General features: G+C 42.7%; 1 protein-coding gene across 5 annotated transcripts; it reads right to left on the reverse strand.

Annotated features, from left to right (window-relative positions):
- Positions 1-22,748: 22,748 nt before the first annotated feature.
- Positions 22,749-117,818, reverse strand: KCTD1 (potassium channel tetramerization domain containing 1). Of its 5 annotated transcripts, none has more exons than XM_063130665.1 (6): positions 81,265-81,320; positions 51,376-51,474; positions 50,610-50,788; positions 37,492-37,636; positions 30,723-31,028; positions 22,749-26,981 (listed from the first exon to the last, which is right to left on the reverse strand). In XM_063130665.1, the coding sequence occupies exons 2-6, from the start codon at positions 51,388-51,390 to the stop codon at positions 26,823-26,825; spliced, it is 804 nt and encodes a 267-aa protein (XP_062986735.1). In that variant the 5' UTR covers positions 51,391-51,474; positions 81,265-81,320; the 3' UTR covers positions 22,749-26,822. The 5 variants fall into 5 exon arrangements, with proteins under 5 accessions (XP_062986735.1, XP_062986733.1, XP_062986734.1 ...); XM_063130663.1 differs by having other exon boundaries at positions 51,376-51,499; positions 81,265-81,279; XM_063130664.1 differs by lacking the exon at positions 81,265-81,320 and adding an exon at positions 62,691-62,716.
- Positions 117,819-144,179: the final 26,361 nt, after the last annotated feature.

Here is a 144,179-nt window from a genome sequence, read left to right on the forward strand (position 1 = left end):
AATGTTCGTGTTTCTGCCTGAGCTCAACATGGCGTATACCTGCAACAAGTGCAAGCTGGTGGCACTTTTGGAAGAAAAAGTGAGGGGACTTGAGCAGCGAGTGTCCACCCTCCAAGGAATAAGAGAAGTCGAGGAGTTCTTAGACCGAACGGTGGAACTGCAACAGCAACAAGAAGCACATGAGATTGAAGAACAACAGCCAGCTGAAGCCGAAGTGGAGTATGCTGAGGGGAGGAAAGCCAATGAAGAGGAAACTCCTTGGAAAAGAGTGACAGTTAGGAGAGGAGGAATTAGAGGGCGTTCTGCACCGGTGGGGCCATTGGAGTTAAGCAACCGCTTTCAGCTTCTGGAGAATGAGACTGAAGGACAGTTTGCAGAGGAGGAAGTACAGGAGACACCATGCAACAGTGACCAAGGGACAGAAGGTAGGTCAACCAAGAAGAAGAGAAGAGTAGTCGTTGTGGGAGACTCCCTGCTGCGTGGGATTGAAACCCAAGTATGTCGTGAAGACCCGTGGACTCGCCAGGTGTGCTGTCTCCCTGGAGCACAGATTAGAGATGTGACTGAAAGGTTACCGAAGCTCATAAAGACAACGGACACATACCCCTTTCTTCTCATCCATGTGGGAACAAATGATGTCGCCAAGCAGAGCTACGAAGAAATCATTTCAGACTTTGAAGTTCTGGGAAGGAAACTGAAGAACTTTGGGGCCCAGGTAGTTTTCTCATCCATCCTCCCGGTTCTTGGAAGAGGATTAGAAAGGGAAAGAAAAATACTCCGGATGAACGACTGGCTTCGAAGGTGGTGCCGTCGTGAGAGTTTTGGATTCTGGGACCACGGGCTACGCTACTTGGAACATGGACTGCTGGCAAGAGATGGGTTGCACCTCACAAGGGCTGGAAAGAATGAGTTCGGCCACAGCATGAAGAACTTCATCAGGAGGGCTTTAAACTGAATCTTACGGGGGTGGGAGACGTAAATTTTGAGGCAACAATGGATGAAGGCCAATGCACCACAGTACAGAGAACAGCTCCAACAGTGTCCCAAAATAGTGTCTGCAACAAGGTAGGAACAAAGCCAGACTATAAAACACATGGTCTTCGATGTCTATATACTAATGCCCAGAGCATGGGAAACAAACAGAATGAACTTGAACTCTTATTACATGAAGGCAAATACGACTTGATAGGTATAACTGAAACTTGGTGGGATGACTCCCATGACTGGAATATAGCAATTGAAGGATATAACTTGTTCAAAAAGAACAGAAGAAATAGAAAGGGAGGTGGAGTTGCACTATATGTTAAAAATACCTATCCCTGCACAGAAATACAGGCGGATGAGATTGGGAGCCCCGTCGAGAGCGTCTGGATTAAAATAAATGGGGCTATGAATAAAAAGAATATGATAATCGGAGTCTACTACCGACCACCCAATCAAGGAGAAGACGAGGACGAAACTTTTGAGAAACAAATTACCAGTGTTTCAAGGAAGTGTGATGTAGTAGTGATGGGGGACTTCAATTACCCTGATATCTGTTGGGAGACCATTACTGCCAAAAGCGGCCCTTCCAAGAAATTCCTGACATGTATGGGTGATAACTTTCTCCTACAGAAAGTGGTGGAAGGAACTAGAGGATCGGCAATCCTTGACTTGTTATTGACCAATAGGGATGACTTAGTGGATAAAGTGGCAGTTACGGGAACTCTGGGGGAAAGTGACCACGTCATACTTGAATTCTTGATTATGAAGGAGACAAAAGTCGAGCGTAGCCATACACGTACTCTGGATTTTAGGAAAGCTGATTTTAATAAACTCAGAACTATAATAAGTAAGGTCCCGTGGCAAGGGAGCCTAAAGAGAAAAGGAGTGCAGGATGGGTGGGAGTATCTAAAAAATGAAATTTTAAAGGCACAGTTACAAACAATTCCAACAAGGAGAAAAGATAGAAGACAACAGAGGAAACCAATGTGGCTCCACAAAAAGCTTATTGATGAACTGAAAACAAAAAGGGATACATATAGGAAGTGGAAGGAAGGCCAGGCTACAAAAGAAGAGTACAGACAAGTGGCGCAGAAGTGCCGAAATGGCGTCAGGAAGGCTAAAGCTGTGAATGAGCTGAGATTAGCGAGGGATGCTAAAAGCAATAAAAAGGCTTTCTTCAGATACGTGAGTAGTAAAAGACAGAGGAAAGAAATGGTGGTTCAACTGCTTAATGAGGATGGCAAATTGATAACAGATGACAAAGAAAAGGCTGAAGTGCTCAATTCCTACTTTGCCTCGGTCTTCTCCCAAAAGCGGGTCTATGACCCCCCTGGAAAAAGTGAAGCAGAAGTTGAGGGGGCAGGATTGCAGTTTGAGATTGATAAACAAATGGTCAAAGAACACCTAATTTCCTTGAATGAGTTCAAATCTCCAGGGCCCGATGAACTGCATCCAAGAGTAATGAAGGAGCTAGCGGAAGAACTCTCAGAACCTTTGTCTATTATCTTTGCAAAATCATGGAAGACGGGAGAGGTGCCGGACGACTGGAGGAGGGCTAACGTTGTCCCTATCTTCAAAAAGGGCAAAAAGGAGGAACCTGGGAACTACAGACCAGTCAGTCTGACATCCATCCCTGGGAAAATTCTGGAGCAGATTATAAAGAAGTCAATCTGTAAACACCTTGAAATCAATGCAGTGATTACTAGAAGCCAACATGGATTTGTCAGGAACAAATCCTGTCAGACTAATTTGATCTCATTTTTTGATAGGATAACCTCCCTTGTGGACTGTGGGAATGCTGTGGACGTCATATATCTTGACTTCAGCAAAGCTTTTGACAAAGTACCACATGACATTCTGATTAACAAACTAGCTAAAAGTGGGCTAGATGGAACAACTATTAGGTGGATCCACAGTTGGCTACAGAATCGGACTCAAAGAGTACTTATCAATGGAACCTTCTCAAACTGGGGAGAGGCAACGAGTGGGGTGCCGCAGGGATCAGTCCTGGGCCCAGTGCTCTTCAACATTTTTATTAATGATTTGGACGAGGAGGTGCAGGGAACGCTGATCAAATTTGCAGATGACACAAAATTGGGTGGGATAGCTAATACCCTGGAAGACAGAAACAAACTTCAAAGTGATCTTGATAGGCTGGAGTGCTGGGCTGAAAACAACAGAATGAAATTTAATAGGGATAAATGCCAAGTTCTACATTTAGGGAATAGAAACCAAATGCACAGTTACAAGATGGGGGACACTTGGCTCAGCAATACTACAAACGAGAAAGATCTTGGAATTGTTGTAGATCACAAGCTGAATATGAGCCAACAGTGCGATATGGCTGCAAGAAAGGCAAATGCTATTTTGGGCTGCATTAATAGAAGTATAGCTTCCAAATCACGTGAGGTACTGGTTCCTCTCTATTCGGCCCTGGTTAGGCCTCATCTAGAGTATTGCGTCCAGTTCTGGGCTCCACAATTCAAGAAGGACGCAGACAAGCTGGAGCGTGTTCAGAAGAGGGCAACCAGGATGATCAGAGGTCTAGAAACAAAGCCCTATGAAGAGAGACTCAAAGAACTGGGCATGTTTAGCCTGGAGAAGAGAAGATGGAGGGGAGACATGATAGCACTCTTCAAATACTTAAAAGGTTGTCACACAGAGGAGGGCCAGGATCTCTTCTCGATCCTCCCAGAGTGCAGGACACGGAATAACGGGCTCAAGTTAAAGGAAGCCAGATTCCGGCTGGACATCAGGAAAAACTTCCTGACTGTTAGAGCAGTGCGACAATGGAATCAGCTACCTAGGGAGGTTGTGGACTCTCCCACACTAGAGGCATTCAAGAGGCAGCTGGACAAGCATCTGTCAGGGATGCTTTAGGGTGGATTCCTGCATTGAGCAGGGGGTTGGACTCGATGGCCTTGTAGGCCCCTTCCAACTCTGCTATTCTATGATTCTATGATTCTACCAGTGACTGCAGACCAGTGACTGCAGTGACAATAACTTTGGGTGACCACTCTTGGCCCCTTGGCAATTGAGCTATGGGTTTCCACGTGTTATTACACATCTATGTGAAGCAGATGGGTTTGGTAATTAGGGGACCAGGAGTCAAGTGCTATCAGAATGCTGAGGACTCACAGCTATATCTCCCTGTGACATCTCAATCAGGTGAGGCTGTGCAAGTCCTGGATCAGTGCCTAGACTCAGTAATGGGCTGAATGAGGGCCAATAAACTGAAGCTGAATCCTGGCAAGATGAAAGCCCTGTGAGTGAGTGGTTCACGAGTCCAGGAGATAGGCTCATTTCCTGCTCTGGATGGGGTTGCATTCCATTTGAAAGATTAGGTTGGTAGACTATGGATATTCCTAAATCCAACACTGTCGCTGGAGGCCCAAGTGACCATGGTAGCACAGAGTGCCTTTTATCAGCTTCAGCTCTGGCCTCTCCTGGACAGTTGGCCAGTGGATCAGGCGCTAGTAACCTCAAGACTAGATTACTGCAATGCACTCTATGCAGAGCTGCCCTAGTGTAAAACGAACAGCTCAGCTGTTTTCAGGAGCTGCCCCTTTTCATCATACAACTCCTTTCACTGCACTATGTTTCAGCTATCAGTTGCTAAGCACTAACAACCCAGAGTTCACAATCCAACAATAAACTATGAGTTTTCTTCCTGGGTTGTTCAAGGTTAACAACCCATAGTTAACCCATATTGCAGGGTTTGCATGTAATGGCAACCCACAATTCAACAACCACGATTCAACAACAAACCATACTTAATCTGTACTCTGGGTTGTCATTACATGTGAACCAGGTAAACTGCTAGAAAAAGTATGTCCATGGTCACAGGAAAGGGCTGTGCTTGTCTCCCTGCACTCCTCCTTGCTATTCTCATGTTCAACATAGTTGTCATGGGCCGGGGTTGGGGATGGGAAGGAAAAAGCCACTTGTCTGTGCAAACTAGCCCTGTATTTTTACACTGAGGGTGTTCTTGTGGAGGCCAGGACTACTCAGGTAGACTCCACACAAATGTTTGGTATAATGAATGGAACTGGTGCTTTGCCACAGAGTGGGTTTTGACATGTGCAGCATTTCCTACTGATCGGTCTCTATCTCTTGGTAAAATGTCAATGCTCAAGAGATTATTTTTGCATTCCTTATTCAAACAAAAGCAGACATGTTACCCTGACAGATTTATGAAATTGCCTAAAACCTTTGCCTCAGGTTAGCATAGCCAAAATATGTAAAATGTCTGCAGTACACAGCCTCCTTTTCAAGGCCTGCTTAATGAGATGCGTTTTTTGAGGCCAGGTTAGAGTCCCCACCCCCTAGTTCCCAGCACAGTTTAGTTTAAAGCTCCAGCATTATTACCTCAGACGTGGCTCTGCTATTAGAGTGAACTCCTCAGTAAAAAGAGCCAATGCGGTTGAAAACACACTGCAAATTAACTGCACTTCCAGCCCTTTGCAGTACCTCTCCAAGTCAACACATCAAATACCTTTACTTCCCTGTAATATTGTACAGAGGCGCAGGGAAGGGGGGGAGGGGGGCGTAAACAGCCTCGAAGCAAAATGGTTCTCTCTCTCTCTTCCTCCCTCCCTCCCTCCCTCCCTCCCTCCCTCTCTTGCTTTGCCATGCTGCAGGCAAATGCCAACTTTTGCTCTCGTAAAAAGCAATCTAAGGAGTTATGGAAAGAAAGCAAATTCCACCCTGTCCTCTGGCAAGCGAGCAGAACAAGACTGGGGCATTTTTAATTGATGCTTGCAGAACACCAGGATCTGTAGCTGCCATTAAAGAGCACGGCTTTATCTCCCGTCATGCCAAGCACCTATTTTCAAAAGTCTGGTTTACCCAGGAACACCACCAAAGGGCATCCGAGAGTCAGCAGCCCTCTGGCATTTGTCCTTGGGCAACTGCCAGTGAAACCGGTTTCAGCCAGCAGATGCGTGTGCAAGCTGCAGTAATTGGTGCGTCCTTTTCTGCCCCAGATTCCTTATCTCAGGCTTGTTGTGGGGGTTTTCGTCTTCCTCCAGAACCTCCCTTTCCAAAGCCTTTTTGTTGTTGTTATTCATTTGTTTTCTTTGTAAATGTTTTATTAGTGAGATGCAAATTGTTAGAGCTGTATGGCAAAACAGAGATTCTGGATTATTTCAAAAGTACTGTTAGATTTTTAAAATGATCTGGAAACAAAGGTGCTGCTTGGCTGGGGGTGGGGGGTGGGGGTGGGGTGTTTGCAAGAAGAATAGCCAGCATTTTAAATAGATGGAGCTTGCTAAACAGCCTAGCCTGAAGCAGCTGCTACAATAATTGGTGTGGAGACCAAAACCTGACCAATAGCATGTCAAACTGCAACCTGGCCACACAGGAGGTCATTTCAGACTGCATTGCTCTGTGAAAGTCTGGTGCAGGGATGGGGGCGGGAAGAGATGCTACTGCTCATTTATTTAATGTTACTTTATCATTATAATGGGCAAAGTGCTTTGCAATCGTGACAATGATAGACAAATTTGTCTCTTGCTGGTCTTGAATGCTGCAGCCAGCCTTGTGCTGACACCAGCTAGTTAACATGCCCCCACCCGCAGCCTCAGCTCTTCTCCTGCTGAGAACTGCCAGCTTCCGTGTGTAAAGCTGATGGAGTTGCACACACCGTAAGGATAATCTGCGCCCAACTGAACTGGCTGGGTGAGTTGCAATGGAGATGGGTGTAGATAGCCTCATATAATTGTTGTATTTTCCTGTCCCAAGATTGGGACACGGCCATTGATGGGGAGATCTGCACACACCCCTGAGATCTCTGTGTAGCTTTTGGTCAATGCCCAATCCTCAGGAAAATTAGAATGAGCATCCATCACATGGGATAGTTGCTCGTAAATGGGGTAGGGGAGAGAAGTTATTCTTTTGTAGCCTGTTGCATTTATTTACAGCCCAGTCTTTGGCAAGGAGGTAAAGTAGTTTAATATGTATGTAAGAGCTTTCGTTCCTATTTTTCTTGTTAGAAAGAATAAGGACCCCAGAGCAGCTAAGAGAATGCAAGGGGGAAACTGATTTTAGTAAAACAAATAGATGAATTAAAGGGTTCATAAGCTTAGCAGAGCCATCCCCAACCTGGCACCCTCCAGATGTGTTGGACTACAATTCCCATCATTCCCAGCCAGCATGGTCATTGCTGAGAGGGGATGATGGATCATAGAATCATAGAATAGCAGAGTTGGAAGGGGCCTACAAGGCCATCGAGTCCAACCCCCAGCTCAATGCAGGAATCCACCCTAAAGCATCCCTGACAGATGGTTGTCCAGCTGCCTCTTGAATGCCTCCAGTGTGGGAGAGCCCACAACCTCCCTAGGTAACTGATTCCACCGCCGCACTGCTCTAACAGTCAGGAAGTTTTTCCTGATGTCCAGCCGGAATCTGGCTTCCTGTAACTTGAGCCCGTTATTCCGTGTCCTGCACTCTGGGAGGATCGAGAAGAGATCCTGGCCCTCCTCTGTGTGACAACCTTTTAAGTATTTGAAGAGTGTTATCGTGTCTTTGTTTCTAGACCCCTGATCATCCTGGTTGCCCTCCTCTGAACACGCTCCAGCTTGACTACATCCTTCTTGAATTGTGGAGCCCAGAACTGGACGCAATACTCTAGATGAGGCCTAACCAGGGCTGAATAGAGAGGAACCAGTACCTCACGTGATTTGGAAGCTATATTTCTATTAATGCAGCCCAAAATAGCATTTGCCTTTCTTGCAGCCATATCGCACTGTTGGCTCATATTCAGCTTGCGATCTACAACAATTCCAAGATCTCTCTCGTTTGTAGTATTGCTGAGCCAAGTGTCCCCCATCTTGTAACTGTGCATTTGGTTACTATTCCCTAAATGTAGAACTTTGCATTTATCCCTATTAAATTTCATTCTGTTGTTTTCAGCCCAGCACTCCAGCCTATCAAGATCACTTTGAAGTTTGTTTCTGTCTTCCAGGGTATTAGCTATCCCACCCAATTTTGTGTCATCTGCAAATTTGATCAGCGTTCCCTGCACCTCCTCGCCCAAATCATTAATAAAAATGTTGAAGAGCACTGGGCCCAGGACTGAGCCCTGCGGCACCCCACTCGTTGCCTCTCCCCAGTTTGAGAAGGTTCCATTGATAAGTACTCTTTGAGTCCAATTCTGTAGCCAACTGTGAATCCACCTAATAGTTGTTCCATCTAGCACATTTTTAGCTAGTTTGTTAATCAGAATGTCATGTGGTACTTTGTCAAAAGCTTTGCTGAAGTCAAGATATATGACATCCACAGCATTCCCACAGTCCACAAGGGAGGTTATCCTATCGAAAAATGAGATCAAATTAGTCTGACAGGATTTGTTCCTGACAAATCCATGTTGGCTTCTAGTAATCACTGCATTGATTTCAAGGTGTTTACAGATTGACTTCTTTATAATCTGCTCCAGAATTTTCCCAGGGATAGATGTCAGACTGACTGGTCTGTAGTTCCCAGGTTCCTCCTTTTTGCCCTTTTTGAAGATAGGGACAACGTTAGCCCTCCTCCAGTCGTCCGGCACCTCTCCCGTCTTCCATGATTTTGCAAAGATAATAGACAAAGGTTCTGAGAGTTCTTCCGCTAGCTCCTTCATTACTCTAGGATGCAGTTCATCGGGCCCTGGATGTGTGGCCCAACACAGCCAGAGGGTGCCAGTTTGGGAAGAGCTGGATTGGTGTCTACGAAAAAGCATTCCAGATGCCATACATCTTATTCTGGCCAAGAAGGCACAGGTCGGTTAACTGGGGCTTGATTAAGCTGGACTGGAGCTGGTTGCTTGGATTAGTTTCTTCTCTCCAGTTAAGCAACAATCCATGGCAACATGCCTAAAATTAGATGGTGAAAAGTCTACTTCAGCTACTATGTGGAAGCATTTTTAGGAGATTTCCTAGGTCTGCCTTAATTTATAGTGTACCCGTAGTACAGGTTGACAGCTTCCTCAAGCCAGTGATGTGGCTAGTTCCCATGCCATCCGCAGTGCTGGCCAGAAATGTGTTAGCTTGGCATGGAGATTTAACACACAATTGGGGCTGATCTCTACCATGAGCCACCACCAAGGCATCATGTGGATGTGAGTCGTTGTTTTGTTTTGTTTTGACTGCCTTCACAAGACAGCTGTGATAAATGAAGCTGGTCTTAGCAGTTCAAATATAGGGGGTTTGATTTCCAGATGCAGTGTTGTTGTTGCTGCACTGATCCTGACTTTCCCAGTCTACCTCCAATAACCGCAGTACTTGCGCAAGGAAGAGAACTGCTTGAAGCACCAGGATGGGGGAGGGAAAAGGATTTAGCTCACCTCCCTCCCAGCCCATTTCATATGAGGCACGTGAATAAAAAAAATGGCGGCTGCCCCATCATGTCTGGTCCTAAGACTGTTCAGAGGTCAAGGTTAAATTGCACCGGAGCCTCTCTAACAGTAACAATCTGACCACTGTTCACACAAAAGAGAAAGTGAAGGAGCAGTTCTGAGACTGCATTGCGGCCACCGTGGGTTTTATATTCCCATTACAAACTTAAAGCAAGAGTGGCTTTTAAGTCTCATGCACAATTTTAGCTGGATCAATTTAGCTGGCAGAATTCAATTTCCCTACCCTGTCCTTTTCCACAGCATCCCGTGTAGCCCCTGAATATGCTAGAGAGAGAGAGGGTCAGAAGACCCTGCTGAATGGAGTGAGCTGTGGGGGGGTGGGAAGACCTTCCTCTTGTGGTCGTTTCCTTCCTCTTATGGAAGGCGGTTTCCAGATCCAACCCCATATATACAAACAACACTTCAATAGCAGAAGTGGCTTTTTGTCTTCTTTTACTAGTCATGTATTGACTTCTAGAGATATAAAACCTCCATCACATCTAATCAAACATCCCTTCCTGAAAACAGGAAGTAATTAGCCCCATTCATTCTGGAAGAGGAGAGCAGCAACTGGACTTAATGAGGGGTTTTTTTGCAGCGCAATAATGGCCAGAAGAGGCGGAAGACACGTGAGAGGCAGGCGGCGTCATGTGAGTAATTCGTGAGTGCCCAGTAACGAGCATGCAGTAAATCGCTCATTGGATGGAGCTTTACGTCAAGGAAGTCCCAGAGGGAGAAGCAAAGTTAGAATATGCTCCCTCAGTACTTAATTTGTGGATGTGACAGTCCTGGGGCGGCTTCGCCACAGCGACACATCATCTACATGACGCAGCTGCCATTGCGAAGCCATCCGGGGGCAAACCCTGGAAACTCCGCTCCAAAAAAGTCGGGCACTTACCCCGATTTTTTTGGCAGCGGAGCCCATGGCGCCCCTTGATTGGTTGGTATGGGCGGCTCCGCACCTGCAAAAGTAAAAAATAAAATAAAAATGGGAGGAGAGGAACGGGGCCGTTCCTCCCCCCCTTTTAAATTTTTTATTATCTATCTTCGTAGCTGCGAAGATACAAATAATAAAAATTAAAAGAAATGGAGTGTGTGCCCCCTCTCCTCGTGTCCTCTTTCTGGCTGCCTGTTCCTCCCCTCCCATTTTTAAATTTTTATTACCTGTATCTGCGCAGCTGATTAAAAACGGGGGGAGGAACGCCCCCTTTTCTTTTTTACTTTTAAACTTCAGGAAAGTTCGCACTTGTGTTCCTTCCTGTGCAGATGTTGGGAAGGAACGCAAGTGCGGGCGCAAGGTGCCTTGTGGCGCCAAAGCGCCACCATAAAGACACAGGCCTGCAGAGTAGCAAGATGACACCGTCAGTTGTGAGAGACCTTTTGCCCAGCCTACATAGCAGCTGAGGGCAATAGTGAAAGTAGCCTAGATGTGCTAGAACTTTTGGAGGTACAATTCTCCTTGCCTTGTTTGCAGACTAACCCAGCCTGTATAGTCTGGGATACCTCTCTAAATGTGTCATAAATAGTTATATATGAGAACCGAGCTAGATAAAACTGACCTTTGCTTTATGTAGAATGCAAAACAGTCCTCATTAAAGCAGAGAAATATATGAGGTTGCGAAGCTATGATTATACAGAAGCAGATGGAGGAGGAAGGGGGGGAGAGAAGTAGGCTGGGAGAGATGCCTTAGGAGTAATTTAGGAAGGGACGCTTTGTAGAGCAGACTGGCAGGTCGTTCCACGCACAGGGAGTGGTGCGGGGGAAAAGAGCCCAAAGGCAAGAGTGGGAAGAAAGCGATGGAGCAATGAAGGAAGAAGGGGTGGAGTACAGGGCTGCAGAGTGACTTGAGATGCAAGAGATGCATGCAAGGCAGAGATGAAGGTGTGACCTGGAGTAGTTTGGCCTTTATACAGACATCAGGGAGCATTTCCTTTTTTAAAAAGTAAGAGTTTGGAGGAGAAACAGATCTTCCCCCCCAGTCCATGCCATCCCTCAAAGTTGTATTACAGTTGCAGAAGATCACATTTTATGTCTAAACAAAGCACAATGCTTTGTATGTGGGAAAATGTGATACTCTGCCCTGGTAACACACTGGTTCCTATGGGAATGCATTTGCAGAAGTCTGAGAAGCAGTGGGTTTTTGTTTTGTTTTGTAGTGAGGCAACTGAGGATAACTGGCACCATGCTCCTCCCCTGCCCCCTTCCTTTCTTAATTTATGACCTGGGGTGGTTTGCCTGGGAGACCATGTCTAGGTGGAAGAGCACAGAACATGCTTGCACATGTGCTGAATACTGAGGCTTCCAAGTTTCATCCTTGACAGCTCCAGTCAGAAAAACTCTACAGCAGGTGATATAAAATACCTCTGCTTGAAACCCTGGAGAATTGAGCTCTATGGGGAAATAGTCTAAGCTGGCGTGAGGCAGTCTCCTGTGCCCTATGGCCCTTTTCATGCATCCCTTTTGCTTCTGTGCGTCTGAGGTGCCGCTTTCCCATTGTGCAGCACCAGTGGAGAAACACTTTAAATTGCTAAACAAGCAGCAAGACTTTTCTTTACACCAAGGATGGGGAACCTCAGGCCCAAGGGCCAATCTTGGCCCTCACAGGCATCCCCACATGGCCATGGCCTTTTCCTGCCCCTTCCCTAGCCATCCCCCCTTCTTGCTGATGGCTAATCATTGTTTTTCCCCTATTCTGAAAGGCTGAAATGCCTCTGTCTTTAAGGCTTAGGTAGTAGCAGTAAGAGCTTTAAGCTAAAATATGTCTGGTATTTTGGCTCTACCGTTTTTGTCTTTGGCTCCATTCAGCATTGTAATGTGGCCACCCAAGAGCTTCACTGAAATTGAATTCGGTCCTCAGGCTGAAAGAGGTTCAACACCCCTGCTTTACTTATACACAGAGAGAGAGAAGAGGGCTTCTTTACACGATTTATTTATAGCACCCTTGTTTCTTCTGGCCACTCATGGAAGTTTCCGGTCAATTAAATGACAGTGTAAACAAACAGGACGTCTCCCATGGTCCCGCCCCCCCCCCCCCGGTTCAGTTTTAAAATAGATCAGAGAAAAGCTGGAATAAACCCTTAATGGTGCAAAATCGGCAGCGTGTAAAGCTGGCATTGTGCTATGAAGTTTGTAAGGGAAGGAGAAGATGGTAAAATGCCTCCCTGCAACAAAGGGATGCAGATCTGATCCCCCTTTGTCTACTCAGAAGTAAGTCCCATTGAAGTAAGGCCCCCATACAGCCTACAACTCCCAGCATGCAGTGCCTGGGAAGGCTGTACTTACCAGGGCCAGTAACAGAGGGCATACGTGTACTCACTGCTGCCATTGCCGGCTCCCTGGTGCGATTGGCTGCTGCTGCCACGATCAGAAATACTCCATTGACCTTGGAGGGGTCTCCGTGTGTTCCACAGGTGCCCTGCAGCCGCCTGCTTCCCCAAGAGCTGCCTACTCTGGTAAAGGAAGTGGGTGGCTCTCAGGAGAAGCAGGTGGCTGCAGGGCACCTGTGGAACACACAGAGACCCCTCCAGGGTCAATGGAGTATTTCCGATTGCGGCAGCAGCAGCTGATCGCATGGAGGAGCCAGCAATGGCGGCAGCGAGTGCACGTATGTCCTCTGTTCCTGGGCCCTGGTAAGGACTGCCTTCCCAGGCACTGCATGCTAGGAGTTGTAGGCTGTATGGGGGCCTAGGGCTGTGCAAGGAAATGGCGGATCCGCCATGAAATGGCCTCTGTAATTCGGATTTCTGAATCCGAGGCCCAAGGCTTGCACAGCCCTAGGTTTGGAGGTGTGTCAACCAGTTCTGGATGGGGCTACATCCCCCCTGAAAGACTGTGTTCACAGTTTGGGGGTGCTCCTGGATCCAGCGCTCCAAATGACAGCCCATATTGATGCGACGGCCAGGAGTGCCTACTATCAGCTTCGGCTGATATGCCAGCTGCGCCCCTTCCTAGAGTTGGAAGACCTAAAGACGGTAGTGCACGCACTGGTAACTTCGAGGCTTGACTTCTGCAATGCGCTGTGCATAGGGTTGTACCTAGTTTGGAAACTTCTAGCTCAAAATATGGCAGCTAGGTTGGTCACCAGTACATCTAGGGGTGAGCATACTACCCCAACATTAAAATTATTCCACTTGCTGTCAATTAGTTTCCGGGCAAAGTACAAAATGTTGGTCATTACCTTTAAAGCCCTACATAGTTTGGGTCCAGGTTACCTGTGGGATCGCCTTCTCCCATACAGTCCACCCCCGGCTCACTCAGATCCTCTGGGGAGAACTTACTTCAGTCAGCCAAAACTAGAGTGACATCTGTTACCCAGAGCACCATTTCTTCTATCGCCCCGATTGTGGAACGGCCTCCCGGAAGAGATTCGTAAAATTAACCCTCTCTGTGATTTTAAGACAGCTTTGCAGACTAGCCTTTTCTGGCAGGCCAACCCAGATGAATATGAAATCAAGAATTTTTAAGATGTGTTGATTCTTGTACTAATGTTGTTCCCCGCCGTGATCCAAAGGGAGAGGCGGGTAAGAAATAAATGAATAAAATTATTATTATTATTATTACCCTTAATGTAGACACACTCAGAGATTCTGTAGAGGCTACACTCTCCCCCTTTCCTGCACAAGTGCACATCGCATCCTCCCTGGTTAAAGAGGCGGAAACGGCAGCATAGCTGTCCTCAGGCCCAGGCATTATGTGGAAACAGAGTATTCTCTTTATTGTCTTTGAAAATGGAATTGTGGGAGGATCATGCCAAATATTTAATGCAGTTGGAATACACTTTGATTATGCAGGAAAGTCCGTTGTGTGAGACAAAGCATTAAGAGGTGATGCAAGTCAAATGCTTTCCTTCTTTAAGTCTGCCTCAGGTAAAGCGGGCCTCATTTCTGCTGCTAGCAGACAAGGTCAGGCACCTAGATTAGGAGTAGTAGGCAGGTTAATAACGCACTGTGCAAATGGAAGAACCTGTTTTACTGCTTTATTTGTACAATAGTAATAAAGAGTATTTCTAACTATTGCTGAGGTGCATTTCCCCAATAAATGAAGAATTACAAATAACATTTTCCAGAGGTTAGCCGTGTTAGTCTGTTGCAGCAAAACCAACAAAAGGGTCTTGTGGCACCTTACAGTATAACACATTTATTCTGGCATAAGCTTTCGTGAGCTTATTTAAGGTTCCACAAAACTCATTGCTGCTCTCATAGATTTATATCCCTCCCTCCTCCAAGGAGCTCAACATGGCATATAACATTCCTCTTTCAGATTGTTGGATCCTCACAGACCCTGACCCCCACAGTGAGGTAGATTAGGCTGGGATCTAGTGACTGGCCCAAAGTCACCCAGTGGACTTTCGTCTCCTCAATCCTAGACCAAAGCGTGGCCCTCCAGCAACTCCCATGAGCCCTAGCCAGCATTGCCAAGCCCCAGGGCTCATGGGAGTGCAGTCCAACATCATCTGGAAGACCACATGTGTGAAGAACTATGGATGGGCTATCTGCGCCTCTATTAAGCACCCTACCATACACCTAGGCCCAGTTAGCATGTGTGATATACCCACCTTGGAATGTGCTACCTCAAAGCCGCTCAGGCAGTGCCTGTAGCGCTAGGCCCTGCTAATTGGGATGAATGATTACAGATGGACCCGATGGGAAAGTACAAGTCCCATCAGGATGGGGTGAGAAGGGTGGGCCTGGGATTGGCTGACGGGGATCTGGCTGAGTTGCAGGTATGGAAGGAGAGGGCTCCTTTGTCTCCCTTCTGGTTATCTCAAAGGATGGTGAACTAGTGGGGAGTCCAGGCTGAGGCCATGTCCTAGGAGACCCTTACTTCGGTAGCATATAGGATAGGCCAGTTAGCTGTTTATTGTTTTCCTTGGGGATATTGTAGCAAAGGTTCTGTGCATTGGCTTATGCCATCTTGATATTTTCCTTTTCCCATTACCTTTCCCTATTTCCCATTACCTTTCCCTATTTCCCTTACCCTAATAAGGGGCTCATGTACCTGTAAACGTGGTGTGCCTCCAATGCCTATTGTCCAAGGGGGGTGGCTGGTTGGCTTATTGGGAGATTCAGGTCTACCTTGCAGGGAGGATACTGTGCTCTGCATCTCTCCTTTCACAGCATGTTCCCATCCCTGCTACTCTAATCTAGGTTACCATATGAAAAGGAGAGCAGGGCTCCTGTATCTTTAACAGTTGCATAGAAAAAGGAATTTCAGTAGGTGTCATTTGTATATATGGAGAACCTGGTGAAATTCTGTCTTCATCACAACAGTTAAAGGTGCAGGAGCTATACTAGAGTGACCAGATTTAAAAGAGGGCAGGGCACCTGCAGCTTTAACTGTTGTGAAGAGGAAATTTCCCTAGGTTCCCCATATATACACACATGACACCTGCTGAAATTTCCTTTTCAATACAACTGTTAAAGATACAGACGCCCTGTCCTCCTTTTCATATGGTCACCCTATAAGAGCTTCCATTGCAAAGGCTATGAGTTGCAGGCAGATACTCCTCTTCTGAGAAGTAGAAAGTGTTTCCCAAAACAGGCAAATTAACTAGTGGAAGTATGAGGTACAGTTGCATTAAAGGCACACTGGTGTCTCAGCCAAATGTCCACCTTCTGACGAGCTGTAAGCTTGATGACATTTGGGAAAGGAAACAAGCCTTTTGACAAATAGGAGATTCAGGCAGCATGATTAGGGAAATATATCATAATTGAATTAAAGGAGAATAAATAAGGACAATGGATTAGACCATTCTTTGGGCTCTAAATCAAGTATCTCTAGCTATAGGTGCATTCTTCTTTTCTTTTCTAGGTTACAAAGTATGAATAGATACTGGGGATGAAAGCACTAATAATGAATAATTACTCAGACTTAGTGCAAACTTTAACTTGATTTTCATCAGGCCTCTCCCCTGGATGGGATGTTCACAGCTGGTAGCATTTTTATAAATAATTTTTATTAAATTGCCCAATTCAGGCAATTCATTTTTTAAGATTAAAAGATCTTTTTATAATGACATAGGTACAAGATACCTTTATATATACTGAGATATTATAATATTCATTTTTAGCCCGTTAAAAAACATTTTTAGCCCACCCATAAAAGACCCAGTGGGAAGGTAACGGTAATATTAGACATGGGAGAGCTTCTTTTCCCTTATAAATGTATGAATTCTTTAATGTTGTGTCATCCAGATGTCTTGGACTGCAATTCCCATCAGCCCCAGCCAGCATGACCAATACCAGGGGTCATGGGAATTGAAGTAAAAAACACCTGGAGGGAACCACATTGGGAGCAGCTATTCAAGGCTCCCATTCCTAGGTTATGTTTTAATAAATAAATTGGAATGCAATGTTTTGTCATTCAGTTATACTGCTTAGCATGAAGCCAGCAAAGCTCTGCTCTGTTTTTATATTAAAAGGGCAGTCCAATTAGAAAGCAGCCCAGAGAAAGCAAGTAAAGACCAATTGTATGGGACAGGAGAGAGAGAATCCAAGAAGGACAACTGCCTTTTCCTATGCACAGCTGAACTCGTAGTGGCAGGGCAGAAGGTAGTGGTAGTGGGCGGTTTTTCCTTTTTTCCTTTTATGGATTTTTTTCTCCTTAAGGCTCCAGAGAGAGGTTGCTCAGGGACAATAGGAGAAAATGGAGATCTCCATCAGGAGAACAGGAGGGCTAGGCTTCTATGGATACACAGCCTCTCCTGACACACTCAGTACATCCCTGGAATTTCACCTGGTGAAATTCCCTCTTCATCACAACAGTTAAAGCTATATTAGAGTGATCAGATACAAAAAAGGGCAGTGCTCCTGCAGCTTTAACAGTTGTGATGAAGAGGGAATTTCATCAGGTGCTACATGCATACAAATGACACCTGATGAAATTCCCTTTTCTGTGCAACTGTTGAAGATACAGGAGCCCTGTCCTCCTTTTCATATGGTCACCCTATACACCCTCCCTGGGTTCATAGGCTTGTGGCCTAAGAACCCAGAATCCTGTTTTTCAAGAACAATGAAAACAATTTCAGCCAGGCTGTGCAAAAAACATCAACAAAGCATTTTAAAATAACTGATGTTTATCAAGGGCCATGCTAGGGGAAATGGACAGAAACGATCTTATAAATGGAACAAGCTGTTGACGATGGCAGCTTGATTATGATTATGGGGAAGATATCCTTAGCACCACTTCCTGATATTAACAGCAATAGTGGTGTGCTACGGCAAGTCTTTTCAAGGTATCCATGCCTTTCTATGACACATTTATTGTACACTCATCCATCTTGTGTAACATTTTGAAACCTAAACATGACTTGAGGGAACATTATGCCGTTATGAAGATCAATCAGAAACTAACCTAAAATACACGAGGCACGTTGAGCCCACCACCACCACCACCAATACAAGATATGGAATACATTTCTCCTAAATAGTTTTCTACATACTTACCCACAAAATGCTCAGAGTCCACTGCTCATGCAGTAAATGGCTTCAGGCAAACACATGGCAGTTTGCCTGAACAGGAAAAATATATGCTTGAAGTCTTGAGTCACAAGCGGCCTCAACATTCTAAGGAAAATGCTTTGTTTTTCTAGCTCAAAGTATGTCAGCAACACAACCAGAATTATAGGCTCACTTTCTAAACCCCCCCTTTCCTATTTACCTTAGGACAAAATTATACTCTTCCAATTACAGGGGCAGTTCAAATCAATACAAAGGTGGGAGAAAACAGATCATTTTTCTTATGGAACTAACTGTTTTCATTAATTTTTCATTAGTCCTGCTTCTATTTCGCTATCCATCACTAGCAGAGCTGCTATGCAGTAGATTACATTTCAGTTATCTTCCATGCTTCCAGGATTTAGTAGATATTGCTTGATAACGCTGCAAGCATTGTGGCTTTAACTTTTAATGATCAATAATGCACCAAGAGAGGGTATTATTTTTGTTGTTGTAGTAGTAGTAGTAGTAGTTGTCTTATCTGAGCCAAAATGATTTGCCATTTGACTAGTTTCTTGAAAAGACTTTTAACATTGAGCATGTAAACTGCTCATCCATAAAAATGAAAACAAACAAAACAAAAGCCAACTGAGCAAATAAATAAATAAATGATAAAATAATCACTGGCTGCCCTTGAGAAAGTCAGTCTCTTATTTAGAAAAGAGAAGTGGTTTAGTCTATAGAATGGGAATCACAAAAACAGAGGAATAATATATTGCATGATTGCCACAATGGTGACTTGTATATAGATTCTCTTTGCACAATGAAAGCTTTCTAAAAGGACATGAACATAAAACGCCCCTCCTCTACACACCAAAGACTAAGTCACGCCCCTGTTAAACAGAATATTTGTCTAAATTTATGATGCAAAACCAGCATGCAGTTATGCTAATTCTGAAGCAGCTTCCTTTATTTTATGATTTATTGATCCTGTGGTAAGGACTTGCGGTGTCCTGTTTTGAAATGTAACATGCTAAAAAGGTAAGACAGGAAAAAATAGTAACAAATGCAATGCTAATACATGTTCAGCGATGGCATTAATTATGTACAACACTGCTCTAAACTTTAGACTGCAGCACTTCAAATGTTCTTCCAAAGTTTTTGAGACTATGGTGTAAAAGGAACTTAATTAAGGCAAAGCAGCCCAGCAGAATGCTGGGCTGAAGGATGCTCTAAGCCCCACACTGCCACTATTACATCTACAGTCTTTGCATTTAGATTCCATCTTAATGTTGCTCACCTGCTTTACCAGCACGCTGTAATGCTTCCATGAAAGCTATAGTTTGCACTGCTTTTTGAACATGTGAAGTAATGGTCTGTAAGGCCAATTGTTTTATTAGGCATTTTAATGCAACCAATGGAAACATAATTAAATCTCATAATTAGTGCACATGTGTGTGTGTATATATATAAAAGAGAGAGAGACCGACCGACAGACAGACCAACCAGGTTTGCACAAATCACAGGGTGGTTAATAAGCCTATAAGAATCATGGGTTCCGGGTGGCTTGTTACTCACAGCAACAAGCCACCCTGGCTAGACTTGCATAACACAACGCACTGCTGAGGGTAATTATGTTAATCCCCCTTTTATGCAAGGCAAGGGCTGCAAGTAACAGAGGCATGTATTCCCAGCCACGATCCAAGTGTGTGTGTGAGTGAGACCAGTTTTCTCCATTTTTGTCAAGAATGTAAAATTAACATTCCAGAGTCCCACCTATTCTCATAGCCAGTCCATTCTCTCTGATCAACCAAGCCAAGCAAACATCAACATAGGAATCTTAGTAAACCATATGGTCCAAATCTATTTGAATGGATGCGCCAACTAAATCATGTAGAGAAGAAATATAGTGCCAACTCAGACTTTAAACAGGCTAGACCCATGGAATAGAGGACAATTAACATGTTGCATGCTTATAAATCATAGGCAGCTAGTACAAGTAACTAGGCCAGGCCAGGCATCCCATAGTGCATATTTTCCTCTGGAAAAGCTAATGCTGACAAACAACATAATAGAGTACCCTTTTTATATTATGGAAGTGCTCATTTGTCATCAGCCCCAGCTTCGACTAGAGACAGATTTCATATGTGGCTCTCTTGCTCCACTCCACTCTCTGTCCAGTATAGCAACTCTAATATAGTTGCCCAGCGGCTGGTGCTTGCAGACAGAGGCAAGAACCCACCATTTGTTATGAGACATCTTCAGGACAAAATTTTCACCCTAAAATGACCCCCAAAACAAAAGTGGTCTCAAGAACACAATATTTAGGGTGTATAGATCCAAAGCCCACAGAGGTTTCTCTCCGAACAGTATGCTGAGCGGATAGTCCATCTTTAAGGAGATGATAACAATTTCCAATAAAACATTAATTTCTGCATTTCACCCTTGGGGATAGGGTGGTGGTAAAAGGCAATACATCACTTCACAAGTTATTCCATTAAATTTCAGGAAAGCATATGGCCGAATTACATACTCTAAATATTATGGGCTGGCCACGCAAAACATCAACTGTGAATAGAATTTCCCTTCCTCCATGGTGCCTAGTTCATGCGTAGGCAACATGGTGCTCTCCACATGCTTTGGATGACAACCCCCATAATCCCTAATTATTGACCACATTGGCTAATAGGGCTTATGAGAGTTGCAGTCCAAAACATCTGGAAGTGACCAGGTTGCCTGTTCTGTGTCTAGTTCAACCACCTTGCCATCATAATAACAGTCATTTCCTTGCTGGCAGCAACCAATAAGAGGCAGGGAAATATGACGCAAAAACATGGAATAAGTTGAACAAGAGATTCAATTTATGTGGGAACTTGACACTTATTTTCAGCGGCAGCCTCATGTTCTTTGTCATGTGCAGTTCTACCCTAAATTATGGAAAGTACTCAACCTTGCACTGAAGAATAAATTTTTAGATTACTGATTGCAGGCATGTTGCAATAGAGATTAATTACATGCAGCAGAAATGAATTAAATGCAAATCGAAATTATGACATATGTAGCCAAACTCACGACTACTTACCCACCCACCATTTAAATTTAAGAATACAATAGTTCCTGCAGAAGTCTGAACCTTTCTCCCAATACTATTATGCAACTGGAATACTGAAGTTGGTAAGTGGCTGATATGCAAACTAACAGACTAGTTGTTAGCTTGTAGGAAACTTCACATGTTCTACCTCTGGCTGTAGCTTTTCTTTTAAAAACAAAACCAGCAAACAACAATCTTCCACACGTCTGCCATGACATTTTGTATTAATAACCCAAGACTGAGACAGTCTTGGAAGCAGCAGCAGCTTCAGCCTCAAATGTGGAACATCTGATCCAACATGTCCATTTTGTTGTTTTTTTGAGAGCCCAGTAACCAGATCAGTAAGGAAATAGCCAAAGATAACAGAAAGCCTTAATGCAAGGTATTGATCTGGGTCCTGGTGATCCCTCCAGTCCCTCAAGAAATAATAAACCACTCACATTGAAGTCTGAGAAATTCAACTGGCCTGAGGGACTTGAAGCTTTCTTGGTTTCATTTCCACTGTAAATAAACCTCAGGCAGCAAGAATGTCTGCATTCAAATACCAGTTGTCCAATAGAAATAATTCATAATATAGAATTCTCCAGGACAGGAATGACAGAATCAAGTAATTGGTTTTAGTTTCTAAACAAATAATAATAAAAAAAGAACAATGGTCAATATTATTGCAGAGGCATAAGGGTCTGTCTCCCGCCCACCTATCCACCTTTTTAAAATTCCAGTTTGATGCATTTTCTCGCCTTGGCAAGCTGGTCATCAAGATGAGACAAACATGTTGAAATAATATGACAAACATTTTTGGGAAGGTGTGTTCATAACTATTTAGTGTCTGCTCGCGAATGACACCAGGTAGCATTAAAAGGAGACTGGCAGTAACTAGATTGCTTTGAAGAGTTAAGCCATCAGCTGCTGTCCTTTGACACAATTTCAGTCACGCAGGTTCCATCTATACGTCTTTTCAATTGAAACAAGCCGTCAGCCAACCCAGTGTGGACCAGCTTACTTGTTCATCATCCTCAAAAGCAAGGGGCCCACTCTTGGGAAGTCTCTCTGCTTCATTTTTTGGGGATCCCACCACCACAGCTAAATCCATTCAGCAGGATCTCTTGACTATGTATTTAGGTCGGAAGGAGAATACACTCCTGCCCTCATAGTTGATTCAGCTTAAATCTGAAACCAACCCACTGTATCCTAAGATTAGAAGATTCTCACTTCATCGAACCCAGTTTCTACTTATTTTCTATGTAAATTCCTGTTACTGCATTAACACACTCTGTCTTAGCTTTTCCCAGTACCTGGGTCTACTGGCAATGGTAGTCTCAAACAATGGCTATCAATGGCTACTAGTCCTGATGGCTTTGTGCCTACCTCCAAGTACCAGAGGCAGTAAGCCTATATACACCAACTGCTGGGGAACATGGGCAGGATGCTGCTGCTTGTGAGTCCCTGGTTGACAGCTGGTTGGCCATTGTGTGAACAGAATGCTGGACTAGATGGACCCTTGGTCTGATTCAGCATGGCTCTGATCTTAAGTAGGGAAGCATTCTTACTTGCTAGGACCTATCCAAACTGCTTCTAGACACAGTGCTGTCATTGTCTCCCAAACTGTTAACCAAATTAAGGCAATGTGGGATGCCTTAGCAGCTACAGCTGCTCTTCGTTTAGCTTTCTTGCCATTACGTTTTGTGAGCATTCACATGATTTAACTTTGGGGAAAGTGTCACCTCAGTAATAGCTATCATGTAAGGAACCAGTCTGTACAACAGGGTGTGAACACGCTCACTTTTTGGATCTGAAATTTCAACGTTTCTACATTAGACAGTGGTCTGATGCAGTTTTCAGGAAATAATCAGACACACGCCGAGGAACTAGAAAGAGGTATTTGTATTGGTAAAAATGCATTGATAACCGATATAAGCAACAATGCCTCAATTTGCCTTTGGAAGCTAGTTTCATTTCCACCTCCAGCCACACTTTTTATTTTGAGGAAGGTCATGTTGTATGGCATTTCCAGTATATATTCCCAGCAGTCCCTTTGCTACCACTTAATCATGTTGACAGAAAACACAATTTTGGCAGTTGATGTTCCTTTCCATTTTCCCATGCATTACAGCAAAATACAGCACCCACTGATGGCATAAAATGCAGTTATATTTTCTTTTAAGTAGCTAAATTACAACTACAGTGCATCACATTATTATTAACCTGTAAAAAGAGAGCTGTTTGCCATCTGTTTTTTTCTTATTCAATATATTTATTGCTCATATCTACTGATCTGATTTAATAAATGACATTTAACAGATTGTTAAAGATTCTGCTTTCTTTGTATAGGGCTAATCAGTCTCACCTGTAATTCTACATTTTGTTTACCCCTGCATCATTTTAATTCAGTTTGAGACCTCAGATTCCAATGACTATGATCTAGAGTACAGTGTTAATATTCCAGACCTCCACAATTTGTGATTCAATTCATAAAATAACATTCAAGTGAAGTGTTTTATCTATTCAAAGATTTAGAAAGGAGCAAGATGTTAATGTCTGCTTCAGACAACTGAACACATGTGACAAGTTGACCCAACAAGGGCCCCAGATCCTTTCAAATGCAAAACAAAAATCACAACAATGTTAAGCTGCAGCATTTATAAGAGGGAAGAACACCTTTCAATACCACCTGTGCTGGTTTTTCTATCAAATATCCTACACACTTCCAACCCATGTATATAGTCTGTTAGATCCCATTAAGTATTCAACATTTAGAGCAAGGGACAGTTTTCACATAGCCCCCCTCTTCAAAATCAGAATCTATACCATTTTTTTTAAAAAAAGAGGTAAGTTGGGTGAATGTGTGTAACACTCAATGTTACATATAGCTGGGTAACTAAATAGTACTTTCCTTACATGTTTGCAGATTTTTCTACTGGTTAAGAATAATTCAAAAATGTGGATTTTCCAGAATTCCTATTCCTTCCATTTCACCTTAGTGCACGATAAAATAAAATAAAAATGCACATACATTTATTTCATTAAGACTAATTGCCATTATTCAAAAACCCAAGCATTTAACAATGATCCAAATACAGCAATACAATAGAACTGCTATTGTCCAAAATTTACAAATTTGAAACCACAAATTTACTCAGTCTACCTTCTCAGTGCAACTTTATGTTAATAGCATTGCCATTTTATCCAGCATTTTTATCTTAACCGCTTTGGATATACACCACATTGGATGTGAGATTGTATTTTATTTTACAAAATTATACTTGTGGGGCAGCACCAAGATTAAACTTTTGCCGTCAACATACTGAACATTAATATATGGGGGATCTAGTCTCCCACTTGTTTCCTGGTGTGATAAACTCAAGTTCCCCTGCCATATACTCTATTGGAGACACGTAACTAACCACCCATATTTATAAAACCCAGAAGAATTCCTTTAGCCTTTCATGGTTAGAATGATATGAGATGGATTCTTTCCACTTGGAAATCTGAATTCAAACTTTTCCCAAATAAAGGCTTCATTTAGACAACATAATGATGGTGCGGTAATAATCAACTCGACAGTTATTTAGGGAGTACTTCCCACACTACATAATAATCAACCATGGTATGGATTAGGATCAGCGTTGACTATCAGTCCACGCTGAATTGACTCACTAATCTCCCTGCTCAGTCCTCTGGCTAGTATCCCATCAGCAATTGCTGCCAAAAATCTATCCTGCCAGCTGGACTAGAGTGGCAGCCACCCCTTTGACCGCTCTTGCCTTGTGGCTGATGACATAACCAATGGCAGCCGAGGAAATAACCAATTGTGCCCTCCACAGAACATGATAACCAATGGTGGTTCAAATAGCCAACGCTTCACAGCGTTGGTTATTTCGGCCAAATAACCAACCATTGGTTAAAAAAAACCCTCCACACAAGACAATCATCCATGGTGGGTTAAATAACCAACTGTCAACTATTTAAACCAACATTTGTTATCATGTTGTCTGAACACTGTGTCTCACCAAAAGGAATGGAATGTTTGCACCATTTTTTCAATTGTGTATATAGTCACAGCATGTGATAGCCTGCATAAAAAGATACTTTGGGGGGATGGATAATGTGGCTGGTGAATTTTATGCAAGCAAATAATCCGTGAAGTGTTTGGGCATCCTTTGTAACATTTGTTAAGATAAACCAAACAAAATTAGAATAACTTAAGCAAAATATGAAGGCAACTGTGTTGATCCTTACAAAAAATCGAAACAGACAACGCAAGAGCTTTATTAAGACCAATTGGGGGTGGGGAAAGCAATGTGCTTGCTTTTGAGTTTTACAGAATTATGATTTATACCCTGCGTTTATATTTTAATAAAAACAATCAAAGTAGAATTCATCAGACTTGATGTTAAAAAAATGAGGGCAGATGAAGCTAAGGAGCAGAGCAAAAAGTATATCTGCAATATATTTAAATCGTAACATGGTGAGTCAATAAACTTTCTGCCTACTAATTAGGTTAGGTTTTGTCTCGAACAAAAGTTCACAGGTTGAAAAAGTTCACAACTTACACTGGGTCAAAAACCAATGGCCACTCTCCCTTTGAAAATATAAACACTGCCAGTTATTCAAATCTGTCTCTACTAGCACTAATAAAACTAACAGGTCCCTTGTAAGGCAGAGAACATAAAGACATGGCAATCCTTATATTAGCAACGCTGGATATTAATGACTCCTTAGATATATAAATAGGAGGTATTTTTTACCCAGTGGCCGGGCAGCATGTCTTCCCCTTTTAAGATAGTAGTAACTTGGGCAAAACAGTGCAGAATGATAGTACTCACTAAGGAAAAAATAATATTGAGAGTGAGATTCAAGGGACTGACTTTAAGGACAGTGATGAAAGTATATTAAGCAGAGATGTCAGCATTAGTAGTAGTTGTACAGTTCTGCATTGTTTTACACACACACACTCCCCCCCAAAAAAGTCAGGGCTGGCAGTGGAATCATTTCAAAATGACCTTTTCAAACAAAGCTGGAAAATCAGTGATGAAGAAAAATAGCACCATAAGGTGCATCAGAACTATTCGCCACTATGGATAAAGTACATCGCCTTTCTTTAACTGACTTCCTCATACTTTCTAATTGTTTCCACACAGAATTCAACATCACTTACTGTCCAATAAATGTATCGAATGTGTAATAGAACAAGTTAAAAGCGAATGTTAATCTTGATTTTTTTTAAAAAAATGTTATTTTACATTTTTTTTGGCTAGTATTAGCTTTAACTTGTCATTTTAACAGAATTTATTTATACTTCATATATTATAAAAGTTTGAAAAAAAAACTTCTGAAAGCACTGGACTCAAACCAGAGCAAATCTACTAAGAAGTAATAAATTCTGACTCCTTTCAGAAAAAAAGAAAAAGAATGTTCACATCTTGTGGACAGAAGCGTACAACTTCTGTACAAGCTACATCTATAATTCCTGTCCTTGACCTTCCTTACATAACGGATGGATGTTTCCTGGAGTTGTGCCCAGTCACCTCTAAGACAGACATCTGCAAATTGATTCAAGGTGTACACACTGGAAAGCAGATTGCCATTTGGCAAGGGGAAATGGAAAGGAGTTCTGAGCCTCCTCTAATGGCAATGGCTTCTTTATTGTTAATCAGGCCTAGTTGAGGCCAGGACACTTAATGGCCATCACAGCACCAACCTCACCTACCATTTTTAGGTTTTTTTTTCCTTTTTGCATTTCTAACATTTCACATATACATATTTTACACCTTGAGGTTATTATTACTATTCCAAATGCTCCCATATGAATACAGGTATGGTCTCTATATTTGATATAAATGTGTCTTTATTCAACTTTTCATTCCAGGGCTCTTTTGGTGTCCCATCTGCACATGAAAAAGGTCCCCCTTTTTGTTGTTGCATAAGAAAAAACAGTTCTTAGTCCAGAGGCTCTTGCTTTATTCGAATGACAGAGGATGAACGAGATGTCCTTCTGAGTTCTCGCCTAAGTACATATTCACTGAACTGGGAAGAGTCCACTCCTCCTCCACATGAGCCAACAATTTCAAATCCTCTTTGTTGCAATCGTTCAAGCACCTACAAAAAAAGGACAAGGAAAAAATGGTGTAAGAACAAAAACAGAGAAAGCAGTCCACCAGCCATCTATTCATCTCGGTTTCATCATTTTTTAATCTCAGGAAACCCTTCTCTACAGCTTGGTACTCAAAAGTAGTGTACAACCATTACCCTGAGAACCAGATAATTCCAGGATTCTAACAGGAGGTAAGTGGCATGGGATGATAATTCTTTAGCCTCATTTTAGTAGAATGCTTTCACCCTTCATTACATGTTACCATAGGGTAAAGTCTTCACCTTCATTTATCGTCAAATTATCTTAATTTTTCCTTTCTACTTTGCTATTTCTAATTCCATACACAAGCAAAACTGCAACTCCCACCCCCATAATAATTACTCCTAGAGTTCAATGACACACCAACAGCTATCTAGGCTCAGTAGATAATGAAACTGGAACCTCTGATTCATATTCTCACTTTGTGCCGTTTCAAGATACCTTTGCTTAACAGTAGAAAACTCTCACGTTAGATTGTGTATTCTAAGTTTGACGCTGACCCCTCTTGACTCCGACCATTCCCAGCTGATGGGCAGTCCAGGGGGGCACTGTCTGGTTGAGTAGTAGAGGTAGTGAAACACTAGCCAAGAAAGTGAGTTATGTCACTACTATTGAAGGAGGCAGTTGTTAACCTGCTACTGAAAAAGCCCTCTTTGAATCCTACCTTCTTGCATAGCTACCGTTCAGTCTCAGAGTTAGTGGCATCACAACTAAAGGCATTATTTGATTGCAATGATTCTCTTTACCGTTTCCAATCTGTGTTTGAGTGGTTCCAATCCTATCAGGCCAGGTCCTAGAAGGTGGTGCTGGTGGACTGATGCAAAACATCTGGGTCTATGGACTCACTGCAAGGTTCTATCTTTAACATCTACATGAAACTCCTGGGAGGTTGTCCAGGGACATGAGGATGGGTGTCACCAATATGTCGATAACTGACACAGTTCTATCTCTCCTTTTCATCTAATGCTATAGAGGCTGTAGAGGTCCTAGATAGTTCATTGAGTACAGTGATGTGGGCAAACAAATTGAGGCTTAATCCATACAAGACGAAGATGCTGCTCATCAGCAGGAAAGCTAACAAATTTCTGGGCACAATTTAAGGCACTGGTGATATGTATAAAACCCTAAATGGTTTGGGCCAGGTTATTTGAAGGACCATTTTCTCCCACACAAGTCTGCCTGCCCTTTATGTCCATCATCGGAAGCATTGCTCCACAGCCCTTTGCCTTCATCTTAGTCAATTAACTGTGACACACACAAACGCAACTCTTCATGAAAAGATCTAGAAGCATGTGAAAAATCTACTAATTGCAAGAATACTGTTTATTAGGTATGCCTTTGCACTAGTTAACTGCTTACCTGAAGAAAGCGATGCAGATTCCTCTATTTTGTATTAAGCATGACTGACACCCATATTTTCATAATATCAAAACCCTGCAGCTAGATTACTACAATTTACTCTACATGTGTTGCCCCTGAAGGCTGTATTAAGACTGCAGCCAAAGATGTAAAATGAAGCTGACACTGTATGACAGGTATAAATTGCTAAGAGTACAACTCCATGACAACTTGTGTTATAGGCTTCCATAATCTATCAAGCAAAACTCAAGGTGCTGGCCTTGGCTTAGAAACCCATAACTGGCATACTTTTAAAACAGTCCCTTCTCCCATGCCTTCCCCATACCTAATGTGGACACTAAATTCAAAGTGACCATCGTCTTGAATATTCTAAGCTCTTATGGTATCGGCACACAGAGGAGTTCCTGTTGATGCTCCAAAGTTATAGCACTCTCAGGGCATGGTCTGAGGACATACGATGGTGCTATCTTGCTGAAGCTCAGCATATCTGGGTCCAGCCAATGCCACATGTCGCCTTAAGTTCCATGATGGAAGATAAGCAGGATATAACTGTGCTAAATAAGTAACATATATATAAACAAACTTCCATCCCTGGGAGTGACTCAGCCATAACACTTCTGTCGGTGTTGCACTTATTTGGCTGGACATTTGGCTAGTTTGGGGCAGGTTATAGCTGGGGCATTTACTCTGTGGCTATTGGGTTAATATTGAATGTTTTGAGTTCACTGTAACTATTTTAATTCTGGAAAGTGTAGAATGGTCCTAAACTCCCAAATCATTGTTCAAAATAACTCTTACACATGACACCAGGACAGAAGTGAATTTGCAAAAGCCACAAGTACTTCCATCAATGGCTAGCTTTATATATATATTTTCCCACTAGCTATTTAACAATACCTCCCAGGCCGTCTGACTTTTGTAACACCTTTTTCACTAAGGCAATTCATTTAAGTTACAGTGTATATGGCCCCTCATTATGTCATAAAATGGAAACATTATTGAGGGCAGGGGAAAGATAACATCAGAATGTTTGTCAAAGATCTGGTAACTGCTATGTGCTCAGAAGCACCTGCAGTCTCAATTATCTACTTAATAGGTGCAATACATGCAATTAGATGCAACATAACAAATACGGAAATATAAATGATGCTCCAAGGAAGTACCTCAATGTTCTCAATTATATTAAAAAACTTTTGAAGAAAAAAAGAAACTAGTTTATCAGCAGGTAATTTAGTGGAAGTGCCGGTCTTCATGCAATGTAGGATCATCCATGTTAAAGGGGAATAATAAATCACAGAATAGTAGAGTTGGAAGGGGCCTATAAGGCCATCAAATCCACTCCCGTGCTCAATGCAGGAATCCACCTTAAAGCATCTCTGAGAGATTATTATTATTGTTATTTATTTATATAGCACCATCAATGTACATGGCTGTCCAGCTGCCTCTTGAATGCCTCTAGTGTAGGAGAGCCCATGACTTCCCTATGTAACTGGTTCCATTGCCGTACTGCTCTAACAGTCAGGAAGTTTTTTCCTGATGTCCAGCTGGAATCTGGTTTCCTGTAACTTGAGCCCATTATTCTGTGATCAAGTTTCCTGATTTCATGGGAGACCTATTCAGGACACTGACTGGAAATCCAACATCATGGCTTGCATGGAGATTCTCCATAGATACAAGTGTCTCTCCTCTTCAGACCATTACCCTACATGAGTACAGGGTGATGGAAATGTGGAACGAGAGGAGGGGGCTAGAAAAGTCTATACTTTTGTACATGCACATAACCCTGCTCACATTTGTGCTGGCTGTGCAGAGGCTGGGGGGGGCACAGGTATGACCTTTCTACCCCCCTATGCATTCATTATATGGGGGCAGGGGGAGATGAGTGGGCAAGGCTTTCCTATCTGCATCTTTATTTCTAGAAGTGTGATGTAAGAGGTTACTTCTAGTTTTAAAAGCCCCAAATTGCGTTTTGGTGATCACCCCAAAACCGATCCATTTTAATAGGCGTGGACAGGGAGAAAAACCAGAAGCCAGAAAACTTGGATGCTACTTCTGGTTCAGCAATGCTATTTCGCATTAAATTTGGACAAGTCAGCAAATTTTTCTGAGATGCATTTCTGCCATACTGAGAAAATGCAGCACTTCTCTGTACCACAAGGGTATTTGAATGACAGGATCCCTCAGGAAGTATGAAGTTTTCAGACAGTGTGGTAACAAGACTATAACCAATCAGTAACTCATTAGTCTGATAGAACCTATGATGATTTTCCTAATTTAAAAGAACTTTCTCCTTCTGGCTCATACCTTCACTAGCCTCCCCATAAACTGTCATACTGATGACTACATACCTGAACTGAATTGAGATGACAATATCCATTTAAAGGAAATCTGATGACATGTGTTGAGTCATGATTCCAACCTGCATTCACTGAATTGCACATCACGTCACCAATTTCTGGGAAAACCTCTTCTATCAAGGACTTGTCACCACTCAAGGTAATCCTCTCTCCAAGATCTGGAGCAACTCGCACAACCAAACACTCGCAGGATTTCGAAAATCGACCTGTCTCCCGATCCTGTTTCCACCGTTCCATTTCCCCTAGCATGGGCTGAAGCTGAAAATACTTTGCTTCTTCATATAACAAGGTATAATCCTGAAAGGCACATAATTTTCAGTTGAAACAGGGAATAAAACGGATTTGCAACTATGCAATATAGTTACAATAAAAAGACCTTATTAACGAAATATTTGTTTAGCTTTAGCAGTAGGTTGGGATTGTCCATCTTTTCCAATGAATAAGTGTTTAAAGAAGAACTATGCATAGACCCTGTTCACACTAAGCCGCAGTGGTTAAGCATTTTTAACTAAACATTACAGTTTAACATGCCGCGGGAACCATGACTTAGTGTGTTGTGTGAACCATTCCTAACCATGGTGGCTACATAACCATCGTTTAAACATGATGGCCTGGCTCAGAAGACATTTTAAACCATGGGAACGTTGTTGCCAGAAGTGAATGATTTCTTGGCTTTTTGCTGCTCTATTACCCCACCACACTATGACCTGGTTTACATGTAACACCTCTAATGTACTTCTGGTTGAGGCATTTGTTGATAATAAATTAAAATAACGTACTTCTGGGTTGGAATAAATTATGGCAGACCTGACATTTTAAAATGTGTGGTCAAATACCTAAATAACTTCTCCACAAGAAATGATTTCTGACCACTTTTCCTTTGCTGAGCGTTTTGATTCAGAATTGGTCCATAACATACACAGAGCCATTGAAGTAGGCCACACCATGGCAGGACCCATCCAAGTATATAATGTTCAGTTTAAAGAGAACAGTAAAAAACAGAAAAATCAAAAGCATCAGGAAGAAAAAGGCTTAAAAAATACACAATCTTAAAAGGAAAGTCAAGCTTAGAAAAGTAAGATCAAGGTGGGGTGGGACATAAGAGTTTTTCAAATAGTGGAAGAAAAAACTGAGGAAGATCAGTTGGGAACCAACTTGGTTTCAGCCATGTCAAAAGCTAATTGAGGCTGGACAGTCAAAAGTGCTTGGATGTGGAACACCGTCCCCCACCCCCACAAATGACAGGATCCTGCTCTCCGGACTTTTCCCAAAAAGAAACTGTGGCAGGGATACCTCTCCCTATAAAGAATCCTGCTCAAGGCACAGGACTGGACTAGATGTCCTTCAAGGTCTCTTCAACACTGGATTCAGTTATTTTGTAGATGAAAATGAAACAGGCAGTGACATCACCCACAAATCAAACTGGTGGGATTCATTTCTATTTTACCTATTTCTATTTTCTATTTTACCTGCGCTGAAAATAAGCATGAATCATTAAGAACAAGGGCAGCGGGATTTTTGTTTTTTTACTTTTTAATGACTAACCTGCCTCTAGGAAAGAAAGCCATTCGGGGCAGTGGAGAAACAGATGCAGAGTCTCAAGTGGACATATGTGCTAATGGGCTAATTTTAGGCACTAAGTGCCACTTGGGGTAGTATGCCCTAAGAATGCTCTCAAAGGGCAAGGGGGTACTACTACAGGTTTTTGTAGAGAATGCAGTTTGGCTTCATGGCTGGAACTAGAGTTCATTTCATCAGTCAAGCACGTTTTGATTTTCCTACTGAGTAGATAAGTAGGGCCAGATGTTTCAAGTAACCTGGGGCTAGGTATTAAGAGTGCTCACACAAAACCCTTTTTGAAAATATGGCCCTTAAGCAACAGGGATTAAACAATTCCACAATATCTTGAAATTCTTCATCTCTTTGCATGGTTCCTTCCCCAACCCATCTGAATGCTAGCAAATACCATGTTTGGGGAAAACCTACTAACGTGAAAAGATTAATTCTGATGGCACTCAGTTTCAGTGCCAAAGAAAATGTTAAAAAAAGGGGGGGGGGCAGAAGTCTTAAAAATCACAAAGGAGAATTGCTCATTTAATCCTTGCATGCTTTTTTAAAACTGTATCAAACTGCTATTTGGACCCTTTTAAAGTTAATGATTGATTTCAAAATCACTCCAGTTTAACATAAAGAAAAACTGTATTGATATCACATGCTAAAAGCAGTCCTATATAAAAAGTATTTGGATTCACGAGCCATCAATACATTGGATTCATGTATTAACATGAATTCTTCACTGGGCTATCAGGAAGACTTCATCCTAAATCTCTTTATATGAGGATGACTTATCTCTGGTTGGGATGGATAATCATTTCTGGATAAATTTATTGTATTGCATGCATCTCAAGGTTGATGGTGGAGGAAGGTATTTTTTAACAATTAAATTACTCTGAAAGAAAATAACTATTTTAATGATTAATTGTATTGCACCTTTGGATTGTTGTGGGGGAGTAGAAGGAAGGAGGATAATTATTTTGGATGACATTATTATTTATTTATTATTATTAATTCCCTGTCTGTTTTGAGGGTAGGGTAATCATTATTAAATATATCAGACAGACTTAATGATAACAAATTTGCATCTCTTATGCATGTTTAGACAGACAAAAGTCCTACAACTCCCAGCATTCCTCAGTTAGCATGTAGGACTCTGTTCTGTCTAAACATGCATAGGATTGCACCCTTAAGCTGATTAACCTTCCCCTCCCCTCCTCAGCCATCTGGAGTTCTTAAAGAAAGAAAGAAAGAAAGAAGCAAAGCAGAAGAACTGTTAGAACTGTTAGAAGAACTGCTCTCGACCTGTCTACCCCCAACCTCCCTCACAGATGGAATTCTTCCCCCAACTCCAAAATGTATAGCAAAGTAAAGGAAAAAATGAATTTGCTCTCATTTTCTCCACACAGATGGAATTCTCCAAAAATGAATAAGTAGCAAAGCCCCATAGCAATGGATTGTTAAAGCAAACCTCCTCATCCCCCTGACCAACATTTACTGGATCAATTTGTGTGACTGGGCTGGCTCACTCCTCAGGTTCAGTCCTTGAGTAGGTTCTTTTAAACAACCCCCTCCCAACACACATACTGCTTACTCATTTGTTCACTCTCTCGCTATTTCACCCTTCTCTTAAAACCAAACAACCCCCCCAAAACCCAAAACAAAACAAAAAACCACCCCCCGCCCCGCCCCACACAATATTCTGCAGCTCCTGCTCCTCATCCTAATCAGATCTCCGCTCCTCCCACTCTCTCCTAGCTTCAGCCTCACACCCACAGGTGATCTGCTGCCACTGTCTGTGTATGCCCTGTGCATGCTATACCAAGGAGAGAAGAGATGACCTATTGGGGTGGGCAATGTGGGTGGTTTTTATTGGCCCAGTACAGGTCACTTAACCTGGTAGCGGCTATGCAGTCACAGCATAGGGCACCCAGCAGCACCATCCACTGGAAAACTCTTTGCGGAGACCACCCCCCTGACTGTTCTCTTTGATTCCATGGGGGACTGTTCTCTTGGGACGGCCTTCAGGAAAGTGGCCATTATTGTACTGTATAATCTGTACGTGCACACTTGGTAGGCATGCACAGAAAGCAAAAACAAAGTCAGAGAGTGAAAGGAGAAGGCAACCATCAAAGAAGGAAGTGTGGCAGCTGCCAGCCCAACATAATGGCACCACGCTAGAAGGAAGAGAGGAGAGGGAAATAAATGTACAGTATGGAGGGAGCTGTAGAGGGGGAGGGGCTGTGGGGAGGCAGGGCACTGCCCCTGTGCACTCTTTTAAGAGGACCACCACTGGTCCAATTATTGCAATAGCCTAACAGGTCCCCTTTTCTCAAAAGACCATTGAAAATAAGAAGAAAAATAAGAAGACCATTGAAAATAAGAAGAGAACAACTTTGCACTGTGACAGTGTTAACTGCAGTGTCAAGGCAAAACCAATTTGAAGCAGTATTAAATCACAAAGCAGTGCTTTGTGATTCAGTTGGTTTTTGGTACACACAGGAATGTACAGGATTATTATTATTATTATTATTATTATTATTATTATTATTATTATTTACAAAACCAGAAAAATCAACTAAGTCATTTATGATGCAGACAAAATATGAAGTTATTTCCCTCCCCTATTTTGAGAAGTTGCTCGGGATAGAATGAACCCCAATTAGTTTAAGTGTTCAATAGTTTCACTTTCCCATTAATTTCAATAGGGGTAAATTGGATCCCTGGCTGGTAGCTTACACAGAAATCCTGAGTGCAGCTGATAGGGAACGAAGAGGCAGATCTACTATCTCATTTCCAGTCATGCTGGGTTGCATCAGACAGAGCTGAAAGTGTGCCGGACGGCAGTGAACAGTTTCGGCAGGCTATTCAGTTCAGTGCATATGTGTATTTACAGTTCGCTTCTATTGACAGCAATGAGGCATGGGGAGGGGGTGTGGTGTAATGTTCTTTTAAGATAAAGTGTGTCTCAGCACAGCTGAACTGTATTTAAGTAATCAAGGTTTTGGGGTTAATCTGTTCCTTGTATTTATTTATTACATTTTTATATCGCCCAGTAGCTGAAGTTCTTTGGGCAGTTCACAAAAATTAAAACCATGAAAAGCATAATAAAACAACCAACAGTCTAAAAACACAAATACAAAATACAATATAAAAAGCACAACCAGGATAAAACCACACAGAGTATCCAGAGTGTGCTGCTGCTTGTTTGGATGCTGGTCATCCTATGGAGAAATAAACATTGTTTGTTTGCTGTACGGGAACCTCGAGTGTTTCTGGACTCTGCTCCACAAACTCCTCATAAGAACCCGACATCACAGGGGGGAATTAGCTATGCCAGCTCCATCCCCCTCCTCCAACATCCTGTTTCAGAGCTTTCTGCTTCCTACCTCTAGCGGAAGAACACTTGACAGCCGTGTCCCAGCCACCTGGGTGCTGCAGGAACCTCAACCACTGTGGAAAGGGACCACTGTGACATCCTAATCCCCTCCAGCCATCAACATTGGGGTGGTGTGGGGAATGGTACTATGTTTTAGCAAGCTCAACAAATATTTTTTTAATAAAAAAGCTAAGGAGGAAACAAAATTCCACTGGAAAACTGACAGATATATTAGTGAGGAGCATGTGGAGTATGAAGACGCCCAAAACATTTCAAACCACAGCAATTCCATTAGTTTCAGGAGGTTAAAAACTGGTTGAAAACAGTGATTTTCTACACCGATGAAACAGTGCATTATTTTAACAGGTATGTATGTATGCATATTTTGTGAAAAGACTGGTTTTTCCACATGCTCATTTTGAACAGAATGAATCCTTGCACTTGATGATAGCAGTCTCCCAAGCTGCTGTACTTGCACATGAGCAGCTTCCATGAAAATCTGAGATTTACAATCTTTGGAACAAATACATAAAACTTGTTGTTCATCAGAAAACTTGTATTTAGAGGCATATGGCTTCTAAATTTGGAAGTCTCATTTTAGATAAGAGCTAGCATAAAGGTTCCATTTAGATACCACAGCTAATATCTGATGTCAGACTTATATCCTCCAAGTGTCTTTCAATAGCTTAAAATGGAAAGATAGCTTGGCTGTCAGGAATCCTCAGTCTTTTCCTACATCAGCTTATTATCAAAGGTCAAATCCCTATGACATAACGAGAAATAGAGCAGAAAAGAGAGGTGAAATGGTGAACAAAGCACCATTTGCTTGCACCCATGTCTAGTACTTAAGAATTCAGGCGTTCAATAGGATATCCAGGGTGTGGTGTGCAGCCCTGGTCTCTCTCCCATAGCACATGATTGTTGATTGTGAATGCCCCAACAGGGCTAAGGAATAAGGAGAATAGTCCACATCATAATGATAACTCCCTGATATATTTCCATCTCATAGTCACTATCAAATTGGAGGTGGAGGGAAAGAGCCTTGCTTAGGTAACAACATGCTAGAGCCAAACATTATGAAAAGTTAATCTGTTAGAACTAAAATGAATTTGCTTTGCTAAATTCTCCACAGAATTCGCCTATAAAAAATTTGAACATGCAATATTCATTCTCTATGTGTTCAAATATTTTTCTCTTTGTTCAAAACCCAATTATATTTGATGTCTGACAGTTGATACTTTGTGACACTGAATCACTTATAAGTTTCTAAAGAAACAAGGGTTCAACAAAAACCACTGTTATGTGTCATAGTTGACAGCATACAATAGTTGACAGCATACAATAGTTGACATTTAAAGTGTATCATATAATACATTTGATAACCTGCAAAGATATTTAGTACCTTACAGCATGCAATAAAACATGCAAGGGTAATTAGAATTTGAGTTTATGAGTTGTCATATTTGAAGCCTGCCAAAACCAAAACAATCAAGATATGCCAAGACTTTTAAAGCATTTGAATGTTAAAACATTTACAGTGCAATTCAATACAGATCTACTCAAAATTAAGTCCCACTGAATTCAATGGGTCTTACTCCCAGCTAAGTGGTTACAGAGTTGAACTCTTAGTTAGTTTTACATTCAGGATGCGGATTTGAGTTTTGTTTTAAAATTTCTCATTTAAAAATGGCAGTATTGGGAAATTCTGCCACTTTTAAATATTCATTTCAGAGACAAGCTCACAGACACCCCTCCCTTCACTTGGTAGTTTTGATTGCTTCACACTGAGTATTTCAAACATGGAGATGATGATGAATAAAACTTCACCTTGAAATCATCTGGTATGAGGAGTTTTGATGTTCGTAGAAAGTTCAAGATATATCTGAACATTTGGCCATCTCTGTCGATGAAGTAGTGCTGCTTCAGGCTGTCCAAAACGATTGGCTCCGTGCCATCAAAAAGCCTCCCAATTCTGAAAATGAAAGAGGAGCAGATACTAACATCAATTTGCAGTAAGAATCATTAGCCATTAGGAGGGAATGACCTCAGTCACTGATCACAGTCACCTTAATTGCTTGATTCTAGTTTTGTATTTAGTTAAGCTTAGTGCCGATATATTATAGCAGGGAAAATAACATTATTAAAACGAAACGTGGCACAAGGATGAGTTATCAATGTGAGATTGGAAAAAGATTTAAAAATGAAAAATGAAAGGACTATCAGCTAATTACAATGAAAACAGAGTAATATAGAACATCTTCATTTTCAACAGTTTCTTAAATCATTCATGTTGGATAAAGAAGGCATAACTATTAGAAGCACCCTTATCCATGCACAGAATTTATTTGGTTAAAACATCTTGCAATTTAAGCCATCAGGATTGAGATGTTTGTGGTCTTTGGTTGTGAACCAAAGTAATCCAAGTATGTGAAATCTGGTCTTTTATTCTTATATCCTGAATCTTTTAGGTTTACGATCTTGAGGTTTTCCTCCTCCACCCCTCTCCTTGTCCATGTGAAATAAAGACTCAAGAAATAAATTTTGCAGCTCTAAAACACATTCTTTTTTTAAAAAAAAATTTAAGAACATAAAGACGTAAGAAGTGCCAAGCGGGATCAGACTGAGGGTCCATCTAGTCCAGCCTTCCTCAACCTGGGGCGCTCCAGATGTGTTGGACTACAACTCCCAGAATGCCCCAGCCAGCTGGCTGGGGCATTCTGGGAGTTGTAGTCCAACACATCTGGAGTGCCCCAGGTTGAGGAAGGCTGATCTAGTCCATTGCAATGGGGTTGTTGTTGTCAAGTTAAACGCATATATGAAGCAAACAGACCCTAGTAATCCAGCCTTCTAAGGATCCCAGTGACAGGGAATGTGGATGACAGAGATATTCTTCTCAATGTTTTTTTTTTTGTTATGGGCAGACACCCTTTACTTTTATGCTAGCTTTAGAGACAATAGGTTATTGATTTCTTCTTTCCAGGGCCACTCTTCCTACATAATACTCTTTCACTATAAAGCCTCCTCGGTAACAGGACAAGGTATTTTAAAATACGGGTTAACGCTTCTTTATGCCATGCTACCCCTCCCTGCACTTCATCCTCCTATCCCAGAAGGTCCGTCTCTCACACATGTCTGAATTGGTTTAATATTTGCTTCTGAACTTCCAAGTAGCGGCAGGATGAAACTGATAATTTTTGTCAGACTCACTGTGGCCCAAGGCAGAAAGCAGCTGTACAAACTCAAAATGCAACCCAAGAGGCAAACGAATTGTTCACAGATTTAACAAGATCGAAGGTTTATATTGAGAAAGTTGTCTTTGAAGAAAGTAAATAAGTGAATGAATGAATGAATAAAGGGAAATATTTAAAATGAAGTGGATAGGATTAAACTCCTAGACATCTGTCAACATCCAAGACGTTTTTTTAAAAAGGACATCTTTTCCCCAAGTATTGTTCATATCATACTAAAAGTGACTGAAAAGATAAACAATGGAAAAAAGGCATAAAACTCACTTCTAATTTTGCTTTGTATTTGCCCTAAGGTTATTTTTATTTGAAAATTCACTGCAGCCATCAACAAGGCAAGGCATGGAAAAGCCTATCATAATAGAGCTCAGGAACATGATCTAAAGGAGCAATCGTATGACTCCTAGACAGTGTCTGGGGGACATAAGATTTTTTTGGTTTCCGGGCTACGAGGTTGGAGGCCAGGAAACTGTGCTCCCTGCCCCTGCATAGCCAAGCATGGAGAGAACTGCACCGGCTACCTCTCTGCGCTCGCAAAATAAAGCGTGGAGATGGGGAAAGGGGGTGTTCCTGGGCACAGAGAGGGGTGGAGGTTGGGGTGGCAGGCTTATGCCTTTTCCTATTGCTTCCCCAGCTTCCTTCCCTCCCCTTCCCCCTAGATGAGCATAATTGCCCATCTTGGTAAAATGCAGAGAGGGAGGTGCCAGGTGCATCTGCATATGCACAGGATACTCATTGAGTCCCTGAGTTTAGGGACTTATGAGTACTTAGGGCGCAACCATCCATCTAAAACCGGCGCCTCCACACACCTCACTTAGATGACATCTCATGATTGTTCACAGTGATAGTAGCACAAATCTCTGTGTCATGAGAGGATGTTAGTTCTTATTTGCAACCCCTCCCCTGTTGCTCTTGCCTTATGAGACCAGCATAAATTCTGTGAGAAAGACACTGGAGAATTCATTGGGTAGCTGTTGGGCAATCACCCACATACTTTGACCAGCTGCTTCCCCTCTTTCCTGAACAGGTTTGTGCTGGCCAGGATTCTTAGCACCAGCCAACTTCATGTGACAGAGCAGGCCTCAACAGAGGCTGTTCCAAGAGAGCAGAGCGGAGGTTTTTCACCTGCTGGTGCCAGCTTTGTAAATAGCCACCCTAGCTTCAAAGTTTAATGTTAAATCATGTGCAAATCTTCAGGTCACTCTTTTCAAACCTACTGAGAAGGGGACATGCATATTACATGTTCCAGCCCCATTCTTTTATCATGATAATTTTTCCTGCTTTATCGTTTATCTTCCAGATTCTCAGGACTTCCCAACCTTGATGCCATCCTAACCCGGTAATCCTGTTCAATCCAAAACCCAGCCATCCTGTCTGCCTGTGTTTTTTGTATCTTGACGTCTTAAGTTACTCTTTCCCTTGAACCTTGTAACATATAACTTCAATAACTATCCTTCCTAATTGTTGCTCAAAAGATTAAATATGACACATAGAACAGTACTTAAGAAGTACTGGTGTCTTTCCTTTTATGAAATTGATATGAAAGCAGGATGCTCAGGATTACAACTCATGGAGAATCAAAACTGTAAGACATGAGAAAGTAACAGTGGATTTTACACACATACACACACACACACTTCATGGTAACATGCCCATATTAAAAAAATCAAGTATAAATGGATTATTTTTATAACTTGCTCTTTGGAACACTAAGGGTCAAACTTTCCTTTAAGCGCGTAGTAGAGCTATGCATGCACTTTTGTTTACTCTCCTGCAAGTGTGCTGATTCAGACTCAACTGATTTCTTCAGGTCAAAAATAAGTGGGGGGCAAAGCTTAAACCCTCCTCTCCCAAAGCATCAAGGTCCCAATCCCAATTAAAGCTGCACATGCTTGCAGGAGAGTTAATACAAATAGCTTAAAGGAATGTTTAGTTTGGTCCTGGCATTCCCAGCAAAAGCCAAGTAATTCAGAGGTCAAAAGCCTAACTGAAGCTACCAACGCCATCCACCTGCTCAGCTCCTTGCTAGAAAGAGGGAACACGTTGTTTAGCTTCCTCTAATTGCATCTCTGAAAGAGATGTAATTGAAAGATTACAACTGTCCTTCACATAAATAAATGTTAACAAGACTTTAAGCCTTTTACATGCGCATAACTTTTACACCTTGGAACAAATGCTTACAACATAAAACAATTTCTTTCCATTTTCAAACATGTTGAATGTAATGGAGAATACAAGTGCAAGAAATGAAAGCAATCCCAACTCTCCCCCACCCCGACACATATTCAGGCTGATACCAGCTCATGATTGCGGTAGGCAGGGAAGCAGGGAGGGAAGTATCTATCTGGTTTTCACCTTGTTTCTTTCTTCTGCAATATATCATCAAGATGATGATGTTTTTGATGAAGTGTTTCACACAGGGGCCTGAAGAATATAGATTCATGGATAGACTTAAAGGATCATTTGTCAATTTAGTATTGACTATTTGTGTTGCTCCAAGACAGGAAGAGATTTCATTTTTTTTAATATAAACTGTGAAGCCCTGAGGCACATTCTTAAACCATTTAAAAATAAATCAATTTCAAGATGGGTAAAGGGACCCTAGAAGACTCCTAATGAACTTGATTAGGACATTTTGGATCTCATTCAGCTGATTCTAAAACAAGGCCGGGCAAGTTTAGAATCTACTTTTCACCAGAGACACTCTGTGGCCTGGAAGTGTTTGTGCAACTGTTTAGAATTTGCGGTTATGGCTCCTTGACTAAAGACATAAATTATGTCTTAGTACTTGAGACATAATATCTAGTTGCACAAGAGTGTAAAGTAATTGCTACCACTAATGAGGATAAAAGGAAAAGCAGTTACTACGTAAACCAGACCTTGATTTTTTTTTATGTATAAAGGAGGAAGCATTATACCCTGTGACCATGTTAAATAATCTTCTGACACTCTAACAATTACATTCAACTACACATATACACATACAGTCAAAGAAGCTAAAAGCACTGTTCAGAGAATCTATCTTCTGTTCCTGAAATGGAACCCTGACCGCAAATCCTGCCCAATATAAATGACTGCAGGCAAATTCTAACAGAAGGAACACAAAACATCTCAAATGCACTGACAGCTCAACCAATATGGCGGATGTTAAATGAGGCTGAGAACATTCCAGAAAACTATATAGGTCAGAGACAGGGACTCTCCAAGACTCAATTAACTTAAAGATATTTACAGAGAGCATGAAAAAGCAATGGGCACATAATTCTTGCAACTGCAGGGGAGCATAAGCTTCTACTACAATATGCAACTATTTTCCCACAGATAGCTCTCTGCCCTACTTTCTCATTTACCCACCTGACATAACTGAAGAGAACAAGCATCTTTCTGTCTCTCTCAACTATCTTTTGCTAAGATAAAAAGACAAAAGATACAAAATAGGGACCTTAATTGCTAATTTCAAGTTATGTAGTGTTAATAAAAATGTATTTAGTCAGTCAGATTTTACATTTGATATAATCTTGATATGTTTTCACTTGTAATGTCCACTGCAGATCAATTTTCTAAAGATCAGAAATGTTTCACTATTTGTGAACCGCCCAGAGAGAGTCGGCTATTGGGCGGTATAAAAATAAATATTTAATTTATGGCCCACCTCTTGGCTTCTACCAGACCTCCAAGAGAGTTCAGTTTTTCTAATTCATTCTCCAATTATAGATTTCTGGAGATTGTTAACAGTGTTTGAATTAGTAAAAATAAAATTTGACTAGAGCAAAGATGTGTTAAAGTTGCACAGGGTGAACAATGCAGTATACAAATGCACTGCTAGTATAAAAACGCTAGCATACAAGTATTTAATGAATTTCTTCATCAAGCTAGAAAATAATATGTTTAATGTCTTCAGCTATTAATATCAGTATTAAAAAATGTAATATGTTAACATTATTATTAAAATTAATGCGTGCAATTTTTTTTAAAAAAAACTCTTATAAAATATTTCCATGGAGGGTTATCAATGGTGAATGCTGGAAGAAGACTGAGGGGTGGAAGGAAGGGGAGGGGCTGTAGCTCAGTGGTGGTGCACATCCTTTGCACCCAGAAGGTCCCAGGTTCAATCCCTGGCTTCTCCAAGTAGGTCTGGAAATACCAGGCTAGAAGAATGAGTGATCCAACTCAGTAGGAGGCCACTTCCTATGTTCTTAAGGATGGAAGAGATTAAAGCCATCAGCAAAGAATGATGGGCAGAACTCACTGCTGCAGAAAAGGTCCTGGAAGGGGCCATCACCAGAACTATGTGACTGGTAAGGAAATTACAAGTTACAAGCAGTCAGTTGGGAGAACCACAACAGACAGGGTCATGACAGATTCTTAAGTCAGGTAGTTTAAAAGAAAATCCACAGACTTTCAATTTCAGTACAGAGGAATCCCATCTTGGAAAACATAAGATGGGAGGTCAAAAAATAAGACTATAGCCGAGCAAGAACATGCATAGAGGCCACAAGTTTCAATTGCACTTGGGAGCTAGCCAATGTCTGTGCTTGCCACTGACCTTGCCCACCCACCCCCACCCCCGCAAGGTCTGGGAGAGGTGAAAACATATCTCTGACACTGAGCTGAACTTTAGAAGCACTTAAAACACAACTAAAGCTCTAGCGTGACTAAAGGGATAAGCCCTTATGCTCAGTTTCACATTCATCATTGGGAAAGGGATGCTTGCAGTGGTAACTGCAGCAAGGGAATCTTGATGATCCCTGTATGCAGAGCGGAATTAAATTCAAAGCAAGCAAGCCTAACCACCTTAAAATCAATGAGAGTAAAACTGGCGATGCTGCCGGATTTCATAATGAATCTCCTCACTGGTCGAATCTTGCCCGTTTGTAATGCTCACCTTTTAACCAGCATGGATCAGCGGTTTATGAATTCACTATGAAGTTCGGAATTTATTGCGAGTTCATGAGCATGCGCAGCCTGTATATAAACAATACAGTTTCTGTGCATGCACTGCATTGGCTGGATTAACTCTTTATTTATTTATTTTTATTTATTACATTTTTATACCGCCCAATAGTCGAAGCTCTCTCCTTGCCAAATCTGGTGCGGCTTCCTTCCTTGTCACAGTTGCTTTGCTTTCACGAGGAGGAGGAGGAGGAGGGCTGGACAGCAAAAACAACCCACCATTTTTACATTGTCTTATTGCTGCTCTGGCTCAGTGAAGAAGAGGATTCAGAGACGCTGCCCTCCCCCCAATTTTTAGTTATCCTACTGTCTCTTTAGCACAGCCTTCCTCAACCTGGGGCGCTCCAAATGCGTTGAACTACAACTCCCAGAATGCCCCAGCCAGCTCTGCTGGCTTGGGCATTCTGGGAGATGCAGTCCAACACATCTGGAGCGCCCCAGGTTGAGGAAGGCTGCTTTAGCGGCTTCCCCTGCTATTGCTGCTGCCATTGCAGCTCTAGCTCCAAGGAGGCTCTACGATTCCAAAGTACAGCTCTTACACAGAATGAGAGCTCACTTTAAAGGGAGAACTCCCGTCCAAGCCTACATGAGTGAATCTGTTATTTTCCGAGTAAATAAAAAAACCTCTTGGGGTAAATTCACCCATCACTGCCAAAGGAAGTGAGGCAGGTGGCTACTAGGAGGAGGGCTTTCTCCGCTGTGGCACCCCGGTTGTGGAACGAGCTCCCCAGAGAGGTCCGCCTGGCGCCTACACTGTACTGCTTTCGTCGCCAGCTGAAGACCTTTTTATTCACTCAGTATTTTAACACTTAATTTTAACTTAAATTTAAATTTTACTGTTTTAACTCTGTATTTTAATCTTATATCAACTTTGCTGTGTGGTTTTATCCTGGTTGCGCTTTTTATACTGTATTTCGTAATTGTGTTTTAACCTGTTGGGTGTTTTACTGTGGTTTTAATTTTTGTGAACCGCCCAGAGAGCTTCGGCTACTGGGCGGTATAAAAATGTAATAAATAAATAAATAAATAAATAAATCACTAATGAGAATGGACACTGAATTGTAGTCCCACGGAGTTCAGAGAAATATGCTGTGCTGGGCAAAGTCCAAGACTACCTGCATGTCAGCCAACAACAAAAGCAGGGGAATGGATATGCACAGAATGTCAGAAGAGAGGAGACAAGAAGGCAAGCCTTGATAGCACTACATAAGAAAAGTAAGCTTTTATTGGCCAAAATATCCGTTTGAAGATCATACCATCAAATCCAAAGGATCTTCGTCACTTCATGCCTCCTCTTTAACAAAGCACTGGGAAACAAATCCCACAAGTGTCAAACCTTTCCAAATGCAAAGCCAGCAAAAAGGTGGACAAGAGCCAGCAAGAAATATTCTAGAACTTGGCAGCCATATCCTGAAGCTTCAAACATGCCCTGTGGGTGGCCATGGGTGTTGGCTGGAAAGCTACAAGCAGAGTCTGTTTAGTCCTGCAATTATACACATGCAGCGTATTAAACTGCTTAGCAACTATACAGCAATTTAGGAAAGACCAGCAAAAAGCATAAGCTATTTCATTTGGAAATGAATTCATGTACTGGGGCTAGAAAAGGTTTCTCAGAACAGTAAGTATATGAATTATTATCTTTCTGCAACATTGATGAGTCTTGACCTAAGATTGAATCTATGGCACATGTAACCAAATTACACCAACCTGTATAAATAAAATAAACATATTATTAGACTGCTAAAAAAAAGTTGAGGTTCTGAAGGTAGGACTGGGTAAAATTACAACTTCCACTGTGAGCAACCCTTCCAAGACTGAAATCATGGTGGAGAAGGAGGGGAAAAGTTGAATAGCAAGAGGACCCCATGAGTTTAGTTCAGTCAGTCAAGCCTTCACCAAGCGTTTTACAACCAATGCCTAATTGCAAGTCAGAGGAGGCCTAAGCCATTGCTACTCTATGATACTATTATTATTATTATTATTATTATTATTATTATTATTATTATTATTATTATTTGTTCCTGTACTGCTTTCGTCGCCAGCTGAAGACCTTTTTATTCACTCAGTATTTTAACACTTAATTTTAACTTAAATTTAAATTTTACTGTTTTAACTCTGTATTTTAATCTTATATCAACTTTGCTGTGTGGTTTTATCCTGGTTGCACTTTTTATACTGTATTTCGTAATTGTATTTTAACCTGTTGGTGTTTTACTGTGGTTTTAATTTTTGTGAACCGCCCAGAGAGTTTCTATTGGGCGGTATAAAAATGTAATAAATACATAAATAAATATAGCACCATCAATGTACATGGTGCTGTACAGAGTAAAACAATAAATAGCAAGACCCTGCCGCAAAGGCTTACATTCTAATAAAATCATAATAAAACAATAAGGAGGGGAAGAGAATGCACCAAACAGGCAGTATAAAAGTCAGAACAAAATCAAGTTTTAAAAGCTTTAGGAAAAAGAAAAGTTTTTAGCTTAGCTTTAAAAGCTGCGATTGAACTTGTAGTTCTCAAATGTTCTGGAAGAGCGTTCCAGGCGTAAGGGGCAGCCAAAGAAAATGGACGAAGCCAAGCAAGGGAAGTAGAGACCCTTGGGCAGGTGAGAAACATGGCATCAGAGGAGCGAAGAGCACGAGCGGGTCAATAGTGTGAGATGAGAGAGGAAAGATACTTAAGGTGTTTTTGTTCCCTGTTTACCATTATGTTGATGTTCTAGAAAAGAACTGGCAAAAATATACTGCCATATTGCAATGTCTCTTAATCCCAAATATTAAAAGTTCATAACCTTCCCTGAAATCACAAATTCTATATGGGCAGGTTCGGCAGGTTCACACAACGTGACAACCCACCCTGCGAATAACCTACGAAGTGTGGGTTCTTCTCTCCCTCTTTCTCCCTTTGTGGCAGAAATCATCTTGTCTGCCCATCCCCCCCACCCCAGCTCTGACCCTGGTTTTTAAAAAGAAAAGAAATCGCCCCCAGAAATTTGTGCAAATGGGGCCATAGTATTCTTATTTTTTCAACTCCAGAAATTTGTGCAAATAGGATTATTAATAATTATTATTGCTGCTATTACAATAAAAATAATAACGCCCCCATTTGGGCAAATTCCTGGAGCTGAAAAAAAATCATAAAAATATTATGGACTGATTTGGGCAAATTATAAATAGTAAGTCTTTCACTGGTGCGCAAGTACCCACTTTTAGGGCTGACCAATTATTTATTTATTATTTACAATATTTATATACCGCTCCTTTTCAAAATGTCAGAGTAGTGTACAAGACAAAATAAAATCAGAATAAAAACACATTAAAATAGATTTTTTGAAAAAAGCCTTGCCTTGTCAATGTCCTTGTATATTTCACCTGTCAAAGGGAAGGAGGTGCAGTAGGAAACATAAAAGGAAATTAACAAGATGAGATTGCATATAGGATAATTTGCACACTGTTGACACTGACACATCAGGAAAAAAAGGGGGGAATTGGGAGAAGCAAGTGCACCAAAAAAGTGAGGGGGGACTTACCAAGGTGATCTACTGGTAAGTGTTAAATTGTTAAAGTGTTACCAAGGTGTTAAACTGACACTTGTTGGTGTCCTGCTTCCATTCAACACTTCACCGAGTCTCCAACTACTCGAGAAAGTGAAGATCTAGGCTCCTTCCCCTTTTCGCAGCTCCCTTTTGCAGTAGCTGTACTAGTAGCTGCTTCAGATGGGAAAAAGGGGGGTTGGCAAACAAGTGACAGCGCCTCCAAAATGCTGTTTGGGCATCGTTAGAAGGGCAGTCACTGGTGAAGGATACTTGAGACAGCACAGACAAGAGCAATCGGAAAGAGCAGCAGGTTTTTTTTGCCAGGCACCTCTGTGCCCAATCACCATAACCCTCGATAAATTTACTCTCCTGCATTTGGATGACAAGACAAATAACCCCTACAACAAGTCAAGGTTTGTCAGGGTGGCTTGTTGCCCCCAAATTAGCCACCCCATGTGAAGTGTTCTAGGTTCAGACAATACAACAACCCACTGGCTGGTTAGCCACAATGGATTGTCATGTCATGTGAATCCAGTCATTATTTGTCTTGTATAGATTTTCCTGGGGGGGGGACACACAGTTTTTTACAGGAAGGAAAGCTGATACAAGAACACATTGATGTACTTGGTTAGGTTACAATTACTTCTTCTCTACCAATACTGAACTGAGATAGTACAGCATCTCACTTGTCAACTCTATCTTGCAAGCCTACTATAATCCGATTAAAAACGGAGAAAAAAATAATTATCCCTTAATGAGGGGAGTCAGTCATTTGACTATGCAAAGTTCAGTGAATGTAATTTGTGGCCTGGCACAATTCAATTGTGTTGTGCTTCCAACCAAAGTACTGCTGACTTTCTAGATATTACTATTAAAAGTAGAATTCTTAATCTTAAGTGATATATAAATCTCTCTTGATAGCCACCTGATGACTGAAAGGTGGCTTCTACATAAAGAACCCCAGCTGGATGAGAAACTGAAATATCAATTGATAGTGCATATAACATTCCAGTGCAATTACCTGTTTTTAGGACATATGGAGAGGAAGGGTTGAATTCAGAATCACACCTCTCTATCTTCCAACCCACCATCCTTAATAACACAGTTCACACATTTGCTAAGAGTGGGGTGTTGAAAATGCTATAGGAAAGGGGGGGAGGCAGTGGAAGGTGGGGTTTTCTCTCTCTCTCTGCTTTCTTCTTCCTGCCATTTGCCTGCTTCAGAAAGTCCATCTGCCAGTCATCTCTTTAGTGCTCTCATCCAGAAGGACTCACAAGGTTGCTGCATGCCAGGTGCTCCTAGGATGCAGTGGCCCAGTAAAAGCGGTATGTGTTTCTGGGTGCTGGCTCTATGGTTTCACACAGAAAGGTGTAATAGCTATCACTACTGTTTTGAATCCACTTTGACTGAAGAGATCCTGGAACAGAGTAGCCTGATAATAGAAACAATGGGCAAGTTCACACAGCACACTAAGCCACCCTGAGAATAAGTCACAGTGGGAGGGTGCCTTGTCTGTTACTCTCAACAGATGATCGCTTGCTGTGGCTAGCTTCTCCCTCAGCCCCCCAGGCATGGGCCGGCATGTATCCCAGGGGCATTTGCTGCAAAAATCCTTATTTCCTCATTCCCTATGTCAGCAACTTTTCTGCAACTGGTCTGCTGGTAAACTCTCCCTCTTCACACATCAGATCACCAAGGGGTTTTAGGTTACTGAGCCCTTATGAACACAGGAATGAGTTCACAAACACTAAAAAATATATATTATGGACTTGTACAAATGTGCAGAACTGCAAGGCTACCTTCTGTTATTGAACCCAAGATAACCATATCAGCATCTTTTCAATTTCATCTTCTATTAGGAAACTTTCTGAGTGAAGGAAATAATTTTCCAAGTACTTATGAACACGTTCATCAATGGGGTGTTCATGCCTTTCCTTTATTTAGCCAAGCATACAGATATGTCCTCTCTTTTAAGAAAGACTGCTTCACCTTATACTGAAGTAATAACAACCGCCTCTAAAGCTCCTTCTCCCCTGCAGCCACTTTCGGCTCCCATCCCCACCCCCACTTCATGTTTGTCCTTTCCCTGACACTGGTCTTCATTGCTAACTGTAAGATGCACATGAGGATCACAGAGCAGCAAGTAGTATCACTAAAGATATGCAAATTTCAGGGCAGGCAAGTGAGGCAGATTGCTAAAAATATGCATATTTCACTGCCAGGAAGTAAAACGGAAGGGAAAATTACACAAAATTCCTAACAGCAGACATCCATTCCTGTATACTTATACAGAACTGAAAATAATGATTTTAAAACTATGAACATGTTCAAGGCACTTTCCAGTGTCCTTGCTTCAAAAATTCTATGAAAACTATTAAAATGCCATTCTGAAGTGGAGAGTGCTGAGAAGGGATGAGGGAGAATGGAGGTGGCACTTGTGAGATCATGAGGAACAGTAAGGGGTTTTGCCACTCTGTCTGGGCAGCTCTCTAGCCGTTCCTGACAACATACGATAAAACTGCCCTTAACCACCCTGGGAACAAACCATCCTAAACAACCCACAATGGAAAAAGCGCCCTGGGTTTGGACATGACGCTAATTACCCTGCAACCAACTAGGACTTAGTGTGACCTGCACACCAGGTCAACGTCTCCCTCAATAGTGTTAGGTTGTGAACCGCCCAGAGAGCTTCGGCTATTGGGCGGTATAAAAATGTAATAAATAAATAAATAAATAAGGTTGATACAGACAGCAAAGGGGTGTTTTAGGATGTTGGGGGAGAAACATGACAGGATCTCCTGCTTCCCAGCCCAGGCTCTTGATTAGTGCATATGTTCTAGCTCTGGTTGCTTGAAAAGTCTTCGTGTCCATGTAAAGAGAATTTGGATGTTAAACAAACCACTTTCTTCTAAAGAAATTATTTCAAATGCTACGTTGGCACCCACCAGTCCACATGGAAGGAATGACACGCTTCAGCAGATGGAATAGAGATAATATTGCATAAGGGCCTGGTGTACAAGTGATGTCGGTCAATTAGGTGGCACAGACAAGTGGGTCCTCAGCAAAGAAACAAAATCCACTTGTGGTTTTCATTTAATAAAGCATTTTTAAGTACTACTTTAACGTACCCAGAAATGCAGGTATCACAGAGGTCAGAGGTGAGCAAATTAACAGTGCTATCAGAGATATGCAACATAATCCTTAGAATTACCTTGAATCAGGATATTTAGTAAGTGTGGCCAAGCTGCTGGTGTACATGTGCCCACCCACATCAATATGTACTGGCGCATTGGATTTTGTAAGCTGTGCTGGCGTGGGGATGCCTTGATTGTTCAAAGGAGATGCAGGGGACCTAGTGATCAGAGGTCTTGACATATTGGGCCGACTGTCCTGTGAAAAAACACAAACACCATTAGGAATTTGATTTTCTATTTTAGAAAAGCCAACAATAATAAAACAGTGAAATTCACATTTAGGAATGAATAAATGAAATGTCATCTCCAACAAAACCCAGTCTCTATCTTTAAATATAGTTTCTGGGTTGTTGTTTTTTAAAAAGTTAGAACTTCTAAAACTTGAAATTTAGGGTGCAATCCTATATATGCTTAGACAGGAAAAAAATCTACAACTCCCAGCATTCCCCAGCCACTTGTAGGGCTTTTTTCTGTCTAAACATGCACAGGATTAAGCCCATAGTAAACTTGAGGTTTAATTGCGTTGCAAGCTGGAAAGTTCAATAAAGACAGTGTCATTTAAACCCACACTACGGTAAGGCAATTCTTTCAGGCTTCCATTTAAAAAAAAAAAAACTGATCAATGCTCATATTTTAGAGCTTGGTTAAATCTCTAATGTTCTAGTAGTTTTATGCCCGAGATCAAAATTATGAAGTTTACCAGGAAAGGGGAGAGGAGGTATCATTTTGCTGAGCCCCCAAACCCTCCTATGTGCTAAGCAGTTAGAATAGGTAAATACAAACCCTCAGCTCTTCCATTCTGCCAACTCTTCTCTTGAATTTCCAATTCACATATCACGCAAACAGTAGAGGAAACACCTGGACTAGCCAACTGTTCATGTACTGTAAAACATGGGGCACCGAAAGCCTTTGAGAAAGACATTTTCCATGTAAATATTATACAAGCTGTGACAGATGCCCCTCTACACCCAATAAGCTGCTATTCCCAGCAGCTTCCCAAAGAAAACTCCAAAAGGGAGCACCACAAGCAGATGCAGATGAAACAAAACACCTCAGTCAAACTGGAAATGCAATGTCAGTAAAGAGCAAGCACTAGCCCCATGCACAAAGTTATAGGTGGGGCATAGCGAAGCGAAGCACTTTGCTGAAGCCAGCAAGGCAGACCAGTTTCAACATTCTGGAATGTAAACAAAACAAAGCACAACCTGGACACATTTCTAAGACAACCTCAACTTCCTCCTAACACTGGATGAGGACATCAAGTACTTCCTAGTTTTTTCATTCACATGCTGAACCACCAAATATACTTGTTCACTTTGCAATCCATTTAGCTGCAAACGTAAGTTTTAAAACATCAGTAGTGATTTAGTGAGGAAAGTGTGTGGTCTGTGGACTCTGGTTCAAAATGTTCATAATTATGAAGACCCTAGCTGGCCTTTGGCAAGTTATTACATATAACAGTGCAATGCTATGCATGTCTACTCAGAAGTAAGACCAACTGAGTTCAGTGGGGCTTACTTACAGTTAAGTGTGTATAGCACTGCAGCCTAAGGTTGCAGTTCTATTCACATTTACTGAAGAGTAAGACCACTGAACTGAAGGGGGGTACTTCTATGGATAGGACTGCACTGTTAATCCCTTTTCCCCCTGACAAAATGAGAACCACATCATATAAAAGTCTACTGAGATAAGAATTGTAAAATACGTTCCATGCTTAAAGGTGCTACGGGGGCAATAAAGTTATAATAAGCCTCACTACAGGATTTACGGTTGTGAACAATGGAGAAGGAGCATAACTTTTATGACCACATTTTATTTGTTACATGCTTAAAATTCCTGAACACTTTACTATGGTTTGTTTTTAAAACATGAATCCCTACCTCACAATTTAAAGCATTATTTTACCATAATTATAGGACATCATTCAGGTTTGTGATGCATTTTAGTTTGAGTGAGCCAATCTGCATCATTCACGGGTACTTATATTGGACAAACCATCTGCCATAACTGGCCACAAAACATTATGTCAGAGATGCGAGAATATTTAAGTGGGGAAAAATACTTAACTATACTGCACTCTTACAAAATGGTGGCTCAATCCTAAAAAGAATAACATGATGTATATTTTACAACTGAAACTATGTTTGGGGGTCACAGTTGCACAAGTTACATGGATACCAGGTCTGACTAATTAGTGCCAAAAGACAACAAACAAAACAACAATCTATGCAAAGAGAGGGAGTTAATCCTGTTAATCCCTATTTGCAAAATACTATGATTTTAGGATTGGAAATGCTGGAGGACCTGCTTGGAGAACGACAATTACCAGTTTATACATCCAGCAATCATCTGAGTGGGAAGACTCTACTATCATGTAAAGCATGTGACTATATGTTTAATATAATGCTGGGAAAGAAAGAAGATAAAATGATTAGTAGATGTTCCTGATAAAGTGAAAAGTTTGAGAAAATCACACATTAGTGTTAGACTTAACACACTTGGAGGAGTTACGATTTATCGCACAACAGGATAAACAAAATAATTCTATTGCCTATATATAAAAATATTCTATATGATTTCCTTTATGAATATCTTTACTTCTCTAATATACATATCCCTATTATAATTTAGAATTCAACAGGACCATGAAGATTTTTTTCCAGCCTGTAAAATTTTATCATGCAACCTCCCTCCTCACTAGAACATTAAGACCTACAGTATAAGCCTGGTTGTACTGTCCTTCAGACAACCAGCTATTTTTTAACATGGAAGGATACACACAGGTGCAGAATTATAGCATAGTGCAGCTTTGTATAAGAACACAAAAGTTACTAGCCTGCAAAAGTGTTTACTAGCCTGCTAAAAGGCTACTAGCTTACAATTCCATGGTGGCCAGAGGAGGGAAAAACCCTCCTCCATGTCCAGCACAGAAACCCAGGCTACTAGCCTCATAGCAGGAACAGCTCAGTGGTAGAGCACATGCTCTGCACTCAGAAGGCCCCAGGTTCAATCCCCAGCATCTCCAGGTAGGGCTAGCAGAGAATCCTGCCTGAAACCCTGGAGAACTGCTGCCAGTCAGTGTCAACAATACCAGTCTAAATGGACCAATGGACTGTGTAAGGCAGTTTCCTATGTTCCTAGGCTAGCAAAAAAATACCTCCTATCAAGCTAACTGGTAGAAAAGGGAGAGAGCAACCAGTCCCCCATTGCTACGATGGTGACAGAGAATACTTTCTTTTCTTAATGGTTTGCATGGATACTAATTTATTTATTTATTTATTTGTTACATTTCTATACCGCCCAATAGCCGGAGCTCTCTGGGCGGTTCACAAAAAACTAGGCAGACAATCCACCCCACTTCTGCCAGCCTGCTCATTCACCTTCATGGAATTTCTGATCACTTATGGCAACTAGGCTAACTGCTTAAATACAAAGCTGGCATATAATATCATAAAAATAGACATAGATCAGTCACTATAAGAAATAGGAGCAGCCAGTGAATAATACAACATTAAATCACATCTCACAGAATACTATTTTACTCTGTGGAGGCTCTTATTTCAGTGGGGCAGTGAATCCGCTCTGGATTTCAGTCAGAACTCTAAAGGAGCTATCCAAAGTTCTGAACCCCATCCCCACAATGCATTCAGCATCTTGTTTAGCTCCTTTAGAGTTCTGATTGGCCCCATTCAGACGATACCGTTTACCATGCTGTTAACCCTTTTGTGGTTAGGGCAGCATGGTTAATAATGTCGTCTGACATGTGTTTTCCCTAACCATCTGCCACTGCTAACTACATTGTGGCAGGCTTCACTAAGCATGTTGTGCAACATGGTTAGCGGCGCTAACCATAGCTAAAAGTGTCATCTGACACATGTCTGTGGTTAATGGGGCGAAATCATAGAGCTTCCTGTACAGAGCATCAAGAATTGCCCTAGCCACTCTAGCCTCTGTTCTCTACCACTGCTCCAGACTGTTGCTTTGCTTAAACGTTCATTGCGGCCACCATTTTGTTGAATCGGCTCCGATTTTGGTGCAGTAAATTTTATTTTAACGGGCGCATTCTGTCCACACATTTTGGCAGGCTCCCTCCTCCCCTATAATGATGCTAGCATGAACTCAAAATGGCCGACGGCATCAGGGGAGGAACAGTTGCTCATTTTTAAAAAATCAGTAATCTTTAACAGCGCAGTGTCACAGTTAAAGGGAGGTGCGGAGACGGACTGTCACCCACTCCCATCCCCTACATGCCCACGCTGCTCTTCAAGTGGAGGAGGAGCAGCTTGCTCATTATTTCTTTTAAAAAATCAGTAATCTTAAACTGCGCAGAGTCACAGTTAAAGGGAGACACAGAGACAGACTGCTACCTCCCCACTGCCCAGTGATCAAGTTTCATTTTTATTTTTACTTTTGTATTATTTACACTTTAGCCTGACTTAAAATGGCAGCCGCAACTGCAAAGGCTCCTTGCGCAAGGACTGCTGGGATATGGGGGCAGATAATTTGGAGGACTCAGCTCATCTAACTGGTTTGTGGTTAGCATGTGGTTAAGGAATCCTTAGCCACAAAAGGGTTAATGGTGTCATCTGCTAGTGTTTCGCATGTGGTTAGCGTTAACCACAGCTGAACATGGTTAAGCTAACCACAAAACCCTGAGTGTCGTCTGAACGGGCCACTGAAATCTAGAGTGGATTCACTGCCCCACTGAAATAAGAGCCACCAGCCTCCACTGATTTTACTATAGATCCTTACTAGGAAGCACTCATTTTTCTGACAAAATGGGACAAATTATTGCTGAAGTTTTTTAGGCACAGTTTATAATGGGATGTCAAACAAATCTTTCTAGAATATCCCTCATATACTATGGGACACCCTACTGTTCATGAAAATACATCTTTCACAAGGGGGGGGAACCAAAGCACACTCCTGAGATATACAAAAACATTTGTCTCTTCCAATTCTACCTCCACTTCTAACTCAGGAGTTCTAAGGGAAGTGGATAGTCTCCTGGCCAAAGTAATGGCAATCTTATCTTGGATTTTGCATTACTAGTAATCAATATTTTTATATGATCATTGATCTAGTTACATTTCCCCATGAAATCAATCCATGCAAATGCAATTATCATGCTAGTGAACTATATAAGAGACAGACCATTTACAAACGCAGAGAAATTTGTTACATATTAAATACTCAGAACTGAATGAAATCTGGAAAAAATGCACTTGCACTTGTAGTAGAAAAAGAAATGCTTGTTTTAGGAATGACAATACTGCTGAGATTCAAAAATACTAAAACAAATAAACCTGATTATTATTCTCCAAATTGTGAGCCCTTCAAAACTCTGTAATGTTTTCATCAAACCCACCGTCCACACACATCCTGGGAATTCAATGTGTTTCTTTAGTGTTCCTGTGATAATCGTTCTGTACTTTTGTGATAGATATTTTAAAAACACTGTCCAAGCCAAACCTATTAATCTAAATGGGAGTGAAAAATGCATGCACATATGTAGGTTCCACAATGATTTGCCCAGCTTAAAAGCTGCACCACATGCAATGCAAACTAGACCAAATAAGCATGCAAAATGTATAGTAGAACAATGATGTTTCTACATCTTAAAATACTTCAGATCCCATGCTGCAACGACCCTCAGGCAAATATACATATACCTAACATGATCCAGCTACATGCAAATATTATGCAATGTATACAACTTCTGATGAATCTCACCACTATCTTGAATCTTTTGGGAGAAATCAGTTTGTTGCTGGGTAAACAAATTAAATTATTTTGTCAGAAATGTTTTGAGCCAGTATTATTTGGATCCTCTCTGCAACAGAGATGAATATCTACTACCCAGAAGTCCTTCTTATCCTAATATGTATTTTGTAGTTTCACATTTCCATCTATGCTGACTTCAGTTTCTTAAAATCTTCAATGCTCGTATTACCTAAAGCAGTTAATGTTATTTTTTTTTTGCCAGTTAATATTAGTGGGTATATTTTCATGGTAGAACCAGTATAAGTTCCCAACACCTGCAGGAGAGCCACAGGGGAAGTGGAGGCATCAACATTTAATCACTGCACACACCCAAGTCTGAATTTCACAGTGCAATCCTATAAATGTCTACTCAGAAGTAAGCACTATTGAGTTCAGTGGGGCTTACTGCCAACTGAGTATAGGATTGCAGCCTAAAAAGGTAATTACCTGTTTGTGAGGCTAGCATTTAAAGTGTAGCTACCTTCATTAACAAAGGAACAGCAGGTTCTCATGATTAAACAAAATAAAGGGAACTAAAATTTAATGGAGATGTGAAATCCTTCTCTTTCTCATATGATATCAAAATCTAAGTCAACTAATTATTGTAACAATTTCTCTAATTGTTTCCCATGCTTATGAAATGTTTATTGCCAATGCTAATACTAAAACATGCATACATACACACACAGATTACCTCACTTGCATGAAGGAAAAAATCCTGTACTTTGAATCTCTGTACCTTAAAGAAATCTACGTACACAAGTAAGTATCTTCAACAGGTTTCCTTCCTTCAATACCGACTCTCTAGATCACTGCCATTGGTATGGTGTTCTATCTACAATATACCTATTACTTTCTTTGCTCTGTGACATGTATAAAGCTTCTTGCAAAATGAGCAATTATTGTGCAACAGGGTTCTAATAATGCTGCCTGCTTGACCTTCACAAGCTACACATTCTACCAGTTTTTAGTTAGTCACAGATTTAAGGATAAAATCAAAGAGGTACGCCTCTGTACACAAACTAGTGCAGCATTAGGCTAATAATTATAGGGTTGGTTCCAGATTAAGTCTAGTTAGAGTAGACCCATCGAAATAAATGGTACTTAAGTTAGTCATTATACTCTCCTTTGATTAGGTTTACTTGATGTATGCCTAAATGTGGAACCAACACCATACCCTGCAGTGTGTAGTATGACAACACTACTGGCTACTGTACTCCCTGATGTGAACATATGCATATTAGGGAGTACAGTAGATCAGGCTTCAGGATATATATATATATATATTTGCAGATTATCAATTCATCAATGCTACAAAAATAGAGACTACACTTAATATACAGAGAAACAAACAGTTTAAAACTGAGATCTGAAAAGACCCTGTAACATCTCAACACCAGGTTCTTTAAGACTATCTTTTGAATTCAAGTCCTCCCAATTCTCATACTTCTAAGAATTATGAGTTAATTGCCTTCTACAACTTATTAACTACAAGGCATATTTAAATAGATATTTCTATCCTGTCCTTATAGTGCCAACACACAAAACAATGTAACATACATCCAATTAAAACATACAAGGAAGATGCAGAAGAAGAGACCATTGATAACACAACCTTCAAACTTAAAAGGTTCTGCTTAATGTTAAGCTCTTCTCACTAGTGTAATTCTACTATTTACTGTAAAAAAAATTCAAGTAAAAAGAGTTGAAACCATAGTTCTTATTAGTGAGGGATTAAAAATAGAGAAACAATCTGTTACAAACAGTTCTATGCTGGATTTTAAAAGACTGATCAACCTCCCTTTAAAAGGTACCTTGGGAAAATGACAAATTTTGATCTGCAGAGGTTTTTGAGGTAAAAAAAATCCTTTGGAAGGATACAAAAGTACCCTGCGTAACCACAGCTTTTACTTTTTTGCACTATTTTTCATATCTGTTCACAATTATTATTCCCCTAATGATTAGGACCTAATAATGTTTTAGCACCATTAAACACAAACACACACACACACGGAGGGAGGGAGAGAGAACTAAGGGCCTTGTTAGACGGAGGTTTAGCCTGGTGCCCGCCCCGGGCTCGCCCCTGTGCGTCCAGATGATGCACAGGGGATCCCGGGGTCAGGCAGGGGTGAAACCTCCCTGGGCGCGGGGTAAATGAAACCCCTTTTAGCCCGGTTTTTCCCGCAGTCCCGGCCTCAGGTCGGGCTGAGGCCGGGACTGCGGGCGAGTGGACCGTTCCGCCGCTTTTCCTGGCTATCGCATTTACACGTGAGTAGCCAGGAAAAGCGGCGGACAGGCCACAGTGCTCCCGCTGCCACCGCGTCCCCTGGCCTGCGTTGGCCTCCACCGCCGAGTCCCCTGGCCTCCATTTCCCGCCCCCCATGTCCCCTGGCCTGTGATCCCACCGCCGCCGTGTCCCTGGCCTGTGATGCCCGGCGCTGCCATATCCCCCGGCCGGGCATCACAGGCCGGCAACATGGCAGCGTCGGGTATCACAGGCCAGTGACATGGCAGCACCGGGCATCACAGGCTGGGGACGCGGCGGCGGAGGCCAACGCAGGCCAGGGGACATGGGGGGTGGCGGGAAACGGAGGCTGGGGACTCAGCAGCGGCAGGATCGCAGGCCAGGGGACATGGGGGGTGGCAGGAAACGGAGGCTGGGGACATAGGGGGGCGGGAAATAGAGGACATCAGGAGATTGGGGGGATTGGAGGCCAGGGGAGATCATGGGGAGGGGAAATCGGGGGAAGGGGGGAGCAGGGAACCCAATTTTTTTTTAAAAAAACACCTACCTTTTCCGGTGGTGCGCTCCTGTGCACGCGGCCCCTTTAAACTAAAAAAAAAAAAAAAAATATGGTGGACACGACGGGTCCTTCTAGCAGCCCATCGTGTCTTACGTGTCGATAGGGGCGACGGCCTGCGCTACTTTTAGCGTGGACTGGCCCCTCCTCCCACACGGATTCCCCAGTAGGTCTAGCAAGGCCCTAACTGGACATCTTCCTTGTTCTCAACATGGCCCAGCCAACCAAGGATCCTGCAGTGAAACTGACAACACCATGGAGCCAATTATCTTTCACTTTGTAGTGATGTCACACCGCTCTCACTGAAGCACAGAACTACTCCAGTCATGCCAGTGGAATTGCACGTCCAAATATACATCCCCTTGACAACAATATGCATGCTTCAGTGTGCCTTCAAATGCTTATCCAAATGCATATTCCAATAGACATCAAGCCAGATTTACAGTATATTGCCCATTTTCCTGCACATAAATACTTTCTACTCTCACAAATACATGTCCTTTCAAAGACCCCCCTCCCACAATTTCTAAAACTAGGGGACAGTTATGGAGGTTGTAAAAATATTCATAAAATGTAATCCAGTTTTGCTCTGCTTCCTAGGACAGGGGTGGGAGGAGAAAAGAACCTATTTGTTGTCTTATGACATCTCTCAGACTTTGACAAAAGTGATTTCTTTGCCTGCATTTACGAAACATAAAAATACCTGATGATTTCTTTTGGATCTTCAGTGGCAAACTCCCTTGGGATTGTTCCAGATCATCTCCCTATTAGGAAGGAGAAGCTAACACCCATCATAAAACTTCCAGAGGCATATTAGATGTTTATTCTCCCCCTGGCAATTTCACCCTCAGAAGTGGAACAAACACTGCCAGTTGCCATCTCTGCTGAGAAAGCACAGAGAGATAATTTCACCCTGGGAAAGTTGCTGATTTGAAAGCTTCTGGAGTGACAGAGGCCTTGCCTTCGCAATCCAGTGGCTCTTTTGAATTACAGAAGTTAATAGAATAATGTTAAAAAAGTAGCCTCTCCCTTTGAATCAGCCATCCTCTTTTTTTCTCTGCTCTTTTTAATGTGCATGTACAAGATTATCATAAATGTTTAGGTGTTCAGTACCATCACCATTGTGGCATAGTACACATTTACTAGAAAACAGAGCATGCATCCTGCAAGCATCAATACAATCCTGACCCCCTACTTGTGAGTTTGTGCTTATCGTAATTCAGGAGCTTCACATACACACTTCTCTACACAGTGGATAGCACCACACAAGACTTACATGCCTAAAGAAATCCTAAATGTAGCCCACTAGACATAACAGGAAGTATTAGAGTTCTTGCATCCATTACCAAAGGAAATGATGTCCTTTAATGTTCACAAATGCTACTGGTTGCAGAGAAGCCTCCCCAGACTTGCATATAATTAGCAGGGGATAGAATGACACACACCCTGCTTACGGCCCAAAATTTTAGCATGAGGGTGGCACACAGAGGGTAGTGTGCCGGCACTGGATGCAAAGCTGAGAGAAGAGCACACACTCCGTGGCCTACAGGTCACTTTGGGCTTAAGTGGAGAAGAAGGCACGTAGCTGTGTTCTCCTTCCCTCAAGTGACTGGTCCTGGCTAAGCCCTCACAGTCCAGTTCTAGCTCTGAACTGAAGTGCAGAGGGCAGGGAGGGAGCTTGGCTGCAGAAAAAGTGCCGTCACGCACCTTCGTTCAAGCGAGCACTGTGGCTCAGCTTGGACTGAAGAGAAGGGGAACAGTTGCATGCTTGCCTTCAACTCTAGTAATACTGTTTCTAACTGTTTGATTTGAAGTTTGTGCCAGAGGTGCACAGGAAGGTAAGTGTTGAATGGGTGGGTGAGGAAAAAAGCAGGAAACACATGGCCTCCCACATTAACTATTATTATTATTATTTAAAAAACTTACCATTTAAGACAATGCACAATGTGTGCATGAACTAATCAAGTTAAATCAATTAATCTGAAATTGGAGGTCCACCTGATATCAATTGTTAACTGTTACTTTTTTTAAAAAAAAAAAATCATACTGCTTGGTCCTCCAAAATCATAATGCTTTGCTCACAGATCTTTTGATACCTTGTCAATTAGCTTTTATTTTTTTCTGTTCCATGCTACATTAAATAGAAGCTAAGCTGTGGCTGAGGAGTAGCACTGAATGGGCTTAGCCTGGCAGAGATCTGCATAAAGGGGCCACAGCTGGGACTGCCAGAAGCAAAATGTGGTCAGTGAACTCTACAGTACCAAACAGTGACCTGCAGCTGAATTCTTTAGTCCTGATTATAACAGGAGTATATTTGCTTTTACAAACAAAAGGGCATTTCAGAAGCACATTAGTCTGGAAAAGTGTTTTTGTTACAGCAGATGGAAGATAGTTGCCATCTGAGAACCACATCACATTACATACCACAGTATAGTTAAGGTTGTTAAAAAACCAAACCAAACCCAGGAACACTTCTTTCCACTGCAATTATTAAACTGCAATAACATTACTTTACCTTCAAAGCCTTTAAACGAGACATGGAGCTTCCACTGCTCTGTATCTTGTTCCCTGGTAACGCACAGCTTTCTACAGCACAAGATCTGATGTCATGATACTATGTGTTTTCCTGGCCAAGTTATCAGCTGATATTCCAAGCCTCAGAAACGCACAGAATGACCACACTACACGTTGTGTACAAATAGACATTACTGGGAAGAGAAAGGAAGTGACATGTAGGACCAGCTCTGCTATTAGATAGGGCAAAGAGACCCACCACAGGTGGCAGATTTTAGGGTACCTCTAAGCGTATCAAATTGACAATTAACTCATTTATACTTTAAGCAAAGTGGTGGCAACTCTGGGGCTCTTCTCATGACCAGTTAGCCCCCCAACAGACTGAAATTTCAGCCAGCTGGAAACTGCTGGGCTCACTAAGCTAGGAAATAAATGAGATAGAGAGATGACATGTTACTTCTTTATTTGTGATATTCTTTTAAAACAGAGCATAAACAGAAAGTGATTCCATCCAATGACACAGGAATGAATTTCCTGCTGTGCAACGGGACTTCCTCCCCCACCTTACATCCCCCCATCTGCCCTGGAGAGTCTATAGAGGAGAAGATTTTAGGGAAGTGAGGGACTTTGCGGGGAGGGGAAATTAATTCCGTTGATGGCACCTCTTCTATTGGCAGACAGCCATCATTAGATTTCATCTAAGGTAAGATCTTAAATAAGAATTTGGTAGTGATAAGATGACTGTTCAATGCATCTCTGATCATAGGCTTGTTTATTACATTTCTAAACTGCCCAGTAGATGATGCTCTCTGGGAGGTTCACAAAGCAACACTTAACTATAAAATACAATAGCGTCATTGGATCCAAAGTAGCACCAGGGTAGACAGGATAGCAGAAGGTGACTTTCCGACCCCCTTCTCCCTCTGGCAGCTCCTCAAAAAGCCCCCACTTAGGATTATGGGACCCTCATGAATGACATGGACTAAGGGGGTTGACCAAAAATCAGGCGGAGGAACCTACCATGGGCAAGGGACTGCCAACCCCCTTCCACTGGCATTTCTCTGGATCTATCCCACATTCTGCATGGAAGAGTTTACTTTAAAACGAACAAAAAGAACAAAGCAGAAGTACATTTTTAAAGAGAAATACGTCTAGTCCATAATTTAAACCCCTAATGTTATTAACTAGGAGCATGTACCCGTCAGACTAAATGTCAGAATGTGATGCCCTTTTGTAAAGAATCAGTTAGAGCTGGTTAATCTCCTGAATGACTTCACAAGTTCATTCTGCTTTAGTAGTAAAACGATCAAATTATCATCCCATTTTTTGGATGAAAATTAATCTGAAAACAATTCAAAATAGTTGCTTAGTGTGTACTTACCTTCTAATAAAACCTACATCTCAGAATATGTATTAAAGTTATATTAAACAATAATGAACTTCTAAAAAATGATTAAATAGAATCTTCCTCACTAGTTAAACCGATTTAAATAATTAAAATTGACTCCTTCAGAGAAGTGTTTTAAATCATGATTGAAATTAGGGATGTGCTCCGCTTCTAATCGGACTGGCGAATTAGAAGCGGAGCGGGGTGCTTCGCCTCCCCTTAAGGCAGAGGTGAAGAGGATTGGGGGGCCGGTGGAGCATGGTGAAGAGGATCGAGGTGAAGGCGGATCCTTCGCCTCGATCCGGAGCTCCGCCGGAAAGGTAAGTGGGGTTTACCGGGCCCTGCCGCTGTTGCTGTCGCCCATGCGGCGACAGCAGCAGGGCCCGGTAAATCCCCCCTTTCCCTTACCTGCCTCCGTCCGCGGTCCATCGGCTTCTTCAATTGAGCCCACGGTTCAACCAGGAAGTCTGGGCCGCAGGGCCCGGTAACCCCCCCCTCTCCTGGCCTTACCTGGCACCACTCCCCTCCGATTCGGAGCCGGAGCTCCGCAGCGAAGAGGAGCGGAGTATGGGCAGAGCGGCACGGAGTGGGCCGATCCGAAATTTTCGGATCAGCCCGCGGAGCAGGGGGTCCGTGCACACCCCTAATTGAAATCATGTTTGAAATCAATTTGACTTAAATCAAATCAACCCTCCTGTGGACAATTGGTTATTCATATGTGCCTTACAAGCACCACCTTGAGTAATTCTCAATTGCTACCGGGGTACTGAATGCTTATAATGCTTATAAGCACCTCTGGAACTTCCCTTTTTGTCTTTTGTAGCTTAAGGTGCAGCTGTCTGAGTCACCATTGTGTCATCTTCTTTCCCACAGTGCCGCACCTGATTTTTGTGGGTAGCATGCTTATAGTCTTCCTTTGGGCACAGGGGAACCTCAAAAAGGCCTTCTGCTCTCCTCCATTTCTATGAATGTAAAAGTAATTACACTGCAGCCCTGGTGAAACATGATGGTATGTCATTTTGCCGTGCCACATTGGTCAGTATACAATGCTGTAGGCTTTCATTTACTGCCACAGGAAGTCTTTCCAAATGACAGGCAGGCAGCTATGAGTGCTGATCCTTTACGAAAGAGTATCACGTTCTGACATTAGGTCTGATAGGTAAGTGCTCCTAGTTAATCACATTAGGGCAAAGAAGTGGTTTAACTTATGGACTGAGTGGCCAACAAGCCCTCTCCCCACTTCTCAGCTGATTCCTCCCCTTTCCCCACTCTTCACAGCCCACCTGAGGAACGCTGTAAACAAATGAGAAGCATGCCTATTGGTGTGCTCCTCATCCATTTCTAGTGCTTAGCAGTGGGCAGCAGCGTAGGCATGGGATCACAATGGGACTTGAAATGGACTGGACGTTTAAAGAGAAACTACATTAAAGGTACTTTGGGCTTGTTTCCTTGTACACATCAAATGGCTTCAGACAACTAAAGCAAGGTTCAGAGGATTGTTTTATGTTTCTTGAGATAGTTCTTCAAGTCAGGCAATGGGGATTTATATCAAATCCTGACCAGCTTGTAACTCACCAAGCTGAAACTGCCCACAAGCCATGTTTTGCGGCCTTCCAGGTGCTTGACGACTTCCCTATTTTTGCAGTAACATGCCAGGAGATTTGCAGAGCCCTTTGCAAGCATCATATATTGCTTGTTGACTGTATTTGGTCACAACAACTGCAGGCCTGATTTATAGCTTTCAGTGAAACACATATCTACATTTTTGAACCTACTAGTTGATTTAAGACACTTTTAATATGAAGTATCAGGCCTGAAACTGTGCACAGATGCTCTTGAAGATCTCAATGGGTTTCCCTTGCTTCAATGAACAGTGAATGTGGCTTGTCTACAATAATGCAAGAGTCTCTCAAAAGCGACTATTTTTGTCTAAGCAACTGAACCAGCTTAATTCATCCTGCCAGACCAATGCGATGCTATAAATAAACTACAGTGTCTACAGGTGAAAGCAGGTGAAGCTTCCCTGAAAGCACGATATGTGTGCGCGTGTGTGTACCTGTATGTATAATACACGTACACATGCAGAGTTATATTTGCCTCCAGAAGATTATTGAACAGAATTAGGGCAACAAGCAGGAAAAAATGGACAACAATAGTTTAAAAGGTAAAACAAATAGGCAAAATGTAAAACATGTCAGTCCATCTAATAGATTTTACAGAAGTAAAAAGAGTATGCAAGTCTGCCATATCAGCCTATGTTGTATGAGGATACAATTGCATTCAATATCTCAATAGCTCTACAAATAGTTTATATACATAATTAAAGAATGACCTGGAAATTTAAACACATCTGAAAATTAAAATAGTATTTTACTGTAGGTAGTCTCTCTGCCTTCAAATAAAAGTTTGGTATGCAGGCCATCCATGCCAATGCTTCAGACCACAAAATTAGTCTTCCTGTGATCATTATCACATGAGTTCATTGGAACCAATTTCCCAATAAGCTTACAAGTAAATACATCCTCAATGTTATCTAAAGGCATATTGTTACTCCTCTGACATCCTCAGAGCAAAATAGCTAATAATATTCATACCTAAATCCTACAGAGTCACAGAGACATCATAAGAACATAAGAAGAGCCATGCTGATCATACCATGGATCTATCTAATGCAGCACTCTGTTCATGCTGTGGCCAATCAGCTGTTGACCAGGGACCCACAAGCAGGACACAATGCAACAGCACCCTCCTGGTCATGTTCCCCAGCAACTGATGCATATAGGCTTACTGCCTCAGATATTGGAAGTAGCACATAGCCATCAGGACTAGTAGCCACTGATAGCCTTCTCCTGCAGGAATTTATCCAACCCCTTTTTAAAGTCATCCAAATTGGTGGCCATCACTACAACTTGTGGTAGTGAATTCCATAGTTTAACTATATTTGTCCTGAATCTCCCACCAATCAGTTTCACCCTGAGTTCTAGCATTATGGGAGAAGGAGAAAAATGTCTCCCTATGTACATTCTCCACACCATGCATAATTTTGTACACCTCTATCATGTATCTCATTTTTTTCAAGCTAAACAATCCCAGCTGCTGCAACCTTTCCTCATAGGGGAGATGCTCCAGCCCCTTGATCATTTTAGTTGCCCTTTTCTGCACTTTTTCCAGCTCTAAAATATCTTTTTTTAGGTGTGGTGGCCAGAAATGTTCACAGTATTCTAAGTGTGGTTGCACCATAGATTGGTATAAAGGCTGTATGATATTGTCAGGTTTATTCCCAATTCCTTTTCTAATAATCCCTAATGTTGAGGTTGCATTCTTTACAGTGGCCACACAGAGCATAACATCTGCACATCAATATTATCATGAAAATTATTTTACAATGTGTCATATTATAAGCTAACAAGCATTTTACAATCAGCACAAATATCCAGGTTGCATCTGTTTACATTGCAAAGATGTAGATATACCCATGCCTGAATTAACATTTTCAGGAAAGGGAGTCTGAGGAACTAAGACAAATAATGGTGCTAAGAGATTAAGTTCTAGAACCTACTGACAAACAAATCACCAGGTCTAGATGGTATGAGTGTGAGAGTTCTTAAATAATTCAAATGTAAAAATGCTGATCTTTCAATAAAAACATGTAACATGTCCCCGAAATCAACCTCTGTACCGAAGGACTGGAAAGTGGTCAATGTGATGACAATTTTAAGAAGAAAAAGGGAATCCAGGAAATTCTGACTGGTTAGGCTCCTGGTAAATGGGTGGGAAGTGTTATTAAATATAAAATTATCAAGCATATAGTAGGATGTCTTACTGAAGGATTGACATTGCTTCTACGAAGGTATCTGTCTCATCAACAGATCTTAGAATTCTTTGAGAGTGTCAATAAGCATGTGAATAGGAGTGACCCAGGAGATATTGCATACTAGAACTTCCAAAAGTCTTTTGACAAAGTCGGTCACCAAAGATTCCTGAACAAAATTAGCAGCAATGAGACAAAAGGAGAGACCCCTTAAGCATCACTACCTGGTTATAGAAGCAGAGAGTCAGAATAAATGGACAGTTATTTCAATGGTCTGATCCAGCAGGGGTCTTCTTATGTAGTATTAGGAGTCCTGACAGTGAAATGAGTGCCCCACACTCTAGAAACAAGAAGTTAACTGAGCCTGCAATAGTGTTGGGGTTAGAAATTACTAGAAGCCAACATGGATTTGTCAGGAACAAATCCTGTCAGACTAATTTGATCTCATTTTTTGATAGGATAACCTCCCTTGTGGACTGTGGGAATGCTGTGGATGTCATATATCTTGACTTCAGCAAAGCTTTTGACAAAGTACCACATGACATTCTGATTAACAAACTAGCTAAAAGTGGGCTAGATGGAACAACTATTAGGTGGATCCACAGTTGGCTACAGAATCGGACTCAAAGAGTACTTATCAATGGAACCTTCTCAAACTGGGGAGAGGCAACGAGTGGGGTGCCGCAGGGCTCAGTCCTGGGCCCAGTGCTCTTCAACATTTTTATTAATGATTTGGACGAGGAGGTGCAGGGAACGCTGATCAAATTTGCAGATGACACCAAATTGGGTGGGATAGCTAATACCCTGGAAGACAGAAACAAACTTCAAAGTGATCTTGATAGGCTGGAGTGCTGGGCTGAAAACAACAGAATGAAATTTAATAGGGATAAATGCCAAGTTCTACATTTAGGGAATAGAAACCAAATGCACAGTTACAAGATGGGGGACACTTGGCTCAGCAATACTACAAATGAGAAAGATCTTGGAATTGTTGTAGATCACAAGCTGAATATGAGCCAACAGTGCGATATGGCTGCAAGAAAGGCAAATGCTATTTTGGGCTGCATTAATAGAAGTATAGCTTCCAAATCACGTGAGGTACTGGTTCCTCTCTATTCGGCCCTGGTTAGGCCTCATCTAGAGTATTGCGTCCAGTTCTGGGCTCCACAATTCAAGAAGGACGCAGACAAGCTGGAGCGTGTTCAGAAGAGGGCAACGAGGATGATCAGAGGTCTAGAAACAAAGCCCTATGAAGAGAGACTGAAAGAACTGGGCATGTTTAGCCTGGAGAAGAGAAGATTGAGGGGAGACATGATAGCACTCTTCAAATACTTAAAAGGTTGTCACACAGAGGAGGGCCAGGATCTCTTCTCGATTCTCCCAGAGTGCAGGACACGGAATAACGGGCTCAAGTTAAAGGAAGCCAGATTCCGGCTGGACATCAGGAAAAACTTCCTGACTGTTAGAGCAGTGCGACAGTGGAATCAGCTACCTAGGGAGGTTGTGGGCTCTCCCACACTAGAGGCATTCAAGAGGCAGCTGGACAACCATCTGTCAGGGATGCTTTAGGGTGGATTCCTGCATTGAGCAGGGGGTTGGACTCGATGGCCTTGTAGGCCCCTTCCAACTCTGCTATTCTATGATTCTATGATTCTATGAAATACAAATATTCTTCTCTCTCTCTCTCTCTCTCTCTCACACACACACACACACGTATCTACATGTACATCTGTTTTGGAAGAATTGTAGCACACTAACTCATGAAGCAACTACTCATAAATTCTTAACTATCAAACTTCAGAACTAAAATTAAGAGAGGGAAATGCTTTATAACTACAATGGGCTGTGAGCTTTTAGGGATTTGGAAGTAAACAGATATAACCTAGGTAAGTATATGAGGAACTAACTGAAGTAGTACAAAAGGAGAAACCTCTGGAAGTTATAAATAACTGACAAAAACTGAGGAAGTAATGCAGATGAACCACATCAACATGTTAAAGGAATTAAAGGAACTTTTAAAAAATCTTATATTGTGAAATAAAGATACTGTATAAAACTCATAATAAATACATGTGTGTATTTGAATTCTTAAGTCTATATATTAACCTCTCTTTCCCAGTTATTATTTGTACCATGAAGCTGGAAGATATAAACTTTAGTAATAAGGAGCAAGACATCACAGTACCATCACTCTGATCTCTATGCTTACACACACACACACACACACACACACACACACATCCATATACATATAGGAGGATATTATCAATGGAGAAAATTTAGTACCTCTAACCCCTGGTCACATAGGAGTAGCTTTTGTTTTGTTTTTTAAAGTAAAAACAACAATACCAGATATAAGCTTTGTTTTTCACATCTAACACAGACCAAAATAATTCAAGTATCATACTGTCCAAGGGAAAACAAGACAGGAAAAGTCTATAAGCGCCATCTGCAAAAGAAAAAGAAAAAAGGAAGCCCATTCTGTGATGCAAAGGCAATTATTTGCCACATGACAATGAAACTACTACTTTTTTCACCATAAGATGATCTTGCACCAGGAGTCTGGAAACAAAGGTTGAACTATATATAAACACACCCACATTCAAGGATTTCCACTCTCTGGGCAGTCCTATAATTCTGGGCTTATTCATGGATTCAAGAAACTGGGGGAACTAAGTGAGCGGAGAAGGGAGGTCATGTGCATCCAACCAGCCTCCTCCCATACAGGCCCATTAAAAATGGTTTCTAAATCTGATCAGAGATGCCTGCAATCCGTATACACAATAATGTATGGCACTTATGTCTCAAAATCAGAAGAGGTGGGAAGCACATTGTCCTATGTTAGATATTATGCTAAAGAAATGGAGGCTGAGATTAAAGTAGCTGGACCTAAATGCAGAATCGCTGCCCCATCATACTTTTGAGTTTACCAATTAGCCTAAGTATATAAATAGGGACTCAACAGAGGACAAGTGTGATCTTTTACCACTGACAGTCTAATTTCTCTCCAGGACATAGTGTTGGTGCCCTTGCTATATCATATGCAGCATTCACACTTAGCTACCAGCTAAAACATACTGTGTGATTTACTGCAAACAATAAATAAAAACGTGTCTCAATTACACTTGCATAATGAAACACAATATGATATAATGGATCTTCAGAATATTTCTTTGCTTGCAATATGTGGCTTAATGCTAGCTAGCATGATTTGTAATGGAGTTTTTAATCGATTAAGGGCTAAAAGCTAGAGGCTTCTCGGAAGAGACAGGTGAAAAGAGGCTTGGAGATAAGTAAAAATGGTTTACCAATTAATTAACAATTATTACAAAAAGGTTAATCATATATGTAGTGGTTTCCATAATTTTATATCGATGTTTTAAAAATATTTTCCCTCTAAACTGAGAGTTCCTACTTCCTCATTATACCCAGATTTCAAGAATTACCAAGATTATTTAGTGAGAAACTAGCAACCAAAACTAAAGGACAGGTCACACAATTAGCCATTTAGAACCCTGGACAGGACAAATAAGGCCAGGGGCCACAACACTGGCATAGCAGCTTATATTTTAGTGTTGTACCAGTACCCGAACGGACTCCAGTGAGTGCACCAGTGCTACCATACTATCTCAGTCCTAATACAGCAAATGTGTTATTTTTATAAACTGCATAGTGGTTTCTGAAAATCAGTGTCAAGATAAATATTAGATCTTAATCCAAAATTGAATCACGATCATACCAATTTCTCAACCACTACTTGTACAGACAACCGTTTAGCTAATGATAACTTACCAAAGTGGAGATGCAGCTTGGTGGGGCACTGTTAATCTTCCAAGTATCCACTTATGTTATGCAGATAATTTTAACTCTCCCTTGCTGTCCTTGGCCTGCAGATGTGTGGTAAAATTCTCCTCACCATATAGCTACCATATGCCACAGCAGTAAATTACCATGTGGTTAAAGGTCATTTATGCCCATTCCCAAAGTATAATCTATTGACAATGCTATCACTGTGACAACCCAAAATTAAACACAATGCCTTGGAATCCTTCCACCAGTGGGAGCATCCCATTAGTGGAGTTCTATTCACAAGACAGTCTCCATCAGTGGTGAGGCAGGAAGAGGCAACTTTTGCCAATTTCCCCAGCCCCTTGCACCCCCAAATCTGCTACAGAAGGTTGAGGGACCATTCGAAATGGGGGACTGCAGAGGGAGGGAGAAATCAGCAAAAATGCTTCTGCCAGTGGGATCAACTGCTGGATCAAAAACCTTCCATTTATGGAAGGAAGCCTTCCATTTACATAAGGGACACTTAGGATCCAGTCTAACAATATTTGTATGGGAACAATGTGCAATGGATTAAGTCCAGGTGCCCAGTGCTTCAACTGTCACTGTTAACTTTTCATTTTAACAAGACTATTCAAAACCATAATAATTAAGAAGTTGATCGAGGGGTGGGGGGAGACAAAAGATTTTTCAAAGGTGCTCATGTAGAAGTCTTGTTTTGCCAATGTATCAAGTCATTAAAAAAAACCTTTAAAAGAATGCAGATGGGCTACACAAGTATGAGATGCAGCAAACCATTTTCCTTTACAAAATTAGTGTTCAAATGTCAGGGCTTATAACAGGCTTCCTTTAGGCATATACTTTACAGGTTTCTTCAAATGACACAGAATCCAAATTGTACTGAAATCACCTCCACAGAATTCACAACATATGGCCTATTAAGCAGTAACTCACACATTGATATTTCAGAGCCATCTTCTCTGCTCTCTTCTTTTGAAGAGGAAAAACTGCACTTGCTTCTGACACAACAAAAAAGGCAAAAGGAAGGAGGGGGGGGGCAAGTCTTCCAAAGTGGCTAAAAATCTACAACATAACTAATTAGGTTCCAACTTCTAACACAATAGTTGGTGTACTAGGGTCTATTATCAAGTTTATAGCTAAAGGCAGCAGACAATACAACCCTACATTCAATTTAATTACAGCCCATGGCTTTTGCAGCAATGGTGTATTTCAAAGGGTTTAACCACTCATTTATTTCTAGACCATACATAAAATAAGGCAGCTCACTGTCATACAGATTCACCAATTAAAACCTGGCATTTTCTGATCTTTGGGTCTCTGCAAGGAGAACAGTGAGCAAAAAGGAGCCTTTCTCCACACCAAAAGCACAGAAGCCTCATTTAATAGGGAAAATGCTTTCAGGCACCTATGATTCTAGTTTGTGCATTAGGGCTTTGATGTTCACATACTGGGGATAGTGAATTATTTAACTATTTGAGGATAGGAGGATTTGCAAGGTCATAATTTCCTTTCCTGTCCCAATGAAGATAGCTTGAGTCTTGCCCAAGACAAAATACTAAAGTTTCTCTGCCTGTTTTTTTTTTTAAAGACAGACCACTCAACTTTAAATATAAGATTCTGTTGAAGGATTACATTAGTGGTTGCAAAAAAAAAATGGCCTCAAGAGAAGCATCACACAGGTGAAATGACACAAAAACCTAATGAGATAGGAAGTTTTACATACCATTGTAACAGCAAGCGTATGTCACCCAAGTAATCTGGGAGCCCTCAAAAACTCCAGGATAGGGGTTCTAGTACTATGAGAGAGGTATCCAGCTCCATGGCAAGTCACATATTTAGAATGCAGGAGTTCCCAGGTTCCTCTCCAGCTAAAAAGGATCAGGTAGGAAGTGATGGAAAGACCCAGGAGAGCTATTTTCAACCAGACTAGACAATACTGAGCTAGAAAGCGTGACCTGGTGAAAAGCTGCACTCTTATGTTCCTAGGGTAAGAGTCTTGTTCTAAGGACTGGGACAGTGCCTCCACCTACGAACCTCCCTGCTCATTATGATAATCATTATGATAAAAATGTGCCCAACCCTTTCACATCTCACCTGAGCCTTTGTCCTCCACACAACTCTATCAGAACGCAAGTAATGAAAAGCAAATAAATTGTTTACTTATTTCTGGGGCAAGCAAAACAAAAGTAGAGGTTATATAATGGCAAACAACAAAAAACAGGACCAAGAGTCAGTAAGAGAAAACAGTGGCCTATACTGTTGAAACTACTATTTTCTAAAATACTATCTAAAATTCTGGCATAAAAAAAATATACCCCACACCAGCTGGAAAGTACTGGGATGGTATGATACCCTTCACAACCGGAAAACAGACATTTTGCACTCTGAATTAAAGTCACTATCCTTTTCCTGGAGAGTATGTAGCACCACCTTTTCTGGGGTAGAGTCTACACTACTGCTTTATAATGGTATTGCAGTGCACTGACAACTGTTGGGGCACAATCCACATTCCATATACTGTTTTCAAACCACTTTTATAGTGCTATATCCTGCTTGGTGTAGATCTGGCCTAAGTATAATATAAGTAATAAATATATTCTTGTGGCCTCCACAGAAATGCCAGTTCTACAGAGACTTGCAGCTAAGGCAGCAAAGCAGGCATCAGAATCTACTGGCAATTTGACTTTTGGCGTAAGTGCTGGCCTCAGATTTTTGAAGGCCCTTGGGCAAGACACCCACAACGTGCCCCCTCCTTCAGTGAGTCTACCTACTCACTACCATTGTAAAGCTGCTCTTGCTCCTCACCCTCTTTCTCATCATTGCTTGATGGACAGAAAGCAAGCGACCACTGCAACTGCCTGGGCCAGAGCAAGAGGCAAGTGAACAAACAGGTTACAACAGTGAAAAGGAGGAGCAAGTCCAGGGGGCTCTTGTTGGTGGGGGCCTGCAGGGATGTGGGCCCCTGCAAGGTGTCCAACATGCCTGCTGTTGATGCTGGCCCTGTTTGGCATGCTACTGAACCAGTGTGGTGTAGTGGCTAGAGTGTTGGACTGGGAGTCAGGAGATCCGGGTTCTAGTCCCCACTCGGCCATGGAAACCCACTGGGTGACTGTGGGCCAGTCACAGACTCTCATTCCAACCCACCTCAGAGGGTGGTTGTTGTGAGGATAAAGTAGAGAGGAGGATGAGGAGGATTATGTACACCGCCTTGGGTTCCTTGCAGGAAAAAGGCGGGATATAAATGCAATAATAAATAAATAAATAAATAAAATACTGAATGGCATACTGAAGCTGAATCCTGTATATGCTGGTGCATGTGATTGATTGCCTCACCATGGACTCACGCAACTGGATGTTAGCACTGGCTGTCCTTTTTTCAGGAGCCCCTATTGGCTGATATGGTTGCGAGAATATGTCTATTTGCATTCATATCATCTGAACTGAAGAATGAATCTAACATGTATAAGAACATGACATAAAACTGTTAATTAGACCTTGCAGCACTACTGTATTTCATCTTCAATGATTACTCTCACTATTTACTTGTTTGTGTTTTGTGATATTTCCTCTGGTGTAGTGGTCTTGGCAATCTTCACATCCACAGTGCTGAAGATATTCATGACTTCAGTTATGCTTACTTTCCTTCCTTCCTTCTATATATGATGAAGGGATCTCGTTCTCTCAGACTCCAACACTTCAATCTTATGCTATCTCTTCACCTGCAAGAATGCAAGCTGCAGCTTGTGGTAACTATGATTTAACAACTATTCATCTGATAATTTTCATGTTTAAATACTGGTGCAACTATTCACAATTAGCAGAAAAGCACAACTAAGCTATAACAGCATAACAGAAATCTGTGGCTTATGCTGCCATCAAAGTTCTGACTGAAGACCATCTGGTCTCTAAGATAACTTTAGACTTCGTTAACTAAATTCAAAAGCATTGATTATATAGATCTTGACAGTTACAGTAGTAAACAATTAGATCTTGAACATTTCTGAGAAACAATGAAAAATGCAAGACGCAAAAAGCCATGTTACAAAACCTCATTCATCAGCCTCAACTATACTATTGCTTCACCGACATTAGCACTTCAGAAGCATTAAGGACTGAAGTCAAGGTCATACAGGCTCAGTCATGTATGATTAAAATACTATAATGCCTCTTGTGTCTGCTACCTAGAGCAATAAATGGATCAAAGGAACATTTAATATGCTTTCCCGTCATTCAGCTGCTGTCTCCTACGGTGTTTCCGTACCTAGCACACTTCAAGATATCTTGCAGAAAGAGAAAGGTGGATGAAATAACCGTTATAAAAATCTGAATGCAGCATTCCTGAAATTCTAGCACATTTACCTTTGGTAGCTAGTGTCACATTAAGATATCTGAACTTTACATTACCATCTTCGACTTTGCACAACCACACCTCACTTCTAAAAACAAGATATGCAACTTATGTCCACACTTTATGTTGCAAATATAATTGTTATGTATACATAGGTGTTACATCAGTGTTTCCTGCATCTAACAGCAGACAAGTGGGTGTGTCATCCACATTTACATGTTTATCTGTACCCAAACCTACTTACATGCAATGGTTATGGTCCAATGACTCCAATATGCACATATACAAAAATACACAGACATGCTTTCATGTTCTCACATAATGTTCTCAAAGTTCTCAGTGTAGTTTCATCACAAACTTAAACAGGTTTGATCCTCAACAGGATCTGGATGGAAAATACCTAGGAATCCAGATATGCTACTTTAAGTACCTTGAAGGAGGGCAGAACTGAAGCATAACAATCAGATAGATTTTCTTCTATAAGCAGAAAATGTGAAACATTAGCAACTGGGAATTGATTCATGGTATCACAAAAATGAAAAGAGGAAGCTCTGGTATGCAGGAAATGTTGACCATGATGGCCATTATTCTAGAAACCAGGGTTATCTCATGAAACTGATTGGTGGGAGATTCAGGACAGATAAAAATACTTCATCCCAAAGCTCATAGTTAAACTATGGAATTCACTTCCACAAGATGTAGTGATGGCCAGCAATTTGGATGGCTTTAAAAGGGGATTGGACAAATCCATGGATAAGGTGTCTATCAATGGCTACTAGTCCTGATAGTTATATATTACCTCCAATATCAGAGGCAGTACCCCTATGTACACCAGTTGCTGGTGAACATGGGCAGGAGGGTACTGTTGCATTCATGTTCTTCTTGTTGATTTCCTGTGGACAGCTGGTTAGCTACTGTGTGAACAGAATGCTGGACTAGATGGATCTTGGTCTGATCCATCATGGATGAACATCAGGATGCAAGTATTATAAAAAATTACACAAACACTGAATTCATGAAGCAACTGTGGGTAAAGGCCTTAACTTCCCTGATGTCAAGTGAGATCAATATTTTATCTCTAGTCTTCACCTAAAACTAGAGTTCACCATTTACTCATACAACTTGCAGCATGTACATCTTTATAATAACAGGAGTCAATAAAACTATCAGTCTATCAGTGTCAAGACCTTGAAGCTATCATGAACGCAGCGATATTTGTCAACCATGGAATTCAGTGACATACCACTTGATGAAGTCACCTCAATAATGACCCGGAAAGACTATGTGTATAATTAAGCAATAGCTATAGTGGATCAAGTCATTTCCTCTAGATTAATGACCAGCTAAAAGATCTGATGGCCCAAAGCAATACTTCAGGGCTATTAACCCAGCCATTTATTTCTTCAAACACTCTGAGACTTTATTGTTATGGCTGTTCTTATATTAAGAGAGAAAAGGGGAAGTGTCTAAAGCCATTTTCCCATATTTTATACTTAAACTTAAGGACATGGGTTAGATAATATTGGGGGCTGTCATTCCAAATAGGGGTTAATAGGAGAAGCCTACTAAAAATAGTTTTTTTCTAAGAAAAGAAAAAAAAGATCACTGTTATACTCAAAGAAAAGAATATGCTTTCTTTCTATCTCCCTCCAGCCCCCAGCCCCATGTAGAAATGGGTGATCAAATTATCCCACCTAATCAACAACCAAACAATATACACATAAAATAGCATGGGAGTACTACTTAACGTCTACCAATCTCACTGAATGCTCATTTCTTGGGGAAGAAAATCAACAGAGAAACAACAGATGTCTTTATTCTATCTATTGCATATACAATTTCCTCTGCAGTCTGGCTTTTCCTCTTATCTGAAATGTCTGACTTAACAGTCATTAGCATTTAAAACCACGATATAAACTAAGTTCACCTTAGGTAAGCTTTCTATCCAGTTCAGGGAACATAATTATAAATTATCGGGTAAAGGAGCTTTAAGAGTTATGTGTTAAAAGTTAGTTATTCTCAGCTTAAAGAGCATAGCCTCTTTACTCATTGCACTAACATAAGGTGTCAAACTACATTTGCAAACAAATATACTTCTTTTAAGATGGATTGTCTTTTTATTTCTTGCTTGCAGACAAGAAACATAAGAACAAAACTTTGAAAAATGTTTCCAACTATCCATCCTAACGTTGCAAATGAAGTAATCTCATGTTGGGGGGGGAGAATATTGAAGAGATAGTTTCTTATCAGCAGCAAGTTAGAATAAAAACATTATCTACACATCAGCAGATCTCTAGCCATTCACCACCACAAGATATACACAGCAGGAGACCAAAGTACAATACTCTACTCAAGTGGCCCCAAACTCCAAACAGTAAAGCAAGGTCACATGTATTTTACAGAAGACAGATGCTGATGCAGCCATTCACAAAAAGGCCCTTTCTTCAATTAGCCTTCAGGCTGGCTGATTAGCTGGCAAACTCCTCTGAAAGGGTCAGTTTGTACAAAACTGGTATTTCCACTTTGGAAATTGCTCAGGCATGTCATATACCTGTATCTACAGAACAGAGCTCTTTCAGTACATTGACTGAATGAATTGTTAATACTAGAGACCAGATCATCAAGAGATTTAAGAGTCAACTGCACTGGCTTGTAATAAAGCTGTTGCCTCAAAGATATTTTATGGGATGTGGTATAGTAAGCACCCCAAAGTGCTGCATATATTGACATTATGGGTACTGATAATGTCCGATTAAGATACAACTGATTTTTTAAAAAACACCCCACATACCCCATCTTACCAAGAGGAACGTATCTGCCAAATAATCATTATTGAGTGCTTCTGAAATTTTCAGTTACATCCCCCACCATAACTGATAGGAAATTTGCCTGTTTCCCGCATTTAAACAAGTAAACAATGTGTCAAGAATAGACACTTAAATAACCTCTCAGAACCTTTAAACTATTTTTGCCTCACTTTTTGAAAGAAAGAAGCAAACACGGTTTCTCCACCAGCTATTACTCTCACATCAAGAAACACACAAAAGTTTATCTCTCTCTCTTGCTAGGACTTCCCAAGTCTTCCCTTCAGCATGTGTGTAAAGAACTGAATGAAATGAAACTCTACCTTTCCTCCAAATCTCCTAGAGTCCAATGCAAAAAGTAATCATTCGTGACAGGTGCTGTCCCAAGTGGTGTTGGGTAAACTAGAAAAGTTTCCAAGCTTGCATTAGGAGACCCTCATGCCTGCTATGCAGCTAGTTGGTCAAAGGGCCTCCTACCTTAAGTGGACTGCCACATACAGTAGCCCTTTTGCTAGGCAATCCCATTAAGTGGACTAGAGCAAAAAAGGAAAGGAAGGGATGTGTATACAAGTTGGGGATAGGAGAGAGGAAAGGGGGTGGCGATGGGTTTTCTTTTTTGTTACCTGTGTGGGGGAAACCATAGCAGGTGAAATGATTGAGGGAGAGTTGGTGCTTCTGTGCCCATTGGCTTCAGGGATGAGGAGAGGCAAAGGGTCGTGTTTCACTGAAACCACTACCACGGCGGCGGCGGCGGCATCAAGGGGCTCGGCAGGCCTCAGGCAGAGTCTTTTGGGGGACGAGGAGGGGCCGCAGGCGTCGCCCCCAGCCGCGGCCCCGCCCCCAGCCGCGTACATCGCCTCATAGAGGGAGCGCTTAGCCGGCACGACGACAGCGGCCGCTTCGGCCTTCACGTTGGGGAGGTTGTCGCCGTCTCTGGGGAGGATGTAGGTGGCGGCGGTGTGGTTGGCGGGAGCGGGCGAGGCGCGGGCCCTGCCGTTGAGGGCGTAGCAGCCCCCTCCGGAGGCGGCGCCCGCGCCCGGAGGCAGCTTGGTGCCGATGCCGGCGATGCTGTTGAGCGTGGCGATGGAGACGGCGCCTATGCAGTGGTTGGTGTAAGTCTTGGAGAGTTTGGCGGCCTTGGAGAGCATCTGCATGCGGGTGCCCAGCAGGTTCTTGCCGATGGCCTTGTTCTCGTACCAGGTGACGTCGCCCTCGCTGCAGTGGTCCCGCGGGCGCTGGAAGAAGGCCTTGCAGAGTGGGTTGCGCTTGGCCAGGTACTTGACGAAGCTGGCGTAAGGGCAGAACTCCGTGCCGGTCTCGTACATGCGCGGCAGGTTCTCCTCGTCGCTGCTCTCGGCGCGCTTTTTGCTCCACGACGACGAGCGCGACTTGTGGTAGGGCCCCAGGGCCTTGAAGTAGACGAACTTGCGCCCGTCTTCGTCCATGGCCAGCCCGAAGGAGTCCTCCTCCAGCTCGCGCTGGTTCTCGCGCCCGCGCGTGCAGAAGTACATGCACGTCTCGAACCAGACCTTGTTCAGGAGCCCGAAGGGGCTCTGCGTGCTGAACACGCTGCAGGTGTAGAGCTTGCGCAGGTCGGCGCGCGTGATGGCCTGCTTCTGCACCACGGGGCCGGCGCCCTGCTCCTCCAGCTTGCGGATGACGGCGGCCAGCGTCAGGTTGGCGGCGCGCAGCTCCGGGTCCTTGGTGAGGTCGAGGGTGCGGCAGTAAGGAGGCTCGTTGAGGTAGCGGTTGAGAGAGCTGCGGATGCTGATGAGCGACGACTTGGAGTAGAGTTGCCCGCTCTTGGAGCGCGCCTCGGCGTAGAAGGAGCGCAGCACCCGGCACAGCGCCCCCTTGTCCATGGTCTCGAAGTCCGGGCTTTGCGCCTTCTCGCTCAGGTACTCGCGGAAGATGCGCACCGCGTAGCGGGTGGCCAAGCGCGTGTTCTCGCTCAGCCGGGCCCGCTCGGGCCGTTGCAGGAGCAGCTCCGCCTCTGGGTCGGAGTCCTCAGCGGCCACTGCCGCCGCGTTGCTGACGACGGAGGCGGCAGCGCCGCGGGCGCTAACGGGCACCGAGGGGGCGCCACCCGCGGAAGCCCCGACGCCGCCGCTGCCGCCGCCTCCCCGGACTCCTCCGAGGCGGCCCCTGACGCTGCAGACAGCCGCCGCAGCGGAGTCCAGCAGCGCTCCGGTGCCCTGGTCCATACGGATCATATGGCCCGGCTCCTCTTCCGCGTCCCACGCCAGCCCTATCATCATGCCCTCCTCCTCCTCCTCTTCGTCCTCGTCGCCCTCCTCGTCGTCCAGCAGCAGGATCCCGCCATCGGCCCCTTCCTCGTCCCCCGTTATCTGCACCTCTTGGATCTCATCCTCGTCCTCCCCGTCCTCGTCCTCTCCCGCGCTGCAATAGTGGAGGGGCCGGTGGGGGCCGCCCCGGCCGGGCTGCCGGTCCCCCGCATTGTTCTCCCCACCGCCACCTGCACCACCGCCTGCGCTGCTGCCGCTGCCGCCGCCGCCGCCCCCGGTGCTCCAGTCTCCGCCGGCGCCGCCGCTGCCAGGCATTCTCGCCATATTGCCGTCTCCCTGCCAGTCCTCGGGCAGGGCGCATGCGCTATATTGGACCGCAGCGCTGGAGAGCTTTTGTGTTTAATGACCTTCAGCTACCGGGAGGCAAAGCTGGGCTCTTAAAGGGGCCGCGCGCTCCCAGTTGCTGTGGCTGCTGTGCGATGGATGGGGTGGGGAAGCAGGAGAGCGCGAGAGCACGGGAAGAAAGGGGAAGGTGGCGGCGGGGAAAAGGCACCGCAGCTGGCAAGTCTTCCCCTCCCCTATCTAGCCCTACAGCCTAAACGGCGAATGCAATGCAAAGGGTTACTTTATATTGGCCCGTGTGCATGCACCCGGTATTAGAAGGGGAGGCTGAGACGAACGGATCCACTTACCCAGCCTCAGTGCGTTGCCAGCTGCCGCCCGCTAAGTGATGCCCGAAGAGCAGCCCGGCAGCTCCCACACATTCATTGCTTACAGGAGGAAGGGAAGGGAACCCCCCCCCCCCTCACTGGTGGTGGCGGCTGAAGAAAGGTGATGGGGGGGTAGAATTAGGAGAAGAGCAGAGGCAGGTGAGATCCACCAGGAGAGCGAGGGTGGGGGGTGGGGGTGGGAAGCAGGCAGCTTTTCTCACAAGGCAGCTCCTCCCTTCTGAATTCTGGCAGCTAAGCGCGGAAACGCGGCAGCATCGCAGCCCCCAGTCAGCAGTTGGCGGCAGCGGCTCGGAGTTGACGCCAGCAGAGGAGAAACTTCTCGGATCGTCAGCACTTCGGAATGACTCCTTCATTTCCCCCCTCCCTCGCCTCTCCCACTCCCCGGCCATCCCACCTAAATCCTCTCCCCCACGCCCGCCGGTTTCCAAAGAAGAAGAAAAAGGCCACTCTGGCTGCATACCAGGCGCGCCGATCCTCCTCCCTCACGGCGAAGGCATCGAGGAGTCTCCGACGAGCCAGACACGTTAGGCTGCGGCTGGAACCGGAGACGGCGGCTCTCGCAAGGCGGCGGCTGACTAGTACGAAAAGGGAGACCCAAGGAGGCGAGTCGGAGCGGGTCCCCTCGCCGAGCGGCTGCCGTCGCTGCAAATCGGGGGGCGATGGGAGCCTGCGAGTGTGCCGGGCAGGCAGTGTACAAAAGAAGGAAGCCCGCTTGTTTCCTGCCTGGCGCTAATAAGCTGGAGGAAGCCAGCAGCGAATAGCAGAGGAAGCCGCCAGGGCTAGTAAAACCCACACAGTCCGCAGCCAAGAGGCAAATCTCGAGCTATTCCCAGCCTGCGGGGACAGGCAGCTGCAACGCGCGCGCACACACACACACAAGGCACAGCCTAGCCCTGCAGAGCACAGCGATCAACATTTCTCTTTCTCGCGTATACACAGAGAGAGAGAGAGATCTGCCCCCTGCTACTCCCGATTCCTTCCCTAGCTTTCCACAACCCTCCAAAACCATGTCGAGGTTTTCATGCAGGCATCTCCCTCGGGCAATACGGGACTCTGCAAGCCCTCGCGCTGCCGCAAACCGCCCTCAAGTTAGTACCCGCTAGGAGCCCTTTTACCGATTTTCCTCCTCTCCTCTGCTCTCCCCTCCTTCTCGCTCCCCCCCTCCTTACCCACCCGAACTTCATTTCCGCATCCATTTCCAGATGCCTCAAATCCTTCTCTAACTTTAAGCCACGGACTCGCCTCACTTTCAACGCTTCAAAGCACTTTTTATCGTTTTATTTTCAAAGGAGGCACAAAGCAGGAAGGATTTGAGGCTTTCACAACAACAAAAACAGCATGTGCTGGACGGGGTGGGGTGGGGGTTGCACCGTGAAGCAAGCCACGTGTTGATGGGCATCCTAACCATTCATTGCTCTGACAGAGAGAAATGCATCTGAATTTGCCCGAGGTCTGGTCGCGCACTCAGGCTTCCCACGGACTGTACCTCGAACTCAAGTGCCCTCCCCTCACAAACTTGGCTATACCAAACTGACGCCCAGGTATCCTTTCGCCTGTGGAGGAAACATGTTTTTAGTCTCACTCTTTTGATACTGTATTTTCACTTAGAACACAATTCTAGGGAAATCTTGTTAAGCTACCTACAAGTCACAACTAGCAATCTCAACACCCCAGATATGATTCACAGATAAGGGCAGAGATGACAGTCTATTGTTGTCCTGATCCTTAAAAAGGGCTGGGAGGTAATTTACCAACACCAAAGAGCATTCTGATTTATTCATTTTGTTTAATGGACTGGATCCCATTTTGGGAAAACCAGGTGACAGCTACTCAAAGTGATCCAAAAGCCAAATTCATATGTTTAGGGTGCAATCCTATACATGTTTAGACTGAAAAAGCTTAAAATTCCCAGCATTCCCCAGCTAGTTATGCTGGGAGTTGTAGGGCTTTTTTGGTCTAAACATATGTAGGATCGCCAGGGCCGGCACTGCCATAGAGACAGCTCAGGCGGCGGCCTAGAGCACCAAGCAAAGGGGGCTGCCGAATAGCATGCCTGGAAGCTGCTCTCCCACAGTGGCTCTGAGAGGGCGGCTTCCGGGTGTGCAGTTCTGAAGCTGCCCCCCAACCCCAGTGTCCTGGCTTCGAAGCCAGGAGCGGCTTCCGGCCAGGCACTGGCTTCGAAGCCAGGACGCTGGGGCGGGTTTGGAACGGTGTGCCCAGCTGGAAGCCGCTCACCTGCCTAGGGCACAAAATAGTCTGGCCCTGGCCCTGAGGATCGCATCCTTAAAGATCATTCCAAGAACATAAGAAGAGCCATGCTGGATCAGACCAAGGGTCCAGCTAGTCCAGCACTCTGTTCACACAGTGGCCAACCAGCCATTGGCCAGGGATGAACAAGCAGGACATGGTACAACAACACCCTCCCACCAATGTTCCCCAGCAAGTGGTGCACACAGGCTTACTGCCTCAAATACTGGAGACAGCACACAACCATCAGGGCTAGTATTCTACATTTCGGCAGATGGGAAGACCCATACTTAAAAGTAACATTTTCTCTACTTCTTGGCAAAAAGAAACCCCCCTCCCAATACCCCAAGAAATGAAATGTGAATATTGGATTAATAGGAAGACCAGGAAGAACTTCCTTAAACATTTATTTTATACTCCGTTTATAACCCCCACCCCTTTCATCAGCAGAGATTTAAAGAAAGCTGCATGGGTTGAAGTAAAACACATCACCTGATCCTATACATGTTTACGCAGAAGCAATTCCCAAAGAGTTCAAAGTAGATTTAATGCTACGTTATCTTCCAGCTAACATGTTCAGCTTCAAGTGAAGAAATTCACCTGCATCTGTCCTCAAAACAAAAAGTTGTATATAATATTTTCTGAAGATTACAATCAGATTTTGGTATTTATATTTAGTTTTCTTGAAAACCATCCAAGTAGTCATGCTCCATTATCTTCCTGTCACCACAAATGCACATTACATTTTGCAATGTAGTGCCAGCGAATGGCTTCTGCATCTAGACACCCATAAACTTAAATGTGTATTTTACTCAGATAGAAGCACTGCTGGGTTAAGTGGTGCCTCCACTCTGATATATGCAAGTAAGTTTGCATTTAGGGACCAAAAGAAGGCTGACCATAAAGTATGTGATGTGATGCATGCGGCAATTTACCGCAAGGTGTGTATTGCAGGATGATGGAAACCAGATCTGGAGCACATAGTTTCACAGGTCATGTGCAGCACATATTATATTTTTCATGAAGATCCAGAAACTTGGCTAGTGGGGGTGGAGAAATCCTGTAGCATGGAAATGTGTGTGCAAATTGCATCTATGGGCTCATCTACACCAAGCAGGATATTCCACTATGAAAGCGGTATATAAAAGGCAGGAGCCACACTACTGCTTTATAGTGATATTGAAGTGCACTGACCACTATTGAGGCCCTTTGACACATACCATATACCACTTTCATACCGCTATATCCTGCTTGGTGTGGCTCCTGCTTTTTATATATTGCTTTCATAGTGGAATATTCAGCTTGGTGTACATGAGCCCTATGTGTCTTACTAATGCCCTAGTACAGCAAGATGTTGAGTATATCCTTCAGAAAAGGTAGAATCATAGAATAGTAGAGTTGGAAGGGGCCTATAAGGCCATCGAGTCCAACTCCCTGCTCAATGCAGGAATCCACCCTAAAGCATCCCTGACAGGGAGACTCCACGACCTCTCTAGGTCATTGGTTCCATTGTTGTACTGCTCTAACAATCAGGAAGGTTTTCCTGATGTCCAGCTGGAATTACACGTAGGTAGTCTATGGCTGTTTGGTCTCTTTTAGAGATTTGGGGGGAGGGAATACCAGCCCACTCGATTCTAGAGTAACTATTAAAGATGATTTTAAATGAGTTTATGATATCCCCTGATTAGTAGCCTTTCAAACTGAACTGTTAGGTTTTCAGAATGCAGTTTCTGAATTTCAGAGATGAAGCATAAGAGTAAAATATTCACACTTAGAAAATGAGTATAATGGGATATAAATAAAGAGTATAATGGGATATAAATAAAATGTTGTGCACACCTTATCTGCCAAAGCAGTAACAAGTGAAATTGCAACACTTTTCCAAGCCTAAGTGGCAGATAACCACTTGGACTTTATATCAACTAAAGACTTGCAATCAAATAAGTCTATAACCATTTCAGCCTGGACACTTGTCAACTGATTACAGCAAAGCAGATTTAGATTGCATTCCTATGCACTTCTCTGAAAGTAAGCCTCATTGCACTCAACGGGACTTACTTCTGAGTAGATATGTAAATTAGTTTAATTCTATACATTTAACTGTATTTGTCATCTGAGCTTTAATTTAACTTTGTTGTTCAATATTTCTTATTTCTTATATAGAATGCAATCTCATCAAAATTACCATAATCAAACATTATCCATAATTACAATAAAATATAACTCTTTCCTATGTAAGTGCTAGGTTTTTGAAACACAGTTGTCCATGTGTTGTCTAAAAATAATAACATTTCCTTCCAAACATTTGAGTTTGAACTCTGGCTCTCCATGGTTTTTTATAACTTCTTATCTTCCATATTGCAGCTAGATCACAAATTTTAAGGAACCAAATGTTGATACTCAGTATTTCTGAATCTTTCCATAGTCAAGTAATACCTATTTTTGCTGCAATCTGAAAATCTTATTCTTCTTTTGGAATAATTCCTTGCTATTACCCAATAGAATTTTTTTTTCTGATAACATGTAACTCTTAAGACCTTGGCCCAGGATGTTTTTATTTGTGGACATCCCCACAACATAGGCTGTTAAGTTTTTTCTACCGTATCCTTCCCATCGTACCCCTCATCTAGAAGCAACCTTATAATTTAACTGTTTCAGTGTGGTGCAAACAGAAAAGAACAATCCACTTCTATATATAGTGCCAAAATTGCTCATCAATTGACTAATTGACCAACTGTTAATCAAATCCATTCTTTTTATCATTGCATAAATCTTTCTAAAACTCATGGGGAGCTTGTGGCCCTCCAGATGTTGCTGAATTTCAACTCCCATAATCCCTAACTACTGCCCATGCTGGCTGGGATTGATAAGATTTGCAGGAATACGGAATGTCTGGTGGGCTGCAGCTTCCTCACTCCTGGAATGTATAGGCTTTAGATTAGGTCTATTCTCTCTTTAACCAGGATTCTTCAAAATCTGTTGCTCAAACACTGTGAGCACTAAGTGATGCCTAATTTGGATCAAGTGAAATAACATGAACCTTGGTTGATGTTTTTTAATAGGAAGATTTGGGTAATTAAAAAATGAAGCCTTACTGCAAATATCTATATATGCGAACTGGTGCCAGCCTTTACCAGCTGTCCATATTACCACCAAGATCATCAGTATCAAAGTCTTTCACATATAAAACTCCAAACAAGACTGATACTGGATTTGGAGCCTGCTGAAACTTACTCCAACTGTTCAATAGACTCAAAATAAAGATATTATCTTGTGTCTTTTTCTATGTTAGCACAGTTAGGTTTATATTTGCATGTCATTGCCACTTAAAGTTACTCTTTATAAATGACCCGAGATACATGTTATTCAAGAGATTCATCTCCAGTTGCTTCTGTTTTTATTTTTCTGGATGTCCCCACTTTCAGAGGTAAAGAAGGTGGTGACAGCCTTCTTTGTGGTGGCACCATGTTTATGGACTAGTCTACCCTTAGCTTTAGGCTCCAGGTGAAAATGGTTCTTTTAACCTTGTAGTTAAACAATGAGAAAATTGATTTATTCCTGCTTCTGAAGTTGATTTTATTGTTGTGCTGTCTTATGTTGTGTCATTGCTGTTTTTACTATTTTATTGTTATAATTGTTTTATTGGTTGTTATTTTACATTTTATACTGTTTATTTTGTAAGAGCCCTATGAATTTTGTACTTAGATTGAAATATTGGCAGCAAGTATCATCATCATCTACTAATACATTATATGGATCACTTCAGTTTCATCATTACCCTTTCAAAAATTATGCTCTTACCCTCTTGTACAGAATAAATTTGGTCTGCTTGATATGTGTCTGGGTTAAAACTATTGTAGAATTATTTGACTACAAATCCTTAGTGCATATGAGTTACTTGCAAGCCTATTGTTAAACAGGCAAACAACAATTATCACTCTCTCTGTCTTGGAAAAACACAGTGTTGCAATTAAAATTTGCAGGTGCACATGGTATCCATTAACACTTCCTTGGAGAAAGTTGTATCAGGTTATTTCAAGTCCTTTACTTCAATCTGTTGAAGCATTTTTAACTCATTGTGGAGCCATTGTTTGTAATTATCTGTTTCATAGAAAACTACCTTACATTATTTCAGACCATTGGTCCATCTACTTCAGTATTGTCTACACTGATTGAAACTCTGGAGAGCTGCTGCCAAACAGGATTCTTTGCAAGCCCTCCCTAGAGATGCCAGGGAATGAACCTGCCTGAGAAGACCTGGTTCACACGTCACACTGTAATTCCTGAGTTCTTTAACCCAGGAATTGCCAGGGATCAGCAAAGCAATGAATATGCTGCCTCCCCTGCCCTCACGGCTTTTGCTTTCAATTAAAAACCCAGGAACACCGAATTCCTGATTTGTTTCCTGATGCGTGAACCTGGAAACCCTGAGTTTGCTAATAGGTTAAACAACAATTGCCCACATTGTTTGGTTAACTCTGGGTTGTTCAACCCATAAATAACCCAGGCTTTCAGGTTTGCACATCATAACCCAGGAAAGGGTGTACCCGTTAAGAATAAACATCAAAACACAAAACATTTCAGAAAATGTTACAAAACATACCAATAAAAAGTCAGGCCGAACTAGATGGAAGACTGCAGCCATTTATATCAACCTATTAAACTACCTGTTCCAATTAAGCCTACCAATAGTTACATTCATTAAGAGATTAACAACCTGATTTTATACTGTGCGAGTGCTCTTTTTAAGAACAAGGGGTAACTTAGAAACAAGTATCTAAGGTAACTATCATTCTACTTAGGACCTGCCTGCACCCAAAGTAAAGGAAATTGCTTTCTTTTCCTTGCTGTTATGTGAAGAAAAATTGCCACTGACTTACAAACTGCTTGGCAAAATGGAAGTCAGCAGCAACATTTCAGGGTAACACTTCTCCAAATATGGGGAAAATGGATGTATGCATTTAGTAAAATCTGTTTCATCTGCTTTTCGCAGATTGTCAGGTGCCTTTCTTTCCAACATCCATCCCCAAACGCACAAATCCCTCCCCTATGAGCATGCTTTAACCTATGAGGGAAATGCACATTTTCAAACAGTTATTATTTTACGTATTTTCCAACAACTACATTTCCATAAAATTCCAGAAAGTTTTAAAAAACAGTCCACAAGTCTTCATGCAATTCGGGAAAAAAGCATTCCACTGCAGAATCTGCAGATCAGATTCAAAGAAATCCAAACTCATTTGATTCCATTGGAAATTTCTCCGACATCCCTAATAGAGAAGGACCTAAATATTCCTTATGATCTGAAATGAGCTATATTCAGATGGATAGCTTAAAGTGGTTCTTTCACCCTAAAAGCAGATATTTTAAAATTTTGCATCATCCCAGCTTAACATATCAAACTATAATACAGTGATGCAGAATCTCAGGCCAAAGGACCAATTAGGTCTTCTGTAGTTTCCCAGATGGCCATGCCCCCTTCACACGGCCCCAAGCCCTTTTCCTTGGCCAACAATAGTTTGGTGGCTTCCTGGCTTTTGGGGCAGTGGTTTTCCTTTCTTAGAGGTTGAAATTACGGCTGTGCAGAGCCCCCCCCCCCAATCACATCAGAGGCCATTTTGGAGCTTCCAGAATGACGCCAATTTGATTTGGGGTGCTTCAGGGCTTGGCTGCCATGCTTTGATGCTGAAGCTGAAGCAAGATCCCCCACCAAAGCAGGTTAGCTTTGTGGGTTCCTGGGTGTTTGCCATGCAGCTGGCACTAGGAAAGCTGGGCACAAGGCTGACTGGGAGTCTATTGGACTCCCTGCTCACTTTACCCCTACCCCCTACCAAGAGCCGCTGCCACCACCACCAGGACTTACTTTTCTGTGCATCCTCTCTTTTTAATAGATCTATAATTGCAAACTAGGGGAAATGGCCCTTTATGGCCACCATAATAAGCGGCCATAGATCTATTAAAAAAAGAGCCCCCGTGACTGATCCTTTAAATTACAGCTTGTCCCTCAGAGAGGAGGATAAATAGCAGCAGAAGCTGACCAGAGAGGGAGAGGAGGGCAGGGAGGGATAGGGAAGTGAGTCTAGTGAGTCTTCTCCTCATACAGCGCATAGTTTTCATACAGCACATAGTTAAATTATGGAACTCACTACAAGATGTAGTGATTGCCACCAAATTGGATGGCTTTAAAAGGGGGTTGGACAAATTCCTGGAGGCAAAGGCTATCAGTGGCTACTAGCCCTGATGGTTGTGTGCTATCTCCAGTATTCGAGGCAGTAATGTTTTTTTTAGGATGTTTTAACAATGTATATTATGTTTTAATTCAGTTTTATGTATTTTACTGTTTACTGTTGTTCCCTGCCTCGATCAAAATGGAGAAGCGGGTAAGAAATAAATTTATTATGATGATGATGCCTGTGTGCACCAGTTGTTGGGGAACATGGGTGGGAGGGTGCTGTTGCACCATGTCCTTCTTGTTCATCCCTGGCCAATGGCTGGTTGGCCACTGTGTGAACAGAGTGCTGGACTAGATGGACCCTCGGTCTGATCCAGCAGGGCACTTCTTATGTTCTTAACCATCCTGGAAGGCCAGATCACAGTCCAGGGCAAAGAGGAAGAGGAGGAGGAGCAGCAGCAGCAGCAGAAATAAAAAGTTGAGCTTACAGCAGACTCTCCTATTTTGCCTTACCATCCTTCACTTTCAGAAACAAAAGGTCATCTTAATAATGATATGTGGACAATGAGCCAAATGATTACATCTTTTCCTCTGATAGAAAATTAGGTTAGCTTTGAGCTTGAAGGCAAGGAAACTGGGAGTTTTAAGTACAGCTCTTAGGCCTGGCATCAGCACTTCTGTTGCCATCACTAGTCAGACATCAGAAGACAGTCACCATCAGTGCACTCGATCTAAACAGGCCATAAACAAGATCAAAAGAAATCAATGTGATTTGGACTGTATGGGGTAGAAATAAAATTTATACTCAGCAAGTGCCTTTTGGTTTTGGAAATGTTATTAGAACATATATCCAGATATCAGAGTCCCATGGTTGGTTGAGTGTGTATCTGCAAAACCAGTAGTTTAGGAAACTAACAAAATTGTTACCTTCAAAATGGAGTCAACAGTTTTGAGATTTCACAGCATAATCCCCAGTATAGACTGCACTGGCCACCCTGACCTTGAGCTCCCTATTGCCTATGATTTGGAAAAATCAGGACAAATGGGGGAACCAGTGCATAAGAAATCACCACTAGAACATATGGAACAAAACAACCATGCTCTGACAACTTCCTAGATTTTGAAGGTTTCAGTGTTTCAAAGCGGACCACAATCTCTTTAATGCAATACTACTTTACTGTTACTGTTTAAAAGATAGCCTCACTAATTACTCCACTAAATCCTATTACGTATGATTTTATTCCTGATCTAGTTTGTTGTTCAAACACCCATTTATTAAATAAACTATACAAACCCATTACAACTTTTTCTGTTAATGCTTAGAATATCAAATTTAAGCAGAAATACAAACAGGAAAAAATGATAATAGAGACATTATCTATTATCTCCACTACTACACATTCAAACTGTGTTGAATGACTGATGATCACATTTTCATAGTAATGAAAGAAAATGACAAAATTGAGTACTTCTGTGATGTCCTATTCTTTGCCTCTATCTCCTAAGGCTTCTTCTAGCTTATATACCTTATTTAGTAAACACAAAAAACCAAGGACTGATTAATACATTTATAATTATGGCACTAATTGGTCTAGCAAAGTAATGGAAATATATTGCAAGATCAAATATAGAAGATGGAATGAAAACTTCCTGGAATACACTTCAGATGGTGAAACTTCCAAATTTCAATAGACTCTGGGAAGTTAGGGAAGAAATAGTCAAGATTTGGAATTATGTTTAAAGATGGAACTGTTTTGTAACACTGAAAGCCTCATTTCAACAAGTGTTTCAGTGGAAAAATTAAAGTTTTGAATTTTTTTTGATTATTGTATTCTTTTAATAATCTGATTGATTGAGGGATATGCTCTGTTTACGTTTGGCTTTTTCTTCTTACATTAGTAATGTTCAGTTGAACTGTTTAATAGCTTTCTAGAACATAAGTATAAGATATAATAGAGGCCCTTTTTGCTTTAGTCACCGTGGTTAAAGCCATGGTTTAAGGTGTCTTCTGAACACAGCTCGGCTTTCTGACTTAACCACCATGGTTAAAGGTGTGGTTTAAGGTGTCTTCTGAATGGGGCCAGCCACAATCAAATGTCCCACTGAACTACGGCTTATGACATGAACAAGCCCACCGTCACCCCAAGCTCACATGCTTCCCCTTCTCTCTACTTCCCCCATGCAGCCAGGAGGAAGAGTTCAGAAGCTTGTGGTTCTGCTTTTGACTGACCACGGCTTGTTGCTTTGTCTGGATCTGGAACTGCAGTTAATTTGAACTACGCTTAGCTTAAACAAGCCAGCTTTGCATACCATGTTTTGAAGTTGATAGGAATGATGAGATTTGCATTCCAACAGATGTGGAGGGCATCAGGTTAGGGAAGGCTACTCTAAACTGTAGCTGAGCATGATGTCTGTATGCAATGATTATGGGGGATGGGACAGGACAGGATGACACCTTAAAAAAACCAGTACATTTTTAGTAATAGGAAAAGCTTGCTCTTTTCACCAGCAGCTGCACTTCTGAGGACTTTGGGTTTTAGCAAATGCTTTTTTCTTACTCATATGAAATTGCAGAAACACTATCAAGCCAACTATTGCAATGCATCAGGACCAATAAACAAAGCCCCTGCAAGACAAGAAAACCATGGTAGCACTTACACATCCCTGAAAAATAATCATCTGCACAAGACCTTTGATCGGCCAGGGAACCAAGAACTAAGGGGGTTGTGCCTTTGGCCTCCCAAGAAGAACATCAGAGCAAGGGGAAGGAAGGCCTCTCTGCCCCTGTCTGCTGGCCAGAGAAGAGCACAATTCCTTGAGGATTATTCCATTGAAAGGGAGGATATCATTCTTCTAAACAAATGGATAAATAAAGATGAGAGATGGGGCATGTACCTCTGTGGATTCCGCCCGCCCCCCAAACTGGTGCATTCAAATGACTGTATGACTGAATCATGCATTGTGTGCTTTTCATCCCTAAGTTCTTGAGCTCTCCAACTGAGCTTATGCTTAGGAATCACAAAGTGCTGCCCAAGTGCCAATTTTGTAAAGGAAAATATTAGAAATAGCCACCAAGCTGGACTCAACATGGGCTTTGATTAGAATAGTATGACTTTGCTTCTTGGCTACTTGAAGGCCACACTTCCTTACAATGGAACTGATGGGGTGAGAAAGAAATCAAGAAATCAAATTTAAAATATATTAATGTTTTAGCAATTCAGTTCTGAGAACAGGACAAGTACTCCCTTTAAGAACAGCAAGGTGTCAGCTACCATATAGTCAATTCTGTGGCTCCCCAATGTGAACTTTCAGTCAGATGCTGACTCCACTGAAAAATTACTGAAGCTCTATGTAGGAGTAAGCCTCATTGAGTAGTGGGACTTCTAAGCATGCTGCGGAGTTTGAATTGTGAGTGTGTGCGAGATGGAAGTCATCGCATGTGCGTATTTCTCCTTACATGAACCTGAGTTGAACCTTTGACTTTTAGATTTTCTGTTAAAGCCAAGCCACATGTTTGTTTATTTCAAAGAAATAGAGGGCAGTATGAAACATCAGGCAACATGAAACATCAAGAAACATTTCAAAGGGCAAAAGGTAAAATTGTCTGTCTATTTACCTAAATCTTGTAACTCAGAAAATTTCACTTTAAAAAAACAAATAGAACCCAGGTGGAAAATGGGAACTTGAAGAGGATGCTACACAATTAAATAAATCTTAGTTGATTAATTCTATAGTTTTTAGTTGATTAAATTGTTATTTATATGTTGCATACATCTACACACAGGTAAAACAGTAGTTCTGCAACAAGTAGCATACTTGTTTCATTTTTAGATGTATCATACAAGGCATCATCTTGGGCCTTATATGACACAAGAGGCCCAGTATTGGGCAAAAGGCGGGATACAAATAAATATCATCATCATCATCATCTTCTTCTTCTTCTTCTTCTTCTTAACATGGGAGAGAAGAATGCCTCTTTTAAGATGCTTGTAATTTGCAGTTTTTATAAGTACTTATACAAAAATGTTCTGCCCAGTTAATTTGGAGTACCTTTTTGGCTGATTAAAAGTTTTCTAGTTGATAAATTTAATTAATCCACTAAAAATCACTCCCATAAAACCCAAAAGCTCCCCCCTCGCCATCTACCTGCCTCTCAACACGTTGTTAAAAACAGCTGGGTATACTCAGCCTGCAGAAGAAAAGATTACGAGAGATATGATAGCAGTCTTCAAATATCCCCAGAAAACCCATTGCTCCAGTTGTAGCTATTGGCGTTGTACTAGAGGCCCCTTACAGCAATGTAATTTACTTCAGCATTAGTATCCACCTGGATACTGCTCAATTTGTTCAGCACATTAGGATTTTATTCTACTCCTTTTATGTGGCACCACAATGAACTGTGCTCTACATCATTTCTTTCCCCCCCAAAACTGGTTAATAAAATGGCACCTGGAGAACTTTCAAGTGGAGGAGCCATTAACAGATGGTGCCTGTGATCTCAAGCTCAGTCCCTAGAAACAACAGCTAAAGGGTATTAGGTGGCAGGGCTGGGAAATATCTGCATTGAAATTAGGGCTGTGCAGGGATCCCCCCCTTTGCCTCAGAGGCCGGTTCAGAGACCCCAAAGCAGCCCCAATTCGCCTCAGGTGTGCTTTGGGGGTTGCCCATCTCACCTCGGTGCTGAAGCCGAGGTGAGATTTGGGCCCTCTGAGGCAACTTGGACTTTTCTAGGTGCCGGCTGCACAGCTGGCACCCAGAAAAACCTCCCTTTCCCACTCTCCCCACTTACCTGGTGCATCGCCACATCGCGTCACTCCTGCTGGTTTCTGCCACTGCATGTGAGAATAACCAGGCCACACACGATTTTAAGATATCGCGAGGGCTCTGAGTGATTAGTACTAGGGGTGTGCACGGACCCCCCGCTCCGCCCCGCGGGCCGATCCGAAAATTTCCGTGCCGCTCCGCCCATACTCTGCTCCTCTTCGCTGCGGAGCTCGGGCTTCGAATCGGAGCTCCGCAGTGGAGGGGAGTGGCGCCAGGTAAGGCCGGGAGAGGAGGGTGGGGGGGTTTACCGGGCCCTGCCACCATCGCCGCCCGTGCGGCGACAGCGGCAGAGCCTGGTAAGGGACCAAGGGGGAGGGGGGCCTTACCTGCCTCCGTCCGTGGTCCGTCGGCTTCTTCCATTGAGCCCGCGGTTCAACCAGGAAGTCTGGGCCATGCGCCCAGACTTCCTGGTTGAACCGCGGGCTCAATGGAAGAAGCCGACGGACCGCGGACGGAGGCAGGTAAGGGAGAGGAGGGGGGGTTTACCGGGCCCTGCCGCTGTCGCTGCATGGGCGACAGCGACAGCGGCAGGGCCCGGTAAACCCCACTTACCTTTCCGGAGGAGCTCCGGATTGAGGCGAAGGATCCGCCTTCACCTCGATCCTCTTCGCCACGCTCCGCCGGCCCCCCAATCCTCTTCGCCTCCGCCTTAAGGGCAGGCGAAGCCCCCCGCTCCGCTTCTAATTTGCCGGTCCGATTAGAAGCGGAGCACATCCCTAATTAGTACCTCTATGGTGGTACTAATTAGTGCTCTATTAGTACCACAAACTATGATGGCCATAGAGTTACTAATCACTCAGAGCCCCTACGATATCTTAAAATCACGTGCAGCCTGGTTATTCTCACATGCGTTGGTCCAAGCCAGCAGGAGTGAGGAGGCAGCATTGGCAGCAGGTAAGGCCCGCCCAGTGCTGCTTTGAAGTGGCCTGAGGCACCCCGAAGCTTTGGAGCCAATTGGTTTTGGCTTTGGGGTGCCTTAGGCTGAGCCAGAACCTCCTTGGAACCGAGGTGGGCCGAATCAGCCCGCCTCGGCCCGAGGCAGTGCACAGCCCTAATTGAAATAGAGACTGGGGTTTTGTTTTGTTTTTTTAAATATTTTACTTTATTTTTTATAATTGATTACATAATACAATTACCACATAAGAAAAATAAAATAAACAAACATACATCGCTTATAATTCCAAATTATACTTATCTAGTTTCCATAATCACATAACATAATGTAAATGCTCCCCACCACCTTCCGGGATCTATTCTTGCTTCCAGAATCTCAAAGTTTCTTCGGGTGGTGATTTTCCACCCCCCTTAGAGAATACATATTCTAGGAACTGTTTCCAAATTCCCTCAAATTCATTTACATTTGTTATACCTTTTCTTAACCTTATATTACATGTCAATTTATCGTTTATAGCTATGTCCTATATTTCCTTATACCACTCTTCTATATGATAATTTCCCTGCACCTTCCAGTTCCTAGCTATAATTAACCTTGCTGCTGTCAACAAATTAGTTATTAATTCTTTGATCTCTTTATTACACTTTAAAGTACCATATAGTGATAGCAATGCTACCATAGGTGTCTCTTCCAACTCTATTCCCACAATTTTTTTTATTTCAATATACACCATTTTCCACAATTTTTGTTGAGACTGGGTTTGGACGACATGGTAACCAATGGGTTAAATAGTCAACGGTGGGTTAAAGAGTCAAAGATTGATTATTGTGTCACCTGTCGGGATTTTTTTCACACCACGATTGGTTATTTGGCCAAAATAACCAACACTAAACACCAATGCTGTGCAGAGTTGATTATTTGAACAAGGGTTGGTTATCCTGTCGTGTGTCAGGCACTGTTGACTATTTCATCACACAGAGTTGGCTATTTTCAGTGACTACAGTGCAACCAAAGTCGTGGCTGCTGCTCTAGTCCAGCCAGCAGAACCCGCAATGGCTGATGTGGTACCAGTGGGAGAACTGAGGGGAGCAGGGAAGAGGGCAGGGGATGTGTTAAACACACTTTTGACTAATAGTCAACTCAACGCTGGCCTAAATCCACACCACGGTTGATTATAATCATGTCATGTGGGGACTAGCCCCTCGATAATCAACCATTGAGTTGACTATTAACCTACCATTCACAACTGTGTTGCCCAAATGCAGCCAGAGAGAACAAAAAGTCCAATGTAGCAAAGATGGCCATTTCTATACTCAACTGGGGAAAATATATTACCATCTTAAATGAAAGTGCACCTCCACCACAATGGTCCAATGAAACAACTGGCAAAGCTACCACTGATATGGCTGCAGCAAGAACAGCACTGTTCATTGGCATGACTCTGCTCATACTCTCGCTCAAGCATAAAACTGGATACATCCTCTACAGCCTTGCCCAACCTGGCACCTTCCAGATGTGATGGACTGCAACTTCCATAATTCCCAGCCATCATGGCCATTGGGAATGATGGGAGTTGTGGTCCCAACACATCTGGAGGGAGCCAGGTTGAGCAAGGCAATCTACTATTTTATAAGCATCTAACATGTTACAGGAACAACGTAAATATTAAGGATCGTGGAATGAGGTCCACCATCCTCTAATATCTACATTGCGCCTGTAACTGCTAGATGTTTAGAGACCAGCACTGCATAACAGATATGCAACGGGTTGGATCCAGAGTATAGTGTAAGTGATGGGCATGTGGGAGGCAGTCTGCTCACTCTCACAGCACCCTAGCGATTCATGGGTCGAACAACCCATAAATTACTGTTATGTTCGGATCAGGCCAGTGTCTATTTTTGCCCTCTCTCTGGGCTAAACTGCAACAGGCCCCTCATCAGCCAGAAAACTCTGCTGGACCCAACTGTGAAGATGCAATGGAGGTGCATCCTCACACTGCCCCCTCATGCCTGCCTGCCACAGAATAGGCTTGATAATGGCTCTAGCCTTTTTCGATCAGATTCAGCACAAGGTATGTATACCAAGGAGCTGCATGGGTTCTATAAAGAGGGGGTGAGGCTTAAGCTTGATCATGTTATCTGCCCAGGACATCTCTGTATTTCACAGAGTGACCACGGCATTGACAGGACCATCAATAAAGACGACCGCTTTAAAAACCTGGATACAATCGTTTTTGTTCTATGATCTCCCAACACGGACAATTTGAAAGATGAATTGTACAATTCTGTTGGCACTTGTCAGCCACTTCATTTCTAAAGACATGTTTACTCAGGGCACATGAGATGGAGGACTATCGCTTGCCTGGGAAGAAAAAGGTTTTCAAGTCTTGCCAATTAGTATTTAACTAATTCTGCTCGATAATATGGCAAATTTCATTCATACAGCCAAATGCCCACACACAATCTAAAAACAGTGCAACTCCCCTTTTCTTGAAGCAGCCATGTGGGTATTTGTATCATGATAGTGTGAAAATAATATACTGTAAAGGAAAGTAATTTACTTTGGACCCAGGACAATGTGTTTGAGGAAACATCAGGTGACATTCAGAATACGGATGGCTACCTGGCTCTTATATCTAGTATTTCTACATCAGATTCTATCAATTGTTGACTTTATTACTTATTGCTGTTTTTACTGAATGGAAATTTATTGTGTAAGCTGCTTTGGGAGAGCTCTTGCCTGAATGGTAGTCTAGAAGTATTTTAAATAAATAGAAGTGCAATCCTATGCACGTTTAGACAGAAAAAAGTTCTAAACTTTTGTAGGACTCTTTTCTGTCTAAACATGCATAGGATTGCAACCTAAAGAAAATAAACCAGTAATTTCCAAATCATGGACTATTAACCAGTAGTGGATCACAACAGTCATACAGATTGGCCTTCAGACTTGAATTAGCAGATGCTTCAGGTATTGGTAGAAAGAGGTGGAGGCAGAAAAATGCTGAGTAAAGGGAGTAGACATTAGCCACAACTAGACCAACAGATTAGCTATTGATGAAGATACAATTCTGTTGTCTCCCTAGCAAAAGAAGAATCAGAGAGGACACTTTTGATCCCAGTTACTTCGCAATTGTGGGCATTTTCATTGTATGTAGTCAGTACATACTATTTTATTGGCATTATTAAATCATTCAGCCTGTCTGCATTGACCAAATATTTGAAATCCCCAAATGTTTAAAATTCCGCCTTTCTGCTTTCAAATGTCCATCTTACAGTTACCCTGCCCTCTTTTTAAACTGGCCTCACCTCAAGGCTGGATTTCTATTTCCTGAAGGTTTCTTGGTCTGTCCCCCCCACATCTTGCTTTCCGCCTCCATTGCTGGTTTAGGAGTATGCATACCTTCTGTGACTCATTATTCTGGTGCTTAAGCAGCCCCATGCTGAGTCTAAGGAGTTTAATTTCCTCCTCCTCTTCTTCCCTTCTCTGATGTTCAAAGCATTTGTTAAACTATACTCTTTACATCCCCATGTGATCTTCTCTCTCTCCCCCCCCTCTCGTTTATCCTCCAATCCACAGGTTTCCACTTGTTCCATTCAGAGCAATAGTATTCATGTTTACTTGGAAGTAAGTCCAAACGTATCTAGTGGGTCTAGCAGCTACAACAAGGAAACACCCCCCAGTAGTAAGTTAATAAAAAGGTTACTGGTAGGATTGCGCTGGTGTCCTGAATTCTCCCGGCTCTTTAAAGGAAAGCAAAAGACCCCAGTTTAAATTAAGCACCCACAAACACAAGACACACAAAACGCAACAAACTCTCACCCATCTCCTTTTTCTAATCACACATATAAACATATACACCACAAACTATCTCTTTCAAGGCTAAGCTAAAGGCTAAATGTGTAGCATCTAGGAGAGTAATTCTAAATGTTTGTTTTATGGAATTGTAAGTGCATAGGGCCTAATCCAGATAGGAACACTGCATGTAAGAGGAGGGAGACGTACCTTCCCATCCAACTGCTCTCCATTCTAAATTCATCCCCTAACTGCACATGAGACTAAATAAAGGAGCAAAAACCCCATTGGTAATGGATGATTTTGCCTATCAACAAACCACCAATTCACACCCACAAATATATTCAAATCCCAGTGTATTCACACACTCCCAACCCTCCCAAACCCCCAAGGCATTCACACCCACATATGCACCCCCAAATTCCTCAGCAGTTCAGCAGTCACACCCACCCCAAGCATTCACATACCCCCAAATATCCCCAGAGCCCTAGACACACACACATACATCAAGCCATTCCCAAACACCAAGGCATTCACACACACTCACATACCCCTACCTAAGCCAGCTTCCCTTATCCGTCAGAAGCACTTGGAATAGCTTGTCCTCTGGTTCCCTTATGTCTCCTCTCACCTGTCCAGCCCACCCACCCACCAGTCTCTGATTGGCTGGCTTGGCTCAGCCAACTAGCCGATAAACCAGCCAGCACATTTGTCTCTGTTGAACTTGGACTATCTCACATTGAGCAGAATGACCTGCTCATTTGCAAAACAAGAGGTCTGCACTGATTGGTTGATTAAACAAAGCGCCTGACCTGAGTTGTGTTTTTTTAAAAAAACAACAACAACATCCTGTTAGCAGGAGAGGGCACACCTTCTGCCTTTGGACATGCATAATTAGCAAAATGAGGTAGTTACTGACAGACCAGGAGTTCCTTCTGGGCAGGGGGCCACAATGTGGCAGCTGCTACCACTGCTGTATACACTGCTGCAGCAGATTCCAGGGGAATTTTGGGGGTAGCAGGGGTAGAGTAGTAATCCCCCCCAAGCCTTGTGATTGGCACTATTCCTGGCCTCTGAACGCTAGGAGCCAGGAATAGGAAGGATTTTTAAAAAATAATAATAAAAGTAGCTGTCTCCACATTGACAACCACCCTGCCCACATCTTCATGATAGAGCATAGCGTATAATGCAATTCAACACCCAATCACAGCACACCACCATCAGTAGTTATATATTAAACCTACACAGGGGGGACCTTAATTCAGATGATAGGGCCACCCTGTGGAGCTATATTTCTCTTGGTAACTCAGGAGAGACTGACCCTTGACCAACTGTATAAAAGATTTCTCTAATGGATGACTTCTTTGTCAAAAAATCATTTTGAAATATTAGGTAACACTGCGTGTATGTGATAACTGTCTGGGTGAAAGAGCAAATCAAGTCCATTGCCAACTTTATAAAATATTCCCACAATTACTTAGATACAAGATGGCAAAGAGCCCTATTTCTAAACAGAGAAAATCGGATGGAATCCATTGATTTTCAGTGACTGTTGTATCCTGCAGCAGTTTCACCTGCAGTGGAAAGCATTCCTGATCGGCAGGATTTGTCAAAATGCCAGGAGGGAGGTGATAAGGGGATTTAAACCCCTCTTGGCCCCAATTGTTCAACAATTCTGTCAAACGGTCTCTTCTTGGGGCTACTTCATCCTTAATATTCTTAGCAGGTGCCTCTTTTGTAGACACTTCAAGGATAATGTGTAGTCAGGGAGCTCCTGAGTGTCCACAGCTCCTTGAGGTGTATATCTATACCAGAAAGCAAATGACTTCTGCATGTGTGTGTGTGTTGTGTGAAGTACCCTCAGAACTGAGGGAAGTGTGAGATAAATAACAATAACCTCTGCAGCAATAATCTTACCATTTACGTAGAGCATTTCTGGTGTTCAAAGAGCTTCACACATGTTATTTCAGTAACTCAACTGTCTTATCACATAGACCTGTGTTATTACAATACCCTTGTGATATGGGGGGGGGGATACAAATGTTTAAATAAATAAATAAAATATTGCAGAGTGGGTCGGGTTGACTGAGAGAATAGTGGAATACCTAAAACTACCTAGTGTTATTGAGAATATCTACATTTTGCTTTAATTTGAGAGCCAGTAGGTGTTTCACAGAGGTATCTATGGGCAGGTGCTGATGTTGCCCTTGTGTGGGTGGCCATGTTCACTGGTCCCAGGGCTCACACGATCCCTACTATTGGCTGCCATAATGTGGCGCTTTTTTGGGACAAGTAAAAAAAAGGGAGAAGCAAATTCTCAGGATGCTGAACTTTTTATTTGTAGGTTAAAGAGCCCGATGCATTTCGGCCTATATCTTTTCAAGGCCTTCTTCAGGGGGTTGTAGGAAGATGTCTGCAAAAATCTTCTGATCAACAGAATGTCTTTCTCAGATTGTTAATAGCTATAAAGCAGTAGTGTGGCTCCTGCCTCTTATATACTGCTTTCATAGTACTATATCCTACTTGGTGTAGATCTGGCTCTAGTTTCATAGGTAAACTGGGCTTTCATAGGTTATATGTTGGCCAAGTTCAAGGCTTCATATTTGTTCATTTTATTTCCCCCTTTGAAGTTTGCATTATTCCCTGCTTTATCTACTTTAATAAAGTGCTCAGGATTGTTCCCCTCTTTCTTACTCCCCCCCTTTTAAAAAACAAAACAACAAAAAACCTTTGAAGTTACTTCAGTACAGGGGTTGCCACATTTGCTCAAAGCTAAGATGACGTATTACAGCTTCTCCAAGTGCAATTAAATAAAACAACAAAACCAATAGTTTTGATTTGCCAAAGAATGATTAGGTTTCCCTGTATCCCAGGAAGTGATAGAACCTGTGAAGACTGACCAAGATGGCTGCGGACTTGCTAATGCCTTTTGGCGGAGAGAACTAACAAGAAGGCCGGGAGTAATTGGTGTTGACTGACTTCACCTGTGGGAAAAACGGCCTGGTGGGAAGGGCTCCCTTCCGGGAGGAAGGCCGGAGACCCAAGAGGGGCTTGAGATTGGCTAAAATGGGTCATGGTACTGGCTGGCCCAAAAGGGATAAATGAGTTAGCAAGCAGGGTCTGGCCATCTTCCCTGGAACCAAACGTAAGGATGGAAGATCCCAGGAAAGGGTTACAACTTGGGTTTAGAGAGGTTTCTTGTTTTAGTGTTAAAGTACCTGGTTGCTCTAGGGAATGACTTGCCACCGTTAAGGCATGTTTTATGACAGGTTGATGTTTTTAGTGCTGCTAAAATACCTCATCATCATAATAAATTTATTTCTTACCCGACTCTCCACTTTGATTGAGGCGGGGAACAACAAATGATAAAATACATAATACTCAATTAAAACATAATATACATTGTTAAAAACATCCTAAAAACATTTTTAAAACATGCTTGTTCCATTTTTAAATAAACTGCTTCAGTCCTTAGTCTGTTGTGTGGTTATTCTCCAAAAGGCTGGCTGCTACCCTCTTGGTACGGTGTTAGGGAGGTAGGAGCCTGGGTAAATGGATGGTTTGTCCAGAGCCTACCTTGCAGGGAGGTTGGGTGGACCCTAGCCTTTCTTCACAGAACCAATCTACTCAACAGTAGCAATACCCAGTTCAGGAGTCCATTTTGGAAACCTACAGGCTGAGCTGCTTACTCAAATAGGAGGCTAGACAACACCCAGCCAATATTGGCCAGGAAGGCTCCCGGCTCCCACTTGAAATAGAGTCCCGTATTGTCTGTTATAGCTCTTGAAAATCAGCTGGCTGAGGAAGGCCTCCATTTCCATTAGTTAACACCAGCCTCCAGCTGCAAACAGTACCCTCTCCAGCTGGCTGAGCTTGCATAGGCTGTAGCAGATCTGCTGGTGATTGAGGGCTCCATTTCAAGACTGCAGCCACCCCAGCCAGCAGAGCTGATATTCCATGAAATCTCTGTTGAGACATTGCAGGGGAAAGCAGGATTCCTCTTTAGGAACAAAATTACTTTTCTCACACAAAACCCAGAAGTGGAATACTACCGGGGACTCCACCCAGCATGTGAATGGCTCCAGCTGTTCCTGGGGTGTCTGGATAAGGAAATACACTAGTGCGAATGTACCCTAAGAACTGTTTGGCCCTGGGCCCAGCTGGCTAAGATGACTGTGGAAACAATTTCCTTGAATATTGTTGTGGAAAAGCTGGAGAGGTGTCTGAAAGATGTATAGGACAAGCACAGGATGTTCTGCTTCAGGGCAAGGAATTGGACTCAATGGCCCCGTTCAGAAGACACCTTAAGCCACGCCTTTAAAGCCAGGCTGTGTTCAGAAGACAAAAAGCCTTATTCAACGTGGTTAAAGTCGTGGTGTAAGGTGTGTTCTGAACAGGGCCTATGATTCACTGGATCATTCTCACCCTGTTTTGCTATGCCCAGAGTTCTTCCAACCAGCAGAGATGTGGTAGAAGAGCCCACCTCCAAAGATAACCAAACCACCCTTTACTCACTACGGCATTAGGATGGCCACTTATGCATCACCACCCAAACAACAAATGAGCCACAGATTTGCATAAAATTTCAGATGCTAATTTATATGGACAGATGAAGGTTTGGAAATAATTTCTATAATTTAAATACAAATAGTGAGGATGGCTTTAACCAGTGTGCCTGCTCAGTCTGCTATCTAGGTGCTGCTAACTGTTGATGGGCAACTTCAAGGCCTTCACTTGTCCCTCTGATGGTTCTTTATCTTTAAATTGGCCTTGGACAGGACAGTCCTTCAAATAGAGGGCACCTTCAAAAAGAAGACTGTCCTCTGAGAGCCCTTCAAATACTGTCCTCGGTAAAGTAGAACACATGGCCACCCTTTCGCAGTGTTCGTGCACAACTGGATCAATGTAAGCAACTTACTGCAGAGGTTTATGAAATGCATATGAAATCAGGAAAGGGAGCTCAAAAACAACCATAGAAGAAACTGGACTCTAGAATTTGGTGATGCCATCCAAGTCTATTTGAAAATCTTCCGCGTATAAGCGATAAGAGCTATTTCTCTCTCCATCCTTTCTCCTTGGACTTCAGAGGTGCATGGAGTTTTATCTCTATCCGGCCTATTTTCATAGCAGCGCATATTCTTTGATATAGAGCCAAATCGAGCAGGTTTACTTGGAAGTAAGAGCCACTCAGTTCAGTGGAACTGGCTTCCTTTTCATTTTGTAAATCGTTTTGAGAACGTTTTGTTGAAAATTGCTATATAAATATTCCAAATAAAAATATATAAATAAATATATATGCTTAGGACTTATATTATTATTATTATTTATTTATATAGCACCATCAATGTACATGTATAGGGTATATAAATATATATGCTTAGCACTCAAAGAGTACTTCTCAATGGAACCTTCTCAAACTGGAGAGAAGCAACGAGTGGGGTACCGCAGGGCTCAGTCCTGGGCCCAGTGCTCGTCAACATTTTTATTAATGATTTGGACGAGGAGGTGCAAGGAACGCTGATCAAATTTGCAGATGACACAAAATTGGGTGGGATAACTAATACCCTGGAAGACAGAAACAAACTTCAAAGTGATCTTGATAGGCTGGAGTGCTGGGCTGAAAACAACAGAATGAAATTTAATAGGGATAAATGCCAAGTTCTACATCTAGGAAATAGAAACCAAAGGCAGAGTTACAAGATGGGGGATCTTGGCTCATCAATACTACAAACGAGAAGGATCTTGGAATTGTTGTAGATCGCAAGCTGAATATGAGCCAACAGTGCGATATGGCTGCAAGAAAGGCCAATGCTATTTTGGGCTGCATTAATAGAAGTATAGCTTCCAAATCACGTGAGGTACTGGTTCCTCTCTATTCGGCCCTGGTTAGGCCTCAGCTAGAGTATTGTGTCCAGTTCTGGGCTCCACAATTCAAGAAGGATGCAGACAAGCTGGAGCGTGTTCAGAGGAGGGCAACCAGGATGATCAGGGGTCTGGAAACAAAGCCCTATGAAGAGAGACTGAAAGAACTGAGCATGTTTATCCTGGAGAAGAGAAGATTGAGGGGAGACATGATAGCACTCTTCAAATATTTAAAAGGTTGTCACACAGAGGAGGGCCAGGATCTCTTCTCAATCCTCCCAGACTGCAGGACACGGAATAACGGGCTCAAGTTAAAGGAAGCCAGATTCCAGCTGGACAACAGGAAAAACTTCCTGACTGTTAGAGCAGTACAACAATGGAATCAGTTGCCTGGTGAGGTTGTGGGCTCTCCCACACTAGAGGCATTCAAGAGGCAGCTGGACAAGCATCTGTCAGGGATGCTTTAGGGTGGATTCCTTCATTGAGCAGGGGGTTGGACTCGATGGCCTTGTAGGCCCCTTCCAACTCTGCTATTCTATGATTCTATGACTGCAACCTTACATGTAATTACTACTTCCCACTGGAGTTGGGTTGAACTGGTGAGTTGAATAAAAAGATGGGATGAATTGCTTGTTTAACTAAAGCCCAATTAAAATTCAACCTAGTGATGATAAAAACGCAAGTTTCATATTAATGTGTATAGCAGATTCAGAATGTATGGCCAGCATTTCATAATTATACTTCATAAAAGATTTCTTAAATCATTGCAGGTTTTTATTACTTTTCATATTCCGTCTTTTGCTCCTTATGAGCAATAGTATATGCTGTGCACTTTTGTACACCAAACGTAAATTGTTAAAATTATAATAAAATGTGCATTTTAGATTAATTTCTTCCAAACGGGCAAAATGAGATTATAGTCTATGAAAAGTAGGACATGGAAATAATGCATTTTAATAGAGTAGGGCAAATTAATTCTTGGTGTATTAGAGAATGAGTTATACTAAAGCTGATTGAGTGCAAAGAGAAATTGTTGCCCACTGTGCAACATAAAGTAAAAGTCAACTCCAAATACTTATAAAATTGTATTTGTGCAAAAACAAGGACTTTCCCCTCCCCCTGAAAGAAGATCCAATTTGGCTCTACAGCAACAGCAAAGAAGCCAACCAAAATAAGTAACAGCAGGCATCTAAGAGAGAATGTTCTTCTGACAGCATTTTTCATTTCAAAAGCAGGGTGGAGAGGTGCACATTGCAAAAGTAGCACTGGTGTTGATATAGGAGGGAGAAAACACATATCTCTCTCGTTTCTTTTTTAGCTGAAATGATTTCAACTGCCTTGGAATGAACACACACGCACATGCATATTCCAGTGACTTTACCATGATTATATATTTGCAGGCATTTTGGAATCTAGGCCAATGACGAGCAAATATGGCATATCTGTAATTGTGAAAGTTTGTCCTTTAGAAATTACACACCCAGTCACATTACAATCAGTGACTCTTTTTATTCAGTTTTTATTTTCTGCATAAATGGAAATAAACTTAATACACAGAAATCCCATTCACAAATGTATGCATAGCACTTTCTTTGTTAATGGGAAGATATTTTTTTCATTCTCCTGCTTTTGTACAGAAGATCATGCAAGTTTTCCATCTTGCACTTTTCTCTTGTAAAAAATGAATGAATGAATGAGATACTTCATTGTATAAAGCCACTGCTTTCTGAGTTATCCACCCTATAACAGAAAGGTTAGCCAGTGAAATCAAGGCCAATTCACATAACGTTTTAATCATAGTTAGCAGACCATCCGTGAAATGTTTACCTGTATATACAGCACCTGTGTTCCTGAGGACTGGCTCTGCCAATATTCATATAGGCAGCTGTCGAAAACAGTGTTTCATAGGAAAAAGTAAGATGCAGACTTGATGGGAATCCCTTACTGGCAGCACCCCTCTTCTAAACTCACATACATAGAAGAGCTGAACTATGCAGCCCTTCATTGACTATACTATTTAAAATACAGTGAAGTTTTGTAAGTTTGAAAGCTTTCAGACACTTTTAAAAAAAATCCTTGCACATAGATAACCTGTACAGCAGTAAGGAGGATGGGCTAGAGCCCTTTTCCATGACATGCTAGTTTTTTCAAATGCAGAGTGTTTGATGACGAAGACCATCCAAAACATGCACCCCCTTCTCTACATCTAAAATGCAACAGCCCTGGAAGGCTGTATCACAAAATAGGTCAGTTTACATGGTCACCACTTCCCATTGTGGCTTACAGCAGGTCGCAGTATGTGAGGGCAGCGATTTTGAATATTCAGCTCCCAGTGGAGGGTTGCCATGGTTTGTTGTATCATCCAAACTTGGGCAAAAGCAGTTGTTTAAGGACTGAACCACCCTCAAATAACCTACAGCAGACCATAATTAACCCTCCAACAACCCTTACCGCCTGGGTTCAGATGACACAAGCTGAGCCTGGCATTTGAATAGGCAACCTGGCTTCCATGCGCACTGCTGCTCATTGAAACGTCATTATTCCAGGAAGCCTTTCCTTAATTATCAGCCAAGGTCCACTGTACATTTTGCTTCTTTTAAAATCTATTTTAAAGTGTTTTATTCTGTTTTTATTTTATCTTGTACACTGCTCTGAAATTTTCAATGGGGAGCGGTATTTAAAGATTGTAAATAAATAAATAAATTTTGGCTTAAATAAGCCACAGTGGGTTGTAAATTAGGTCAATAGTTTGGAATACAGTCTTACTTCTAAGTGTGTGCACACAAGACTGGGGCCTTGGTATATCAGTCTGGTCATTTCCTCCCAAGGCCAACCAGTATATTTGTGGGGCAGGGAGAAAGGTATGTGTGCTTATATATCTGAATACTAGTGGGAAAGTGAGAAGACAAGGCAAAGAGGTTAATTTATTGCAGCAGTGGGCAACTTGTGGCCCTCTAGATGTTTTGGCTTACAACTCCCATCATGTCTCACCATTGGTTATGCTGGCTAGGGCTGATGGGAGTTGTAGGACAAAAAACATTTGGAGGGCCACAAGTTACCCACCCCTGGTTTATTTGTTAGTAGGTGAAGGACAGAATTATCAAGAAACTAGGACAGGCAGTAGGATACAAGCTCAACAAGCCCCCTCTGTTCTTCAGTGAGAAGTGACTTTTACATGTTTGGTCTACAATATCAAAATATGTAAAACATAAAAGCACCATTCAATACTCCATGTCATCTTCCTAAGGCTTGATCCTTTTCACTATTCATGCAAATGAGTGTTGAGAAGGCACTAGAATAGCCTCCCCTAACCTGGTGCCTTTGAGATGTGTTGGATTCCCAACTCCCATCAGCTGTCTTTGGCTGGCAATGATGGGAATTGTAGTCCAACACAACTGAAGGGCACCAGGTTGAGGAAAACCGGACTAGAAAATGGCTGAACCAATGGCTGTTCTGGCCAAGAGTGATGAGAATTGTAGGATAAAACATCTGGAGGGCCATAAGTTAGCACCCCTAATCTAAAGTCATGAACAGTAATTCCATGACATGAATGCTTACTTCAGGTCAACAATGCATGTTACACTCTTCATGCCCTTTGACTGCTGCAGTGTTCACATAGAAAAGGGAAGAAAAGAGAGGAAGGTACAGGATCAATAATCATATGAACGTAATACAAGAGGACCCCATCTTTCTCTTCCCAGAATGCTTTGGTTCTCTACAGAAAACACAGCATCCTGCAGAGCCAAGAAGATCCCTGGGATATTCACACATGACCTCACGATTCTCCAAGAGAGGGAGGGAACAGATTATGTTCTTGTATTTTGAAATGAGGTATACAGCAGCCAAGATATTGCCTTCTAGCCTCTAAAAATACCCAGTGCAGTGGCCTTACATTCACACCAAGGCAGAATATCCCTCATACCCAGAAAACCTCCTCTGCCAGTGATGCATATCAATCTTTAATCTATTCCGACATTACAGACACTTGTATTAGGCTTGTTTTTTTTCTTTTACTGGCTGCTTTCCTACATGCATTTTTAAAATACAAGCAATATTACAATTAACAGTGCTGCTACATGCCTTAAACCTGAAGTGCCAATTATCACCAGGGCATTAAAACTAAGACAAATGATCAGTATTATTTGGGTTCAGATCCAAAGCCTGAATAATACAACCCCAAATTTAGCTAGGTTCTTGTGATGTAGTTTGCTGTTTGCTGATTTAGAAGATACAAGGAAACATGACTGACTCCATTTGTTGACAAAGTGATAAGAATGTCCCCACTATCTCTATAGGGAAGGGATAATGGGTTTGGGCATAAAAGCAGAGACATGATAAAAGTTTATAAAATTATACATGATGTGCAGAAAGTGGATACAGAGACTTATTTATTAAATTTATGTCCTGCCTTTCTGCCAAAAATGGGGCTCAAGGGAGTCAGAAGTCAGGAGCTGAACTTGCGTGGGCCCTTTTTATGATCTGGAACTCTGATCGTGTAAGGTTCCAGATCACATGGAAAAGCCTGTGCCCATTTAACAAGCTTCTCTGTTGCAAACATTCTGCCAACAAACATTGCCAGGGTGGCAGGCAATGTGACAACAGCAGTAGGGATGGAGCAAGGCAATAGTCTCCCCCCACCACATTATTAATCATGTGGGGCTTCACAAGTGAACAAGGTTTTTGTCATCCAATGAAACTGATTGGCAGGAGATTCAAGGCAGGCAAAAGGAAGCCCTACTAGCTCTGATGGTTGTGTGCTATCTCCAGTATTCGAGGCAGTAAGCCTGTGTGCACCAGTTGCTGGGGAACATGGGTGGGAGGGTGCTGTTGCACCATGTCCTGCTTGTTCATCCCTGGCCGATGGCTGGTTGGCCACTGTGTGAACAGAGTGCTGGACTAGATGGACCCTTGGTCTGATCCAGCATGGCTCTTCTTATGTTCTTAAGTATTGTCACATAATTAATTTATGGAATTCACCACAGAATATGGTGACGATGACTGGAATTAATGGATTTAAAAGGGGACTGGACAAATTCATAGAGGATAAGTCTACCCATTTATTTATTTAATATCCTGCCTTTTCACTAAAAATGGTGCTCAAGATGACTTGAATTCAGTAGCTGGAGCTGCATAGGCTCTTCCTGTGATCTGGAACTCTGACCATGCAGGGCTACATGCAACCTTCAAGAAGAGAGGCAACATGCCACCATATACAACGTGCTGTAGAGAAACTGCAGCACACAGGTAGTGCCTTTGTGCTATGATTGTGGGCTTCTTAGAGGCTTCTGGCTGGCCACTGTGGAGAGCAAGATGGCGGACTGGATGGACGGATGACATTTCTAATCCACCCAATAACGTTTCTCTGGGTGAATTACAAACAGTTAAAAAAACTAGAATGCCATAAAACAGTTCAAAATATAAAATACAAAGCAAATACTCTAAAAGAATAACATGCAGTAAAACAGCAAAAGAATTGATTAAAAGAAGCCATAACAACCTAGCATCTCTAAAATGCATGGGGGAAAAGAACATTCTTTGCTTAGCACCAAAAAGACAACAATGTAGGTGCCAGATGAACATCTTTGGGGAGTTTAAGTAGGGTGCCACCACTGTGAAGGTCATCTCTATTGTAGCCTCTCACCTAGCTTACTTTGGCAGGGGCACCCAGAAGAGGGCCTCTGAGGATGACCTAAGGGTTCAAGCAGATACATGCAGGAGACTTTACTCTGGTCACAAGCCATTCAGGAATTGTGACAGTCAACACCAACACTTTGAACTGCGCTCGGAAATGGATTGAAAGCCAGTGCGGCTCACAAAGCACAGGCATCACATGGTCAAATCATCCAGTCCCAGTTAGTAACCTAGCAGCTCTATTTTGAAATAAATGAAATTTCTGAACCATCTTCAAAGGTATCCCCACATACAACATATTGCAGTAATCCAACTGGAAGGTTACTGCACAGATAATTGTCACCATGGTATTTCTGTCCAGATAGGGTTGCAGCTGGTATATCAACCTAAGTTGATAAAAGTGGCTCCTGGCCACTAAGGCCATCTGGGCTTCAAGTTACAGTGATGGATCCAGTAGCATCTGCAAGCTGCATGCCTATAATTTATGGCCTGATCCATCTTCCACATTTCTTCTTGTTTGAGATCAGGTGTACTTTTAAAAGAACAACAGAATGCAAATGTAAATAAACATGGATACAAATAACTTAACCTGTGCAAACCTTCAGTGTCTTGAATTGCCAATAGACCAGGAAAAAAAAAGCCAGCCTTGCCTGCTCTTGTGCCTTAATGGGAGCTTGATGTGCAACACTTAGCAAGTAAAGCTTCTCAGGGCATAGAAAGAAGCATTAGAGCTGTTCACAATAGCCCCTTCCACAAATATATTCAATAGAGGGGAAAGCAACCCCACCATCCATGCAAACTTCTAAGTGATCTTGATAGGCTGGAGAGCTGGGCTGAAAACAGAATGAAATTTAATAGGGATAAATGCCAAGTTCTACACGTAGGAAAAAGAAACCAATTACACAGTTACAAGATGGGGGACACTTGGCTCAGCAATACTGCAAGCAAGAAGGATCTTGGAAATGTTGTAGATCATAAACTTAATATGAGCCAACAGTGTGATGTGGCTGCAAAAAAAGCAAATGCTACTTTGGGATGCATTAATAGAAATATAGCTTCCCCTCTATTCAGCACTGGTTAGGGCTCATCTTGAGTATTGCATCCAGTTCTGGGCACCACATTTCAAGAAGGATGCAGACAAGCTAGACGGGGTTCAGAGGTGGCCAACGAGGATGATCAGGGGTCTGGAACCAAAGCCGTTTGAGGAGACTGAAAGAATTGGGCATGTTTATCCTGGAGAAAAGGCTGAGGGGAGACATGATAGCACTCTTCAAATACTTGAAAGGTTGTCACACAGAGGAGGGCCAGGATCTCTTCTCCATCATCTCAAAGTGCAGGACACAGAATAATGGGCTCAAGTTAAAGGAAGCCATAAAAACTTCCTGACTGTTAGAGCAGTATGACAATGGAACCAATTACCTAGGGAGGTTGTGGGCTCTCCCACACTAGAGGCCTTCAAGAAGCAGCTGGACAGCCATCTGTCAGGGATGCTTTAGGGTGGATTCCTGCATTGAGCAGGGGGTTGGACTCGATGGACTTATAGGCCCCTTCCAACTCTGCTATTCTATGATTCTATGAAACCCTAGTCTGTTCTGCTGAGGAAATCCCAAGCTGTTCTACCAAGGACTCCTCCCTTTAGCCCAGCTTTAGGGAAAAAGCTGGGCTAAAGCAGTATGACAATGGAATCAATTACCTAGGGAGGTAGTGGGGTCTCCCATGCTAGAGGCCTTCAAGAGGCTGCTGGACAGCCATCAGGGATGCTTTAAGGTGGATTCCTGCATTGAGTAGGAGGTTGGACTCGATGGCCTTATAGGCCCCTTCTAACTCTACTATTCTGTTTCTCCTCCTGCCCCAAAATTGCACTTCTGGTAGAACATTAACAAGGATGGCCTTCACACACAGCTACATGTAGCTGTCAACACCCACAGGAATTCCAATTATTCAGGAATCCCATTGGTGTGGAGAGTCTATGCACATTCAGCTGTAAGCCTATGCGGCAGAGTCTTGCTATTTACTGTTTTACTCTGTACAGCACCATGTACATTGATGGTGCTATATAAATAAATAAATAAATAAATAAATAATAATAATAATAATAATAATAATAATACCTGTGTAGTTCGCCTCTGTCCCATTCAAAGAATCTGCAGTAATTACTACAAACCTACCATTGTAAACAAAGATTAGTATCACCACTTCATTCTACAACTGTAAAGCACAAGTCTGTAAAACAGATTTCCCCAACCTTGTGCCTCTAGATAGGTTGGACTAGTACAGCTCCACTAATCCCTAGCCAGCATAGCAACTCATCTGGCAGGCACCACATTGGAAAGGCTGATATAAAGAAAGAAACTTTTTTCCCAATTTCATTGGAAATACATGCACTTTGTCTACACAGAAATGATGGTAAGGGCACCACCCCATGCATTTTAAGACTGAAAAATAGCCTACAACTCCCAGTATGGTTGGCTGGAGCACACTGGCTCTTGTAGTTTTTTCTGTCTAAATATGCACAGGATCCTTAGTTCCCCCCTCCTCCATCTAACATGCCCATGAAAGTTTAGTGCAACAATCCCCTATCCTATACTGTGTGAAAAGCATTGAAGTAAATGTGCTTTTTTTAGATTGCAGCCCTAATTGGCATTATTCAAACTCTGAGATTAGAAAGAACTGTAAACACAGACACATCTTAGCTACGAGAGAGACCTCTAGTGTGTGCTAGAACATTTTGTGTCGTGCTTCAGGCATAATTAATACACCGAAATCACTGCAGTCGTTTTGAATATGTGATATTAAATTTCAGTAAGTATCTCTCAGAGTGAATTAGTTTTAAATGTCCTCCTAAGTGTGTGGTTTAACTCAATTGGTATCAGTTTGAAGCTGAGTAGAGACTGGGCAAAAAACAATCAGCCTTCACTTCCAAAGCTTCTGTGTTACGTCTGATCAGTTTCAGTGATTTGATTTTATAGCTGAATGATCAAAAGGTCACCAGCGTTCTAATTCTTGTGTACAAACCTTTACATCCAGGATCACAAAGAGTTTGCCTACAGTTTCTTGTATGCCTGCCAGATCAAAAATGTCAAAAATAAAGCACATTATAGAGCTATAGTATTTGTTCCACAGATCACTATGGAGTGGGTTCTGAAATAAGTGGCCTTGCTGAATACTTAAGGGCCAGAAATCAGTGCATGCTTTCTAAAATTAAAGATGGCAGGGCCTGAAATAAGATTTCTGTACCCAAATCTGAAATGACTTAGGGCTGGCTGTGGATATGAAACATGTCCAGGAAGTAATCTGAAGAGCACTACAAAGCTTCCATTCCAGGTTGTCCAGAAGCCATGCACAGGAGCCACATCCATGTGCAGGAGCCACAACACTTTGTTGCAGATCCAATAAGCATTTGTACAGCACCTTCAAATGTACAATGTATTTCACAATGGTTTGAAGGCACATGAGGCTGCTACTTTGCTGAAGCTGAGCAGGTCTGGGTCTGGTCAGGGCTTAGAGGGGAGACCACCAGGGAACCACATGCAGCCAACTTGAGTTCCACCACAGAAGAAAAACGCAATATAATTTATAGTAAATAAAATGAAATGAAATAAAAACCCTGTAAAGTAGGGGCAGCCAGAAGGTAGATCAGGATCTAAGGGCAGATCCCTGGATGATTTGCAGTAGATCAGCAAGGGTTTTCAGTTCCCAAAGCTTTAGCAATAGCAACAGAAATAGCTTCCCCCTTCCTAAATTAGGCTGCTGAAATCAAGAAGGAAGGAAAATAGGAGGGATTTGTGTGTGAAAGAATTCATAGGTGAACTCCAGTTCTGTGCCTGAAAATGAACTTATGGGCAGAGCCAGTGCTCAGAAGAGGCACCTTGTTCTTCAATTCAACTGCCCTCCCTCTTGAGCCAGTATTTTGCACCTGGGTTCAGTTGGTGGACCTTGGGGTTCTAGTGAAAAACAAAGTAGTTCCCAAAGGCCTGAAGTCTGTAAAGCAGCTAAGAATTATTTCCCACAAATTATAGAAGGGGCATGTGTCAAGCTGAGGCTTTGCCTGATGCACGTGGCGAGTTCATGTGAGAGATGAGATCTTTTTGAATCACAGTTCAGTCTCTTAGCCAGGGGTACAGAACCTCTCGGGCCAGGGTGGGTGGGTGGGTGGGTGGGCATCCAGCCCCCTGAGCTTTCACAGATGGCAACTCCCCCTTCCTCTTCCCTTTCCCCCCAACCAGCTTTTGTGCAGCTTTCCCTACATTCTATACATTTAAATGCCACTCGTTTCAGTTGCCCTTGGTATTTTGCCCACTACTAGAATGTGACGCCTAAGAACTCCTCCGAAAACCAATTCAGCCCTTGGGCTGAAATAAGTTTTGCACCCCTGTGCTACCCCAACCCTTCATTGTGTTTATTATTTCACATGTTCTAGATTGAGCCCCCCCACACACACACTGCATTCAGACATCAGTTTTGGCCCAAATTAAACACCACTTGTTCATTAATGCCTTGCAGTGAACTAACACTGCATCTCCTGAACATACACAAATCTAAACATATAGTATCATATGAATGGAAAGGAATGGCCTACAATCAACCATTATGTTAAAAGCTTGCACCTATGTATCTTCCCCCAGCCCCCAGAAGTCCCACTGAATTCAATGGAGTTTACTCCAAAGTATGTTTCCATAGGATTGCAGTTTTACATTAATTGTGCAACTAAAAACTACTCTTCCATTGTATATGCATAAGAGTTATGTAAACAAACATTTGTTATTCATTTATGAAAAAAGCGTATTTTAGGCATATTAGGAAATCCCCTTTGCCTTCCCTCCCCATTTTTTTTTGGGGGGGTTGTTTTTCCTCTTTCAAAGCAAGAGGACTCTTAAGGAGTCTAACTGCTGAGAAGGTAAAAGCCATTTTCCTCATTTTTAATTTGCTCAAACAATCCAAGCATGCTCGGTACCCAGAGGGTATGCTCAAATAAACTTGTATGTGTCTGCCAGCTTTGTTGATTGAAACCAGAAGGCGAACATTTCTTAGAGAATGGTGATGTTTAAACTGTTCGCTTTCTTTCAACAAAAAAAGAAAAGCTAAAAAAAAGTCAAACAAGCAAAGTCTTATTTGCAAGTAGCTGGTTTGCATGCACTGAGAAGAGGTGTTCATTTCAACTACACCAGTATTTGTACTAATTAACTTTTGCCCACTGTATTGCACCGCTGAGGCTGAAGAGAAGCCAAAGGCACATGGATATAGGATACTCCACCTGTTTATTGCTCTTCTTTCTTCAAGCAACAAACCTCACTGGGAACCCCAATCTTAAATAAATATCTCCCCTTTCATGTAAGGCCTGCCTGCTTCAAAAACAGTCAGGGAATTGCTAGGTTACTTTATGGGCCCAAATGGCTACATAACTTGATCTGAACTTCCCAAGCAAAGGATTGCAAAGGTTTATGGGCCACAGGTTACATGCTGTGTTACTCACCCTTGAAATATAGCTGAGGCTTGCTTGCAAATCAGGCCATGTTTGAAACCAGAATTGTCCCAAACCCATACATGTCAGAGGCACTACTCTGGAAGCGTGGGTTATTGAGTCCGTGTGTGTGTGCGTGCGCATTTATTTTAGTATGTCAGCCTTATTTATGTTTTGGTTTGCAGGGATTAAATGCTAAAACCATAGATCAGCCTTCCCCAACCTGGTGCCCTCCAGATGTTTTGTATCATTATTTCCAGCATTCCCAGGCATTGCCTATGCTGGCTGGCGCTAATGGGAGCTGGAAGTCCCAACCATCTGGATGGCATCAAGTTGGGGAAGGCTGCAGGGGCTCAAGCCCTCTGGAAGCTGCAGCCTGATGTGGAAGCCCTGCCCCCAAATCTACCAGTTCTGGGGATTGGTTGTGGTTACTCAGCCGTGAAATGGGCTGGGCGACACTCTGAACATGTTTAGGGCCCCCTTCTCTTCCCAATTCACCTAGTCCTGGAGAATCGAGCTGATGAATGGCTCGAGTTTGAAGAGATTTATTCGTAAGTAAGTCCTCACTAAATTTCATGGACGATATTTCCCATTCATTCCTATGGAAATCAGAGACTTGGGCCTCCTTCGATTCCAGAGGCAAGTCCCGGCCCTGGGGATTTCCACCAGCCGATTTCCGTTTTTTATCATACCCTTCCCCAACCCCGGCGTATTCTGTATCACACTGGAAAGAGAAGTGAGCTGTGCGATCCACGACTCAAGGCAGGCTGGGGCAGCGAGCGCCCCGGAGCCCTTGCCAGCTCCCTCGGCGAGCGGTTTGTGAAGCCTCTGCTCGTACGGAAGGCAAGCTGATGGTGGTTTCCAAGGCGGGGCTCTGGCCCCTTAAGAAGCCCGGCAAACAGCTTGGAAGGCAACGCTACCCGGCTCTCCTTGACTCGCAGAGCCGAGCGGTAGGATGGCCGCTGGCGCTTTCAGGAACCTGGCCAGTGGAGGGCGGCCGCGAGTGGCGCGCCAGAGGGAGAGAAGGGTGGGCGAGGGGAAGCCAGCCAGCCAGCCAGCCAGCCGGCGTCTCCAAGGCGAAGCAGGCGCCGCGTTCGGCCCTGTGGAAACCCAGCGCCGCCGTCTCAGCGCAGCGGGCGAGCTTCGGCCCTCACCTGCTTCTTTAAGCCAGATGGAGAGCAGCACCGCCCCAAACTGACAGGGGCCACATGAAGGGGGGCGGGGAGAGCTTGCCCTGTAGCAGAAAACAGGGGCGAGGCCCCGGGGTAAGCCCGGGCCAGCCCCGCGCTCGTGCACAGACCCGAGCGCGCGGCCGCCCGCCCAGTGGGGAAGGTGCCTCCCCCGCAACAGGGAAAGCGAGCTGCCCTGGGGGCAAAAGCCGACTACACGCGCGCGCTGCCACATAATGGCGTCTCTCTTGCAGCCAGCTGGGGCGGAGAGAGCAACCGAACAATACTAGCCTAGGCTCCATTAGCGACCTCCCCCCCTCCCCATTTCCCCCCGGTTACCCCCGCGCTCTTCGAAAAAGAAAGGAAGAGACCCGGGAGGAGGGAAGGGGGAGCCAAACCACCTCCAGCCCGCTGGGAAAAGCAATTGCAACGGGCTCATTGGCGCGGGCGCGCGGCAGCTCGGCTAATTGCACAAGCAGGAGCTCATGGCGGCGCAACGCGACGGGGTGGATTGGCTGCCCCCCTTGGAAAGGGGCGGCGAGGAGCGGGGAGGTGGGGAAAGGGATCGCTTCCAAAGCAGTAGCCGCTTGGACGAGGCGCGCTCGGCCGGCGGAAAGGTTGCGAGGGAGGCTCGGTGGAAGGCTTGCCAAAAGGAGCGTCCCGGTTCCAGCCCAGCCCTCCCTCGCAAATCCGCACATCGCCCCAGCTCCAGTGAACCGGGAGGTGGGCGATTTGCCAGCCCCGTGCCTCCCCTTGCCTTGTGTTTCTGAGAGTGCGGCGCTCACCCATTGCCTGGCACATGCGTAAAAGCGAGTTGCGCCCAGAGTCCCAGCCATACCCTCCTTAGCAAATAATAACAAACCCAGCCAGATCTTACCTGAAACATTGAAGCCGCGGAGTGTGCGTCTCTCTCTTTCCAAGTCCCCTTTTCTCTCTCTTTCTCTCTTTCTCTTTTTGCCTCCCCGCTTCCGATATTTCTCTCTCCCAGCAGCGATCTGCTCTCTTCGCTATACCAGAGAGAAATGCAATAGCTTGGCCAAGGTAGACAGAACAAAATACAGAGAATAGTTGCTCCAGGGGCTTTGAAACCCCTCAAGGCAAGGATCAGGATACAATTAGCTCATGTCTCTACCTCCAGTCTAAATCAATCTCCAAAATAAAAGTTAAATTAAATTAACTGATCACACGGGCATAGAATTGATCTTCAAAACGTGCATACAAAATATATATCTATATAGTCTGTAATTTTTTCCTCCAGATTTTTTTTTTGGGGGGGGGGTTAGAAAAAAACAGTCTCATTCCAGCCTCTAACTTGCTTTTTACTCTCCTCTTGCACAGAAAAGCTGATTTTAATCGTTGTGATTAGTTTTGATGTAACGTTTCCGCAGGCGATTTCTGCAAATGGATGGCGTGTTTCTTTGCCAGAAGAGGGAAAAGCAGCAGATGATGATAATTATAAGGATTGTTGGTTGTTTCCTTTCCTTTCCTTTCTTTTAAAAATGGTATTTAGATCTGCCTCTACACTTTCCCAAGTTGACCTGACATTGTCATTGTACTGAGGTCGCCCAACTTGTTGATTAGGATGCCCTCCTGATTTGAGTAAAGGATACGTGATAATTTGGCAAGGGAGCAACACATTTTCTGTTCCTTTGGCTATATAACTTCCCAAATGACGTGTATAAAAATAAGCACATGGAGTCTGCTTTGCCCCAATCAAGTCTGAATCAGTGCCTGGGGGTGATACACAAACTCATTTCAAATGTTCAACCATGCAGAATTGCAAAAAGATTGAAGGAGTTCCACTGCATTTTTATTTTAAAACAGCAAAATTAAAAAGAAAACAAAATCCTAGTAAACCTACCCAGGAATTTACCGTGAAAGATCATGTGACCTTGTCCATGATTGTGGCTAACTTTCCCCAATTATCTAATTAAAGCGAGAGAGCTCTCCCCGTGCATCAGATCTACCAGGCTGGTATGTTTGTAACTACCCTCTCCCTGGAGAGCCTGCACCTATTACTCAAGAGTAGCTCTATTGATCTCAATAGGACTACTTCAGTGATAATGGTTTTAAGGCATTTTGACATGGGAGGCTTAAATCCGTCTATAGATGAGGATGTAAAACCAAAGTGACTGGAATGGATGTTTGATTAAAAATGGCTTTTGTGTTTTCTGTCCTATATTAACAACATTCACATGTAGCTCAAATAACAGCAGTGAAAATGCTGCCTCACATGTTACAGGGAGAGATGGCCATTTTTTTTTTAATACAATGGGATATTTTGTCATAAGTCTAAAGATCATTTCCATTCACATTATAATACACTTCTCCTCCCCGCCCCATTTCTTTCTGTAACTGATTCATTCCAAGTCTTTACTGCTATTTCTTATAAACAGTCTTCAAAGCCAAATATGCCTACTAAAAAGTCCTGAATATAATCAGTCAGAAGGTACAGTCCCTACAAAGTGGTAACCAGAAGCGCTTGGAAGCAGAAATGTTTTGGAGCCGTTATGAGCCAGTACTTACATTATAGCCTGGCTTTCAACAAGATGCAGCAGAACACTTTCCAAACAGTTAAATAAAATTAATGGGGAGTAGGAACAATTCCTACTCCTCAAGGCAGTTTCTGTATCACAAAAAATATAAATATAAATATGACTAATTCAATGTCTTGAAGGTGCAATTGACCAAGTTAGTGATTTTTTTCATAAGGCAACATCTTACAAAAGAATCTGACTGTTTCCCAGACATGTCATTATTTGGATATTTAAACACATGCATTTATGGTGGCTAATTTATTGATAGTTAGCTTAAAAATAATGCATCAAAAGGGAACTTGGTTAAGGCGTTGAAAATATTCCATTCTTGGGGTAATCAAATAGCTGGATGTTATAACAAGACATTCTTCCATGTAAAGCTTCCATAACCTTTTTCATGAGTGAAAATACAAACATACAATACTGGATCTTAGGGTAAGGCTTGCTGAAAGTTTTCATAGCTAAATTTCCCTAAATAAAGCAGCTACTGGAAGGACCCAAAACTCCATGGGAACATAGGAGGAGCCCTATTGGATCAGACCAAAGGTTGTTTTTGTTGTTGTTGTTATTGCATTTATATCCCGCCTTTTTTCCTCCAAGGAACCCAAGGTGGCGTACATAATCCTCCTCTCCATTTTATCCTCATAACACCCACCCTGTGAGGTAGTTTGGGCTGAGTCACTTAGTGGGTTTCCATGGCTGAGTGGGGATTAGAACCCAGATCTCCCGACTCCTAGTCCAACAACTTAGCCACTACACCACACTAACTTTGATCTAGTCCGGCATCCTACTTCCCCCAGTAGCTGAGATGCCTCCAAGAAGTTGTATTTTTTCCAAACCAATTACTTTCCTTGTAAGGAACCTATCCTATCTGTTCCAGTTGTTTAATTGACTGCTGCAGGTAAGAATCTGTACCACAACCTATGCAATCCATACCTCAGTGGGAAACACACAAAGCACAGTTTCAAAGAAAGCTGCTTTGAAGCAAGTAGACCAAGCTGTTTGCTGCTGGGAAAGGCACAGACTACCTTGGAGTTACTTAGAGACATCATTCTTCCTGACCCAGGAAATCAGAAGCATCAGCAAAACCCAAAATCCTACCAAGAGGAAGTTGTTGGAGGGCAGTTACATGCTTCTTTCCATCTATGATAGTTCATCACTTGGATCTGGAATTCATCACTCACAGTATCCCAGATGTGGCCTCACCAATCAACATCTTGTGCAAGAATATATCCATACTTAAAGAAATGGCCTTTAAAAATAAATCCAAGAATTTCATCAACCCTTTCTGCAGCCACATCACCTTGACATTTGATATGCCCTTTCTGGACAATCCAGTGTGGCCCAACTGCATTTAATTTAGTAGGATACTCCTACAAGCCCTGGTATAACATACATACCACAATATTTTATCATACATCATGGGAAATGGAAATTGTACACAGTTCTGTAAAGACTGGGAGTCTTCTTCTCTGGCACTGTCTTCTTGCCCAGGTTTCTCTTCAGCTCTTCATACCAGCCTAAACTCACAGCCATTCCAATGTATTACCTTTACCAGTAACCTTTATCATGTGGATAGGGAAACATGTTTCTCCCTCTCACATAATACTAGAAACCTGGGTCATCCCATGAAGCTGATTGATGGGAGATTCTGGACAGATAAAAGCAAGTACTTCTTCACAAAGTGCATAAACTATGGAACTCACTATCACAAGATGTAGTGATGACCAGCAATTTGGATGGCTTTAAAAGGGGGGCTGGATAAATTCCTGGAGAAGGCTATTAATGGCTACTAGGCCCCCGGGGTATGTGCTACCTTCAGTATCCGAGGCACTAAGCCTATATACACCAGTTGCTGGGGATCATGGGTGGTAGGGTGCTGTTGCACCTGTGTCCTTCTTGTGGATTCCCGGTCAACAGCTGGTTGGACACTGTGTGAACAGAGTGCTGGACTAGATGGACCGTTGGTCTGATCCAGCACGGTTCTTCTTTAGACAAAGGGTTTGATTGGCTGAGCTAAAAATATCCCTATGACTGGCTTGGCTACTGAAGAAATGGTTGTCCTGCATACCAGCCTCTGTGGGCTCCCTGAGGGTGCTTCCAGACAGAGGTCTCCTAGCATTAACAATCAAAAGACATTGTGCAGCTATTCTATATTTTCTCTCTTAATCAAAAGAAAAAAGATGGAAGAAGTGGTGGAAAAACAGAGACCGTCTACCAATTGAAGCTGTCATCATGTCTTCCCACCCAAATACCCCCTCGGTAAAATTCTATGAACAAGTCAATGAAATTGCATGATAAAAGCCTTGGGGGTACACAATGCTAGTTTGACAGCAGTCTCATTCATTTCAGTGGGTCTCCTCTAAATAGGACTAATATTAGATGTAACCCATGGTCTGGAATCACCCACCGTTGCCTGGGAAAGTGCTCCTGCTATTATTGTTACATCTTGTCCTTCTTCCAAGAAGCCTAGGCATACATGAGAGTATTGGTTATCTTCAAATCAATGTGAGATAAGTTAGGCTGAGAGACAGCCAGGGTGTTTCTAGATGGAGGGCTCCTAGAACTAGCAGCCTTAACGGAAAGAAGAAAGACAGATGAAGTGGCAAGAGAATGTGGGAAGGTCACAAATAGAAGATGTCATCATCTAGGCTCCCCTATAAACTTCCATGAATGAGACAGGGTGATGGCATCATTAAAAAGAAGTCATCTGCAAGCACTCATATTGATTTGCTGAGTGTGGATATGAACTGATGTCTCCATGGCTGAAGTCCAACACACTAGGTTCACTCACAGCATGATAATCCACACTCAAGGTCAGGTATGTGTTGAGTGGCCCCATTCAGAAGACACCTTAAACCATGGCTTTAACCACGATGGTTAAGCCAGAAAGCCAGGCTGTATTCAGAAGACACCTTAAATAACAGCTTTAACCATGGCGAATAAAGCAAAAAAGCCATATTAAAGCCATGGTTTAAGGTGTCTTCTGAACACAGCTTGGCTTTCTGGCTTAACCACTGTGGTTAAAGCTGTAGTTTAAGGTGTCTTCTGAATGGGCCCAAAGTGGGTTATTTGTGATTAACAAACCATGGTTAGCTAGCATGGCTGGGTTCATATTACAACACACTGGCATAGGATAGAGGAGAAAGGACATGGATGTTGCCTATTAGGCAATAGCAGCAGATTTATCTTGAGCATAACCTAGAACTGATCCTGGGAGGGCTTCATTTTTCATGTGTTTGCTCTTTTTGCAATTGGTAAAATGCCTGGAGTGCTTCTTGGGTAAGCAGGAGCTGTTGTTGAAGATGAAAATTTTGGTCCAGGCTTTATTAACAATGCTAGTGTAATTATCCAAGAATTAATTTGTTTCCTGTTGGCAGCTTCATATCTCAGTGCTCTTTTTAACTTTCATAAAGTTGTAATCAGGGATATTTTGCATGTGGGGTGAATTACTGAAAACTACATTCCATTCTATTTTATTTGGCATTGTCTTTGAAAAAAAAAGTTTAGTTTTGTTTTAAAACAAATCTGGACCATGTTTGTGAACAATCAATATTTAAAGGAAAGTGAATAACAACTTTAATAAGCTCAAACTGAGAAGGTTATTTGGATTTTGAGTTTTTGCTTAAAGTCTCGTCTGTTTATAATCAGCTCATGGAAAACAGGACACCCTCCGCAATATAATTGTCAATGTTGATAGTCAAGAAAAGGGCAGCTTCATGAAAAAGAATATCTTCTAAAGAATGCAGACCATAGGAGTCCATTCCTTGAAAGGTATTAGTTCTGAGTTTACCACTAATCCTTTTGGGAAGCAACCGTTTCCTCATGCAGGGTTTCAAGAAGGTCAGGACCTTCTTTTCAAAGTTTTGCTCCATACTTCTATCGTGTCCACCCCTGTCATAATCTCAGAGAACAATACATAGCAGCTAAATAAGAAATGAAAACAAATAATGGCCTAGATTGGGAAACCAATGCAAAGCATATCTTTTGAAGGTTTGTGGCAGAATCTTATGGGGCCTCCCATAAGATTCAGCCCATCTAGCCCATCTTCTAGCCCATCTAGATGGCTTCAGCCCATCTAGCAAGGATGCGTCAGAGGGCAAGAGAAGGAGGCTGAAGGAGGCTCAGGGTAAATTGTGTCCTGGCCTCTCCAGTCTCCTCCCCTCCCTGCTCACCAGAAAGCTCCCTTTCCCCCCGCTCCATGGTCAACTTTCTGACTTTGGAGGGGCAGCTGAGCTGGATTGGTGTCAGATTCCGACTCCCCCTTCCGAGGTCAGAGCACAGTCTCAGAGGGGGGCATCCAAACTATCCCGTGATCCCTGGGCCGCTCATCTAGGGACTATATAGTTCAATCCTATACATGTTTAGACAGAAACATGTCCTGCAACTCCCAGTATCCCCCAGCCAGCAAGGAGCATGCTGGGAGTTGTAGGATTTCCCCCCTGACTAAATATGCATAGGATTGCATCCTTTGTGTTTCTAGATTAGAGATTTGTGAGCAGTGTCGTTATTGCTTGACAAACAAGTCGTCATTTTTGTTTGCTTTTGATTTTCAGACTCCCCCAAAATTTGCAGGATTTTCAGACTCCTGCAAAGGGGCCTTTATTTTCACACATGGGCTACCATTCTTGATCACCATCTAGCCATGTATTCAGAAGGGTGCTACAAGGGGAGAAATCATTGGATGGGTCATACAGTTCTCCGGCACTGCCCGCTCTCTGAGAGTGCCATTCTGATAGTGCCACTCACTTGTTTGGGGAAGAACTGAATCCAGGTAATCCACTAGCAGGTGACCAAGACTGTTAGAGCTGATCTCAGCAACCATTATTTGGCAGAGGTAAAGGTACCCTCACTGAGTAGAAGAAGTCACATAACCAGCTAATGTTGAAGAGGCTGTCCACATAGGGCCTTTCAGAATGATATAACTTTTATTTGGCCATTTTGACTAAGGGCCAAACCAGAGGTTACCTGAGTGCAGGTCCTCCACCCCCCCCCCCCCGCCCCATGAATTGCCAGCACACACTCACACACAGTATGGATCAGAATCGTACTATGGTATGGGGGAGAGGGTTTTAACCTTCCATCTATCCTCTCTTTAGGATATGTGGAATGATATGTTCTGGGCCTCGGCTATGCAGCTGGAGGCATAGTTTATTGCCTTAGACATCTGCATCAGTGGTTAAGCTCAGTAATACATCTTGGTAGACATCATCTCTCCTTATGATTCCAGACCAAGTAATTCCCTTCTATGGAAAATATTTTCTATATAGAATTACATGGCATTTTCCTATCAAATTAGTGGAAAGTCTTTTCTCCATCTTTTTATGTTCATTTCTTTAAATACATGCAAATTTTAACAATCTACGGTAAATCATTCTTGCCCAGCCCCTATTCCCAACCAACCAACCCAAACAAATCTTGGCTAGGCAAGCTTAAAAGTGGCCAAGTAAAAGCATTATGTATATATGTTGCCAAACAGCAATCCTTTCAATCTGGTCTTTATTGAAATCCGAGCCTCCTAGTTCTGCATGAGTTTAGTCTCAAGTTTGTTTCAAAGGCTTGTACATAGTTTGGATTTATGTGACAGATGGTTCTAATTAGAGGCTGCAATCAGGGCCGGGCCTTGCTAAGTTGGCACCACAGACAACATAAATTTTGCTCCTGCACCCCCACGCTTCATTGGGAGCAACATACAGTGACTCCATGGCTTCTCTTGGCAATGGTGAACCCCAAGAACCAAGTATCTCCAGTTAAGAAGTCACTCCCCCAAAATAGCCACCAACAGAAGTTTTTCTTGTTTTTAACAGCATGGTCAAATAGGAAAGAGGACAAGGATCTGGTGAGAAGCCAAGTGTTATTTAATGAAGAATAGGGAGAGTTCTGGCAGGAGGATTAAGAGCCAGGCCTGCTACGTTGGGGGTTTAACTCCTAACTCTGGATCTGGAAATGATGATGAGGTTGGTCTAAAACAGCCTTCTTCGACTTGGCTGAAGGTGTGTTAGACTTCAACTACCACCATCCCCAACTTTTATGGCCAATTGTCATCCTGGCTGAAGATGGTGGGAGTTCTAATCAAACACAACATCTGGAGGGCAAAAGGTTGAAGAAGTCTGGTCTAAAAATTATGGGATTTTGAGGCCAACCATGTGGAGTAATTTCCCCTTTTCTATTGGTAGAATGAATTCAGTTTACAGTGATCTAGTGGGCATTTTTTTATGTGTGTGTAAATTACATATTTCATTAGTGGTCCCTTCCTTCATATTCAAGTGTATTAAAATAAACTATATTGTATCTGAAGGCAGTTCTATTTGTAGTACAATCTGTCTTGTTTGCAGTTCATCTGGTAGAGAACCACTTAGCTTTGCTTCGCTGTCCTATTGCCTGAACCAGAACTGTTCATGAGACACCCAATAATGCAACAGAGATGCCTTCAGGGCACTATATAAATTTATGTAAGTGTATCTCTTTGTGCATCCTTTGGGTGTTAGAACCTCTCAGCTTAGCTAGCCATAAAAATGCCTGCCATATAATACCTATAGAGGTGCAAAATAACGGATTTTGATTTCTTAAAAACCCACAAGATTAAAAAAAAGTGATCCTTCTTTCATGTATATGAACATTAATCTCCTTAAACACAGTAATAGCAAGCGTGGAAGGTTGTATTGTCTTTTCCAGCCAACATAAGGCATCAGAACTAGGGGTGTGCATGGACCCCCCGCTCCGTTTCACTTCCAGATCCACGATTTTTGGATCGGGCCACTTCGCCCCGCCCCCACTCCGCCCATTTCCACTCCGCTCCGCTCGGAGCTCCAGATCCGGATCGGAGCTCCGTTTCCCCCCCCATAGGGTTGCATTGAAAGCTAAAAAAGTAAACAACTTTTTTTCTGTTCAACTTAGAAACCTCACGTTTGGCACCATGACACCTCATGGATGTATACACATGCACGTCAAGTTTCAAGGCAATCCCATCATCCCCTGATTTTTGGGGAATTTATGAAAATCGGGCACCCCATTCACACCCCTTTCCATAGCTCCGTCAATTTGCATGTTAGAAACCTCAAACTCGCCACCATGACAGCTTATCCATGTGTCCACATGGACACCCAGACTCAAGGCAGTCCCATCATCCCCTGATTTTTGGCGGGGCTCTAACCTCTAACGCACCACCCATAACCCTAAGTCACACCCCTTTTGATAGCTCCGTCAATTTGCACGTTAGAAACCTCAAACTTGGCACCATGATAGCTTATCCACGTGTCCACATGGATGCCAAGTTTCAAGGAAATCCCATCATCCCCTGATTTTTGGGGAATTTTTGAAAATCGGGCACCCCATTCACACCCCTTTCCATAGCTCCGTCAATTTGCACGTTAGAAACGTCAAACTCACCACCATGAAAGCTTATCCAGGGATACATACGCACGCCGAGACTCAAGGCAGTCCCATCATCCCCTGATTTTTGGGGAATTTATGAAAATCCAACACCCATTCACACCCCTTTCCAATAGCTCCGTCAATTTGCACGTTAAAAAAAACCCTCAAACTCTCCACCATGACAGCTTATCCAGGGATACATACGCCGCACGCCGAGACTCAAGGCAGTCCCATCATCCCCTGTTTTTTGGTGGGGCTTAAACCTGCAGACATCTCAATGGGGCCATTTCAAAGGAAATCCCAACATGCCATGAATTGGGGAGTAGAGATAAACCTATATGAATCTTCTTCCACACTTGAAAAATGGATTTGGAACTTCCAAAACTCCAAGTAAGCGCAGGAAGGACTTCTCCCCTGAGTCAAAGCCAGACACACACAACATCCCTGCAAGGCGGGCAGGGGGAGGAGAGAGGGAAGGCAGGCAGGCAGGCAGCAGACATTTCTGGGGGCATAAGGAAGTGAGCCAAGGATAAGCCAGTAATGCATATAAAATGGAATAAATAAATAAATAAATAAATAAATAAACGAAGGAGGGGTGGAATTAAAAGCAGCAGTGTTGCTGAATAAACAACAAGAAGAACTTTAAAAAAAAGGTTATATCTGTCTTTTACCAGTAATAGGGGGACGTGCCCGGGGGAGGGGGAAGCAGCTGCCAATTTGACTGGTCCTAGTAGTGACCAGTCTTTTAAGAAGCAACGCTGTCAGTTCAACTCATGAAAGACATTGCTCCACCACTAAGAAGTAAAACGCTCACTTCAACTCATGATAGGCATCGCTCCACCACTAAGAGAAGTAGACCGCTCACTTCAACTCATGATAGGCATTGCTCCAACGGGTTACTCTCTTTGGAAGGCTCTGATGGCCTTCCAAGTACAGGAGAGAGTGAGGGCACGTCCACATGGGATGCCCTAGGGGAGCTCATCCCCTTGCACCACATCTTTTCAGTTGTTCCCCAAAGTTAGGGTGGGTAGCAGTGCTGTGTTTCTATCTCTTATTATTGGCTTAGTATATGATTTCAGGTTGTGTTTGTGCATTTGGTGGGGCTACTGTTTTAAAAAACACTGGGAAAAGGCCGTTCAGACTAAGAAAGAGAAGTTTCCCAGAATCCCAAGTTACCCATTTTGCCTATCCCCTCCTCCAACTTTGGGATCATGTGATCATGACCGGGAGTTGACTCTGCCCCTCAGCAATCGAAAAGGTAATCTTTTCCCCGCCTTTACCCTACTTTTTAAAAAATTCTAGCATGCGACCCGCACCACACAGAGAGCTGAGAGTAGTCTCAAAATGACCCCCATCCACGACTCTCTGAGCACAAGAATGATAGCTTAAAAAACAACCCAGTTATCCCTGATTCTTTTCTGCAATGCAATCCTATGGGCGAAAACTGCCGTTTGACCCGCGCAGTCCCTGTTTGTAATGTTCGTTTACCCGATTTTTTAAAAAATATAGCACGCGACCCGCATGACGCAGAGAGGTGAGAGTAGTCTCAAAATGACCCCCATCCACGACTGTCTAAGCACAAGAATTTTCAGAACGATAGCTTCAAAAACAACCCAGTTATCTATGGGCGAAATGTTTCAAGATGGCGATCGGAGCGGTCCGCCTGAAAGAGGAGCTCCGAAAAATGGGCGCTTCTCTTCGCCTTGCTTCTAGGGGTCCGCGGTCTGCTTCTACTCCGCCTCTGGGCAAGGCGGAGCAGGCCAATTCGCTCCTGCTTCTGCGCTTCTAATCGGAGCGGAGCACATGCCTAATCAGAACAATTAACTGCAAATGCACGGATCAGAATCTGAATCTCAATAAAGAACATTCTGTTGTAACTGGGATAGCAGTTCAGTAGAAAAAAAAGAAACAGGAGCTAGTAAACAAAGCCAGGAAGCTCAAGTTCAAAATATAGGCAGTATCCAGTACTGCTGCTGCGTTCTTGCTAGTTCCGTTGCGCTCATAGAATCCACTCTTCTGCCGCAGGAACTACTGCTTTCCACAGTAATCGCAGAATTGAGCAGAAGCCCTTATTTACCAATCAGGGGCAGTCAGTGGAGCTCTTCTTCAAGCTCGGGTGACCTGCCCTGTTCTGGAAAGGAGCATTTTACTCATTTCCGATTGCTACAGGATCTGCTAGCTTCCCATTGCACTACTGGTGGTTCCTGTTAGCATGCAGGTAGTGTTGAATACTGCCTGATATAGACACGAGTCTGGCTTTAGAACCATCTGAAACTGATTTATTGTATTAATTATATCCCACCTTTTCTTCCACTGTGGAACTCAAGATAGCTACATGTGGTTCCCAGGTGGTCTCCCCTTTAAGCAGTGACCAGCCCCAGATCTGCTTAGCTTCAGCAAAGTGGCAGCCTCATGTGAACCACCCAGAGAGCTTCGGCTATTGGGCGGTATAAAAATGTAATAATTAATTAATTAATTAAATAAATGTGCCTTCATACTGCTACCATGATAAGCAAAACCCCATGCTTTTGCTTCTTTGGGGTGGCAGCAGCTAATCCTGACACTGCAGCAAAAGTGCAGGGTTTCCAGGGGCCAGGCCCACCTCCTGTCCTCTGCTCAGGTGGATGGCGACCAATCAGCGGTTGCCATCCGTCCAGCCACACCTCCGCTGCGACTCCAGAACAAGGATAGTCGGTGGATGTGCCGGACTCACCTCGCTTCAGAGAAAAAAACACAGGTTAAGTCCACAACCTTTTTCCTTCACAGCTTCACGAGAAAGCCCTGGGATGGAGCAGGGTTAGATGGCCAAAGGGCTGTGTTCACTGCCTTCCATCCTAAAAAATTGGGGTAAGTCCCCAACTTTTAAAAAGCAGGGCTTCTCTAGAAAGCCCCGCAATGGCTTTGTGGAAGTTGTTGCATTGTATAATTGATGCAGGGTCACTGCAGAGCCTCCTCAGGGTTCCCAGAACATTTAGACAGCCCCAAGTCTCCACACTTTTTTTTTAAACAAGCTTCTCTCTTAAATCAGATAAAGCTACATCCAGTGGAGGCTGGTGGCTCTGATATCAGTTGGGTGGTGAATCCACTCTGGGTTTCTCTCCAAGGAACTCAAAATAAGTTGTGAAGCTCCTTGGGCTGCTTCTTTAGAGTTCTGACTGGTTCTGACTGAAACCAAGAGCGGATTTACTGCCACACTGGCATCAGAGCCACTAACCACCACTGCCACCATCCCAAATATTCTTGAACCAATTCCTCAAAGTGAGTCAAGCACTTGATTTCCAGTGACTAGTGATGATTCAACATACCAGTACAAGACGTAGTGCAAGCAAATCCTCAGGTAAGATTAGCTAGGCGGTGTCAGCATAACGAGACAGCAGCACTGCTTGAGGAGTAGGGCTCATTTGTTGATTACTAATCCAAGAGAGCGCATCAAACACTTTTAAGATGGAAGCAATTTGAAAAAAATATAGTTATAGCCATTTATGGATTCTGGTAACGAAGAACTATTCTTTGTTATGGAAACAGCATGACAGTGTTGCCTCAGCATGGTCTGAAGATGCATCATACCAGAGCTAAGCAGGTCTGCTACCAAGCACTGCCGGGATGAAAGATTGCTGGAGATGAAAACCATATGCAACATACTTTGAATTCACTGGAGAAAAAGCAACAGGTCCAGCCCTACCAGTAGGCAGAGCGTAGAAGCTGCCTGTGGCAGCCCATCTGGGACTTCATTAAAGACTGGTAAATTAAATTGTCAGTTTAATGTATTAGGTTGCAATCCTACGCACATCTACCCAACTGTAAGCTGCATTGAGCAAAATGGGGGCTTACTTCTGAGTAAACATTCTGGTTGCATTTATTGTACTGTTACTATTATCACAGATGGAGGTTACTATTTGGGTTTTCTGCATCAGGTGCCAAAATATCTTGAGCAATCCTAAGGCAAGCAAACAGACCAGACCAGCCAGCCAGCCAGCCAGCAAGCCAATTGCCCAACCAACCAAATGCATGTAATATTCCAGAAGTAGCTTTTCTGTACTGGATGTTGTAGACCCTGAAGTGTAAGGGCAGCATATTGGGTGTGTGCATAGATGTTGTGCCCTACATGATATTCTGTGACCTTGTGATGCAATTATGCCTACACTGCTTGACCTGATTTGTCAGTTGTTACGGATCCATGTGTGTTTTGAGGGGGCAGGAACTTTCCCTGCTGGTGGATTGACTTCTTTACAAGTGTTCTCCAAAAAAGAATTCTAATAGGCTATCACCTAATGAAACCTAATGAAATGCATGAATAGAAATATAGCTTCCAAATTGCGTGAGGTACTGGTTCCCCTCTATTCAGCACTAGTCAGGCTTCATCTTGAGTATTGTGTCCAGTTCTGGGCACCACATTTCAAGAAGGACGCAGACAAACTAGAGCGTGTTCAGAGGAGGGCAATGAGGATGATCAAGGGGTCTGAAGACAAAGCCCTATGAGGAGAGACTGAAAGAACTGGGAGTGTTTAGCCTGGAGAAGAGAAGGCTGAGGGGAGACATGATAGCACTCTCCAAATGCTTGAAAGGTTGTCACACAGAGGAGGGCCAGGATCTCTTCTCGATCATCCCAGTGCAGGACACGGAATAATGGGCTCAAGTTACAGGAAGCCATAAAAACTTCCTGACTGTTAGAGCAGTATGACAATGGAACCAATTACCTAGAGAGGTTGTGGGCTCTCCCACACTAGAGGCCTTCAAGAAGCAGCTGGACAGCCATCTGTCAGGGATGCTTTAAGGTGGATTCCTGCATTGAGCAGGGGGTTGGACTCAATGGACTTATAGACCCCTTCCAACTCTACCATTTTATGATTCTATGAAACCCTAGTCTGTTCTGCTGAGGAAATCCCAAGCTGTTCTGCCAAGGGCTCTTCCCTTTAGCCCAGCTTTAGGAAAAACTAAAAAATGAAGGCATTTTGGATTTACTTTCCTGTGATCCATTTCTCTAAATTTACAGATTCTTTGACCAGGCTGTCTGGGAGGAAAACATGTCTTTCCCTGTGCTTCTAAATCTACAAAACAGAAAGCCTTCTGATGTAAGTCTCCTGGCAGAGAAAGCTAAAGGCATCTGCTTTTAATTCATACCTTGTTGGCCTCATCTCACAATCCAACAAGGTGAGAACAAGCATCCTCCCATGTATGTGTCTGGCCCCTGATTGGTGAACTGTGATGGGCAGCCCCCTTGCCTCCCCCTCTGGCCAGACCTAATAAATGGTAAAGGATTCCATTTTAACTTTGTCACTGCTCCCCCATCGCCTGAGCATGTTGTCATACTGGATCCCCAGCACCCCTCCAAACCAAAGATGCTGTGCGCATTGAAATTCTCTTGTGGCCCCTACTTTCAAGAGTTAGATCAGGTTGGCAAGATGTATTGTGCAATCTTATTTACTTCCAAGAATTCTCTATTTCCACTTATTATATTCACTTAATAATAAAAAAAATCGTTCCATTTGGATTGGAGGTTCTGACCAAATTCTAAGAGAGAAGCTTTTCTCTCCCCACTGCCTAGCCGCTTCAGTCTCACTACCAGAGTTCTCCGATTTGTGCCTATGGAGAAGGGGGAGGGGAGTGGTCTGGCGGCTTGCAGGGATGGGCAGAGCTTGCTGGTATCCTCCTGTTACCCTAAGCAAGTACTTGGCTCATGGCGCTAGAGGAAGAGGGCGGGTGGCAGACTACTGCATGATTAGACGTGTGCACAGCTGCGAGTCAGTGGCAGTGCGAGGATTTACCTCACATTTCTCAAAGCCCAGAAGTCACAGAATTTAACATAACCTTGTGAAATATCCTAAGGGAATAAAGGGAAGCTTAACAACTATGCAGCTTGGAACACAGGCAAGGTTTTAGTGAGAAATTCGCTTCTAAAACAATGAAAAAAGTTTTGTTTGGGGAATAAGGAAGGAAGAAAAACAGAAGGCGTCATTCACAATATTTTAAATAAATCAGTCTAATGTAGCTCATACGTAGTGACCCTGTTCAGATGACACAGGCCGTTTCTACACCAGCCCCAAAATCTGGGCTGGTCACGGCCTAGTCTCTGTGTGTCCAAATGACACACATGGAGTCCCGGGGGCAAGTGGAGATGAGCATGGGTTTTTCCAGGGATAAATAATCCCTGGGAAAACCCAATTCTTCTCGCAGTCTTGGGATCATCCCGAGACCACAGGAGGTATGTGGGCACCTGTCCTGGCTTCATCCTGTCTCCTCATGAATAATCATGAGGACGCAGGAAATGGGCACTGGGCACGGAGCTCTTCAGGTGCTCCATGCCCATCGGGGTGGAGGCGGGAGTGGGAGCAGGTGTTATTTTTAAAAATCTTACCTATAGTTGGAGTGCACGTGCGCTCAGCTTCAGCTTTTTTAAAAAAAATGGCGGGCGCATAATCCCTCCTTCCTCCTGGGATGTTGTGCATGCATTTGGACTAAGGGGAGGATCAGAATATCATGAGATCCTCCTCCCCTCCCTCTACACCTGTATGGTGTAGGAAAGGCCACACTAAGCCACGGTAGTTAGGCATTTTGAGCTAAACATTACGGCTTAGCGTGTCATGTCAGTCATGACATGGTGTGTTCTGTGAAGCATTCCTAACCATGGTGGCTACATAACAATAGTTTAAACACACTCATTAACCATTTGCTGCAAAAGGTTTAGCGGCCTAACCATGGCTTGGTGTATTGTCTGAACAGGCCCTTTACCTACATAAGTAGATTCGTTTCAGAGTATGTGCAAAATTCCATGCAGGGCTGAGGGTCTGAGAGGGTGAGCCTTTGGACCACTGGGTAGTTGTTACCATGAACACACAATCAGGATGAAATATAAAATATTTATGGGGATCTGAGACCAATGAAAGCTGGCCCTTGAGTGGAGATGGACTGTTGCTTTGTCCAGTTATGAAATAAGCTCCATTCTTGATATCAGGAATTATTTAGAGGCTCTAATTATTTAGAGGTCCACCTCTCTAATGCCTCTGAAATACATTATAAAGAAGAGCTAGCTAGTTCTGCCTTTTATGAAGAAGAGCTTCTGTATGTTTATTCAGAAATAAAACTCAGAATATATGCTTATTCAGACTTCACTGTGGGGATGTGAAATCTCAGACACTCTAGGTGGCACTGTGGAGCTATATCAGTATATAGGCATGGATCATGAGCTTTTTTGCATGAGGCATTTATCATGCAATTGTCATTCTCTATCCATGGTTGTTTACATGTTCTTTTGATGATGTTGTGACCCTCCAGTTTTATCTCTGTTTCTAATGAGCACTTTTGGCAAGGTTTTTTAGAGCAGAAGAAGTGCTGTATTTAATTATAAAAGTGAAAGAAAATGCCTTTTTCACTTATGTATTTTCTGCGATACCACAGTACCACCTAGTGGTTATGTAGTGGAAAAGCAAGAAAGGAAATGCTCTTTGACTAGCACTGAGATCTCAGTTCTTTGATGAAAATGAAATAGATACAGATGATTAAGAGCTGATTAACAACTTCACACTGAAAAGCTCCACATCAGTGTAGATCAAGGTGGGCAGAAGGTAGATCTTCAGATGTTTTGGACCAACTCCCAGAAGTCCCTCCCAATATATCCTTGAGTTGGGAATGCTTGGAGTCAAAGTAAAAAACATCTGGACATCTACTTTCTGCCCAACCCTCATGGAAATGATACAGGGCAAACATGTATTACAAAGCAGATAATGAGGTCTTATTCACGTTGCAGATCATTCAAAGTGGCACTGAACTGCAGTGCAGATATGCCCATCCTACAAAGTTATAGTCTAAGAGCAACAAGCCTCACAATAAATGAGTAATGTAAGCCCTTTAAAAAAAATGTGGGCGGGGGGAAGCTTTCTCCCACCCATATTTACTGTGCTGGATTGGGGCCTGGCCATGTTGGGAACCCGCTTCCTCCTAAGGGCACCTGCTCCTGGCTCATATCTGCCAGAAGTGAAGTAAGTGGAGAGTATAGGTGAAGTAGACTCATCTACTTTCCTGCTACAGTCTTCCTTCCATCCTGGTGGTTGGATGCAAGGCTCTGCTGGAGATAGAACTGGTGGTAGGACTAGCAAACCATCCCTCAGTGGGGCTGGGATGTCCCTTCTGTTGGCCTTCAGCCAGTGACTGCTGGGAAATTGGCCCACCTGACCAACTATCAGCACTGAGTGTCACAATATGAAAGAAGTGGATTGTGCTACCAGGAAGTGGTCGAAGGCAACACCCATTCTTTCTGACTTGAGGAGAGAGAGGCCACTGCCTGAAAGCCCCATCACATCTTGGTTGAAATGCGTGGCTCCCACCACTGCTCTGTCGTTGCTTCCTGAAAACAGGAAGTAATAGGCCCATTCAGTCCCGTAGGAGAGAGCAGCAACCGGACTTTTTCTGGGGGGTTTTGTGGCGCAATGAAGGCCAGAAGGGCGGAAGATGCACGAGAGGCAGACGATGTCATGTGAGCAATCTGTGAATGTGCAGTAACAAGCATACAGTAAAACGCTCGTCAGATGGAGCTTTGAGACAGCTCAATGGAAAGATTTTGTTTAAATAAAACTTAGTTTTGTTTGGAAGGCAGTCTCTGGGTTGCAGTATGCAACTCTGAAACACTGAAGAGTTTAAATCCCTCATTTGGAGATGATTATTTGCTTAGCTTTTCTATTCTATGGATAGTAGGCAGAACTGGTACTTTGCTACACCTGTTTATGCAGGTGTCAGCCGTGCATTGAACCCCTTGGGGGTGGACAACTGCGGGTGATAGTTGCAGTGTTGGATTTAGTGCGTGATCAGGTAATTAAAGGTTTCCAGCCCATGCTGTTCAGGTTCTTATCCAATGTTAATCACTGTGGCATATGCCGCCTGAGATCATCTCTAAATATACAGGTATGCAATGGGACAGCCTTAAGGTTATACATTCAACCTTAGTTCTCTTATTTCATGCCTTTTTAAGTGATCAATTGAGCAATATTAATGCAGAATCTTTGTTAGGGATGATTTTACAGCTATTAAAAGAATAAAAGTGGGGAGGCCCAGAGCCTTGGCTGCTTAGATTGTAATACTGTATGTTTAACTTCTATAAAATTAATTTAAAGTACCTGCCTGGATAACCACTGGGCTATTATGCTCCCTTCCTTATGGCAGGGCACAAGGAAGGCGCTCTTCTCCTATGCAGAAGAAGAATTTGGGTATCAAGAGTGGTCTTCTATGGTATCAGGCCATATAAGGTAGGCCATTGTGATTTTTCTGAGTGGCAGTCATTCTGATATTTCATGGCACTATAATTCCTTTAACTGGAAATGCCAAGAATTGATCCTGGAAAGCTATATATACAAAGCATGTGTTTTACCATTGAGCTATGCTCTTCTTGCTGGTATATTTTTTTTCTGAAATCATTATTCCATTTTTCAAAAGCATGTTTTTCTTATATCTTACAATCTGACATCTTTTTCTTGCTTAACAGTTTGGAATTTGTTCTTTAGTTATATTTTATTTTGTGCAGAGGTACACCAACCATCTGCTCCTTTAATATGGTGCTCTTAAATAGCTGTAGGCAGAATATGTGGTTTTAACTCTCTTTCTCTCTCTCTCTCTCTCTCTTTAAACTTTGCCCTTGAGATTGCTAACTAATTCTGTTCGTTCTACAGCTTGATCTTTAAGGGCATAAACTCACTTACTGTGGACTCCATGGCAAAATGCCTATTGAAATTAATGCATTTGGCAATGTGCACTATGATCCTATACATGTTTACTCAGACCTATGAACCATTGAGATCAGCAAGACTTACTCCACAGTAAGTGTGTATAAGATTGCAGCCTTAATAAAGTTTATTCTTGCATCCAAGTTAGGTCAGCTGCCACGCTTTCTCAGTGGTTCTTCTGCACTGAAGCTGTATCTTTTCCCCTCATTTCTTTTGGAAACCAAGGGCAGCCTTACAAGGCAGCTACAAGCCTGAGTGGAGGACAGGTGGGCAGAGTCTGCTTAATCTTTTCGCCTCCAGCTGTTTTCCATCTCAAAATCCCCCCTCCAGACTGGACAAGAACTATCATTTCTCCTATGGGGAAAGAGAAAATGTGCCAAAAATACTGGTGTGATAAACCACATACTGATGCTTCAAGTACTGGAGTTCGGCGTTTCATATACCTTGCTGGTGCTTACTGGTAAGGCTCTGGGCAAAATAGCCTTGATAGAATATTGTGGCAGAGAGCCCACTGTCCCCTCACACTATGAAGACATTTATTGTGGAGAGGTTTTCTACCTGCTAACCATTGAAGGGGGTTGGTTGTGTAGTGAGTTTTGACAGCATCACAGAGAAACTGTAGTTGCCAACCCTTCTTGCTGACAGGGCTGTGTGCCTTTGAAAGGCGTGCGATAGAGGAGTAAAAGGTGTAGCTTTCTCCTACCTACAGTATCATGCTTGGTATAGCTGCACCTATAACACTTCTACCTGTCAAGCAGCTCTCAAAGTTGCAGGAATCCTGGAAGGAAATGTTGTCAACCTGCTATAGGGAACATTTGTTTTCTCACTTGTGACTGTTGCTGCCATGCGTATGATCTGCATGCGATGGGTGCGGACATCCTGTCACTGTGAATGCTAGTTGGCTGCCTGGTTGACTGTGGAAAGACAAAAGAGACATGGGTGTAGTGAAGCGCACTAAGTAACAGATGTTCCACTGTCCCATTGAGAGTGCACTCACCTGGGAGTTCCCCTGGAAATTCCCCTCTGGTGGAGATAATGTAATTGAGACAGTCCTCACTTTTTTGGTCTAGGGAGTTATTCTGGAACCCCTGTTATTATTTCTGCTGCCGCCGTATCCTTTGGCTCTGATCCTACAAGGAAGAATGAGTGTTTGGCTAGCAGTACCAACATGAACACCTGGTCTTCATCAGTCATTGTGTGGTGGGAGCTTACCAGCATTAGTGGGGTCAGGGAGAGGCATGTAGATTGCATAATTACCTTGTGTCCCTTGTGTGAAAGACACTCCTACAACCTGTTGAGGAAAGGAAGTTTATTTAGTCAGTATCCAGTTCCCTATATTCTTAGGGGAGGAGCCTCTGTGGCTTTCAGTGTTTTGCACAACTCAGCTTTGGAGAGTAAGATAGAGAATGCTCAAGAGTCCTGTTTTGGGGCATGAGCTTTCTCTTCCTGGCTTTGCACCTTGGATAGGTCCCAAAGCATATTTACTGCCCCACTGACATTAGAGCCTCCACCTCTTCCATTGTAATTGAGAGTGGGAGAATCATTTTATTGCTGCTATTTTAACAACTGGGAGTCTTTGCTGACCTACTGCAAATCGCCCCCAAATCAAGCATACTTTCAGAGTATGTTCAGCTCTCCCCTACCCCACCCCACTATAAGTGGTAGATTTATCTCTGAAGACTTTAACTTAAGGGTGCACATGGTTGGGTGTGTGTGTGTGTTTGGGTGTGTAACTAATAAAAGGATTCCATTCATATATATTTATGTTTTTAAGTAACAATATATATTAGAGTATATATGTTCTTTTATCCTTTTTAGTAAGGTACGTTCTTAATGGCAGAAAATGTTGTAGCTTAGAAGTCAAACAAAGTTAATTGGTATGATCTTGGGACAGTTACATCACTTAGGGCGCAATCCTATGCATGTTTAGATAGAACAAAAGTTGGCTGGGAAATGCTGGGAGTAGTAGAACTTTTCTGTCTAAACTTGCATAGGGTTGTGCCCTTATCCTAACCTACCTCACAGCATTGTTGCTAGCATAAAAGTGTGTGTGGAGAAATATGTACATCATCTTGAGCCTAGGTGGGAAAATAATGTTCTATTACAGCCAACCAGCATTTGTGGTATTAGAATATTTAGAGTTAAGACATCTTCTTCAAAATGAGTTGGAATAGACCAAGCTGTTATATAAGGTAACATCTAAAATATCTGTCTTATGTTTGTCCATGACATTTATTTGACTAGGAACTGTAAGGCTGCTACTAATCCTTGATGGTGCTGGTACCAATGATTACTGAAAGGTGACAGGTATGGAGGAAATGGGAAGTTCTGAGACTAGGAGATGTGGGATCATCCAGGCCTATCTGATCCTTAGGACTGGCCCTGATTATGTACTATGAGAGGGAGGGAAGGAAAGACCAAGATGACTTTAGAAAATATAGCCTAATTGTGAAAAGGTACCTTATTCTCTAGCATCACAATAAGCACCTAGGCCTGACAACCTGACAACAATCAAGGAACTTCCACAGTAGGCAATAGAGGCTCCTCTCCTTTAACTTCCATTCTTTATGTCCTTTTTCTCATTACTTCAGTCATGCTTTCTTATTTGCATCTATTCATTTCATATTCCTAAGTGTGTGCTGAAAGCAAATCATTTAAGATTCTTCATGTTAACAAATGTGAAGGCTGAGCAGCAGATTGAAACATCATTCCAACGTGTTTGTATATTATAGGCATGATTAGCATGCTGGAAAAGGAACTCATTAAGAATGACTTGGCAAACTTTACTCAAGATGAGCCAGCCTGGACAGCTCAGATCTACAGTTCTGCAAATTCTGCTGAATGACCGTAGATATAAGCTATCTAGCAGCTCAAATGAAGTAAATAATATTAACATTCAAAGCAGCCGCAAAGCTTGAAATGGAGCTGAGCTTTTCTTTTCACTGCCCTAGCAAGCTCAGCAATATACTTAGTCAATTTACCTTAATTAACAACAACTTTGCTTAGGAAACTACCGTGAAGATGCAATTGGACATGGGCATATTGTGTGAGTCTACCTGTTCTTTAATATTTGCTGCAAAAGAGTGTGGTTCTGCTTGGAGCCATTTCTGTCAGGAAGCTAAAGTTGAAGAGGACATAGGGTAGGCCTTTATTAATTTACTTCTGATCTTGTGCCAACTAGCATAGAGTAATGGCTAAGAATGTTGTCTTTGAGATGCAAGTGCTTAGTATAAATCTTAGTAGGGCTACAAACTAACAATGCACTTTCCCTAAGCATCATTGTCCCATATGTAAAGTGAGGATAATCATGCTAACATACCTTGTCTAGTGACCAGTGTAATAATTGCTGATATATTTTTGAAGCACTTTGAGCAATCAAAAGGGCTATAAGTACTAAACATTACTAGCTACTTAGGAAACTGCTGAAGTCACATTTTGCTGATCTTCTAGATGGCTTGTAAGAAGTTTTCATTGAGGCAGGCATTTCGTGAGATTGAATTGCCTGTCCATTAAGGGTTTTTTTTGTTGGAATTACAGTATTTATACTCAATTGCATTTTCCTATTTCACACACACACTTCTCTAAGCCACAGAGCTGCCTCCAACATTTCATTGTCTGAAGTGGAGCAGCAAATCCCCACCCTCTAAGTCAAGATGCATAGTGTCTGTGGCTAGTTCTTTTAATCTGTTTTTATGCTTTTTATGGTTTTAAATTTTGTATATTTGTTTTTAATGTTCCATGTTTTATTCTTTGTAAACCGCCTAGAGAGCTTCTTCTATGGGGCGTTATATAAATGTAAATAATAAAGATAATTTTATTTTGGCATCTGAGACAGGAAATCCCACCAACGCCTTCACCTTTGTCTGGCAGTAAAAACACACTCATAATAAAATTAATTTGCTAACAATTTGCTGCCCCTTCATGAAGTCCAAACTCATCTACCTGAGGCAGCCATCTCATTCTGTCTAATGGTAGCCCACCCTCCCTTTGTACACCATTTAGGATGCAACCCTATGCATATTTAGAGAGCAAAAAAGTCCTACACTTTCCAGCACAAAAGCCATACACTTGGCTGGGGCATGCTGGAAGTTGTAGGACTTTTTGCTGTCTAAACATGCATAGGATTGCACCCTTAGAGTTTATGCAAAATAAATGGACAGGAAACTAAGGAGAATGAAAATGACAGGGGACGAGAAGGGGTGTGGCCATAGCTCAGAGGTAAAACACATGCATTGGATGCAAAAGGTCCTCTTTTCAGTCCTGGTTATCTCTAGTTAGAGTGGGGAAATACATCTGTCTGAAACCTTGGAGAGCCACTGCTAATCAGTGTACACTATAGATGAACCAATGGTCTGATTTGGTATAAAACAGCTTTCTGTATTCCTAGTCTTTACTCATCCATCGTGCCTCCCTCTGCAGCTTGCTGAGACTTTATGGAGCTTTTTTTTATATGTTCATGGGCATTTTTAAAAAAATCTATACTACCTTCTGTTGGTATCCTCAGCTGTTCCCACGTTCTAATGGGCTTCTCTCCTCAACCTGTAGCAGACTTTCTTCATTCTCGCTGCTCCTACAATCCATTGCTTATTGCTTGGCCTTCCTACCTATAGACTAGGGCTAGATCTACACCACTGCTTTATAATGGTATTGAAATGCCCTGATAACTGTTGGGAAACATCCCACACACTGCTTTCATTATGTTATTTCCTGCTTTTTATTCTACTTTATCCAAAATACCACAACAAATGCCATTGTATGTCCTACGAGGTATAAATGTGCAAGAGAGATATAGCGTTACCATGATGGGATCATAATGGGGAGATCTGGCCTTGGCTTTAGTGTCCATCCTTTTACCCCTCTTTCCTTACCTAAGCATCAGAAGCACCAAGGCTGAAGTGTCTCTTACAGTTGCTGTAGCAAAAGTGTGGTTTCCAAGGGTTGTTGCCAAGTAAGATTGGTTCTGTGAGAGATCATGAATAGAGTAGAGGAAAACTTGAAAATGGTAGCATATTATTTCCTACAGGAGTACAGTTGTTTTAGGGTATAATCCTTTGCATGTTTAGACAGAAAAAGGTCCTCCAATAGCTGGCTGGAGGGATGCTGGAGGGCTTTTTTCTGTCTAAACATGCATAGGATTGCACCCTGAGGTGAGGAAGAATCTAGCCTGTAGGCTAAATGCCAGAGATTCCAGCATTCTCAGAAAGCAGAGGTGCTGGAAAAGATGTCAAGAAAGAAGTCATTTTGGGAACCATACCATGTTGATTTGCTATGGAATGCAATGATCTCAGGCTGCAAAATGATCTGCTATTGTCAGCAACAGAATAATTTAAAGAGTCCTTCATTGTTTTTCTTTAACAAATTCTGTATTGGGCTTGCCATATGTTATTTCACTGTATTTTTTACATTAGGTTGCTAATGCTAGTTGGCTGACTAGATTTACTCTTGCATATCATCCGTAGGAAACAATGGCATTATTTGAACTTTGCACACAGTCCTGTAAGAATGGATTTTGGTTTGGGACTTGGCCTCAGACATAAACAGCCACCATTACTACTCTAACCATTCTTTCAGTAACATTGCGGTAGCTATGGATGTGAAAAATAGAGTCCAAACCTATTTGAATCTCTCATTCACTGTGGCATGATGCAATCTCTAGTTTAAAAGTAACCCCAGACCAAGATGGAGTGCAGTGATGGGCAACCTGTGGCTCTCGAGATGTTGTAGGACTGCAGCCCCTTTTGGCTGTGCTGACTAAGGCTGATGGGAGCTGCAGTCCAACAACATCAGGAGGGCCACCAGTTGCCCACTCCTAAAGTAGTGGAGGATCAAAATTAACATTTACCAGGGCCAGCCCTGCCATTAGGCAGAGTGAGGCAGCTGCCTCAGGCTGCAGATGCTAGGAGATGTTGGAGGACAGAGCTGTGTATGCCATGTGACCTATCCTGCACCCCCTAAGCTAGCCTGGTGTCCTTAGGTGAAATGGAAGATGCTGGGCTATCATCACGTTGAAGTAAGATTCAGCTGCCGGCCTGATCAGCGTCTCTCTACATGGTATGGGAGGTGCTGCCATCTTATACTTTGCCTCAGGCAGCAAACTGTCTTGGGACAGCCTTGCCGTTTACATTTTTCTTTTTTTGTGGGGATTTGATGGAGACGCTCAAATGGAAAACTAAAGGTAGAAGATCTCATAAAAAGGAAATGTTCTATGTGTTAACATTGCTACATATTGAATTTAAAATATCAAATAGTTATTGTTTCTGAACAATAAGGTTGATTCATCCCATTGCTTGATCCTCAGGCTGAGTGGATGTTGAAGAACACCTTTTCCACCAATAATTAACATGAAGTTGATGGGTATTATTAGTTCAGACAGGCCAGTCTATGCCAGCTGTGTATGTGACTCATGGGCATTGACTTTCTCTCTCTCTAAAACTTGCTTTTACAGATAATTTATATTGAGGATAGAGTCAATGGAAATGGGGGAGGAGGGAATCAAATTTAAAAAAAATAAAATATACTGCAAATTTCATCACTGGTGGGGGAGGGAGTTCTTGTCGAAAAGTTCCTTTATATTTTCTTCATTTCCCCCCCTCCAGATGTCTTTATTTCACATCATTTGCCTGGAGAAATATGGCAAAAGCCCCAATGACCTGTAGAATTCGTGATAGATCAGAAATATCTCATTATATCAATAGGGCTATGCTGTAGTAAATGAATTCAGTCCTGAGGAACCAGATAGGAATAAGAAAGCCGGTACTACACACACACACACACACACACACACACTATATAAAAATCTGGCTTTCATTTAAATTGAACTAAAGAGCCCTTTCCTATGTATTGCTGGGTGTTAACTCCTTAATCTCAGGCGGAATCTACTGTACTGTTACTATATAGCTTAATAACAAAATCTGCAAATATGATCAGAATTTATCTTTGTTCTGTCCTAAATTTGTGGCACAGAGATTGCTCTCAGTAATATAACCCCTTTTGTTTGGCACATCAGAGCCTAGATTGCCATGACGGCAGCTCATGTTTTTGTTCAAGTCTATACATATGTATGGGTTTCTGCTTTCCGCTGTTTTCATTTCTCTCTGAGCGTTGAAGCTTGTGTGTTTGCTTGTTTGAAATTTTGGCAGCAAGGGACCTGAGGTGTTTTTCTTTCCCCTTCCCCACCTCCCCTCCCCACCTTTTTTTCTTTTTTGGTGTTTTGTTCCCCCAACTCTTTTTGCAGTTTAACAAGTCAAATATAAAACACGTGGCAGAAGGAGAGAGAGGGAGAGAATAAACACTGCTGCAATAGGCACAGTGCGTGATATTCCATCATTGATTGGATATACTGCATTGAAATGGTGCGTGTTCACACACACACACACACACACTGGGACTGAGGGAAAAATGCCGTTGCCTGAAGCTTTGAGCTTTCAAATTAGGCTAAGAGGCTCCCCTGATAACCAGCCGTGTTGGAGCTTTCGATATTATTTAGCAATCCTGTATCAGACACACTTCACTATACGGCGAAGGCCCGGAGTCCTATATAACAAGAATTAGGTAATCCACCTGCCCTCTCAATGCTCCTTGATCCAAATAAAAATACCTTCAGTTTACCAAATGGCAACTGAGAGCAAATGCCTCTCTCCCATCTCAAACACTATCGCACTCTGTGCAGCCTATTTTGCATCAAAAGATACATTTGAAAGT

This window comes from Elgaria multicarinata, chromosome 7 (assembly GCF_023053635.1).
Source record: "Elgaria multicarinata webbii isolate HBS135686 ecotype San Diego chromosome 7, rElgMul1.1.pri, whole genome shotgun sequence".
In the NCBI taxonomy this organism is placed as follows: Eukaryota; Metazoa; Chordata; class Lepidosauria; order Squamata; family Anguidae; genus Elgaria; species Elgaria multicarinata.

What these genes read in the sequence shown, in the direction of transcription:
- KCTD1 (XM_063130665.1), bottom strand. An exon ending in ACTAAATATCCTGATTCAAG is followed by an intron (nt 37,637 to 50,609) that starts GTAATTCTAAGG and finishes TTTCATTTTCAG; the next exon opens with AATTGGGAGGCTTTTTGATG. An exon ending in GTCATCTCAATTCAGTTCAG is followed by an intron (nt 26,982 to 30,722) that starts GTATGTAGTCAT and finishes CTTTTTTTGTAG; the next exon opens with GTGCTTGAACGATTGCAACA.